This window comes from Trachurus trachurus, assembly GCF_905171665.1.
Source record: "Trachurus trachurus genome assembly, chromosome: 4".
NCBI classification, from domain to species: Eukaryota; Metazoa; Chordata; class Actinopteri; order Carangiformes; family Carangidae; genus Trachurus; species Trachurus trachurus.
Window position 1 is genome coordinate 15,058,622 of NC_139898.1, and position 144,179 is coordinate 15,202,800.

General features: G+C 43.5%; 1 protein-coding gene across 2 annotated transcripts; it reads left to right on the forward strand.

The window, feature by feature from the left end:
* Positions 1–11,774: 11,774 nt before the first annotated feature.
* On the forward strand, positions 11,775–88,319 carry trabd2b (TraB domain containing 2B; the record flags this gene model as incomplete). Of its 2 annotated transcripts, none has more annotated exons than XM_083970845.1 (7): positions 11,775–11,888; positions 14,572–15,141; positions 55,516–55,662; positions 60,587–60,761; positions 84,669–84,765; positions 87,210–87,494; positions 88,085–88,319. In XM_083970845.1, 7 exons carry the CDS (start codon positions 11,775–11,777, stop codon positions 88,317–88,319), a joined length of 1,623 nt encoding a protein of 540 aa, XP_083826971.1. The 2 variants fall into 2 exon arrangements, with proteins under 2 accessions (XP_083826971.1, XP_083826972.1); XM_083970846.1 differs by having other exon boundaries at positions 87,213–87,494.
* Positions 88,320–144,179: the final 55,860 nt, after the last annotated feature.

The following is a 144,179-nucleotide window of genomic DNA, read 5'->3' on the forward strand; positions in this document are numbered from 1 at the left end:
TGCTGGAAAACACTGAGAAACTCTGTGGCAAAGGAGGCAGCAAAAAACACACACACACACACACACACACACACACACATACATACATACAGGCACACAGAGGGAGGGAAGGAGAGAAATGCCTATAATTGCATCGTAATGGATTTAATAGTGAAACACACTCACACGCAAATGTCATCCTGGCAACTCCACTTAGTTTTTATAGTAATTTCATTAACAGGTGTCCATTTTCCAGCACCTCAGCTCTGGTGTGTTTGACAGAACATCCATTTAAATTGGGCTGAGAGGACTCAGGTTTGCCTCACTGAATGGTACATTAGTGGCTCGCTCCAAATCTTTGGATCAGAGGAGACATTTTTCTAATCACTAATCCTCCAGTACTTTCTGTGACACCCTGTTCCCACTAAACCCATTAACATGCAATTATAAGCCCTTGTCTGAGCCTAGGGCTCCTCCATAGCTACGTGATGATGGAGCTGGAGTTACTTCTTTGCATAAAAATGATTTGGTGTGCAGTAATTCAAAACCACCGCATTACTTTCGTCATAAAGAATACTTCTTCATTTTTATAATCCTGCTGCCTCAGTCAGTCCTTTCCATTCATCTGTAAAGGAAGTGAAGCCTTTTATAGAAAGTTGTCTCTGAGGATATACTGCAATCCAAAAAGCATCAAGTTCTTCAAATGTAATATTTAATCTTAAAATCTTGCTTCCTTTGAAACAGGACAAACTGCCAATGGCCTGAATTACTTGCATCGCATCCAAATGCAGCTAAATTAGCTTTGCAAGTTTCCATTAGTCTCTTACCTCTGTTTAAAATACATAATCATTAATCAAGACAAAATGGAGCTTACCCCTTACAGTAATTTACAGTTATTTGGTGAATAATTCCATTTCTTTTTCTGCTAGTTAGAAAAAACTTAGAAAAAAGGATGTTTGAATTTTGTGACCATAATTCAAAGAATAGATTTAGGTATAATAATTATATCCTATTTCATATTTGCTTAACTTTATTTTTGATGAATGTGAAAATGTGTATCTATCTTTTTGGTTGCCCTTATATTTGTCTAAAATAGTGCTGTATAATTATAATAACCTGCTATAGTAGAGTCATGCTCACATCCTTCCATTTTTTTAAATCAGTTTTTCCTTCCCCAGTATTTTAATGGAGCTAACGTAAGCATAAACAAACTTTATTTCTTTAACGCTATCACTTCCCTCTTAAATCAGAATCTCTCTCTCTTTCACACAGTCACATGGCAACCAACAAAGCCAAGACAAACAGGAACTCCAGGATCATTCAGTCTTTTTTATCAATATCTTCTTCACTTTCCTTCCCCCAGAATGATGTCTGGCTTCGGAAATGTTTCCACTAAACAGTCGAGTCTCCGTCAGGGCTTACGGCGGGATTAGAGCTCAAATTACCAACTCTGTGGCTCATTTACTCTCTGAATCCACGGTCTTCAAAACAAAAGTTGCACGTGGACATGTCCAGTGATATGATAATAGCATGAAATGAGAAACACATTTCAGGGGAGAAACTCTTTCCAGCCATGAGGCTTTTATGTGTAACGTTTGATGTAACAACACATAGAAGATGTGAAAGGCAAGCGCACAGGCAAAAGCAAAGATGTGCTGTATGTTCCACTGAATGATCCCTAAGAGAAGGAAGTAGTAGTATAAGATACAGTAGGATAAAACTAATGATCTCTGTGAGAACAGAGGGGAAAATGTGAAATGATATTTGAAAACAATAGTTAGTAGTACAGGCAATAAATAGCTATTGTAGAAGAAGGCCAGCTGGTCGACAAAAGTCTATTTAATTACCTTCAGATATTTTTTTTATTGGGCGGAACTGAAGACAAAACACAACACTTTGGACTACAGAATGATTAATGATGGTGATTATATTTTCCCTTGTGAATGAGTTTTATTGTTGTTTATCCAAATGGATTTTCTGCATGTAAATGGTCTGTAACTCACAGCTGAACAGTCATCTCTAATCAGCTCCTCATTCAGGAAATTGTTCTGTAATTCTTGCTTTAGTGAAAAAAAATCAGTGAAAACGTTGGAATTGAATCAGACATTGCCACAAAACAGTAATTATACTGTAGTTACAATATCTGTCGTGGGGTTCTAACCACTGACTAAACAGCACGAGGCTCATTTTGGTCACTGGTGTTGCAAAATATTTGGTTTTGGATCGGTCCGTTTGCAGAATAAGTGGTTTGCTCAAGTCTGCATCACCCAGCTATTGTTATCTTCCTCCCCTGTCTGCAAAACCACACGGCTGACAGCATGCCATGCCCCATTTAGCATCTTCTGAGACATTATCACTATGCAACTAGATGGCTGGATAACACACTGCTGGCAGACTCCAGTTACGACCTGCCCCCTCTCTACATCCAAACACAATGTTCCACAAGACGAGGCCGGGAGATGAGGGTTGGTATCAAGACATATTGTCTGATATGGATATCTGATCTCCAGGAGTTTCAGACTGGCAGCGAAACACCACTGCATGTCTGTCTTGATTTCAAACCAAAAAACAATATGAAAATATGATTTCAGTGTGAGCCCAATCCATCTAACGATATCATAAAGAAGGTGCCTATGTGGTACCTCTCCATCATTAAATTTTGAATACTCAGAAAAGTCACTTCATATCTAGATGCATGTAAGTATATGGAGATGCATGGTTGAGATGGTGCATAGATGAGGGGAGTCAAAGATAAAATGGCCACAAACAGGGAGAAGGGAAGGAGAGGCTTAACTGGGGACTAAATCCAAACACCACTTCACAAGAACAGTAGACTCTGTATCCTGTGTGCTCAAATTACTTTGTAAATGGTACTCTGTCAACTTCATTTGAGAGCCTCCGATATCAAAACAGAACACAGTCATCGCTGGGCGTGTGCAGCGTGTTGAGTGAGTGGCCGCTGCATTGGCTCGGATGTGACTTTCAATCATGGTGGCGTGCCTCGACCCAGTAGACTGCGCTAGGCTCAGCTCCGGCTCATAAATCAACTGACTGTCTCACTTAGTCGACTGCAGAGATCTGAACTCCCTGGAGTGTAATGTATGCTTTAACCCTCTGCAGTCAGACCAGGCTGCTCCCGTCAGGCCTCTGCAGCCACAGTGGTCAGAGGGGTCACCACCACCACGGGCCTCACGCCTGTACTGTACCTGACTGGTGTTTGTCAGCGGCCAAAAGATGGATCACAGCTGAGTGGAAGAACTTTAACATTCTGTACTCTTCTGTTTTCAGAAAAATAAAACATATTAAGTTCTGGGGTATTTAATAAATATACGGAAACTAAATTATCAGTGGCAGAGAAATTCACATTGTTTGACTGATTCATTGACTGAATGAACTATTGCGTCTCAAACAAACATGCCCTAAAGTGCCTTTATATAAATAAGTGGATTATTTTCTTTTTATTGCTCTAGGGATGGAAATATTGGTTAGAGACTAAAATATGTCAACAACCACTGGTTCCCAGACATTGTGTCCTATTGACTCTGGTGCTCCTGCTACTTTTTTCTTTTTCACAAGGTTCACATTTGTAGTTGAGTGAAATGTTTCAACAACTATTGGATGGATTGCGCATAACATGCACATCAGCATATCAGTATTTTCAATGAGGTCATGTCGGCTCATTTTAACGCTGAGCTCAACGCACAATATGCTTTTGTGCACCACACAGAAACACTAGAGTCACTGCTCTTGCTATATTGAAGAAATTATATAATATTTGGATTTAGAAAAAAAGACTACTTTAGATTCAGAGCTGACATTGAAGAACTATAGCAGCTCCAATTGAACCACTGAATCATGGCCAATTTTGCTGTCACAATTTATTCAAACTTCAGCACTCATGTTTTGGTACTATATGTGAAAAATGTATACGGGTAAATACTCACAGGTTACACTGTGTATGTGTCTACTGATACAGTTTGTATATTCATCTGTATTGCTCCCCGCCTCCCCCCCCATATTTTTTGGCTTCCCTGGTGAAGCATTAAGCCTCCAGTTTACCCTGAACTCAGACCTGAGCATCAGAGCTCAGTCAGATTCAGGCTGTAATTCATCTTCTATGAGGCCAGGTGGAGACTGGAGGCTGTCATCGTGATGTTATTGATGGGTTGCGCTCAAACCACAAGGAACTGAGCTGTACTCTCAGCCTGGTATGCTAAAACAAAACACATTTACACCGGGCCAGTGCTCGCTCCATTAAATAATTACGCAAGAACCAACCTAAGACAATGTCAAACCATGCCTGACGGACTGAAGTAGTTAATGCCAGCGTAAGTAGTTAGTGATATCATTATACACACGCACATGTCTCGTGGCAGCCCAAACAAGCTCCAGGCAAGAGCATAAATAAATCTAGAAATGAAAGGAGTGGCGGAGTCAGTGTATTTTCTTTTCTCAGTCCCTTACAGTAGATTACAGTATAAACCCTGACACATGTTCAGGATCAGCTGAAGAAGCAGAAAATTACCTCTCAGACCTTTCCTGGTGGAGTGTTTGTGTATTTGTCTGTGTGTGTGTGTGTGTGTGTGTGTGTGTGTGTGTGTGTGTGTGTGTGTGTGTGTGTGTGTGTGTGTGTGTTTGTGTATTCAGTCATAAAGGTCATGCTGTTTAATGTGTTTTTGCTCTTTGTGTGTGTAAGTGCTTTACATCTCAGTCATACAAGCTGTACTGCTTAATGCGTGTCTCTTGACCTACTATGCATGTTTGTGTGTATTTTGTCATATAGAGGCCATAATGTTTGACATGTCTCAACTGCGTGTGCATGGATAAATCTGTGTTTATATCAGTGTGTGTGCATGTGTGTGTAGCAGTGTAGCGTGGTAGCACAGCCTGCTTCTTGACAGCCTCTGGGCCTGTTGACAGTTCCTCTGCTCCCTGTCAAGCATGAGAACAGCTCTATGTGTGAGTGAAGAGTAGTTGTAGGAACAATGCCCAGAGAGCTGTGTGTGTGGGTGTATCACTGTCTTTCCCTCTGTGTTTATAAGACTCCACAGCCAGGTTGTTATTACAGAGACAGATCCTGAGAGCTTCTACAGTACCGCTTCCTCCTGTGCCCCTTGTCTACAAACCATTAATTGTAGACACTTGAAAAACGCCCTTTAAAGCAATAAATTATGTCAGACTCACCAATCAAACCTAATCTTCTCCCTCTCTGACATTCCTATGTCTGTTCATGTCAAGTGCTTTCCCTCACCACCTTTTCCTTTTATGTTTCTTTTAATTTCCCTCTTCTCTCTGCTCACTGTCCTGCCCCCCCACCTCACCGCACGTCTCATGTTTAGATGAATGTATATCCACACTGACACATGAACTCGAGTCTTTGGGTTTTGTGGGAGCAGACCAGCCAAGTGTTAGAGAACCGCACATTGATCTTGAAAATAAACAGAGCTGAAAACCGAAGGCGATGTGGAGGAAAAAGACACAGAGACTCAGAAAAGAGCAGATGATGGAGAGGAAGCATGAAATGTCATATTGTGTTACCAAAACAACAGTACATGCATAGTCGGGGGCGAAAAAGGAGGCTTTCGCATTATTCAGCCGCTCTCTCTCCCACGGCTTTACACTGGTTCTGACCTCACCGCTCAAGTCCAGTTTTATTAATCTCAGAGATCGAAGAGCTTTTATCAGCGAATTCATCATATGGTTCTCTTTGACAGGCCAGCTGAGTCAAAATGTTTTGCCCTTTTGTGCCTCGTTCTGTGACTTTCAACAACAGTACTGGATTCCACTGTGACCCCAAAGGAAACCAATCAACAGGTCAGGCATCTCAAGTGTTTTTATACTTCTAAACACATGTTCAAGCCACATGTCTCTCCAAAAAAGCAGCTGATTTAAATCCAGAGACTGCGGCCGATCTTTAGTGGTGAAACACAGGTACACAATGTTTGGTATTTCGGACACCTGGCTTCACAGATGTGGGTGAAGCAAAGCTCAAACCGATGACTAAACCTGCCTCCTCAAACACAATTAGATCCAACAAACGCCACAGAGGCTGAGGTACAACACCGCCACAGACAGAGATGTGCTAGACATTCATCAAATAAACGGACAAACGCAGGATAAACATAGTTAAAGTTTCAGTGTCACCAAAGTGAACTCTACACATCCAAGCCAACAGAGTCTGGGCTGACTCAGACATGAGGCCAGACTTTGCTTTCTCTAGTCTGTCCTACAAACTCACATTAGAGAAGCCAGGCAGAGAACCAGTGTAGGAAAACAATGTTGCCAGACAGTGGTTAAAGCAATGCTTCCACATCTCTGTTGATCTTTAAGAATGATATATTTTTTTACAAAGGCAAGCTTTGATGCCATGAATTTACTATACATGTGGCATAAAAGCCGCCATGGACAATAAGATAATCTTCAAAGAACCTCATTAGAGCAGATGACCGTCTTCAAAAGAAGGTCAAGTCCAAATCCCAATTTTTGTGGACTTAAAGAAGAGCTCATCTGATCCTTGAGGCTGGAATTCATGTGTGGTTCCTGCACACCAGTGAAGACCAGAGGCTTTGATTTAATGGTATCATAACTCATGCTGTTTATGCCGTGTTCCCCAGTCGGCGCAAAAGACCTTATTTGGCACTGTCAGTCTGTGCTGAACCCCTGCATGGATAGACCACAAACAGGAGATTGACAATGAACATCAACAGTATTATACGGACTAGGTATATACTGTATGTATCTGTTGTATCTCCATAATATTATGCTATGATTACATCCATTGTCCAGTGTTAAGATTTGTAACAGCACCACTATGGTTGTTGAAATGACAAGAGGGGGAAACATAATTATTTTTCCATTTCTTATTCTTTTACCATTCGAATAGCCAAAAAGGTAGATCTGCTTAACAGCAGGAGATGCCTTTTCATTCCTCCAGCTCTCCTGCTTTGGCTCTCAGGGGTAAATGGGGCAGAATGAGAGAGAAGATAGCAGGGGGATTCCCAATATGGATAATACAATTACTCGCAATGCCAATGATCAGTAGGAGAGAGGACGGTGTATCATGGGATGACTCTGCCAGCCAAGCCTTTGATGTGAGAGCATTATAGGCTCTAGAAAACAAACATGGCTCTCTGTGAAGAGGCTTGGTAAGTATGTGTGTATTTGGGCAAAAAGAACTAAATAAACATTATGATCAAAATTGTTGCTTGACTAAAATCTCAGGACATAGAAACCACATCAAAACAAAGCCCATATCAGGACTGTATATCTGTGACAAACAAGGCGAGCTTACTGTATATTTGAATAGGAAGTCATCTACAGGTGGCTGATATATCAAATAAATAAATAACTCATGACGTGTGCTTCCCAAAATGTCGACCTATTTTCTTAATTTGTCATCCTGTCTGGGATCTACTGTGATCACAGACAGGTGACCAAGGCGCACCAATCGTTTACATTTTATATGGAACACACAGCTGGATTATGAATACACTCTACTCCCTTGAGCGATCCGTGCGATTGACATTTCAACTTTGCCATAACGGTTAACAGACATGTCATGTATGCAATACACAGTAACTGGTTGGGGTATCTGGGAAAATAATGTCATTAAAATGGGAAGACTTCAGAAACCACCTGCTGCTGTTTAATTTGTTCTCAATAAAAATCTTGCAGCTGCTACTCCACAGATAAAATTATTGGCTGGATGTATTGCTGTCTTTAACAGTTAAAATGTTCCTCTTTAAAAACAATAAAGTGCATCTGATTTGATCATGATTTTATAACCACATTGTCATCTGACGAAATCAACAAAATAATGGTAAATGTAAAATGATTGCTCACTGAGAAGTATTTGATTTTTTTTTTTAGCTCAGAACAGAGGCTTTTTCCCCCAGTGCAGCTATAGTATTCGAGGCATCTAACACAACATGTGCTACGTATTTATGTCGTCAATAAATTTAGCAACAATTCTCTAATTTAGCCACAGTGCAGGCTGTAAACACTCCCTAATAAAATCCAGCACCAATTCATTTTGAAGGAGTAAAATCAAATGGGGAAACTCAGTCACGTGACATTCGGCTGACCAATGGTGGAAATGTGGAAATTACTCAGTCATAATTGGATATTCAGCAGTATAGGGTTGTTGTGGTTCAGCCAAAAAAAAAAAAAACTCACCATGAGACGGTGCTTCCAGAAAAACAACCCTGACTGTTATCGCTGTCACTTTATCTCTTCCTCTCATCTTTCCCCACTTGCTTTTCTCATTCTGGATGATGAAGATAGACAGATAGCGATCCACTGCGTGTGTTGACATGCCACAGGGGACGACATCACTGTGGAGACCACGGAGAAGAGAACTTAATAATACAGACCTGTTGTTGTGAGTAAACCCAATTTAAATCAGTGTGCATGTGTTCCCCAAAAAAACACTGGCTGAAAAGCTCAGTTCCATCTGCAGTGGTTTTATGTGACTGGGTTTAACAGATTCATGTTGGCCCCCCATTCTGGCATTCTTTGACATATTCCACCTCCAATCATTATTCTCCTCCCCCTCCTCCTCTACCACTTCCCATACTTTCCTTTTACCTCTTTTTTCCCAGGACATCCGGAAAGGGAAACCACAATAACATTTCACCAGAGACTCAGTCAATATTATTCCTCGATATCTTCAAAGTGGGACAAAGGATATTGGAGCCTGCACGAGAGACGGGTGGAGATAGTGGAGGGAGTGTGTGTGTGTAGTCCAGCTGAGAGCAGAGACAACAGACAGAGGCAGAGAAAGAGAGCTAGAGAGAGGGAGAGAGAGAGAAAGGAGGAAAGCGTTCCGAGTGGCCTTCGCAGTCGGTCTGTGAAGTATGGCAGCCTGAAGCTATGAGCCACTCCTTCATATCCATCAAACTTAAATTTTCTTTGAAGCATTATCTTCCTGCCCTCAAGTCAACCATCTCTCTCAGCCCTTCTTACCTTTTGTCCACACTGTGCATACTATTAATTCTTCTTCACACCACTAGGGGTCCCTGTGTACATAATAAACAAATGCACATATTGTATTCCTAGCCCCAGCCACCACCTTCCCTTGACAGTAATAGCTCAGTGGATGTATAAGAATATTTCCTTTTCATGTGGTGCGGTAGCAGTGGTAATAGTTGTAATAGAAGCAGTACCTCTGTCATTACATACTGATTCACAAGTAATGATACCGGTGATACCAGCTATGAGTTGAGAGTGCTGGGGTTTTGCGGCAGGACTTCTGCACACCGTCAGATAGACAAGCACAAGGAGCCACAAGGACAAGTAGACACAGGATCCTCAGAGCTGCAGGGGCCACAAACATTAGCAAGCTCTCTTCACTCTCTCTTTTCCATTGCACCCTCTCTTTCTGTGCCCTTTGTCTTGTCTGTAAGGGATGCATACTCTGTATAATGGACACATTGAAGCAAAAATATGCAAAGTCAGAGAAAGAGGTGGAGGGCGATATTGCAGATAGACTTTGTTTAACATTTCAAAAATACCCTCTTCTTTCAACCAACCTCCTCTCCATTCTCCTATACCTACATCCCCCCTTCTGTCTCTCTCTTTCTAATGCCTCCCCAGATGTGCGTTCTGCAAGTGAGCGTTTCTGTGGTCTCCTAACAGAACATTAACTTTAAAGTCTTCTTTCGTCCCCAGCTATATGTGCGCTATGCTGTAAGCGCTGGCCCCAGTCCAGGAATCTCCTGTGGCCAGCCGCTCATAAGCTGGCTTCTTACCGGCCAAGAATGTGAAAAGCTCCTTCAAAGAGAAGCCTTCTGCAAGGTGTGGTTAAAGCTGGTACCTGAGTCCACAGGTGGCCATATTAGAGCAGATGAAACCGCTAACTGAAATCCCACACCTGTCTCAGAGCAAGCGCCACAAAGGGGAGAAACAGAGCAGCAAGGATAAAAAGATTAGATTACATCAACATGGTTCTATTGTGTTATTCCCCTATGCCTACATGAATTAAAAAGCATCTGAGGCTGAACTGAAGTTGTGTAGATGCATAAAACAAAGAAATATTGACTCTTCTTGATGAATGGCAGCCAGGGTCAAGGGTGAAAGGGCAGAGGTGTCAGAGTTTTACAACGTGGAGCTGTGTTAAAAACACACACTGATCAAAGACACTCGGTGCAAACTGCCCAATCTGAATGGAAAACACAATGAGCGCACAGGGGCAGTGGGCCGCTAACAGAGCTGCCCAGTAACAGAAGTGAGCGCCGAGTGGTGAGAAGAGGAGTGGAGAGGAGGGGAGAACATGACCGAGGACAAAGAGTTGCTTGTCCAAGGTCTGTCTGCCTCTGGCCTGGGAGGGGCCCCGGTGCCACTTGTTTGAGGGGTCTCCATGATAAATTTCCCACTACTTGACTCTGTCACACTGTCTGCCACTTGGACAATAACTGAGGTCATAGCTGAGTAGTGGAGCGCTGACATGGCGGCCTGCACAGAGAGGGGGCCACTTTCTCTCATCATGAGCATTTATTTCAGATCCGCCTGCTCCACATCAGCACATCTTAAGAGGAGAGCCGGGCTGAAAATAAATAAAGCACTTCTCACAGTTGTCTTTACTCGGACTTGTTTATTTGTGACCATTAATCACGTGTGACCCTCACATGCTCAAATACTACATACTGCTGCAGGGTGGTTAAACAGAGAGAGACAGAGATAAATGTAATCCCACTGAGGAGGAAGCACATGTCAACATGTGAAGAATTGTTCATATACATCTTTGGGAAAGACTCTGCTGAAATCCAAACAAAACAGAAGTATGACTCGCCAGAGCTGCATACGTATGCCACCTGCCCTCCAGGCTCTGTATTATTGGTGACATTGTTTTCTTAAAATGAACAGAGCCCAGACATATACCCTCCAGAAAGACTATGCAATGTGGTTAAATTATTTAAAGAAAGGTATTAAGTGGATGTTGACATCAAGAGTTTTGCTTTGGATTTCAACACCTTGAAGTTACTTTAGATCAAGAAGTGATACCACAGAAATCCCTGTAGTTATATATGTATTGAATACCACCATGCTAATGTAGTATCTAATAACAAATCGGTGCTTTTCAAAAAACATGATACCAAAATCGAACCTGGCTGAGATATAGTCGGTTTCATTCTGCTTCTATAGGATTCAGTATGAGTTTAAGTCCAAGCTCACACTACAGGACGCTATAAGAACAATATGAGAGCAGTCACTCACCACCCCGCGCTCTTTTTGGTTCAGTTTTGTGGGGCTTTACTCACGCAAATCTGTCATCCCTCCCTGAACCTGCGCTCCCTCCTCTCCAAAGAAGCAGCGGTGTGTGTCTTGTGTGTGTTTGTTGAGTGTGTATGTTGAACGTTTTGGGGTGGTGGAGAAGGTGGGTTGGGGGTGGTGGTGGTGGTGGGGGAGCTGGTGGGTACTACTCATATCGTCCCACCTCCCTCCCTTCCAGTCAAGACGCTCCAAAGTTGCGGAGCGCACCGCGGAAAACTCTCCAAAAGAGTTTTCAGCTCCTGCTTCAGGACTGCGCCGAGCTGCACGGACACAGGGAAAAAAACGTCTGAGAAAGAGGCGAACTAAGAGGTGGAGAGCGTCGGCAATGGCAAAGAGGAGGAATGGTCCTCCAGCCGAGCGACACATGTGAGCCCAGAGGCCACCGGTAACGTTAACTTTTTTTTTTTTTTTTTTTTTTTTTTAATTCCAAGAGGGAAGCCGGAGAGAGGGGCAGTGAAAAGAGAGCACCGAGATAACAGGTCTCCTGGGAGCTGAGTGTCACAGTGTCCGCTCACCTCGACACGATGATCTGCCTGCCGGGATTCAGCTGGGTCTTCCTGAGCGCTCTCCTGCACACTGTGACACCCTGGGGCGCAGAGCGACCGGACAGACCGAGGCAGTGCGAGGCGCCAAAGTCGGTGAGTCGCGTTGGAGCAATTCATCAAACCAAACACACAATCCGACCTGACATAACTGTATGCGATGTGACACTTTCTTGCGCCTTCAGAGCTGAAGGAGGACAGTGACACTTGTCAAAGTTTTCCAAAGTTGCAACTGGCTAGACTAATAACACTGACTTATAGGCTACATTTACACCAGCTATGTCCTCAGCCTTTGGGAGCAGAATCATCCTTTGAATTTATCATAAAAGTAAAATTTCATGATCAGGTATAAGGTCAAAGGTTACGATCTTTTAAAAAGTTGAATGTCTGATATTATTAGATAATAAAATGATGTGCAATGAGATCAAATGGTGATAAAAGCTGGAATACAAATTTAAATGTAACAATATTAACCGGATTCATGTGGACTACCAATGCAGATCCTGATTAAAACCAGATAATAATAATAATAATAATAATAATAATAATAATAATAATAATAATAATAATAATAATAATAATAATAATAATAAAAATAAAACATTTATGGATAAATAATAATTGTTGAGGGATCTAACGCCTTTAAACATGTTGGCTCGGTTATTTCTGACCCTGCTCTATGAGGAGATCCAGGCCTTAGAAATCAAAGATGTAGACTATGCCAAGAGAAATCCTTACTGCTCGCCAACTTTATGGCTGTTTATGTGACAAACGCAAGTGGGGAACACCCACGGGTGACTTGACTTCATTTGGAAAGAGTTTCTGACCTTTCTGAAGTGATCGTGTTTCAGCGTAGCACTCGGCCTATTAAAGCACTTATCGGGCATATTGGTAAAATTATGGATGTGGGTTGAGGAAGTGCAGCAGCAGCAGCGCAGAGCATCCAGTCACATACAGCCTATACACTCCAGCTCAATTATTATAACGTGTCTGCCGGTCCGTCTGCCTCCCACTGTGAACGCACATGATGGAAAGAATGGGAGTTAATCAAAATCATGACTGCAAACGCTTCTCCTGGAGAGAGCGAGAGAGAGAGGGAAAAAACACAACTAAATTAAATATATGACCGCTGCAACAGAAAGGCTTTAAAAATGACACTTGGCAGCTCACGATGCTGAGGTGGTCATTTAGGAGTCGTTTGGAGATCACAGGCTTATGTTTCATTAGTGCATTACGTCCTATGCGCGGATAACGGATCTGTTGTCAGAGATCACAGAGGGCTCCGTGCTCCTCCGCTTCGTGTGATTTGTAATGCGTCAGTACAGTGGTCTCTGTTTTCTGTTAAGAGCAATTTTCCCCATAAAAAGGGAGTCGGGGCTCTCCAGAAAAGACCACGCAGCTTTAGCTTCAGACTGTCTCCTCAGGAGGACGCAGACAGGCACACTTTCCACGTCCTCCACTCATGGGGAGGCCTATACAGCGCACAGTTTGTACTTGAAGAAATTACCGAAATGCTGCACGTTCAGAAGAAGAAGAAAAAAACGCCTTTTCAGGTTTCCATGCCTCACAAATATGATGAAATACGTACTTATGCATCTAATGCCGTCCAAACCCTCCAGGTTCCCCTGCAGTGCCGGCTGAACTCGGCCAATGTGAAAATTCAATTAGAAACTTAGGAACGGCTTAAACACGTCAGCGTACAGTATGTGCGAGGGCTCTGAAATTAAATATAGCACTTTTGATTTATTTTGTCTAGAAGGAGGTTGTGCCAGAATATGCTGTATGTTCTCTGCAGTTAATTATGATGATAACAGAACATCCCGCAAGAAGACTCCACTGGCGTTTGGCAGCTATTTGAAAAGCGTTGGCAGTGTGCAATATAATTGGAACACAGCTGAGGGAAATCTTGATTAAATTTTAGAAGTAAACATTTTCTAAGAATAACTTTATTTTACAGTAATGGGCTTCATCCCTCAAATGCCTGATTACACTGTGTCTCAGAAGCCAAAAGTTTGATATTGTTTATAAAAGCTAATTCTTTTTTTTCTTCATATTTGAATAATGCCAACATCAAAGTCAAAGCACATGCACAGCACATTTTCATAGCTTTTAACAAGAACCATATTTTAAATGCAATAGAGCCCTTATGTTCATTTAGAGCGGATGTGATAATTGAATTTACATTGTGACATTGTTTTGTGTAAAGATAACCGCCATAGACAAACACTTCCTGTAATATAAACCATAAAGGACAAAAACAGTGTTGTACTTGAAGCTGTCAGCACTACATCTCCCTGCCTGGTGAAAAAAAAATCACAAACAAAAGTATCACAGTGGGGTCACAATGGAGAGCAGGTTTCTTTCAGCTTTTGGCTTTTATGAGCTCCAGTGCAGTATATTTGCACTGCAGCCTTCAAAATGTTTCCCAGGCCGAAAGAGGCTTAGGCAACCATGGTATGCACCTCAACAATACACGGGGGTCTGTTTACAGCCCAGAAGGCCCCTCTATAAACTCCCTGCCTGCACCACAGCAGCAAGCCCTCGCAGCACAGCCCCGAGCTGCCGTCATCTCAAAATGGTATTTCAATCTTTAACTTGTTGACCCGAGCCCATGAGCCAGCTAACCACAATAGAGGAAAAATGTGTCAGCATTAGTTTTAAAGCAAGTTGAGCTACTCCAACATGATGGCTCTGGTATTTTTGTTTCCTTTTGCTCTCAAAATCTTAACCCTCATCTTTTCTCGTCTTTCCTCTTCTCCTTCCTCTCACTCTGCCGCAGCAAAGTGACATGAACTCCTTCCTGTGGAGAATAAAGCGTGCGCCTCCTCATCCACCTTCGTACTTATTTGGTACCATCCACGTTCCCTACACACGAGTTTGGGACTTTATGCCCGACAGCTCCAAGCAGGCTTTCCACAAGAGCCCCAATGTTTTCTTTGAGCTAGACCTCACCGACCCTCTGACCATTTCCAAGCTGACGAGCTGCCAGCTGCTCCCCCACGGGGAGAACCTCCAGATGCTGCTACCTCGGGACCTGTACCGCCGCCTAAAACGCCACCTGGACTACGTTAAACACATGATGCCTTACTGGATGACCGCCGACCAGCGTGGCCGCGGCTTGTATGCTGACTACCTTTTCAATGCCATCGCTGGGAACTGGGAAAGGAAAAGGCCCGTGTGGGTGATGCTGATGGTCAACTCCCTGACCGAGTGGGACGTCCGGTCCAGGGGGACACCGGTGCTGGACCTGTTCTTGGCTCAAGAAGCGGAGAGGATGGGGAAGACAACAGGAGCAGTAGAGCGGGTGGAGGAGCAGTGCCACCCCCTCAATGGGCTCAACTTCTCTCAGGTAAGAGGAATAAACTAAGCATGTTTTTTTTCTTCTTTTCATTCTAGCATCTGAGTCCTTGTGTGTACACAGCTGGAAGAGCTGGAGAAATTGCAAGGGCAATCCAGGCCTAGAGGGGGCATGAGAAGATCCTATGATTGTGTATCCTGTATCCCTCTGTTTGTAGTAAAGTAGCTCTGAGGACAAGAAATAGGGCTCTGTAATCCACTGTGAAAGTTGAGTGTATGTGCGCAGATTTTCGTTGTTGCACCTTCCCCAGGAGAAACAGTCAGAGAATGTGGGAGAGTACAATATGAGGAGGAAAAAAGGCGACTAAAACTTGTCTGCGGGAGACAGCTTTACGGTTATGGATGTCCCTCCACCTCACTGAACAAACACACTCCACAGCTGAATCTGCAAAGTGAGTTTCAGGCTGAGCAGTGCACATGCAGAAGAGATAAGAGAAGGTGAGAGGAGCAGAGAGCTCTCTCTTTCATGAGTGCGGACTGTCTGTCTAACTCTCTGTGGTAACGCATTGCATTTAGAGACTGAAAGATGAATGTAATAACCTATTTATTTGACGAGTAAAAATGTAAGGAGTGGATCCATCCTTAATTTCTTGTGTCTTGATAAAGAAACGATGGGAATATGCATCTATTTCCGGAATTTGTCAGATGGAGGTCACCTATAACTTGGAGGTTGGGGAGCATTTTTCAAACCCTGGGAGGTCCCAGGAAAATCTGTGATGAGCAAGAGGATGATGCTGTGTTCTAATACAACCTTTGATCAATATGACAGAAGAAAAAACATCTCAGCGTGTGTGTGTGTGTGTGTGTGTATGTATTCATAACCCAACACATGTGCTTTGCATGCACGGCACGCCACACACGAAGGCATACTGTAAGCATGCAAAGCTCCATACATGCACATTGGCAGCTCAGTGCAACAGAATCTGTGAAGACTTAAGCCTCCATGTGACAGGTCGGAGGGCTCCGGGGCTAATTTGAGAGTCAGTGGGCTCCTAGCCTCTCCTCTTTCATCAACACCTCCTAACTACGCTGTCAAAGTCGCACTGCTTGCCCTGCACATGCCTGAGAGCTTTTCTGCCCCTAGAAATAAGCTCAGCAAGGCACACATGCTTCTCAGCAATGAAGAGGACAAGTGGTAATGCTGTTAGCGGGGCTTTGCAGCTTTCGAAGTCTGTTGTTTCCTATACGTTTCTGTGTTATTAAGGCATTCATGTCTCTTGCCTTTGTCGTCTTCGAGGCAGCGTCGGTTTCTGAACTACTGCTGGCAGACGCTGACCCTAAACACAACACAGTTTTAAATTACTATGTAAAACAGTGCGGTAGTAGCAGTGTCCAACTTTAGAAAACAGTGTTTTTCATTTCTGGAGAGCTTCTGTTTGACTTCCATCCTCATAATCGATCGTGAAAACACAGGCAGAATTGACTGAATTTACAGAGGACAGTAAAACCTTTACAAGACAGGTGCTCAGATTCAGATAAGAGTTTTATTGTCACGGAAATTCAATCAAAATTGGATCACGGATAAGCTGAATTTCACCCCAGCACAGCACAAGTACCACTGAACCTCTGAGCTTCCAATCCCCTTGTTTCCAGATATGTATGAGAACAATTCAGAGCTGAACTGAAACTGACATGGAAACCATTATTCTCAATTATAATAATTTGTGATTTAATCTGAACACTATGGTTGATTGGTTCCCTCCATGCTTGACTGTAACGGCGATGAGGTCAGAAAAGGATGGATAGACAAAGAGAAAATGCGTGGGTGGGAATCAGAGGAAAGAGAAGTGATATAGTGGAGAGAGAAAGGCAGTGATAGAGACTGACCGGGGAGCAGAGAAAGTGCAAAGGCAGCCGTGGGGTTGAGAATACAGGAGAGACGGATGTGCATTGTCTCACCGTGAACGCTAATCTGAAACATGAGCAATTGTTAAAGGGAGATCTGAGTTGGGAAGTGTTCCAAACTCTGCTGGCCCACGTATTATTTATTCCCAATAAAAAAGTAGCTGCTTAGAATTTGCTGTAACTTTGCACTTAGCGTGAACACTGGTGATTCATCATCTATTGTGTTGGGGATTTGTCATAGGCACCTGGAAGGAGCTCCAGCACTAGTGCGAGTCACTGACTGGTTTGTGTAGCTCCACAGGCTGTTGCCAGGGGGACATGTGACCTCAGAGGACGTCGTCTTTGTACAAAAAAAGGGGGACACAGCAAATACATCATCCTGTGTGGGATAGGCGAGGCCACAGTGAGCATTTCAGTGCAGTAATCTGTTTGTAGTGGTGATGTTGGTGGTAGCGTAGGAGGGGACGGAGAGACGCTGAGTGTGCCAGAGGCCTCCCTGTACTATTGTGGTCTAATGAGACCTCTGTCTGTCTGAGATGTCTTTATGGTCTCTGTAGGTGTGGACGTCATGTCTCTGTGAGAGGGAGGTTAGAGACCTTGGAAACAAAGGCGGGTTCTCCTGATGCATGGTTCTTCTCCAATTCTGTGGAGTTCAATGGAGGTTGACAGCTGGGCGGGTCGGCTTGTACCAAGAGGGTTCAAGTGCCATGGGTCAATATATTCCTTTTACCTCATGGGTGGATTGCTAAATAACCATCACGACTTATCAAGTAAATGTATACATAATGACCAGGAAGATGAAAAGTCCTTTTGCTGAAATGTGCTGAGGCCTGGAGGCCTGTGGAAGGATCTCAGTGGTCTCCGCATCCCATCGGTGCAGCATACCGGTGGTGCACAGTACCAAACCATAGTGGCTTGTTTCCACCTAGATACTGTATATTGTTGGAGCCAAGATGTGGAACAAGAATGGCTTTGGTGCAAGGCTACTTTTGGGAAACTTGAGGGTGGCTCCAGCCTGTGGGCCTCTCTCACACTCACCAAATAAACACCCATATTTATTTTCACTGGGTCGCATTGCAGCCGAGGCCACTGGCCCATGTCGGAGAGAAATTACATCACATTGGTGGCGCCTGCCTCCTGGGCAGAGGTCAAAGGTCACGGTGGGAGGTGATGTTGGAGCCGCCGAGCAGCGGAGCGGTAAGGAGACTGGCAGTCTGCTAGGGTCAGTCTGGGCACTGCAGAGCAGGCAGGCAGCACCCAATCTGATAGAGTACCTGGCTCAACCTCTGACCAAGCCGAGTTTCCATCAGCGTGGACTAGTGCGTGTGTTTGTGTGCGTTTGTGTGTGTGTGTGTGTGTGTGTGTGTGTGTGTGTGTGTGTGTGTGTGTGTGTGTGTGTGTGTGTGTGTGTGTGTGAGAGAGAGACAGAGAGAGAGAGAGGCTGATGGTCAGTTGCCTTAGGGCTGAACCGGGTTAGGGCTTTTAGGGGATGGGAGGGTGGTAGGTGACAGAATCTGGTTTCGGAGCCATGTTTACAGCTTCAGTGACAGTCTGATGTATCTATTTCAACCAGGCCAGCTCCTGTGCCATCTTTCCTGCTGGATAAGTCTTCCAGCTGAGGCCTTCTGTCATAGCCTCACAGGTGCTAAGATCACAGCAAAGCGCAACAATGTATTTAATTACGATATAAACATTTGATGAGATTTATTTTTCTGATTTATGTTGATTAAAATGAAATGTACCCATGTGGTTCAGTTTGAGGCTTTGAATTAGATGAACACAGTCTGTGTTTTCCATTATTACTATGAATTTCAGTGTGATTTGTGCTTTGTAATTCAGATTAGACCACATAAAGTATATGGTCCAAGGACAAATTGCTGATTTGAAAATGATTTTTGAAACGGTAAAAGTAAAATACAATGCATGACCAGGAGGAATGTTTTCCTCTGTGCAGATCCAGAGCTCTCTGGCTTTGCATGGCAGTTACTTGATGAGCATTTATGGTAAGTAGAAAATGGGCCCAGAGTTGTGAATGTCTCCAAAGGCTGGGCGAAGGGTTGCTAAGAGAAATTAAATCAAAATAAGATTCTCATGCGTCGTATCAAATCATGCTGAATGCTTTGTGTTCCTTGGACCGTGTTCACCTAAACAGGACATCTTTAAAGGGAGGAATTAAGTAACATCCAACCTTACCCATATCCAAATATTTACATTCCGTGACGGGTGTGTAAGTTTGGGTTTGAAGGGATGTGTTGGCTGCAGCGTCTGACTGATGGAAAAAGCGATTCTGAGTCTGCACTCTGCTCCTCTTTTTCTCTGACCTCCTCATTCCTTTTGGATTTCTGCTCGGCTCTTCTTGCTCCCTATCTTTCTCACTGACATGTCCCGAGGCTCTGGTTGTCTCATTGCTAACCCATTGCTCATCCGCACACATACATACACATCAACACACACACACACACACACACACACACACACACACACACACAGTGAGTGGAAAAAGAGGAGGAGGAAGAGGAGGAGAAGGGGAGGAGGAGATTACCTTTAAAGTGTGCTGGCGACGTGTATCCCCTCTTTAAGCATGACATCTGAGGGTGTTTCACATCTAAGCCATAATTACCTGCACAAATATGTGGAAAACTGTGAGGCAACACGTATCAGGTCGATCATCTGGTCCTGTCGGCAGGCAGACGGCAGTCCCACTGTTGCACTAATGACTTAATAGGTCCCTTAATGACCAAATAGCCTGCTGCCATCCAGAAGCACTTAGACAATTATGTGCTGGCCAGAACACTGGAGGCTGACGGCGAGGTGAAGAGGCTAGATATGGACGCTGAGGAAACAGGGGCACTGTGCACTTGGCGACTGTATAAATTACAGCTTCTTTTATTCATTCATATTTTGCAAGAAAAACGTGGAGAGAAAAAAAAGAAAGTTAAAGTCATGATTGACTTTGATTGCAGGCAGCAGACAGTAGTTGAGGGAAGAATGGTACAAAGTGGCTGCAAGAAATGTTCCGTTAAAAGTAAGTGCCACAATTTGAGTGTTTTCTTAACTGGAAAAACTCCAGTCAACTCCACTTTCTCCACTTACCGCCACTTACTCATGTATTCAAAGTTAAAGGAGGCAAGTTTACCAGCCAGTAATTCATGCTTGCAAGGTGCGAAACTTTGATCTTTGTTCAAAAACTTTGCTAATTAATGGTGATTTATTTACTTATCTCCTCTTTCCTCCTCTATAAACTTTGCATTGTCTCTGCACAGTGAATCCAACAGAGGTCATGTCCCTTCTCACTCTCGAGTACCTGAGAGCACGGAGGTAATGACTCCACCACATTGTCACTGAGCTGAACGCCACTGACTGAGGCAGCGAGTAAAGCGTGGCAGGTCGGAGTGCTCTTCCATACTTTAGTGCTCGGTGTGCCAAATCCTTCCCTTCTTTCTTCGCCCACATGCTCCCTTTGGTGGAGAAAATAAGTGATCCATCCTGCTTAAATTGTAACAGCCTCACGTCACACTGTGGATCTATCTGTACTCTTCACTCCTCTTCTTCTTGCTTTTCAAATGAGGACCAAAGTTGTTAAGTGCACACATGCAAGCTTTGCACTCTGTTTTTGTATAATTATTTTGTCATCCCAACAGTGGAAATTGCAGCAAATCGAACTGTGGTTCAAAGTGATATCCTGCAGGCAGGTTCTCCCAAAGACATGCAAATACACACACACGCACAGAGAGAAAGAGAGAGAGAGAGAGAGAGAGAGAGAGAGAGAGAGAGAGAGAGAGAGAGAGAGAGAGAGAGAGAGAGAGAGAGAGAGAGAGAGAGAGACTATGATTCTTTATTACATATTTTGCTCATCACAACAAGGGAAACTGCAGTAAATTGTACAGGGCTGGAGGTTGTTTTCTATGGGAAGGGCAGGTAGTTTCCAAGAAGGCTGAGGTTAATCTCAGGTTGTCTGGGCCAGAGGCTGATTGATCACAGACAGGAATGTGACTGACTGATTTCCTCAGAGACCCACTTGGCCCCTCTGGAATGTTGTTGTCTTTTGGGACGTTGTTGTTTTATAACCTTTGTTTAACCAGGTTAGCCCAGCGGAAACCACTAGATCAAAGTGCGTATCTGTGATGTAACATGTGCACTAGGCAAGGCAAGGCAAGGCAAGGCATCTTTATTTATATAGCGCATTTCATACCAAGGCAACTCAATGTGCTTTACATAAAGACAAAACATTAAAAAAAAAAAAAAAAAAAAAAAAAAAAAACTACTAAAACACTACTGAAGGTTTGGAGTGACATTTTATCCAGCTTTAACTTTGAGATGGGGCTTAAATGCAGAACAACAGTTTACAGATTGTAAATACATTCATTCATTGGGTGTTAGTATTTCAACCTCTTTTTAAACCTTCATCTGTATCAATCTAAATTACATCATATACGTAGCTCAGTGCCATACACAATTGCACACAATTAATCACATTTGTTATCATGGTTAAAAGAAATCAGTGTTGACTGCTTGCAGGTAACAGGAAGTAAACAAGAGACTTCCATGTCAATATTTCATCATTGATCCCACCACCCTGACCTGCTGCCACTGACGAGGTTGCAACTCCCAACACAGTGTCACACTGTTTCCAACTGTGGAGGACATCTGTGGTGTGGCGCTTAGTGATGGGAATCCCCTCTCTTTAGTGTGACGGATCATGTGGCTCAGCTCACCAATAAGAGCTGGCTCTTTTGGCTTCCAAAATTCTTTTAGTTTTACTACTTTTGCCTTTCATGATTCATCCGCTTTTAACCTGAAGGTATGATCTATGTCTGTCCTGATGTTATTGGTTGCACGGCACGTACATCATTACAATAACACAACATTAAGTCACAGTCGGTATGGAGTGCCTGTCATCATTTTGGCTTGTATTGATTTACAGAAAAAAAAGCTCTACGATATCACCAGACATGGTTGCTCATGCAAAAAGAGAAATAAATAGTTATGTAAAGACTGAAAAAACACAGCTTCAAAACGTGGCTCCTTATTCAAGTCTGCACAACTCACCAATCACTGTGTGAACTGGATCTGAATGTTAACTTGTCAGGTTTTTAGAAAGGTCTGACGCGATTTACAAATCCAACAAGCTGTTCTGATGAAACATACTGGCAGCTTTGGTCTGCTTCCAAACATTTACTGCTTTAAGTGTGTGATCACATGTTGTTCAACCACAGGAGATCTGCTGCAAGAATTTGAGCAGACACAGACGATTGGGCCTAAATGGGACAAGTATAGTGGTGGTAGAATAATAATGTTCTGATTTCTGTCCACACCATTTATATTGAAAATCACTGAGGAACTTGGGTTTAACAACACAACAGCCATAAATAATAACTTGTGTTAGTGCTAATAAGCAAGGGTCATTGGAGAGCACCCGACAAGTAACCAGACAGTGCGGCGTATTTATCTATATCACCCGGTGTGGTGAACATGGAAAAAAAAGACTTCCAGTGCACCATGGCATGCAGATTTCCATGTTGGATGCTTGGTGGTGCGAGATGAACTCAGCGTCTTAGACTGCCTGTGACATCAGCCACACACACCACCACACCTCTCACACACACCCCAGGCCAGCACTCATAAATAGGTGCCAGTAAAGAACAACTGCATGTAGTGTGTCAGTGTGTGTGTGTGTGTGTGTGCTTTGAGACCGGCTTGTCTGGGATTAGGTAGCATTAGCAGAGTCCTCTCACTGAACCTGGGTTTAATGTGACCCATGCGTCTTTCTGCCCCCTCGGCCCTGTCCCCATTATACACAACCCAGTGGACCACTTCAGCTCTGCTTACACCCTGCCCCTGCACCTCTCACCTCTCTATACCCTCTTTTTTCCCCAAAAAACACACATGTTCATGCTCATTTTCACTCTCACACCATTTGCATTGTCCTGCAAGTTGAATAATAATGTTTTATGTTAAGTTTTTATGTTCTTTTATCCAGTCAGATTTGTGGGGAGCACAAATGTCCCTTTTTATTTTGCAATATTGTCTGCGACACTTATTCAGGAAAATAACATTTTGATTCTCCTACTGCTCTTAGATCAGAAAGGAAGTGCTTTACAAGAAGTTTTCAAAAATGACCACATTGCCACTGAGTTGCACACACCTTTTTAACGTAGGTGACGGTCACCATAGGTTCAGCAACTGGGAACTTGCCATGGTCTGCAATAATGTAGCCTTTTCAAAATTCAGTTAAAGCTTCAGCCCAAGTTCAGATTTTATAAACTGGTCTTGTTGTTAAGTCAATTCAAAATGATTTAGTTTAAGTGAGGCTCGGATGTGCAGAGACACATGCTCTTTGTCAGGAAGGAGTTGATGGAGTTGTTTGGCCTTGTAAACCATTGATGTCATGCTTGTAAGAACTCAGAGGAACTAACCCCAAAGACTGCTTTTTTTTTGCTGCTACATACTGAGTGTGCATGTGCTCAACTTGGTCCCTGAGTCCCTGACTGAAGTGAAAACTGCCAGTTGTAGCTCTTGAAACAAGGCTCCACTCGTAAAATTTATTAGGGAGTGCATAAATCCTGTCATTCGTCCTAAACCCCCCCACCCCTGCCTCCACGCACGCCCTTCACACACCTCTCCATCTAAGAGCACCTCTTATTTGTAGCAGGGGGAAAAAAAGAGGCAGACAGTCAAACCCACAGAGCAACAGGCAGGCAAGAAGTGAAGTAGGCAGTCATAGAGAGAGTGAAGTGTCGCACAGAGGACGGCTGGGCAAACGGACAGGCAGACAAACAGGCGGCCAGGAAAGACAGCAGGTAGAGAGACATGGAAGCTGAGGACAGGCTGTGGCACCATTAGCGAGATGTCAGACACACATGCTCTGGTACCAGTTTTCACCGTTTTACAGGGACTGAGGTAAGTGAAAGTACAAACACAGAACTTCACAGGTCAAAGTGAGCTGAGTCACCAGTTTGAAAAATGTTACCGTCTGTTCTCAGTAGCCCTCCTCTGCGCTCCGGCCTTGTTCCGCCCTATGACAAATAACAGAAGGATCTTTTTGTGGTTGCACATGTGGATCTCTCTTTATCAAATACACAATATGGTTATACATTCATACTGTATGTATTTGGATATTTTTCAAATGCCATACCAGTTGAATCTTGATTAAACCAGCTAAATGTCTGACAATTATTTTAAAAAAGGAGAAAAAAAACAACAACAAAATAAACGGTCCTGAACCAGCAGCTGACCACCTGGATCGGCATGTTACTGAAACCTTCATCAAAAATCCTGCAGCCCCTGGTCAAGAAATTTGCTTTTACCTCAGTCTGCCCTCAGTAGCTCATGGGATTTTAGGCATTTGTGCGCTCAGGCCTCTGTTTCACCTCTCAAATCAGAGTTCCCAGAACTTTGTCTGGGCCAGAGTGACTGAGGGGGGCTGGTTGCTGTGTCCTTGCCCTCTGGATGACCCCACACCCCTGGCTAGAGCCCCAGTAGCCTCATCCACAGCCCCCCCTGCACTGCTGCTGAACATGACTTTTTCAGTTCCTTGTAATGACACAGGCCTGAGTCAATTAGTCGCTGCAAATTTAGTTTTAACAAGATAAGCGGTTTAGCGAATGCATGGATGGATGGAGATTATTTCTTTTTCTTTCTTTTTACTGTGGCAGGGCAGTGAGGGAAAGGACACCAACGTAATGTCTAAATGCCTTACTGAAGTCTTTGGCACTCTTTCCAAGTCCTATGTGAAAAAAATCTTATCCATTTGGCACATAAAAGGGATAAACACAATGATAAAATTGGCTGCCCTGCTGTTGACGTGTGACCTGGTCAATCCTTACCACGAGAGAATGGACCAAAAGGAAAAAAGAAAAGAATGGGGGGATTAGGAGAAAGAGAAGTGGTGGAACAGGGACAGGAGCAAGGGAACAGGGGGAAGAAGCAGAACAGCCCCCCAACACCGCTCTGGCAAGATGGGAAAGAGAGGAGAGGAAAATAAAATTGTTCAATTTGGTGTTACTGGAGAGAGCAGAAGCAACAATAACACAGGAAACCTTTCACTCTCTCCACTCGACAGTTTCCCCCTGTGCCAAAATAAAAAAGACAACAATGAAATAAAGGATGCTTCTGTGAAGTTTCTCTCCCTTCTTTTCTTTTTGGTTGGTGTGAGTTTTTTTCCCCTGCTGCTCGCTCACATCACGGTCAATTTCACCTGTCATTCACCAGAGCAGTTTTTCCAACACAGCTTCTTCTACCTTTCCCAAGGCATACACTCTCTTGGCGTGCACGGAAACAGTTTAAATATAATATCAAACATATGGCTGAGTTTATGGAACGTAAATGAGATGAGAAATCAAATTTACTTAGAGAGCCTTAGTGGGACTGTGGTCTCTGAGGGGTGCCGTTGTTTAGGGAGAGCCCAGATGATGGGCAGCTGTAATTACAGCCACAAACTGAGTGGGAGAGTTGCAGATGGAGAGGAAGGGATGAGTGAGAGAGCTGGGAGGAGAGGGAGCATGAGGGAGAAGGTTCATGGGGGAGGAAAAAGAGGGGGTAAGTGGGTAGAAGCTGAGAAAGAGGGGCTCTCAGTGGGTGGCTCTTTTCTCTTTCTTTTTTCCCCCTAGTTCTTCTCTCTTGTGGGTGTGCATCATGTGACGATGTGTAATTGGCCTGCGGTCACACCAGAGTTGTGCAAACAGATTAGCAGGGAAACATGTCAGCCTGAGGGGCTGGTGAGGTGAGTGTGTGTGTGTTGTGTGAATCACAGATGTGGGATTTCGTGGGAAATGGTTTGATGGAGTAAAACCTACATTAATGGTGACCAGGTGGGGCAGTTGACTTTGTCGCAGACAAATTTGTTGTCATGGGCACACTGGGGTAATAACTACAGCTCACGTCTGAGTGAAGGCAGTGAATACAGCTACATTCAGACATACATGGATTTTTCAATGCTTCATTTACATTCAAGAAATTAAATTATATTTGCGCTCTGCTCACATATTCCAGAGGTTCAGTGTGGTTTGAGGACACTTGAGGATACAAATCTTGGTTTCTCCCATAGCGCCCGGCTGCAGCGACTGCACCACCACACTGAACAGATGATGATTGTGTGATGTAGCTAAGGCACACTACAAACCAAAGTATGGGCTTTTACACAGTGTGTGGGTGTTAATAGAATTTTAAAGCAGAAGTTGGACATATTCACTTTCTCAACAAGAATGATGCAACTTTCATGTCAGTTATACAGTTAGCAGTTAATGTAGCTTAGGTTGAGGGACTGGAAACAAGGGGAAATTGTTAGCGGATCCTTTAGTTTGTTAAATCCATAGAAACACACATGTGTAACAAAAGACAGTTTGAGGTAATACGGTGGGCTGCTTTACAATTTTTGTCTGGAAGTAGTGACTTCCTGGAGTTTCTTCTGGTTTCCTGGCAACTGGTCACAGGTATGTGGATTTCCCCTTAAGCTTATTCAGAAAGAGAGAAAAAACATCACAAAAATAGTCAAGTTGAATATTTATCAGTGATACAATAGCAATCCACAACTTCATTGTAAAGACATCATGGTCAGTCTTTAGATGAGAGAAAGGCTCTGTCTCTCTAAAATCTAGTAGCCTACCATATCACCACTGCAGCTAATATTTGCCCTGAACCGACCAATGCTGCACAACTGAACATTCCTGGAGCTGAGCTGAGGAGACAGGCAATCAGAGAGTGTCAGGAAGAATAAGAGCCAGAGAGAAATGTACATACTGTACGAGCATTCAGATATTTGAGTTTAACTTGGCTGAAGAAAGTCAGTGTGCAAGCAGACACAGTTATTGGTTTCTGATGCGCCTGTCATCTCAGTGCCAGACCACCTGCCTTCGGGTAAGAACAGCATCCCATAATAAACCACCCAATGTGGATGGCAACTATATTTTGCCCTGAAACTTATAATCCTATTTTGCTGGGTCCTCCACCGTTAAAAAGGGTCTTTCTTTCCCAGCTGACAAATGCACATTTGTGACATTTTCTAGAATGGGATATTATTTAAATCACATTTTTAAAGATATTTGTCTAATAAAGCAACTACTATAACATTTTGTAGGTCAAACCATTAAACCAAAAAAATGCCAGTTTGTGAAAAATATCTCCAAGAGAGCCCTTGTTTTGTTTTGTTTTGTTTTGTTTTTATTTTGCGGCGTGGGAAGGCTTGTCCAGTGAAACCTTATGTAGATATAACTTCTATTATTGTAAAGTGATAAACACCAAACCCCTTACTATCATTTAAAATTGCAATAATTTGTTGCATTCCAGTTGTTATGGCTCATTACTAATTAAATATTTTAAAAATGATAATTATTAATTAAGTCTTAAGCTGGAATTTGAATACTTTTACAAAAGTACCCTATTATAGGGGCGTCGTTTAGCTCAGTTGGTAGAGCAGATGCCCCATGTGCAGAGGCTATACACTGTAAATTGTAATAAGTTCACTTTACTTAAAAAAAGTGAGGAAACCGATTGCCTTAAAATTTCCAAGTAGAGTAGCTAATTCATTTTAAGGTGATATAGCTGAAAATAACTGTGTTTATACAACTCAGATAATGGCAGTAAACTTGAGTGAAGTTAACTCAAAATCATTAGTTAGGTTGACTATAAAATGTCAATTATGACTACTTAAACTTGTGAGTTATGTTAATTAAGCAGTACTCGTGAAAATAAGTTATCCTTACAAGTTTTACAAGTTCACATTACTAGAAAAATATCAGGAAACCGATTGCCTTGATGTGTTCAAGTAAGCTGAACTAAAAGTGATAAGCTATTGAAACTAAGAGACAACAGACAACAGTTTGAATGGAAAACAGAGTTTAATAATTAAACTTTTTTGTTCTGAACACAAATACATATAAAAATGGGGTCCAGGCTCAGGTATGGTTACATACTTTGTAATATAAACACTAACCTTTTTTTTATATTACATATTTTGTATGTAAAATAAGATCACTATTTCAACTGAATGCGCAACTGTAATCATGATGTTTAAGACAACTCCCAATGAAACCTGCTCAGAGCTTTCTGATTTAAATTCTTAGTGGATGAGTTTAGAACTGCACTATCAATAGATATATCTTTCAACATATATTAAGTCTGAGATAAGTGGCTAAAGAACCTAATGCTGGTAATCAGTATCACCACAATCATGTCAGCATTAACACAAAAGGAAAAAGAAAAGCTGAAAGGAAAGTCGTTTCTTCTCATGAACATACACCATTTAGTAAAACAATTTAGTAGTCTGAAAGGGCGATGAGGCTCCCTCCCACAAAAAAGGATCTAACAAGAAAAAAATATCACTTTTCCAACAAGGGTAAAGGATTCAATGTGACCCATAATGTCATGTCACATTCACATTGTGAACACATTCAGTCATTGCATCAGAAGATTTTTGAGTGATTGTATTTTTTGGTATTAGGGATTTATGTCCAAGTGTCCAAGCACCTTTTGGATGAGGTCAAAGGTGTACTTCAGTTGTTGGCATGTGGAAGATTTCCAAGGTCATCCATGACAACTCTTCCTTCCAAAATTATTGCAGTACCTGAAGACTGAAGCGCAGTGAGTCAGGGGAGGCCTGTCTGTCCTCAGGAACGATGGTCAGGATCCCACGGGCGGTGTGAGACATGTCTGGGTCTTCGCAGTCCTAACAACAATAGCAGCAATAACACCAAAATTACATATCAGATGTCACCTTGAATTTCCACGGCAGAAACACAAGACAGCTACTAAAAGTAGTGGTAGAGAGTGGTAGAGAAGTAACTAAAACTAAAGCTATCAATGTAACATACGGAGCAGAATTAAATAGAGTGAACATCCTGTGGTGTGGAATTAAAAAAATAGTGATAAAGACAACTTACAAAGCATGTCTTGAAGAAGTCTGTGTTCTCATCTCCAAGGATCACAGGAAGGCCAGAGGACTGCCGTTCACTTCGCAGCAATATCTGTACTGACAAATGTAGAACATACATCACTTAAAGGACAATCAATTAATAGCTCTGCACACACAATGGGGTTGAGTATTTTGTTCCCCACATGATAAAAAATGTGTTACTTTGTATCTGAGAAACTTACCTCTGGTGTGACTTGTTGCAGATACTTACGTTTCTGGCCAACACTTCCCCCCTTGCTCTTGAAAATAGTGTCTGTTTTTTGAGGGAAAAACAGACAAATTATTATTCAAATTAGAGATTTTATATACATCTTAAAACATGTTTGGAGGGAATCTTTCTCATGACTGAATCGTCACTGACACCATGTTCATGAGAATTTGCTGAATGGCATGGAGTGAGGCTAAATTATGCTCAAGTTGATGCTATAAATGATCAAAATTTTCGATTTGAGCTTCTGCCTCATTTTTGTCTTGCTTTGTAGGATCACTAGAAAAATCTTCAACTTCATGTGCATCTTGTGACATGCCAGGTGTGCTGGCAATGTCAGGCTTCAGCCGCTTCTGACAGGAAAGCCAGTCTTGAATAATAGTGTAGCCCTCAGAAGAAAACAAGCAGTAACAGTTAGCCTACTTACACATCCACGGCATTCTGTCTTCAGAAATAAAAACCTGCAAAAGAAACAACAAAATCAATCAGTTACACTGTAACCAAGTCATAGCACAAATGATTAGAGCTGTACATGATATAAAAAACTAAACTTATCAACCAGCACTGTGTCTGTGGCTCTCTCTCTTGCACACGCACACGCACACAGGCACATCGACAGGTAAACAAACGTGCTAAATCGCGCTAGTGTGTTCAAATTGCTAACCCCCCCCCCTCCCCCTCAACTTCACCGTCTCCCCGTCCGACCGACGGGGGGGGGGGGGGGGGGGGGGGTTTCAACCGTTAATAAGCATGCTGTGTTTGCTGAAACTCCAGTAAATCCCTAAATGTTAACGTTACACTATCCGAGTAACTTCACATGAAGAGCTAGTTAGCTTTAGCTTTCACATGACTGCAAAGGACCGACTGGCAGCAACAACAAAAATGAAAAACAAAACTGAACTAACAGATAAATTATATGATAAGAATAATGACTACAAGTTTGCTACATACAAAACCAGTGAAACTTACCGTGTCTCTAGCTCTATGGTCTCTAGCTGCAGCAGCCGCCTTGTTGTTGACGGTTTACCGGGGCTTCATTCAAAGCACGTCGTCACTCGTCAGTGCGCAACTGCGCATGTGCGTTCGACGAGAGCTGCCGAATGCTGCCGAGTTGCTGCTGGTGATGCAGATGGGTCTTGCTCACTCAAACCTCTAAGTACAGGGTACTTGCAGCTGATGAGTTTGATTACTTGCCTCAGTAGAAAGTTGTCTTTACTAAGTAAAAGTGAGGATAGTCAACAGAGTAAACTGAAATGAGTTAAGGTCACTTTTCTTTTTAAGTGAGATATACAATTACATTTTACAGTGTAGTCCTGCTGTAGCTGGCCCCATATCGAATCCTGTCTCTCTCTACTACTATGCTATTAATTAAAGGCAAAAAAGCCCCAAAAATATACTTACAAAAAAAAATAGTGCCCTATTATAGAGATGTTGTCTTTGATTATTTTATGGCCCTTTTCCACTGCACAGTTAGGCTACAGCTCTGCTCGGCTCGGCTCTACTCGACTCAGTTTAGGTGCTTTTCCATTACAGCTGAGTTCTTCATAGTTCCTCCACAGCAGGGGCGGGACGTCATAACACGGTGGCTACCGTCGTCTCGCTCTCTTTTTCGATCCTCTCGTCAGCTCCACCTCGATTACGGGCCACAGTGTGGTTTTCAATACAGCAGTCAATTAACTCACATGAAAAACAACAAGAGTTTCAGTACAGATCAGTGGGCGCTGTTGTCATTGTGTTTTTAAAATTAGCGGGTTTGATTCTCGTGTCGGACGCCACACTTGTGACTCTTCCAGTGACAACGCTCTGGCCAATCAGTGGAAGGCAGTCGCCTGACGTCACATTGTAGTACCGCCTTGGCTCGCTTGGAACCTGGGCTGAGGCGTTATCAAAAAAGTAGGTACCAGGCACAAGGTGCTAGTGGAAAAGCTGAATAAATGAGTAGAGCCGTGCTGAGTCAAGCTGAGTCGTGCAAGTGGAAAACGGCCGTTAGACTTAGACTAGAGCCTTTAACCTCAAGTCTAATTCCCAACAAATTTGCTGTATGCTTCTTGAGTCAGGACCCTGCCAAATCTGAACACACAGCCATGATTAAAATCAGCCTAATGATTTTTTGGAAGAGTCATTTGTCAATTACTGTTCATCATAATTAAGGGTTAGCAAATCTGTCAATGAAAACTGGCCTTGAAATAGACCCCACAGCTAAGTCTGACTCCAAAGCAACATTATACAGCACATAGGCCTACAGAGTATATACTTGGATTTGTATGAGGGAGGGCTGAGAGTATCAGACCACTGGCCACAGGCCTCTCTAATTAGAGAATACCAAATGATAAACTGAAGAGAGTGTTTTATATTTTCATATAAAGATGTGTGGTCCCAAATTGAGTTCATCCTGCAAATGACTTTTTTAAGAGGGAACTTTTCCGCAGTTTTTTTCTGGCTGTATTCATAGTGGAATTTGACTTTATAGTGACTGTGTGTCCGGCAGTGAAGGGCTCCACAGAGATGTTTCCATGCCACTGGTCTGTAACGGATGTGGCCTTCTACATCCAATGGCGCGCTGCAACTTTACAGAATCTGATAATATGAAAAATATGGACTGGGCGCAGCGTGAGCCAAGTCATGTTCTGGATCGCCATGAACAAATCCTATGATTTTGATAGATTTTTCTGCTGTTGATTCTCTCAGGTAATAGTGTCAACGCCTCAGGCAGTTGACAGAGGCCTGACAGACAGACAGCGTGCGTGCCATTGTTGACAGCCAAAAGCTAGATCTTTGTGAGAAGCTCAAGGAGAGCGAGTGAGTATTGGAATGGAAACTCAAGTCTATTTTATCAGCTTGCCAAAATGCAAAGGGAGAGTGCATGAGAGACACAGAGAAAGAGAGAGAGACAGAGAGAGAGGCCAGGCCCCCTCAAAGCCTCTGTAGTCAGCTCTGGTGACGGCCAACCCAAGCACTTGAGAGCAGTGTGAATGGCTTTTTAATGCCTGCTAACAGCCCGGGTATTTAGTGGAATGGGGGGTTGGGGGTGGATGAAGGGATATGCTGAATGATGGGAGGTTTGGAGAAAGGATGAGAGTGACGACAATGTTTGGACATGAGGTCCCAGATGACCACAACTGCAACACCGCTGCCCTCGCTACGGGAGCTACGCGGCTGCAGGGCTGAAGTGCTGTCTCGGTTTCATGCTGTTAGTGATCACATTTTTAAAAGTTGCGGTCTTTTTTCTGACTCCAATCTCATTTGTCTTGGTCATGTCTCAGTATTTTTCTTGAGGTCTTTTTATTTTGCCTGAGACTGACACAAATTAAGTCTCAATTATGTGGAAATAGCAGGGGTAATTGCCTTTATTGCTCTACTATCTATAGATGAATGTCCAGCTGGCTACTGATTACACACTCGCTCAAATGGAGAATTATGCTGTTGAGAAGTGCTATCCAATACAAGTATAATACAAAGTCCCATATACTATCAATAACAAGCCTGACAAATTCGCACCCTTTTGTGGCGGTGGTCAGAAAGAAGACAAGGCATGTCTTGGCCTGGACTTGGACTTCAGTCTTGTTTGGTCTTGGCCTTGATCATGACTTCAGCACTGATTTACATTTTCCTACAGCTGCCTCAAGACAAAACCTATTCAGCACAGTAAAGCTGCATGAACTCTAATGAGGTTGTAAATGTGTCTGTAGGTTAAAAGAGTATAATTATTTGAAGAAAAAAAAATTGCATTCATTATTTTGTCTGCTGACCCATTTCTAGAGAGTTCAAAATGAGTTCATTGAAAATCAGTCATCTTAGCTAAGGGTTAAAGCTGTATGCATGTGTGCAGTTGTCTCCATATTATGTTATTTGTGATTCTATATAAGAGCAGACAAGTGCGGAGTCTCCCCATAAGATACAGGAATTTAAAAAAAGAAGATATGACCTTTGACCTCGACTATTATTTCTCTCATTAAAATGGTGCAGTGGCTCTACAAATAGTACAGCACATAATATGTGAGTTCTGTCACCCACTGCATGTAATAAATTAGTTTAGTGTTGCACTGCCAAGAGTGAGTTATGCCAAATAAAGGGAATCCATTGCCGCTGTTGAAGAAAGCAAACTAGCGTGTCCAAAAGGTTTCAATAAATGAGTACTTACTCTTTGACTGAACAACAAAGGGTTTTGTAAATCATTTCACTGGCCTCAGTGTCATAAAACTCAGCATATGAAATGAATAGCAATGCACTCTATATCAGTCCAAATGGTAAAAAAAAGAAAAAAGGAACGCGAGAAAAAACAAAGAGAGCCAGAATCCTTTTTATCATGTTCATCAGAGGAGGAATACTGATGTAAGAAAATTGGTCAGGTCACATAAACCATAAAAACATTGCTATCTTACCTCAGCCCGGCTGCTGTTTACACAAAGCGGCCCTGGACTCAAACAAAGAGCTGGAAGGCTTCTTGGAAACCAGGGGAAGAGGAGATGAGAATGATGAGGAGAGGAAAGAGACAAAGATGTAAAACAGGAGGTGGTGAAAGCAGAGAGAGAAAACAAACAGAGAAATTAAACGACCTCCTTTCATTTTGATTTCAGAGAATCAAACAAAGACTCCTGGATCTTCTTTTAACTGCCTACCGACTTGCTCAAATAAACAGCACTGGTCGGTGTGAGATGTCTAGATAGCTGCTTCACTCTACTTGAGTATTTTGTGGACTATGTTACTGTTATATGTTATTTTTTCAAGACTTATTTCTATTCAAATATTTTTAAAGCATTTACTTTCACTCATGTATGGTAGGGAGTACTACCTGGCATTTAGTAAAGCAGTCAGTCTTGGCACTGATATGAACCAATCCTCAAAGCTTGGCGAGACACTTTAATAAGTTATCATGAAATGTTTGCTGGGACCACACCACATCAGGTAATTCATTCGGTGGTGGAATTCTGCACAGACAGGTTGCCTTAAATTGAACTGAGAAAACAGAAATTTTATTCAAGTAAAACACCGTCCTCATTCCTTCCTTCCCTTCAAATCCGGATTGGTGCGCTGCCAGAACGGAGAGACCAAGCCTTGAATCGCTCAATCCCCATGGCCCCTGAACTGCTCAACCCGATGGCACCAAATGTGCTGTTTAAGCTTGCTCCTCCTCACACTTCACCTTCACCCACACTCCGACCACACACCCCTGGGACTGACGGGGTTATTTGTCAAAACCATCAGCAGGTTCTCTTAAAAAAAAAAAAAAAAGGTTCAGAAAGTGTGAAGTCTGGTTTGAGTCTGCAAAATGTGCCTGGAAACCCACCCGTCTTCACTTGGGCTGACCTGGGATGGTGGAGTTTTTTGGTTGGGAGGGCACCAAGTTCGGGAGAAATTTTCAGGAATCTGTATTAAAATGTGGGATGAAGAGACCAAACCCTGACTCCACCGAAGCAATTTCCTCGCTTTTCTTATTTTAAAAAAGAATGCTTATCTTGGATCAGTCGCTACCGTGATTGTGGATGAAACCATTTTGAAGGATGTCTGCGTTGGGTTGAGCTTTTCTCGGGCAGCACTGCCCACCCAGGAGGACTTGCTGATCTGGCTCTTGTAAAAAGCAACTCTATTCCACTCTCTCTCCCGGAGAAACACAAATAAATTCCTTATAATCAGCCACGAGTTCTTTGGGGGCTCATTTGGAAAGAATGTAATTGAAACTTAAGGTAACATTATTCATAAGGTAAGTGTGCTTTGGTAAGCCCGATGTCTTTCTTCCCCAGCTGGCCTTTGATATACCCAAGGGTGATCTTGCTGCGGTTTAGATGAAGACACAATTATTCAAGGCGGCACCAAGGTGGGCTTTGAAACAGTTTAGGAACACTCTGTGAATTGTAAATCTCACACAGCACGGGAATTATTTCAACAAATGATTAGGCACAAATTCACAGACATTATGAGACGTCCTTGGCTTTCACTTCCTGTCTGTCTTCTTTCCCTCTTGTTCGCTGCTTTCCTCTCTGTGTTGGCTTCTGTCGCTCTCTGGAAGTGCTGAGGGGGAAAAGGTCCTGAGTTCAGCTCCTCTGAAAGGGGATCCAAACCGCGTGCTAACGAGAATGCCAAGCCTAACAGGGACTGACAGCTCATCGCACTGAGAACTGCTGTGTGTATATATGTGTGTGTGAGGGTCGGCGGTTGGTGCCAAATATCTGTGTGCATTTATTATGAGTAGGCAAACATCCCTGGTTGAGCTTAATAACTCGCATATTCTTTCACACGCATGCATGCAGGAATGTGCCCACATGAACACACTTAAAAACTGGAGTTAACACACACTTATACACAAACACTGGGGATGGGAGTCATTGTTTCTGCTGAAATAAAGGAGGGCTGTTGCCACACGGTCATATCTGATTGAAAATGAGCTACATGATGTCAACATTCGCCTATAGCAGTATCGTAGGCATCATCAGCCAGATCTTAAATCGCATGTGCATTCATACAAAAATACTAGTAAAAATATCTATTATGAACTCAACATTAAAACTACAAATATACACTCTTGGTGTTTTTTTTCTTTCCTCCCATAAAGGATAATTTCAGTTCATGCGTTCTAAACTTGTAAACACTGACACTGTTTTCACACAAGGAAGATTTGTGGATCTTGTCCTATGTAGCTTGCATAGTGAGTTTACAGGCCTGTCCAACCCTGAAAAACATGGCAAGTGTCAATAAAGCTTTACAAAGGCTCAGACAACTTGAACCCACCTATCAGATGCAGCAGCAGTTATCATTTCTAAGAATCCGATCTGAAAACTGGAGGATATTATGTGTTAACCCGCTCCACCACTCCACCCTAACTCCATCATGGCCATAACCATCATCTTTCTCGTCTTGTCTGTCTGGGCTCAGATGAAAAGCAGATGGGTCAGAGGGTAGAGAAAGAGAAACATGAAGAGGAATAAAACGGGTGTAAAGTCAGATGGAGGCTAAGAGGTCAGAGTCTGACGGCAGAGATGAAAACATGATGAAAAGAAATTGTCCAGGGAGAAAGAAAAAGAGCGCTACAGAGAAAGGGTGAGAGAGAGAAGAGAGAGAGAATCACAGAAAGTGAGATGGCGATAAAGACAGCAGAGGGGTCAGGCTGGGAGCGAGGGAACAGTCGGCCATTTTCAGATGAAAGGAATCCAACCAATCCCTTCAATGATAAACATGTGTCTGTGTCACCCATCCCAGGACTCTGCTCTATTTATGCATGTGTGTGTGCGTTAGTGTGAGACCGCGCGCGCGTGTGTGTGTGTGTTTGCGTTGTTACAGACAGACTGACTCCTGACAGTGCAGATGATGATATACACTTGGACACACCAACACCTCGTCCACCATTTTGGCAACAGCAGGGGGATACGTAGCGCATGAGTGTTAACTGACACAAGCCATCGCACTTTCAACACAGCACTGGAGCCAGATAACAAAACACTGCATCTCCTCTGCTCTCTACTCCGCTCTACTCCTTCAGTCCTGTCCTCACCTGCCTCCTGACCCACCGCTCACTTACACCTCCAGGGAAAAGACAACATAACGTGAACTAACATGAAATATGAACCACAAAGTATCTAAATCACAATGATTTACATATCGCTCTAACCCCTTATTATGTTCATAGCTACTATGCTTGTAATTATGCCATGCGTAACTGCCCCAAGTAATAACACACATAAGCACTTTTTGAGCTGAAACCTCTGACAACAGGGAGATGTAATATGGTCTGACACTGCTATGTTTAACATTTGGTTAGTCTTAGGCAAAGATTGACTTGGGTACGGTTGGGGGGAAAACTCATGGCATGGGTTAAGATAAGTACTTGGTTAAGGTTAAGGAAACATTGAGGTCTGGGTAAAAATAACAACCTGGTTAAAGTCAGACAACGACTGCGGTCATGGTCAAAAGAAACCAACGTGAACTATTAGCATGTTAAAATTTGGTGTTTAAAGTTATTCCTTCCTGATGAAAGTCATAATTCATTTGGTCATGAGAGAGTTTTGTCACAAGAATGTAAACATGCACGTAATATTGTGCAAATACATGTGTAATATTTTGTAGGAAACTAAAATGCTGCCCAGATGACTTTTTTTTTTTTTTTTTAAACAAATAAACTGGGGATATTGAATATTTCTGTAGATTGTGCAACAGAACAATGGATGCACTGAAACTGCACGTAAATACAAAATGTTCACGTCGAAGTATTTCATTGCTCTTTTGTACAATATTTCCTTCTGGCAACTAAAACTAAAACAATTAACATTGTTTGTGGTTATGTTGAAGCCACTCTGAGCTGTCAAAGGTCAAGGAGATACAGTGTTGGTTAACTTGTGACAAAGTCAGCGCTGGCATGAAGCACAGGAAGGGACTATGACAGTATTCAACCAAAACAATGATCTCTCTCTAACCTTATACACATGTTCAATTCAGATTTTTCTTAGTCTGATTTGATGTTTTTGTGTTGATAGTTCATAGTCATGTTTTTAAATAACACGTATCCAGCTCCAGTGCAGCATGAGGTAAACATGGATGACGTAGCTGTGTGAGTATACATATCAAGGATTATTTGTTGTGGAGACAAGATGGATGAGGAGAATGAGAGCGAGAACAATACAACAAGAAGACAACAAAAGTTGTGGCTACTCTCTTCCATGTCTAGTTTTACTGGGCCATGACGACAGGGCCGTTGCTAGGAATTCTGGGCCCCCTTAAAGAATACTAAAGTGGGCCCCTACGCCCTGACTTTTCCACTTTTTTTTCTTAGACTATGTATGTATTATCATTTTTTATTTAGCCTACTTTGTTTTGATGCTAATGCAGCATTACTATGAGTATTAGTCAGGGTCTTAAGCAGAATAATTCAGTCATACAGAGATTAGACTACTGGGGTTTTTTGTAGGCCCTAATGGGTGCTGGGCCCCTAGAATTATCATCACCTTTCTCCCCCATACAACGGCCCTGCATGACAATGATGCGTATGCACGTATGCAGAGAAGATCTTTAAAAACACATAGACAACAAATTTAGATCTAACTGTTCTGAACAGAGTGAGTGAGAGAGAGAGAGAGAGAGAGAGAGAGAGAGAGAGAGAGAGAGAGAGAGAGAGAGAGAGAGAGAGAGAGAGAGAGAGATATTGGATCGGAACCAGTCCATTTTGGTTTGTTCCTCAGTTGTGCAGTGACCTTGGGAGCTCCACAAACTGCAACTTAAGTAAACACATGCAAGGACACAAATGTGCTACAAAATCAGAAAATCACCTCATCAATTTGACCGCGCATGGCTGCAAAAACTCACAACACCTGCAAACACAAAGACGCACTGCAAAAACTCACAACATAATGGAAGTGTCTCTGTGGACACAAAGTAGTGAGTGAAGGTGGCTGCCTGTGAGTGGTGTATAAAAACAAACACTTCTGTTGTGTGTGTTGTAAAATTGATGAAGTTGTTTTCTGAATTTGTATCACGTTTGTGTCTCTGCATGTGTTTTCTCCAGTTGAACTCTCAGAGCCAACGTATAAGTTGTCTAAACTACACATCATCCGAGACATGTAATACAACACCAGTCTCCACAATTGAAGTTCTCTGCTCATATTGTCAGGACGTCCTTTGATTGATTGAGTGAAATTGCAAGATTTTCTCTTTTTCCACTGATGCACCTGTGTAGAGATCATTTGGCTACAGTGGAGCGTTCTTCAGTTGGCTCAAACTGTTTTATAAATTCAGAATAACACGAGCCAACATCACAATAATAAAAAATATCCATATCTTTTATAGCTGACAAATGCAATTTGCATTCAACAACTGTTGACTGCTGTGACTCACATTTGTAAGAGTGTTTGCTTTTGGGATAAAACCCTGAGCTTTAAATTTCTTTCTTCTTTTTTTTTTTTTTAAGTTTACATCATTTTGTCTATCTTCTGCACGTACCCTCCCTTTTCCTGCTCTCCTCATCGGTCGTCTTTATCCTCCCCTCTCCACCACTCAGTCAGCCATTCATGGACCTCAGCAGTAAAAGTACCCCCACCCCCCACCCCTCCCGCCCGCCCGAGAGACAGAGGTTGAGAGAAGGGCCTCTGTGGTTCTCTGTTGACTCACCCACCTTCTTGGAGCGTTGCCATGGCCACTGCCAGCCTGGCCTGAAGTGAACCAGGTGGGGGGGTGTAGATGGTGGGGGTGGGGGGATGCAAAGAGAGAGAGCGAGAGAGAACAGGGGGTCAGTGAGGGAGAGGAAATGAGGTGGAGGGGAGACGGCGACCCGAGTACAAGAGGAAGAAAAGAGGAGAAACAGAGGAGGAGTTTTGTTTTGGCGGGGTAAACATTCTTGAGCTTGTTCCTGTTGTTCAAAAGGTAACTGCAAACATCAGTGAGTGTCTGTGGGATCTTCAACCTCCCACATGTGTTTGTATGTGCATGCGTGTTTATACCAGTGTTTATTTAATTGTGTGTTACTTCCTTTATTGTATTTTCAAAACAATGGCTGTGGTGGACAGGGTATTTACTTGTGGGAGCTGCAGAGTACAATCACTCATCTTTCCATCCCTCTGTTGTAACCTCGAACTGTGTGAGGCGTCTGTCAGAAAGCCCCTTCACGTAACAGTGTGTGTGTGTGTGTGTGTGTGTGTGTGTGTGTGTGTGTGTGTGTGTGTGTGTGTGTGTGTGTGTGTGTGTGTGTGTGTGGAGCCATTAAAACCACGGCTACTCACCCATAACCACACTTTGATGACTGGGTCACTGGCACACACTCATGCATGCAGGAGAACACATAAACACTCAGACACGGACACACACACACACACACACACACACACACACACACACACACACACACACTCAGACTGTGGCACAGCTCGATGTGGCTCCATTTCTACTCAATGGACTTTGACAGATATTGTTTTCAGTGACTCTAAAGTTGATAACATCATGTCTGAGTGGGTACATACATACATGAGTGTGTGTATGTGTGTGTGCATGTGCCACATAACTATCTCACACTGCAATTTCTTTGAAATTCAGCCCCTAATTTACCAATGAGAGAACTGATGTGTAGCTGTTAGTAAACCAACGGTGATACAGTAAAATCCCTCGTGTTAATTACGATGGGCTTCGCTCAGCAGGGGGTGTGGTGAATTGGAAATGGAGAACTTGGAGGGGAAAACTCTTGTCTGTTGAAACAAAAACACCACAAATACACATAATATTATACAGGGGGGTAGTGAAGCAATTCTTCTGTTCAGGCCATGTTTGTGCACAAAGCGTAGGTTCATGGCAGCAGTTGAGTGAAACACTGATCTGTTTTAGAGCTCGGAACAGAGCGGGCACAGCATCTTTTACATTATAGAGCTCTGGAAACTCAAACCACTTTTGATAGGAAATTGTTTCCTCTGTGGTGAGACCTGGCCCATTACTCTGAGGTGTGTACGTGTGTGTGTGTGTGTGTGTGTGTGTGTGTGTGTGTGTGTGTGTGTGTGTGTGTGTGTGTGTGTGTGTGTGTGTGTGTGTGTGTGTGTGTGTGTGTGTGTGTGTGTGTGTGTGTGTGTGTGTAGGTGTGTGTGTAGGTGTGTGTGTGTGTGTGTGTGTGTGTGTGTGTGTGTGTGCTTGTGCACGTGTGGATGTGAGACTGTGAGATTGTGTTTGTTTGTGCGTCTGTGGCTCCAGAGCCGGGCAGACAGTTGGTCTGCAGCAATCAAAAGAGAGATAACATAAAGGTTAAGCCGGATTCACAAAGAGGTAGTGTGTGAGTCGGAGAGTGTGTGTGTTTAGGGTTGCTGTCCTCATAGGAAGTGTGTTATTGTTCCACAATTACCTGTACGTGCCACATGTAGAGTAAATTGCGATTCCTTTTGAGTTTAAGTGTAAAGATTGATCTCAAACATTAAGCCCTGTTCATATAATTAAAAATTGCAGATTTGTAACAGATGTTAATATCGGTGGAAGCTAGCATACCTTATTCACTTTGCTGCACCATTCACTTTTATCTGTGCCAGAATAGAAACAAACCCACAAGAGGTTTACAGGCACTTATTAAACAGGAGGCAGTGGTTTTGAATAAACTGTGTGAACTGTGCAACTGAGCTCAGTTACAAAGTTTGCTAACTGATCCTTAGCAAGTTTGTTAGCTTCTTTTTTTTTGTCCCAATTAACTTTGTATTAATCAGAATTTTGTGTAATGATGAACAATATGTGAGAGAAGGGGTGGGGTTAAAAGAGATAGAGAGAAAGAATACTACACTCCAGGAGCTATTAACAGATGTGCATTGAAGTGTGTCCAAGTGGTGTGTCCATGTGCCACTGTTCCACTTTCTACATAAGAAATAAAATAGTTCAAAACCATCATTAAAATTTTAATACACTGAAAAAAAAAGAAACATTTTCAAGGTGGGTGTCCCACTTATTCACATGTACTGGTGCTTTCCTACTCATTTTTACCTAGCTCAGTAAAAAAACATAAACAAAACACCAATGCATCTGAAATAAACACAGATTGGTTCATATGTGTGTCAGTAGATCAATGTATTGCCATGGCTGTTGCTATGAGTCATATGCATTGCATATGCATTATACACTGTGATGCTGGTGGCTCTTTCTGACAGACACTGTTGGTTTGGTAACATTTAACTCAGTCTTAAATTATGTATTATCATGTATTTACATATTTACACTCGCTATCTTGAGGACGCACACGTGTTCTAATTGATTAGTATGGCAGCATGAAGCGCACTGAAAGTATCCGGATGGTGCACTCAAAAGGGGAAAAAAGTTGAGAGTGAAATAATATACAGTTCTCACCATTAACGGTTGTCATCTTGGCTCGGTAACGGAGCGGGACGGACCACCAGCGCAATTTCAAACTTGTGAAAATGGTAACTGGGGAACACAAAGAAAACAAAACACACAATTATACAAGACACTATTTTATGTAGTCTAGTACAGAAATTCATGCACATATAAAACTAAATACTTTACTGATCTCTGCTACTCATTGTTTTTCCTGAGGTTTTATTCTTTGCCTTCCAGTGAAGACAAACTGTGGGAGTTGTAATCTTGTTTATCCAGCACTCCTCCCGTCTGCTTCAGCATTCCTCTCCATCGGTGTGGCCTGTTTGATGATTTGTGGCCCATTTAAAGCCACAATCCTGTGATCTGTAGGTCTGGGTGACCACAAACCCACAGCATGGCTGACTAAGTCTGCCCTTGAGCCGCTGTGGGCCGCCCAAACACGCACACCAGCACACTCATTCTCTCCCACACATATACAAGTAAAAAAAAAAAAAAAAAAGTACATACTGTACATAGACAGATATTGGTCCCTACATACAGTATGTACAGCTCACACCTACTGCACACACACACTCAAACATTGAATTATTGGTCTTTCCCACAGACTGATCCCCTCTGTAAGAAGCCCGCGCTGAGCTGTGGTCCAAACCCAATGTTTTCCTTAATAGAGGGTACGGGTGCTAAAACTATTAGAGGCAGCAATCATAGACTTAATCATATTGGATTTCTTCATGCCAAGCACTTTCCCTGGGAGACTACAGGGCTGCAAGCCCCTGGGTGGTTAGAGACTGGATGAATATTTATGTGAATGTCTGTGCCTAAAAAAAAAAACGTGCGCGCAAGAGAAAAAAAAAGAAATGGTTTACTGTGTGGTGATAAAAGTATACCATCTTTTTGCGTGTCAGGACATCTGGTACGCAAACATCTTAATAGTACTTTATTTCATGCCAAAGGAAATACTGTGTGCTTCAAAAATGGGCAAAGACATAAACATAAAGGCATATAAATAAATACTCTTAGAATAATATACATCTTTGTACAGTTTGTTTGTTGCAAACCATGGCTTAGTTGTGGGGATACAAACCCCTGAAAGGGCTTCAGGCCTTAAAACTTAAGTTCTTTAAATCTATGTGACAGTACCAGAGTCATAATCACATGGGTAATACAGAGATTAAAGAACAGCCAAGAATATGACAGAGCAAAATAAGAGCGGCACTATAAATATGGTGTCATAGATTCATGTGCGCACCAGACGTGCTGAAATCTTATTCCCTGTTGGCTTAGTGCTTGAATTATTTCATTAGCTCCCGTTGGATGGCCCACACAAACACACACACACACACACACACACACACACACACACACACACACACACACACACACACACACACACACACACACACACACACACACACACACACACACACACACACACACACACACACACACTCATATGCACAGATTATGCATGCAGCAGCCAAACAAACAAGCAAAGAGAGAATGAGCTCAATCACTGTCAACCAGATCTCGCTCCATGCTCTACCACACTATCTCAATTTCTCTTTGCTGCACACTCACACATTATGTATAAACACACAAAAATGAATCAAGGTTGTAAATAAATTAAGAGGATTGTAAAAACATTCTCTAAGCCTTGGCCTTGGCTCAAATCAACAGAGTTAAGCGCCTAAACTACAAATTTATGAAATAATGAGAGTCTTATGAGAGCAGTTAAAAGCCCAGTCTCTGATGTGACAGCCAGCACCGCTCCTAGTCAAGGCCAGGCGCAAGGAAGAGCTACTAATCTACAGCTAGCTTTACTGTAACCCCTCCACCACATGCCACCAAGACTCTGCCTTCCACCTCCAACCACATGGCAGCACGGAGGGTTTATTTCCCATATCCCTCATTTTTCGCCACCTCACCCTGGGTGCTTCTGTAAATTGTCTTGTCTTGTTTGTTTGTCTGTTTTGCTCTGTCTCTATGTTGGCTTCATCTCGGCTTCTTCCTCTAGCCGACCTCTCCCTCGCACACAGACGCACAATTACCGGTTTCCCTCTCTGCCTCTGCGCCTCGCTGACAAACACGAGCAAAGCGAGCTCCAGCACTTAAACAAATGCATGTTTTATCCAAGTCTCTTTCCTCTTGCGTTGATTAATTGCTTTGATGCTGCAGGGAGACTCATTCATGAGCCCCTCGTAAACATGATTAATTCCTTCTTAGTTCAATGTTCAGCATAAGTCTGACGTCTGCCATGGCTGTCAGCATATACAGGTCTCATTAATTAATTTGAATATGACAAGGCCAAAACTTCTGATCCACGGTAATTAAGAGTAGCACTTTGGAGGTCAGCCGGCTGATGTCTGAACTTCATAAATCCAATTTTCCTCCTACACCACTACACATGCTTTGCTCCAGTAAAGTTGCATTTATTCAGTAGTAAAAGGTCAGAGGTCGTCTGGTGGATGCTTAAAAATCGACATTGACTGGTATCCTAAATTTCTGATGAGTAAAGGCTGGTTTATGCTCCAACAAAGCATCCAATCATGTCAGAGAGTTTTTTCATGAGGAATGACAGAAAAACTTCTGCCAAATGAGCGCAGTGCCAACAAACCTTAGTTGTTTCTGAAAGTAACAGAATTGATCGGGCATGACCACCCTCATCTGAAGCTATTCAACCATTTGACCAGCACTGCTGAAGAAGCATGCTGGCAGCTTCACACAAGGAATCCTTAGAATAGCACCCTCCCTAACACCTTTTTTCCTCAGCTGTCATCTTGTGTTTCATTTGACTTTTTCTTCCTCAGCTTGGTCTCCATCACCAGCTGAGCTTTCACTTCTCTGTGAAGGCTTTTCTCCGCCGCTTGAAGACCCGTGTGGGAACTTTTGTGTGTTTTGTGTGAGCGTGTGATATCGCTCCTTGTGAATACGCCATACACGCTGGAAGTGGATTAAGAAGTGTTCAACTGCACTGAGATTTCCCCCAGTCAGTCTGTCCAGCACATGAAACCTGGTAGACCGAATCTGACTTTGTCTGCTTTTCATCTGCTTTTCATTTTTACAACCACACTTTTCATTTACACAGAAAGAGCGAAAGACACAGAGAAAAAAGAGAGATGGTTGAGAGTCTTCATGACGTCTGTGGTCAGGCCAGAGCAGGATATAAACTCAGTATGGATTTGTCTGGGTGTGTGTCTGTAAATGACAAACAGTTTACAACAGGCTTTAGAGGGAAATGTAACAAATGAGGCATTACTCATTTCCGCAAAGGTAATTACGTTAATTCACTATCTAATCCACAGCAGAAGTAATTACTCACACTACATGTTACTATACAGTGGCTTTCATTACACAGACAGTGCCCTCCAGCAACTCCAAAGTCGACCATTTACATTTTCTGTATTTAACATATGGAAAAATGCGCTCAGACTCTGCAGAGTTCAGACACCCTCCAACTATGAGCAAATCCGGGTGATTCCTGGATGTAGTTTTGTCAGGAGGCTGGCGAGCCAGATAAGAAGAAAGTATGTAAAAGCAACAACTTAAGAGTTTCTGGAAGATGCATTCCTCTCTTGGCAGAGGCTACATAACATCTCCTGGATGGGCCTCTCTGCTGAATGCACAGAGACAAATTTACACACATGACACATGAAATTACGATGGACTGAATGTGATATGGCAGGAGGTTTATCTTCCTCTCATTACTGTAAGAAAAGACTCAGCCAATAAATATTTTCCAACTCTAAAAATACTTTTCTGCCTGTCAAATACATCAGAGGTCTCTCCGGTGGTCCCACAGTTGTTAAGTGCTGGCAAACCTTGGTTGGCAATAGTTTGGGAAGGTTGCACACATTTGTGTGTATGTTTGTGTGTCCCTCTGCATGCTTCATCTACCGCAGCTTGTTCTCATTGGGAAGATAATCTGGACTCTGCTTCCTTGTGGATGTGCTGACAGAACCTTTTGAAATGACAGAGCAGTGTGACCTTCACTCAGTGTGATTTACAGTACAGTAGAGCCCTGAAAACTCTCATTTAGCACTCATAAATATACGCTGCTTCTTCACAGTCTTTTTTTTTGTGTGCATGTGCCTGAAAGGTTTACATTACGATCCTACTCTGTCTCTGTTTTTCTGCAGGCTGAATACACTTGCATGAAATTGAACATTTCTCCTGCTGATTTGCCATGAAATGGTGTGCTTGTGTGGGATTATGGCGCGTTAGCTTCAGCATCGAGGCTAATAGAGCCGTGACTGAAGGAGAGGAGAGGAGAGGAGAGGAGAGGAGAGGAGAGCAGAGGACGTTTGCTCCAATTCCTCCTCCTTCTGCTCTATTCTAGTAGACAGTCAGAGTACTGTGCAATTTAGACAAACTCTGTAGTGAAGACAGAGACATATGCGTGCAAGCATGTGCGAGGTGGAACGACGCAGGAAGGAGGAAGGACATGAAAGCTAAATAAACAGAGATCAGTGACAGTTGTGGAAGGAGAGCCGCCATCAAATGAAAGAAAAGAGAGAACAAGAGCAAGAGGGACGGCTGGGAGAGGGATGAAGGGCTGTTGCTGAACTGTTTAATCTGGGGATTTGTCATTGAGAGCGTATAACCTGGGCGGAGAAAAGGGAGGAAGGCTGGCGATTGAGGGTTTGAGAATTGATGGCGGATGAGGAGGCGTGAGTTGTTTTTGGAGGCATGGGGACAGACCTGAAGATGGAGGGGCTTTGGGAGGATGAAAAGGAGAGATGGAGGAGGACAAAACTGGCCAGCTGGCCTCCAGACCTGTAAGATGGGAGGAAGAGAAGGAGGAGGAGGAAGAGGAGAGGTGCACTAGGTCTGCTTCCTCCTCTCTTCTGTCTACCTCTTGTGGTTAACTGTAAACATCTGGCCTTTTGTCAGACTCTTTTACATTATACCTCCTGCTGTGTCTTTTCCAGTTCTTTTCTCTTTCTCCTTCTTTTCTCCTATATGTCATCTCCTTGGCTTATTTTTTCTCTCTCCTTCCTTCTCCTGCATTTACCTTCTGGTCCTGTGCTGAAACACACATGCCCAACATGCCACCTTTAACTCATCCATAAAACCTCCTCAATCATATCGCTTTCACATGAAAATATGATTCTTTTATAGCTATGACCTGCTGCATTACACCCTCTGCTACCAAAGTGTCCACCTCTCTGCAGGGGAAATCAAATCTGCCCTTCACATTTTGCAAACTAGAACAATTCAGCTCTGGATTCTTGCTGACGTGCAGGCACACAATAACCCTAACTGAAATAGTGATTTATTCAACAAAGAATCAGCTTGACTCGACTTGGCGTGACATCATTTGAATATCATCTGAATGACGCGTCTTGATTGAAGGCCGCATGCATGCTAGACTTGCACAAAGCAAGGATTCCTCTCTTAAAAAGGATTGAGTTGAGTCACCTGGACCAGCTCCTACTAACTGTTTGGACACTTGCTGTTTCTCAATCTGGATCTGCTTTTTCTTCCATTACACAATTTATGTTCATGCAGGAGATTATGTGCTGCTCTCATGTTTCAGCCGGACCTCAGATGTGGACTTTACAAAGGACAAATCATTCTTTGGGAATTATTCTGTCTAAAGCCATTAGTCGAACCAAAGCAAGCTGCATGGAGATAAGAGAGAGTGGTGGTCAGGCCCTGGTTTGAGGCAGAGGAGGCATGTTTTAAGCATAGACGGCTGTTTCTCACTGCTGCTTTCTCATGCCGCAGAGAGGACGCAGCTCATCTGGTTTGGATAGCATCACACATCATAATGGGAGCTGGATAAATCCAATGGAATTCAATGAGAATTTTTCCTTTAAAAAAAAAAGGGGAAAAAAGAGCAGGCTGTGAAATGTGTTAGGATCAGTGAAGGCCATGATGTTAGTGGTGGACTACGAGCTGGCGGGTGGGGGGATAAGGTAAGAGTGGCCTGATGTGAGCTCGACCTTAGCAAGGCTTTTAATCTGTTTTTCAACTGTGTGTCATGGAGGGTTGAAACAAGAGAAGCAATCTGTTGGGTGAGATAATTTCATTCATGTGATAAATAAATAAATATTAGTAAGATAAGAGGTAATTTGGCCTTCTCAGAGATAAATGTTGCACACATTAAAGGAAATTCCCTTTCGGCCATGTGTATTGTATTACTCGAACTAAGATGAAGTGTGATGATGATGATTTAAATTGACATGCCCGAAATAAACAAATTGATTGATTGATTGAAATAAGTAAAGCAATAAGGTCAGGGTAGCATTTTATTTGACCTGATTTACATCAAAACTGCATTTATTTATTTTTTTTACTTTGTGACTATAATTGCAATGTAACAGGTTGAAAATATAGTTAATCATCTTAACAGACAGCTGAAATAGGGGGCATTAGCACGGTTTTGGGATATACAATTAAATGAAAACTCGATATTTGTTGAATGTTTGGTCTTGACAAACATCAGAGGGAAATTTCTGGCCCTTAAGCTGCTAAATGCTTCAGTATCTTCACCAACTTTGTTGTTCAGATGTTTGGTGTTTGAACAGGTACCATACCATGTGGGTTTAGGTTTTTTCTTTGGCCAGAAAACCAAAACAATGCTAAAAGACACTAAACCACTCAATGGAGCTGAGGGTCAAAATCTTATCATACAGGGGCTGACTACTATGAGCAATTTTCACATTGTACATTGTTATTTGAGATATCATTAATCCGAAAATTTTGATTATTGAAATGTATATTCAATTTATCCATAATTATGAATCTTGTTCTCACATGTATCGAGTTCAGACAGGAATCAGAGGTAAAGAAGTGAAGTCTTCTCCACCTTTATCCACATTATTCCTGTAATGTTCACCTCTGTTGTTCTGTTTGCATATTGCCATGCTTATTCGTGTTTAACAGCTCTTTGATTTTGAAACAAAAACAAAAATTAGAACAATTTCACTTTTGCTTGTGGGCATTCACAGCGAGGGGCCAGCTGTGTGCTTTTTCACTCCGGATCAAGTGATACTTTATTATTTTCTCTGTTTTTTAGGGAGGCAGGAAAGCTGGTATGACTGGTTCACCAGCAGCACTGCCAAGTCAAACAGCAGGGTTTATTTGTGGACAAGTGTAGAGAGAGCTGGGGCAACACCCACCCTCCTGATTCACTAGAGACTCTTATTAGGGGCAGAGTCAGGAGGCTCTGGGGAGTGAAGGGGTGTATACAGTGTGTGTATGAATGAGTGCTTACAGGTCTTGTTTTATTGGAGGATAAAAGAATAACAAGTGGAGAGGGGACAGCAGAGAGGGGTGGATGGTAGTGGAGGTTAAGAGAATAAACTGAGGGAGGATGAGAAAAATGCAAGGAGGGGGTGGAAGTTTGGGGGATTTTTACCACAAGAGAGGGATATCTCCCATCATCAGACCTTCACCCCCGCCTCAGAGAGGAAATAAGAAAGGACGGAAGGAAGAAGGAGGGGGAAGAATAGGAGGCTTTCTGTGGAGGCTGGCTAGCAGCAGGCCTCTGCTACTGGGATTGTTCCTCTGGTAATCCCTGGATTTCCTAGGCTGAGACAGGAGGTAGACCAGGCAGGGAGAGAGACTTAGCGAGACAGAAGGAGAGACAGAATGAGAGAAGACAGAAAGGAAGTGGGAAGAGAAAGAGGGGCGAGAGCAGAGACAAAGAAGAAACAATATTCAAAACACTGGCGCCGTCGTTTGTGGAAAAGATCTGAAATGTCTTCTCTTTCATGTGGTTTGTATACAGGTATCGCTCAAAGAGGAACGTGATGTGTATAATCATTGGCGCGTGTGCTTATGGGTGGCTGTATATGTGTTTTTCTGAGTGTGCATGCTTGTCCGTTTGTGTATTTTGGGTATTAACAGGGGTAATGATTTGGAAGAAAGTAAGGCTCTGGCTTGCTGCACCTCATGCCAGATGTGATGAGTTGAAAGTGCTGCTTACCTTCAAATGGGCAAATGAAACGAAAGGCGCCGAAGGGCTGTAAAACTATTTTGGCAATGCTCTGACGTTGGAGGTCACATTTGAGGCATTTTTACGCTTGAATGTTGCCTTTAAAGCCCTTGACTGGTTACATGATTCCCTTGGAGTTAAGAAAAAAAAAAAAAAAAAAAAGGCTTGTGGACCCTTGTTGATAAAACCGTAGGAGACAACAGTGAAGCTATCATGTGAGACTGTCCAGACAACTTTGATGTTGTCTTGTGTGACACCATCTTTCCACCCATAACGTATTCAAGGTGCTTTTTAAGGCAAGAAAGGACTGAAGGATCAGACAACAGCGGGCTTTTAAAATACCAGTGCCACTCCTCCATGCGCGTTCAAGCATGAAGTCCTACTGAGATAGTATAGGTTAAAAGAAAGTGGACACGAGGGTGTTTTTTTATGAATTCTTTTAAGCTTCTCTGCTGAGGCTACGAAAGGAAAAAGTGCGCTCACACAAACTGGTATCCACCCTGTTTTGGGGGTTGCTCTGTGGGGAACGGGGATGAGATATCGCACTCCCCCTATTCTTGGGTTGCCCTGGATGTTATTTCAACTCCTCCTTACCTCCTTCCCTTCCGTCACCCCAGGGTGCTGTGAACCCAATCCCCTCTTGTCGTCTGTAGCCGGAGCCCAAGGGAGAAGCCGGCTCGGCCCAGAGGAGCCCAACAGTGCGTGTCCCGGGTCAGGGGTCTAGCTCTTCTCTTTTTCAGGCGATGAAACACAAGCAGCTCTCAGGGACACAAGAGCAGTGGAGGGGAACGCACCACTGTGAAGCTGTTTGGACAGAGCAGAGATAAAGAGCCTAGTTGTAATTCTAGATGGCTTCTTTGTACTCACAGGGGCTACAAAAATTGTTACATGTTATTACTGATAAATTAATTTAAGAAGAACTCCTTTGGTGTTTTGTATCTCATTATATGTCTGTTGGTGAAAAAAGTGGTATTAAGCCTTTTGTGGCTCCAGAGGAAGGTTCATAAAATCTAATCAGTTGCCTAAATAGAGTGAAGAATTAATTTGTCCCTGCCACCGCTGGACTCCTCAACAGCATCACATGATATGTCCTCCCTCACTGTGTGTATATGTGTGTGTTTGAGTTTTATTTATTTATTTATTAACACTGCTGACTGTATCAAAAATTGTACCTCTGGGATGATAAAGTTCACCTTGTAAGTGATGTCACTTGATCTCTATCTGAACTGGCAGTGGGTGAATTGCACTGTGGGCACTGGGTTTTCGCAAGGAAGAAAAATCTGTGGAGCAGGTACATGTATTCTTTCTTTTTGGTAAATAAATTAATACAAGTCCAGGGGAAGCGAAGAGAGTCTATAACATAAACATACAAAAACATACACGTTTCATGAATTTTCCACTTCTTTGCATCAGTTAAAACTTTTTTTGACTGTCCATCATGATGCTGTGATCAGTGTTATTGGACTTCAGTATTCAATGCACACAGCACTGTAGTAATTGATAGTTTTATTTAATCTCTACTGTTAATGAAGACCAAACTTCCAGTAAACCCTGGTCCCCTCAGTCACAAAGACTATCACTACTCTTTCTGTGGCTTGTGTACTCGCCCTGTGTTGTTAGAAACTATGAGAAACTCAGCCTCCGAAGCTGTAAAACTGGTGTATGCACAAAGTGGTTTTCAACCCGGGAGCCAGAGCTGAGATGAAAAATGAAAAAGTGTCCTGCTACCAACATTTATCTGTTATTCCTTCTTTCCAATGTGTGAAATATTGGATAGTTTTAACTTTACTTTGTGAGTGGAAAATGACGTATTGCATGACTGAACCTATTTAAAGTATCATTAAATATTGGCAAGAAGTTCAGAAAAGCAGTTCAATTTATTTCCTGTTGTGGCAGCCTACAGTATGTGGTGATAAGAAATTAGATGATATGTCGATAATTCAGCATCATGTGAAACTAAAATAGAAAACTTTATTGTCCCGTCAAGGCAGGAAATTCATCTTTGGTCTCACTTACATAGGAAAAACACAGACGCTTGCCAGCAAGACTTACATGAGACAAAACAAATCAACCATGATCACATACACATAATAAAAAAAAATACATACAGGTAACAACTGCACTTCAAGACCCCCCTATAATTGCTTATGCATGAGAAATAAAGCAGTATCCTGAAGCCATAGAAGCCAGTAAGGCCAAACATAGGAAAATACAGACAGACAGACTGAGAGAAATGCAGTGGAGCATTGAAAAAAAGGAGAAATGTGTGAAGAAAACTTTTCAGCTCCCCTGCCTGATGCTGGCAGGCACCACCAGGGTTTCCTTCACCTGTCTGGTTGTACCCACTCATTTCCTCATGCCAGGTCTGCGCCCATACACCGAACCCAAACTCTCCACCAAACAAAAACAGAAGAATCACCTCCATCTGTACAACACATGCCCCTCTCCAGGAGAACAAGGCTTTATTTGTCTTATACCATTCTTTCACACTTTCTGCTCTCTCTGGTTTCTGTTCCCTGCTTTCTGTCTTTCTCATACCATTACTCCTCCCTTCCTTTGTTCTTTCTTTCTGCACGTTTTGGAAAAGTGTGTCTCATTGTTTCACCACAGCTGACATGCAAGAAGTAATGAATAGTGAAATATAAAGGATGGCTTTGGGAGTGCAGACAATGAGGGGATGACAAACGTTGAACAAGACAAGATAGGCATGGGAAAGTGTTTTGGTTTTGCTTGATCTGTGTGTGACGGAGAATTCATTTACAGGCTTTTTAGGAAATAATAATCCCGTGTATTAGATTTTGGCCTCCACAGTTTGACACTTCCTTCTGTTGTATCACAGCCTGAAACCCTTTAGCTCTATCCATCACTCACTTTCTCCCATTCAGAGCTAAGGAGAAATAATAGAGGGGGTGATGTAGTCGACAAAAGTGAGCTCTCTCAGTTCCAGCACCTTGTCATCGGCACCTACTCATTACATGCTTCAGACCTGTAAAACTTTCAAACAAGCTAACACTGTTGCTAGCTAACAGCCAGGATTTAATGCACTTCAAGGTCAATTGCTGCTACGCACACACATGTTGATAAATTACATTTTCACTCTCATATATAAAAGATCTCTGTGATTTAAAAAAATGTTTTTTATGCTGTTCCCTCTCCCGCCCGACCCTGTCTTTCTGTTTTCTTTCCAACGCTCGCTAATGAATTTTTGGAGTGCTGCGCTCGGTTCGCAGGATCCAAGACCATCCGTGTGCTCTGCTCCTTCCAGCTTTGTTCTTATAAAGCTTTTATTTAATTAAAATGGGAGTTTCTCACGCACATATTAGAGGAGACAAGAAAAAAGAGAGAGGAGAGACCTACAGTAGTTAACTATGTGGTGAACAGTCTGTCAAAGTGAGTGTACCACTTCAGCATGAGAACACCCACTCTGTAAGGCAGCACACATATTTGCTCTTATGCATATACATGCAAGCGTTTGCACACACACACACACACACACACACACACACACACACACAGAGAGAGAGGGAATGTTTGCATTTTTCCCCTCTCTCGCCCTCCGCCTCTCCCGTAGTGATTGACATGCGCACTCATTTAGCCCAGCACAAACTCAGGCACCATGGTTACAGCTGCAGAGATGTACTTTCCCCGGGAGACGGACAATATTGAAATAACAACTCCCTTAACAACACAACCAACCACACACACACACACACACACACACACACACACACACACACACACACACACACACACACACACACACACACACTTCTTACCCTACATCCTCCAACAGACTCGCTCTCCCCTCTGTCCTGTCTGGTGCAGTTAGCCATGTTAACGGAAACTACTGAAGCTGGCTGCATTACAAAAAGCCTGGCAGGTGTGTGTGCCCTGCCAGCTCTGGACCCTGACTCTGTCCAGGCCGTGCTCTGGTGTTTGTCTTGGAAAATCCCTCGAGCTGTGGCAAAGAAGTGTGTGGGTCAAGAACTTGAGGTGGTGGCAACTTACTGGCACAGAATCAGCATGTGCAGAAGCAGAAGTAGCAGGCATTTGCCTCTCTGGGCCTGGCATCACACCTCAACATTACCTGGAGTTTAGAGCAATAAAAAGAAATCTCATGTGAGATGGAAATAGAAAGTGAAATGAGGTATAGTGTCATTAGTGAGGCAGCAGGGGAGCTTCTGGGTTTGGGAAGTCTGGTGCTGAGATATGAGCTGAGAAAAGCACAAAAGTCATATTTTTCAGAACTGAGCTGGTCACAGGTTTGATCAAGACCTATTCCTGGATTATGCACCTCTTATAGCGCGACAGCATGGCGCTGAGCATAGCAAAGAAATATACGGAATGAAACATGTCAAGGAGAATAAATAAGATCAAACTCAGTTCTTGGTTGTACAGTGGGAGGAAGGGCTCAGGATCCGGAGCTGGCAAAGAGATGAGACAAAGATGGAGAGTCTTGGAGTGGAAGTAGAGAAAAGGCACGGGTAGAGAAAAATACAGACAAGAAAGAGGGATAATGAGAGACTTATATATGCCGTTAGCTCATCAGTTGTCACTTTGCATTATGAAAAAAAAAACACTAAAGCTAAAGAGCTCACAAGACTGGTTAGCAAACATAATGACCTCAGAGAGAGGGAGAGAGAAAGAGGGAATCACGAGGTTGGGCTTAGAGCTTGGTTGTGATTATCCCAGTGCAGGGGTTACCTGGAGTTGAAGCACTCAATATGCACGATATGGGCATTTATGATTGCGAAAACATAACTTAATTGCGTGAATTACGACCCAGACATCGGCCTCAATCAGTTGCGCAGCTGTATCGGCCTTAAGCTGCTCCACAAATCATGTGGGCCAGGATGCTGACGTTCTCCCTGCAGTATTTTCCAAAGCTCTAGTCAGGTTTCTTGGTAATTAGGATCATAGGCATGGATCAGGGTGGTGTGGTTTGAAGATATGATGAGCTGAGTCACTTGTTCTAATCAAGTAAACTGAAACTGTCTTACTGGGTGCAACGGAGAACTGTGTGAAATCTGTTGTATTGTTCCACAAAGAAAGACAGGAAGGGGGGAAAACACATTTTCCTCTTCAAACACACCTCTGGTTCCAGTAAGAGAGCTTAACAGTGATTGACAACTTGGTCCCGGTTGCTAGGCCAGTCAGAGGTGGCGTGGGATTGTGCAGGGCGGGAGCTGGGAGGTTAACCCCTGGTGTCTAGGACAGCTGTGGAGTTGCTGGGCTGGCTGGCGGCTGCACACTATAAATTCTCTCTAAAGAGGGTTTACTTTTGATTTTAATGGGCGCCGTAAATTTACGGCACCCGGGTCCTGGTGAAAGAGAAAGAAGGGCTATTTTGAAAGGGTCCCTCTCTCTTTCTTCCCCTGGTCTCTCCTTCGTTCGGAGGAAAGTAAGTGGAGTGTTGCCATGTCTTTTGTGGTCTGCTTTTACCTGTAGTCAGCCTGTATGGAAAGTGTATGAAAATATCCTGAAAGAAATGAAAATGCTGCAGAACAACTAATATATCTCCTGCACTCAGCATAACGGCTTCATTGTATACTAAGGTCACACTATATATTTAAGGGGGTGGGGGGCTGGTTATTTCTACCCCGTTCATAGCAGAATCCTGTCGAGTGCACGGCAGAGAGAGCTGAGTTTATGGATGCAGAAACCAAAAGTTCTCTCTCTCTCTCTCTAGGTGCTGTTTGCTTTGAACCAGACGCTGCTGCAGCACGAGGGCGTTCGAGCAGGCAGCCTGCAGGGCTCCTACACCACCGAGGACCTCATTACACACTACAACTGTGGTGACCTCAGCTCCATTATCTTCAACCATGACACCTCACAGGTTGGTCTCCTCCGTTAGATTCTACATCACCTAACATGTGGAGATGTTACCTTCAATGGTGCCTCATCTCAAAATTATTTATAATCTGACAGTTCTGAGATTGAATTGTCTGCCCTCTACACAAGGAAGCCTGTGCAGCTTCACAACAGACTTCATCATATCACCCACACCAAACCCCCAATTTTTTTCCCCCAGTATTTCAAATGGGTAAAATCTAATTTCATTCTAGAAGTGCCGCATCTTGAATTGCTCAGCCCCTCCTCCTGATGCTGTACCCTCCCTCATTGATGTGAATATTGTGCAATGTGGTGGAACAACTTTAGTTTCGAGCCTTCAGTGCCTCTGCCAATATGATTCTGTGATTGTATACAACACAATGGTAAAAACATTATGGCGAAATATAGGTGCAACATGAAAATGTATTTATCATTATGCAGGTCCAACATATTTCAGCGAGTTTTAGTCTGATGCTTTCTTTTAGTTTACAAAGACTGAATTGTTTAATTTTGTTTTCTTGGACAAGGGTATGGTTTCCAACATGGTAAAATATTCAAGCAAAAATAATGGCTACATAGTAACAGCTACATCAGTCCAAAAACATCTGTAACGGTGTTCAAAAACCTCAAATCTGTCAGACCCTCCATTTGAGTTGGCAACCACCTCATACCCACTTCATTGCCATTACACCATCGTCACCTCAAACTTTTCGGCTTGCACATCACTTCCACAAAACTGCACATTGCCATATTAATCCCTCTCAACCTCAGGTTACTTGAGAGTCTGACACTTTAATAGCTCTGAACTCAGCTGTAAATACACCATCTGACCTCCTCCAACGCTGTGTTTCCTAACATAGCCTGTGCTCCTTCAGTGATGGCCTGGTCATCCATCTTCACACCCAGCTCTGCAAACTGTTGAAAGGCCATTCAATATATAGTGCAAACACTCACACACACAGACACACGTGGTATAGACACCAGCTTTCACTCCATCTCCACACTTGAATACAGAACTACTTGTAAAGCCCTCTCCATAAGTCAATTACGTTGTGTCAACCTCCCTCGCTGATCCTTAAGTCCCATTAAACCTAACACACCATGTAACCTCAACTCACCGATCAGCTGCAGAGATTCCACATCATTCGCAGAAAAGACACACACAGTAAGAAAAACGTATGCGCAAAGTTCAGGTCAGACATTTCAAAACTCACCATGGCCTTGGCATATTCCCCCCTTTTTCCTTCTTTCTTTCTCTCTCTGTCTGCCTCTATCTAGCTTTTACTCTCTGGGGGCCATGAAGAGCTTGTTAGCCACAGCCTCACCTGCAGTCATGGCTAACGTTGTCTCCTGCATGAACGTTTTAAATCATACCAGTTCGCCCCCGCTCCCCATGTCATAATAACATGTATTAACATTCCCCAGCACATGCTAGAGCAATCAGACACCCGACTCTGACGCCTGCTTCTGTAGCATGGTGATGTATAGCAGGTTTGTGTGTGAGAGAGAGAGAGAGAGAAAGAGAGAGAGAGAGAGAGAGAGAGAGAGAGAGAGAGAGAGAGAGAGAGAGAGAGAGAGGGGGGGGACCTTCAGGGCTGTAAAAGAGCAGGTGGTTTTTGATAGATAGGACGTAATCCAGGGGCCTCTGACACCCCTGACGCTCAATCTTCATCATATTAGGAATGATGGGTCCCAGAGCCGAGCTGACTAATGCAAGGCAGGTAGATGCACTTCAACGCTCAAATGGTACCAAATCCTTCAGGGACACACAAGTGAAAGTGAGACACAGATGAAACAAAATGTGAAGAGAGGATAGAAGTAAAAGGGAGTAAAAAAAAAAAAAAGTTGAACATAGTCAAATGCATTAAGATTTAAAATCAAATCTGAGGAAGGGAAGGGAAATGAAATGAAATGAGTGAAAGACAAGAAAAAGAAACAGTGAAGAAAACAAAATTGAACAAAACATATATAAAGGATGACAACAATGGAAAAATGTAAGTATAAAAAAGAAGAACATAAAAAAAAAACTTAAAATAGGAAAATCAAAGAGAAAGGAAAGAAAGAAAAGAAATTGCTGGCGAGACAGACTGAGAAAGTGAGAGCAGAGCAGAACCAGTAGTGAGGAAGGGAGGAAATATCTCACTGTCACTCTACATTTCCTGTGCAGGTTGGGGATAGAGAGCAGCTAATGGCCTTTCCTCTGATAACTTATCTGCATTCGCCGCTACACTCCCACCTTGACCCCTCTCCGACCGAACACTTTTGTCTCTCGTCATGACACACTCACGCTATCCTCACTCATCAGAGCCATAATGAAGTGTTGCTTCTCCACCTCTCTCCCTCTGTTAACTTATTCACTCATATTCAGCATGAAGTTCTGTCAATTTGGATGAACCTGGGTCACTCAGTCTGAAAAAGCACAGGCATTACGAGGCTTCAGGCGACAGATGTGTGTGTGAATGTGGGTCTCAGTTCCTGTATGGAGAAGCAGATGAGTAATGTGGATTTTGTCATTCAAAGCATTTGGATCAGATCAAATTTTGAAATTAAAAACCGCCCAAAATGTGAGTAAAACGTAATTGTAATTGGAAGCACCCTGTTAAGCACCCCACACATACAGTCCAACACCATCATCTCCAGAGTTCTCAACCAGAGTTTTCTTTTTCAACAATTTATCTATGTGTCAAAACACAGTACCTATGTTACCCACAATGTAGCTCAACCACTGTACTGTAGATCAGAGACGAGGACTGGGATGAAGTCTGAGGTCCTCACATATCCAAACATGTGTTCATTTCCAAACTTCCTGTCCTCAGTCCTGATGCTGACTTCACTGACATCACTTTGTCATAATCAATTTGTCAAATTCCATCTACAAAAGGGCTTTATAGAGCTGTTTTACATGCAGCAACACTCATCGAGACCTGTAAACACACTTTGGCTTCTTATAATGCATATCACAAATGAACTGAATAAATATCCAATGTGGAGCCTTTGAAGGGTTATATGAAACAGACGCTAGGAGCAGTAGAGCGAGTGAGTGAGAGAAAATGTGTCATATAGATTCACATGTGGTACAACGAGTGAAAGCTGCAGAGTCAAAGGAGCCAACAGGAGTCAGGGCACAAGCAGAGGCTCCACTCAAACATTAACTGCTCAAAGGTCATTTTTAATGAAGAGAGATGCCGAAAATGAAAGGAAGGGAAGCACCCTCCTTGTAGCTGGTGAACCACCAATCCCCTCTGAAACTCTCTGTGTGCAATATTGAGCTTTTACAAATCCCAAAGATTTAACATGAATTCAAATCATGAGTTTGGAATTATGTGGTTTTAGGGAAAGGAAATATGGGTTGTATATGTTGGAGGAGATTTGGTCAAATATATGTGATTGTGGTGACAGTAATAGTGGTATTAGATGCAGAGTTTCAAAAATTGGTCAATTTAATCAGAGGAACTTCAGATGTCATGAATGTCAGACACTATAGTGAGGCAAAAAAAAGGGGTTATATTTACATTAAGTAAAAAGCCAAACATGTGAATTAAAGAACATGGAAAAGATAAGTCTTAGAATACAGTACCTCCGGGTTCCAGCTGTTATTTAATTTACAATTCAGTTTTTCTGAACTCAAAGTATTGAGTATAAGGTACTGGACAGAAAACAAAAGAATTATGGGTTCTCCTTGTTGAACTGAATTCAATTTGAATTTTTGCTTTCCTCAGCAGCTTAACACACATGACATTTGTTCTGCAATGGAAATAACACTTTGTCCCATGCAGTTCAACCTAAACCACATTCATGAACTTTAAGTCTGGAGACTGAACTGATCTCCCATCTCGTTCTTCTCCTCAAATGTTTTGGATCATTATCTTTCTGTGTGATGAACCCCTGGCCAACTGCACTCTCTCCCTTTCCCACTCATTACTCTGATATCAAAGTAAAGAACGATGGTATTGTCCTAATGTGAGCATACTGCACTACCTTGGACAACAAGGCACTGTCTTAACAAAAGTTAGGACACGATTGCTGAACGAAACAAACATTCACCAATTTCTAAATCCCCGGGAAAAAAACTGCCTTTTTGCAATTTACTTTTTTTCTGTTTGTACCATTTAGGGTTATTCACTGGACTTGAACTGCTTAAACTTCAATAAAAACTGGAAAAATGGGGCTGTTCTAAAACCTTTGACTGGGTGTATATCAAGAGAAAGAGCCAGAAAAGTCAAATATGTACGGCGATACCCTGGGAAAAAGTGAAAGAGCTGAGGACAGAGAAATAGAGACAGAGGTGTGTGTGCTTAGTCGTGTTTGTGAATTGGACAGCTAAGACCCCGGTGCCAAACCCCCGCTACCCCACCGCCGATCTCCGCTCATCCTCACAGATTAACAGCCTGTTGGATCCGCCGATGCAGCCAAGAGTGGAACAGAGCCAGTGTGGCCTGTCTCCGCACTGTCAGACTCTTAATAAATCACATAGCAATTAAGCACACATTCACACACTCACACTCCTGGATATACTGTACTTGTGCACACGCGCACTTGCCTTCACATATACAAACACGTCAGTGCGCACATTCACACGTGAAAAATCCCCCTGCACACACACACACTCACACACAGAACTGACACTTTTCTTCTCCCTCTCTATCGCCCATTCATTGAAACTCCCTCATTTACAGACGAGCCTCGCATTGGTCATTTTCTGTCAAGCTGTCACATCACAAACGCTGCTGGTTGCCAGGTCTCACACTCTCACGGGCAACATTCACATGCCAGTTTGCCACCAACACCCCCATTCAGTCCTCTCCTTTATTTCCATCTCCATCTTTTCTAAACACCCTCTCTTTCTTCTTCCTCTCTCAGTGTTTGATGTACACTTAAAAGGTTTTTTGAAATCATAATTTTCTCTCCGTCTTTCTCTTTCCCCTCAGCTGCCTCACTTCATCAACAGCTCTCTGCCAGCTCATGACCGCATGACGGCCCAGCAAATTGACAGCTACTTCCGCCAGGAGCTCATCTACAAACGCAACGAGCGAATGGCTCGCCGTGTGTCCGCCCTGCTGCAGAGGAATCCTAACCAGACGTTCTTTTTCGCTTTCGGCGCAGGTAAGAGACTGAAATACATGAAGGGTGTTCAGGAGCAGGTTCAATTTCTCGCCTTGGGAAAGGTTGAAAGGCTGCATCAGCTGACCTTTGACCTGCTGGTTCGGGGATGTCTCTCTAACTCCAGGCTAAGCAACATGAGAAACCATCAGAGCGGCAACTCTAACCTGAATCTCTATTTTGCATTTAATGAGATCTTTCCAAACACATTCTGATTAGAGCTGAGAGTGTGTGTTTGCATGTAATTGCGAAGTGAAAGAGAGCTCAGGTTTGCTTTTATCTGGAGCACTGAATCTGTCAGCGCTAATACGTGTTTATGGTGAATAATTTGCTCTCTTTTGTGTTTGAAAGCAACACTGGAGAAAAAGCAGGACAATAATCGTGTACAATGGTTCCCAGATCTCTGGCATACACGAAACTGTGTGTCTACACAAGTGTGCACAGACACACACACACACAGACAGAAGTCTCAATTACAGCCAACTCCCACCTCAGAAATGAAGAAACCATGAGCTGTTTGTTTCAATTAGCATTCCTGGCTAATGCTGCTAATGTTTCCTGAATGGTGTAGTGTATCCTGAGGGAAGTGTGCGTGTATATCAACACACGCACACATGTAAGCGTGTTTGCCCACAAAAACAGGTGGTGGGTGGGTGTCTGTGCGTCTGTTTACTGTACGACTGTGTGTCTGTGTTTGAGCATCTGTAAATGGGTGGTACCACCTCTAGGGTGTGTGTGTGTGTGTGTGTGTGTGTGTGTGTGTGTGTGTGTGTGTGTGTGTGTGTGTGTGTGTGTGTGTGTGTGTGAGAGAGAGAGAGAGAGCGAGCGAGAGCATGCAAGTGTGTATACCACAGTGTATGATTAATGCTGAATGCCTGGTTCCTTCCTCTGAGCATGTCTTGCTCCCTCTGCTCTTTGTGCTGTTTGGACAAGGCCACTGTTGCACCATACAGCTTCCATGTGTGTGTCAGAACATTTGAAGTTTACATACAGTATATACTATGACTAGTGTGGAGGTATGGATTCATGCAGCAATACAGCAAGAAAAAACACAGAAAGATGAAGAAAGAAGTGCTGTTGATAAGTCCTTCTCCTGTTACACACTGTGTTGAAACAATGAAATAATGTGAGGCTCGGAAAGCCAAAGAACCAAGTCCAACTATTTCAAGCTAAAAAAAAGGCATTATTCAGTTGGAGAGGAGGAGGTGAAAAAAAACTATGTTTGCTATTAAAAGCTGAAGAAGGGATGTTATATAAAAAAAAAAACAATAACATTATCAAAAAAGACTATTTATGTCAAAAACGTACATAAAATCAAAAATATACATATATAATAGGTGTTAAAACCATAACTGTATTGTGTTATATTTGATTGTATGCAGCCAGCTTATGTATACGTATCGAGTTGCAGGGTTGATTGACTAGATGCTGTTGGACGAAGACAGTGAAACAGGGGGAAAACATTTCTTGTATACTACAAAAATCCGTATGTCTAAATTCCCTTGCAAAGAGAGGTAGTTTTAATGGGCAGATGCTGGATGTGAATATGTATACAGCGACTGTTTGAATGCGTGGAATGGCAGTGTTGAGAAAAAGGATGGTACTCAGCCAAGAAACCCTGAGAGGATAAACAAGTGGCTGTGTATGGCTGTGCCTCTGACTATGCCAGCTATGCAGGCTAGAGTACCAACAGTTCCTAACAGGATTTTTTTTTTTACTGGAGTACATAGTGATATGATGGGATGCTAAAGTGTTCAAAAACCCCATCCACATAAAGCTGACATTTGTCCTCCTTCACTGCTAATAACACTATCTTGTGTCGTTTAGGAAACTGAGGTGAACCAGCAGGGATTTGTTTAGCCTAATAAGAAAGACACATTTTACCATTAAAATCTGCTCTCGTGTAGCCTCATGTTTTCCAGGCTGGCCTCCTTTAAAACGTTTGCCCTTCAGTAAAGCAGCTGTGTGTTAGCTTCCCCTTCCCCGTGTGTCCAACCTGGCCTGGATAGACGGGAGGTGAACACGTGTGTCGGGTCACCTACAGGCTACAGCGTTGTGTGAGAGAGAACTGACAGCTGGTGTGAAGTGATAAGAACCATTACAGTTATAGCCTGCTACGTGTATATACACACACACACACACACACACACACACACACACATACATAGTAAACATAGAAATCTCAGCAAAGGCCTTGGGAAAGAAAAGAAGCAGATAGCAGTCGATGAGGTCCACATTCATTCACTTGAAAGAGCAAGGAAATTTGTTCTGTACCTTCATCCGACTTTACACTCACAATCTGCATGTAATTAGTCTCTGATTTACTACAGCAGCAGCTAATTATACACCTAGGTATTGGGGCTGCCTTCTAAGTTCATATAAGGAGAACTTCAAGAAGCTCAAGGGGGGAAAAAATCTAAATCTAGTGACCTTATAATAGAAATAGTCTTTTTTCTTTCTTTTTTTAATTATTAAACCTGCATTTAACTACTATAGAATGTTACTGATCCAATAATGATCATTTTTAGAGCTTTGTAAAAGTAGTGCAGTGGAAGTCATTAAACACACTTCTAAGTGAAAGAGAAAGTCATTGAAGCTATTGTCATTCTGGTACATGCACATAATAAATTCAAAGTTTAAATGTAACGGCCACACAGTTATAACTTAATAATTGCAGATCTATATCATATGGTTTATGAATTAAATCCTTTTCACCTTCACTGTTCCTTAGCACGTATGCCTACTGTACTTTTATAGTAATAGTAAATCCTACTTCACATCTGTGTACCACACTTGTCATGTCCCCTCCCATTAGTTTCTATACTGTTGTAAAGTCAGACACATTAAGGGAGGAAATGCACTTCACTGGTTTCACTGGAGTTGTGTCACAGATGACGAACTCCAGGCTGTTGTGTCTGTTTGATAAATGCCATGCAAGTCTCTTAATCCGAATTTACCAAAAGTAAGACGCAAAAGGCTTAATAAACTGGCTTTAATAAAGTCTCTTCCATGTTGCAATCACAAAGCGTCCTTTCTCCCCTCTCGTACTTCTGTCTTTAGAATGCTGACTCATGTCTTTACGGTCCTGTAACTGTCCCTGCTGGTCCCAGTTTCCCTCTGGCCGTAACCAGCCATGAAATTTTATCATCCAGTGATGCCAGGATGTATTAAGTGAAGGCTATAGGACTCCCAGAAATCTGACTGTGCTTGCATGGCTCTTGAAGTTTTTTTGGGGTTTAGCTCTGGAATTGAGCTATAGCTGAACAAGTTCTGCTCATAGTGTGATTGCAATCTGACCACAATGCATAGTTTGAGTAATGAAGAGAAATAAAAAAAGGACTGGAGGTGTGAGGGTTAAGATTATCCAGACATAAATACAACCTGGGGAGATGTATTACAGCCATTTTCAGACCAAATGTGGGCGTTTAATAATGTGATCACATAAAATCCAATCTTTATGGTCAGATCACAAAATCACATTAACATGACGTGTGTAACTGCAGGCACAGGGCTCATGGTATATGGCTTATTCTTGTGAATTGTAAAATGGAATAATCATAACATTGGACTGGAGAGGTTTTTGGACTCTGGCTCTACTGTATGTCTCATGAACTCCGTTACTACAACCGTTCAGTTTGCGTGTCTCTTTATGTCTGTGTCAAGTGGCTGTTTTTGTGTTTATCAGGTTGCATTTCTTCCATGCAACAGATAAATATTAATGGCCCCTCTAGCTGCCTTCGCCTTGGACCACTCACTTCCAGTCTGAACCTTGTCCAGAGCGCCGAAGGAAAACAGGACTGTCAGGGGAGAGAGCCGGGGCAGCTCTCGGGTCAAGGCCCTCTAGAGTTACCGATGTCGTAGTCTGATCCAGGGAGTTTTTTTCACGGGGTAATTAAACTATACGACGTGTGTATAAAGTGGTTCAGGCAGGAAATCCATCGCAGCTCAGCTCAGCACCTTACTTCCCAGCCTCCCCCTTTCCTCTCAATGTACACCTACACCTTCCTGTAGCATACTGTAAGTGCTTTTATGTGCAAAATGTATGCTTTTGTCCTTGCTAAGTCTTTTTCTCTACCCTCTTTCCCTCCATCCTGTGCACATCTGCATGCACATGCACACTCTCTCTCTCTCTCACTCACACACACACACACACACACACACACACACACACACACACACACACACACACACACACACACACACACACACACACACACACACACACACACACACACACACACACACACACACACACACACACACACACACACACACACACACACACACACACACACACACACACACACACACACACACACACGTCGTAACAGAGTTATTTTCTTCACTTTCTCCGACAGGTTTTTAATACAAATTACAGAGGTAAAAGAGCTCCAGCAGGCATAATTGAATTACTCCAAGCAGTATAAAAGAGACTGACTGAGCAGTATTACCCTCTCACTGGAACCTGCTGTTGGGCCAAGATTTTATGATATCGATGGTCTACAGCAGCAGCTCAGTCAACAGTCATATTTCACTCAGTAATTCAAAATGTATTTTGAATGGCTGAATTCATATGTACTGAGCTTGTATTACTGCAAGTTTACGATTCAGTAGTAGCTCCATATTTTCGCTTCATACTTTTAGGTCCAGAAATTTAGTTTCAGTCTCACTGCTCTTGAAAGTCGCTGTGAATGCTGGCAGCATAGCAACAAATAAAAGATAGACTTAACTATTAGCTTGTGAAGAAAGTTAGTAGCTAAAACCAGCTGGAGACTGACTATTAAATATTACTGACATTTTTTGTGTGTTTCTGTCCCAAAAAAGAAAAGAAAGGGGAAAAAGGACAAAGAGAAAGTTGAGAGTGAGACAGCTTTAAATTAACAGTCTGACTAAGCTCATTAGTTTTTTTTTTTGCTAAGGGAAGATTGACAGCATTCAGGTCTGTCTGCTAAATATGAAGTCACAGCCAATAAGCTAGTGCAGTGGAAAGACTGGAAACAAGGGGAAAATGTCAAACCGTTTCTTTTTGAAGTCAGTAACTGTGTCACTAAGTGAATATAAAAACATTTCTATTCAGCTTTTCCCCTCCTCTTTCCCCACTGTCTCCTCACAGTCTCTCATCCCCTTCCTGAATGCCACTGTGGTAACTGCTGTTCACTATTACTACTAAGTATTATGTAATGGAGACCAATCAGAGACACCCACTGTAGCATGACGTAGCGTTCCTCACGAGGCCAAGTGAATGCATCACAATTTCCCCTTGGACAGAATGACACAGCAACACCAGATGATAGCAGTAAAAGGAAAAACATGCTGGCAGCCACTCCGTATACACACATTGGACACTTGTTCTGTTGCTATTGTAAACAGATGCAATCCTCAATACGTTTTTTTCCATCACTCACTCACCAAACTATGGATTCTCCGTCAACCTCTCTCCACAATTGCACACAGATGAATTAAAACACAGCCATTTTTACACGCAGGGTTATCATTTGTGTGGAGGAGTGGGGCAGTGCTGCGAGGGTAGGCAGTATGTTGTTGCAGCTCTGTGGTGTGCTTCAGCAGGTTTTCATTTGCCAGTTTCTGGCAGCCGCTGCCTGCTCTTATTGAAAACATCCCATGGAATTTCCTGACGCTGCCACGGCCTAGACACCACTTCGCACACAGACACACTCACACGTGTGTTTGTGTATGTTTGCGACACAAAGTCATATGATCCGTAGAGATATTTATCGCCAAAAAGAGCAGTTACTGTTAAAAATACACATGTACTATTGTTTGTTTTGAAGTCTGAGCCACCTCGGATCCCTTTGCTGAAAGCTGATTTTTGTGCGTATGTACTGCTGCAGAGGCCCGATAATGGCCCATTGTGCAGGCAGAGCGGGACCATGTGTTTTGCAGTCGTTTGTGGTGTTGTGGTGTTGAAGTGATGACTGAGAGAGCCTGCCTGGCATGCATGTCACTTTGTCTTTGTGGCTCTTCCTCTCTTAGTGCATATCTGCTTTTCTCAGCCCTTTTCCTTGTCTGCCTGTCTCTCTGCCGGTCCCTGTCTGCCTGCAGTCCAGTCCAGTCCGTCTTTAGCTCTACTCTCACTCTTTCTACCTGTCTCTCTGTCTCACTCGCCAGTAAACTTCTATGCTCTATCTGTCCTTTCCATCTGGTGCTGTCTCGCCTTTATTAAGCTGACGCCATCCTTTGCTGCTGTCTAGCTGTGTCTCTTCTGCTTCATGCTGTCTTGCCTTTCACACACACAGAGCAGATAGGCCTGCGTTTTATGAAACCATGGAGATCCCATGTATGTGCACCATGTGTCGTCCTCTGCTCAGCGGAGAAGACACATGAAGGAGCGATGCATTGAGGTGAAAATGTCTCACTCACACGCATACTACTTGCCTTAGAAACTGTGTAGTTAAATTTTCATCAAAGTAACAGAAAAAAAAAGGATTTCGAAAGTTCTTGCCTCTATTTTATCTGCTTGTACTGTATGGAACTATTTTCTGGACAATTTGTTGTTTACTTTTTGAAAAGTAATCTTAAACAGGTTGTGATATCTCATACCAACAAAACTGTTTCATTGTGTTAACAATAACTAACATCAGGGTTTTATTAAATATCAGGCAAGGAAACATTTAGTTTTGCAAAAATAATCACCTAAAAAGTCTAAAATGTTTGTTTTTTTAAAGATTTTTTGACTCTTATGATCTGTTTCATGGTTCTATACTCACTATTTGTGAAACTATTGTTAAAAAATATGTTGAGTTTGTCTGCATCATATGAGTAAAGCTGGCTTGAGACATTTCTACACGTACCTTTCAACTACACACTGGCAACAGAATTAGCACCACTAATGTGATACCCATGTAAGGTTATGTCGTCCTGTAAATGTTCAGGAATGTAACTTTGTAAGATTGCGTGGAAACCGTCTTATGGTAACTCTTAGCTTTACTGGTTTGCTTCTCTGCTCTAATTAAATCAGTGCAGCTCATTAGCTTGTTCAAAGATTACACACTTCATTAGCAAGTGAAAGAACATCTCATAGCTTATTTAGAGCCAATAAGCTTAATGCTACATTTCATAAACACATGGATGCTTCAGTCTTTGCTCGCTTTGATCTTTTGAGCTTTAAAATTGGCAGACTTGCACCCAGCAGTAAGTATGTAGAGCAAAGAATACAAAGGTTCACTTTCTTGGGAGCCAATAGTCAAAGCTGGGTTTCCTAATAAGTGGTTAATTGCATTCACCTGTTGTCCCAGGTGTAAATCATGTCCTGATTAAATGGCAGGAATGAAAACCAGCTGGCCTCAGGGTCCTGAGAAACGCCTGCTTTGAAACACACACGCACGCACGCATGCAAGCACGTGCATACTGCAGGCTACATGCAGTCACATGGTGTACCTGAGCTCATGTCTGCTGGGCAGTATACAGTATGTTTGTGTCACATGTGCACAAAAATGCGTGGGCACACACAAAAAAGCACAAAGCTGACATGCACGTGAGCATGGAAATCTCAATGTGCCCTCTTCTGAACTGCAATTTTAACTAAAGGGTGGAGGAGAGGAAATGAACTGAGGATACAAAGATGAGATGAGAAAGATAAAGACCCCCACGAGACAGAGCTCAGTGAGGATATCATGGCTTCTTCCATCATGTGTCGTGTGTCTTTCTCCACTGGCTGACCAGCTGCTTGTCCCCAGCAAGGACAGACCATACAGCTGACAGGAATACAAACATGGGGGCAATTTTTACTAAATGTTGTTAGCCTCACTGTAGCTCACCTCCTTCTCTGTCTTTATTTCTTTGTGCCTTTGAATTCCTCCTCCTCCTTCACCACCACCACTTTCTCTTTCCCTCTCAGTGCCTCTGTGTTTTTCCCCTCACCTCACCCACTTTCTTCACTTTCTCTCTGCCCACCAGGAGAGTTTTACAGGCTGCAGCAGCAAGCTCAACACAGTCTAAATATTTAAACGTGGGGAATCACTTTAAAGCTTCTAACGCTAAAACCACTGAGCCCTCCCTCCAGCCTTTCTGACATGGACCGGTGTCAGGCCCACCACATGCAGCAGGCGGCCTCTGGATGTGATCCCCCCCCAACTCTCTTGATCTCCGTATTTGACCAAAAAGTCAACCAGAACCTGGACGCGAACAGCCCAACAGCTGTCACTCATAACACCTCAGTGTGGTGCACGCGGAGACAGACAGACGTTGTAACGCATGCATAGGAAGTGAGGTCATTATAGAGATGAGGAGTGACTGAGAGATGTGGGAGGGTGAGGGGGGAAAGATGCCAGATTGCCATTATTCCCTTTCTACAAACCCAGAGCTGGGCTGGGAGGAGGAATTTACAATTGTGCTTTTTTAGATTTACACATCAAGTGAAAGTGTTGCTCTGTTTTCAAGGCAGTGGTTCAACTATTTCTGAACCGCCGTGGGTAGTTGTTTCACCGGCTTCGCTCTGTTAATCCAAAGGCTGCTGTGTGATTTATAGAGGGATCCTGGTACTGCAAAACTGTAAATGGAAATGCACAGCAAGGCGCGGGGATGCTGGGCTTATTAAAATCTTTGCTGTATTACTCATGTGTTGTTCAAGGAAAGAGCCGTAGTGCTTTACAGGTCAAGTCGGAGAAACACTTTCCCCTACATGCTGTAAACAAACATACAAGCGATAAAGACACAAAATGGAAGACAACGCACACTGGCCGACACATAAACAGATGGTAAGCTCATAGAAAAACCTGATAAGTGAATACAATTGTACCAAATTAGTCACTTAATGGGCTGATGAGCATGCAAAATATGTGACATTTGCCATCACCAGATCTCAACCCAAATCACTCTACATTGTGCTATGTCACCCTTCGGATTTCCGTTGTTACATGCCACAAACTGTATCTGTATAATGTTTACTGTAGACAAAGATAAAAAAATAAAATAAAAAAATACACACAGGAAATTTCTTATTTCCTGTCAACAACTGTGGATTCTGGTGTCCAAAAAAAATTTAATTGCTCAGCATGTAGCTAAAGCTGATGCTCATGCTAGTACAGGTTTTTATACATTTAAATATTTTGCTACATAGGCCTAGTATCATAAAGGTCTTAGGCTGAAGCTGCGTGTAGCTGGAAGAGTTAGCATCTTCCATCAGAAAAAGGGAAAAATGTAAAGTGAAGGACAGAGCTTTTACAGTATCATTACTTTATTCTCTGATATAGTCGTATCCAGGACCGATGTTTATGGGAGAAAGGTTGTAGAACTTTCCAGCAGCCGTTGCTGTTAATTCATTGATCACGCGTGATACGTGTTAAGTGCACTCCCAGACCGCGTGCGTAGGAGCATGCGCAGTGTGCCACAAGGCATAGACCTTTTTTTTCTACCTCATTTCTGAGTGAGTTATTGTCAGGACCGGTACGCCTCGTCGGTGAGTAATGTTCAATGCAACTGTGAACTAGAAATAATTTAATATGAATATCTGTATGATGTTTACAGTACATTTTGTGTTTGTGTTTACCTTTTAGGTTTACAACCTAGTCGAACCTATTTACTAGTCGAAGCTAGTCAAGCTAAACCCACGGTGAAATGTTAGCTGTAGCAGGCAGGCTAACCATCGGATACCGTGTGTGAACAAAAATAAAAGAAGAAAAGAAAAGAGACTCGAGTTGTTCCCGCCGTACTGTCCTGGCTATACCCTTCCAGAGGGGAGTTTACTAGAGAAGAGATAGCTCGGTAGAAATCTGGACAGTTGTAAACCGCCGTCGGAGCCGTGCAACGGAGTACACAGCGCCGAGCGGAGGACGGTCATCGTTGAGAACCAGCGCCGGGACCGGAGACCCGGAGCCGGGTGAGCACGCGACTGTAAACAACGCCACTACAACGGACGAGCCGAAGCCGAGAGCTAACGGGGTCGTTAAAGTGCGGAAGAATCACCGCAGCTGTAAGTAAGGCTGTGTGGATTGTATGAGAAGCTACAGAGCTGATAAAGTGACTTTTTCTGAGTGCTACTTCGTGCTAACTTGCTACGCTAAAGGAGGCTAAAGTTGCTACTAAATAGCCACAGAGACTGTGATATTGTGATGAAACGTTGCTACAAGCCGCCGCTAACAGGACTGTAATGTGTGTGCGACACGGTTTCCAGCCATAACAGCCGGCAAAAGACGCAACGCTTGTGTGCCGTTCCGGACGAATCGGTCGTTCGAACGGATCTTTCGAACTGAGCCGTTCATTTGGATGAACGAATCTTTTTATGAATCGAACGATTCTTTTTGCGAATCGAACCGAATCGAACGATTCTTTTTGCGAATCAAACGATTATTTTTGCTGCTAAAGTGATTCTAGTGATTCCTGAGTGGAAAACAAAATGGCGGATGACAAGTCAAACATAGAGAGCCTAAAGCAGAAGCGTTCAAATGCACAACGGAACTTTACAACACGGATAAACCGCCTTAGTGTCAGTGCTGGCCGTTTACGTGAAGTTGACCTCTCACAAGAGTTAACAAGATTGAGAGACGATTATGATAAACTCCTTGATGCCAGTAACGAATACATCGACGCACTGGGGCAGATAGACCCAACAAGCGACGACAGTGAATCACAGGACGCTCTAACAAGGAGAGACGCTAGTGAGCAAAAGTTCTTTGAAGGTGAAACCATGGTTATGGAGATACTGTGGTCAAAGTATGCAGCGCCAGACATAGATGCTCTTGTCGCACAGTTCAAGTCGGCTTTTGGTCAGGCTGAGGCACTCTGGAAAGACAAAGTAGTGCCATGGACGCAGCAAGGGGTTGAAAGTGGTAAACTGGATAGAAAACTCCATGAGCTCAGGAACACTGTGTATACCTGGAGAGACTATCGACCACATGGAAAAGATAAGTGGACACTCTTTCTGTCGTTGAAAGAGGACAAGGAGCAACTGATGGACGAGTGGACATGCCGACGGGATACAGAGGAAATGAAGAGGCGCGGCACTGCAAACGACGAGGAAGAGGATGAAGATGTTGGGGGTGATAACACGGTCGGTGTTACCGACAGTCTCACAGCCATTGATGACATCACTGTTACCCAACCAGTAACCCTCGCTACCGCTACCTCACCTGATAACACCCAGCCAGCTGTTGTTACTTCGCTCAGTGATGGGCAGGGAACTGTATATGTTACAAGTCCTCCTCCGTTCATTTCCACCGACAGAGCAAGCATCATTACCAGCGCTCCTCAAGTGGTCACTATCAGTAATCAACCGCCAAGCAGCTACGCAGCACCTGCCATACTCAGCACTCCTCAACGGACGTTTCAGCCCAACCTGCAGTCAAGACAATTGGACGGTGGACTCAGTGTTGGTTTTGCTCTACCTCCAACCCTCTCCAGCACGCCACAACTGCTGAGCACTCACGTAGCTCCACCCGCCGATCTCAGCATGGGGCAAGGGAGTGACGTGCCACATAGCGGTTCTGGTGCGTACGCCGGGGGAGATAACAGCTACCAGTGGGCGCGACCTAAAATAAGACTCACACCCATAAGCTTGCCTAAATTCTCCGGGGATAGGAGGGACTATTGGCGTTGGAAGACTGAATGGGAGAGTATCCAGGCACAAGCGGAACCTTCAGGATCACGTGAATGTAAGAAACTTCATTTGCTAGACAGCATAGATGAGACTGTAAAAAGTGAACTCAGACTGTTGCGTTGCAGAGATGCAAACGATATCTTCAGAGAACTAGAGAACCATTATGGTGACAAAGCGCAAACAGCCGAAGAGATCGTGATGGAGCTACAGTCCCGGCCTGCTGTCAAGAACCACAAGCCACGAGAGACGTTGGAGTTAATCTTAGCAGTGGAGAGGGCAGCATTGGATCTTACGGACCTGGGATGTGTAGACGCTTTGCAGAACCAGCTGGTTATTAGGTCTCTAGAAAGCAAACTACCTGATGTCATGAAGAGAGAGTGGTTGATGTGTGTACGAAACCCTGGTAACAATGTCCATCCAGGAAACCGTTTCGACAGGCTCTTACTGTTCCTGGAAGACCAAAAGTCGTTACTCGTGAGGTTGGAACAGTTGCTACCCAGCAAGCCATGGTCGGCTAACGCTCCTGAGAGACCAAGCTACCGGGAGAAACCAAGTGACAGAAGGAGAGAAAAGAAGTCGTTCACAAAGACTACAGCGAGTGAAATTAAGAGAGACTCCCCGCTGTTACCATGTGCTGTGTGTGGTGATGAAGAACATGGAGGAAAACTGTTTCGCTGTAAAGTTTTCAGGAAAGCCACCGTTCCAGAGAAGAAAGCACATGTGAAACAAGCAAGAGCATGCACAAAGTGCCTGGATGTTCACAGAGTTGACGGCACCTGTACTCCAAAGTTCCTCTGTCGCAAGGAGGAGTGTAGGAAAGGTGACACTCCAGCGGACCACCACTACTTCCTCTGCACTAAAGCACCAACAAAGAGGGATGCTGCTAAGAGGGAGAACAAAGCAGAGGAAAAGAAGGGACCTCGTGGTCCAACAGAGGAGCAAGAGGCTGTGTTCGCCGAGTTAGGACTGACTCCCCGCCAGCTGGAAGCTGTCCGCAGAGCCTGTACAAACAAGGCAACATCAAGAGTGTTTACTGGCAAGGATCCGATAGAACAGAGCGGCTTAAAGGAGCATCCTGTTCTCATGATGCTCGTACCTGTCACAACGAAGAGAGGAGACGGTCTTGGAGCCTTGGTCGATCTCGCCTCAGACACTAATTACATCACACATCAAGCTGCGGAGAGACTCGGACTGATTGGTGTACCGATCTCGCTTGTTGTGTATGGTGTTGGCACGATGAAGGTGAAAGTCGACACAAAAAGGTATCTTGTGACAATAAAGGTGTGGACTTCACGAGGGACCTTGAAGCTCCACGAGATGATCTGCTACGGGATGGAGAACATCGCCAAAGTGGATCGAGTGGTGACATCAGAGCGGTTGGAGCAGTTCTTCCCGGAGGTGAAGCCAGGAGAACTGTCCCGTCCAGAGAAGATAGATCTACTGATCAGTACTCGAGAAGGCAGATTAGCCCCACAGAGACTGCAAAGAGCTGGTGACCTGGTGCTATGGGACGGTCCTCTGGGCAAAACTGTGAGTGGTGTGCATCCAGATCTTTTCGAAGAGGTTGAAGTAACCACCTGGCGCTCAAAGACGCACTTCGCTCACTCCATGAAGACAGTAGCCGTTAAAGTTGAAGAACACTTTGCGGGAAAGACAGAAAGCCACCAGGAACAAGAAAGCTGCCTGGAAGTCCGGACGACAGCAGCTTGCAATAAGGAGGTTCTTGAGTGGCTAAAGTGGGACAGCATCGGAGCTGCCTGTGACCCCGCCTGCGGAGGGTGTCGCTGTGGCAAGTGCCCACCGGGAGGAAAGGAGATGTCGCTGGCCGACGAGAAGGAGCTGGAGATAATACGAGCTGGCCTGACCTACCGAGAAAGTGACACTCACAGCAACAAGCCGCACTGGGATGCGAAGTATCCTTGGAAGGAGGAACCAGCCTCTCTTCCTAACAACCGAAAAGCCGTGGAAGCAACGTTCTTGAGGGCTGAGAAGCGGCTCATGAAAGACCCCATGTGGAAGGAGGCCTACATGAGACAAGTCCACGAGATGGTGGGGAGGGGAGCTGCTGTTAAGCTCACCAAGGACGTGATGGACGGCTGGAAAGGTGCCGTGTGGTGGGTGAGCCATCTAACCGCACCAAACCCCCACTCAGTGACTACGCCAGTGCGCCTCGTCTGGAATAGCAGTCAGGAGTACAGAGGTGTGAGTATGAACAGCATTTTACACAAAGGCCCAGACGTTCTTAATCCCATCAGGGCAGTGCTTCTCAGATTCCGAGAAGGAGAGCACGCAGCCATCGGAGACATCACCAAGATGTATAATTCTGTATGGCTGGAGGAACAAGAGGTCCATGTGCATCGGTTCTTGTGGAGAGACTCACCAACAGATGAGATTGAGGACTACGCTGTTGTGAGAGTGAACATGGGAGACAAACCGGCGGGGTGCATCGCGCAGGTAGCCATGCGAGAGACCGCCAAGTTACCCCAGTTCTCTGACATGGAGGAGGAAAGAAGAGTCATCGAGGAAGACTCCTACGTCGATGACCTCCTCACGTCTCACAATGACCCACAGTGTCTAGACAAGATCCTAGAGGGAGTGGAGAAGATACTGAGAGCAGGAGGCTTCTATCTTAAACCCTGGGTCCGGTCCGGTTATAGTGGGAGGCAGGAGGGGACAGAGTCCAAGCCGCTGACTCTAGTATTGCCCAACCAGCTAAGGGAAGAGGATAACAAAGCCTTGGGGGTTGGCTACCTCGTGCAAGAGGACAGACTCTTCGTGATGGTCTCCATTAACTTCTCCAGAAGGAAGAAGAAGATGAGAACAGAGGTTGACCTCACGGAAGAAGAAGTGGAAGTAAAAACACCAAACCCACTGACTCGTCGTGTTCTACTGAGCCAGATCGCTGGTCTGTACGACCCAATCGGTCTAGCGTCACCTGTGAAACAAAAAGGAGTGATTCTTGTGAGAAGAGCCTTCCAGGAAGCAGGCAAGCTCACAAAGGACACCTGGGATGAACCTCTTTCTGACGAGCTCCGAGGGAGAGCAATCGAGCTGTTTAAGGAGTACGCTCGTCTGAGCAGCATCAGGTTCCACCGAAGTCTCACGCCCTCCGGCTGGAGGGGTAAGCCTTGGGGCATCACGTTTTCTGACGGGAGCTGTGAGTCCTATGGTGCTGTACTGTATTTGCGATGGGAGACGTCAGATGGTGTGGTCGTCCGGCTGGTGGAGTCGAAAGCCAAGCTAACCCCGCTCGACCAGAAAGGAGACGCGGTCAAGGCTGAGGTCTGCGGGGCTGTATTCGCCGCACGCCTGAAAGGGTACGTATTGAAGCATGGGCGACTGGACGTGGAGAAGTGGTTTCACTTCATTGACAGTCAGACGGTGCTAGGAGCTATCCAGAGAGAGAGCTACGGATTCCAGACATTCTTCGCGAACCGAATCGGAGAGATTCAGAAAGCTGGGCCCGTAACTGACTGGTGGTGGATCCCAGGAGAAGTCAACATCGCTGATCTAGTCACAAGGGGATGCTCTCCTGAACAGTTGGATGAAAACTCTGTGTGGCAGAAGGGTCCTAGCTTCCTGTCTTGTCCAGTCGAAGATTGGCCCATGAAATCCGCCTCAGAAGTGGCAGCTAACGCCAGAGAGATGGTAGTTAAACTCCAGAGAAAAGCGTTTTCAGCAGTCCTCACCAGAGCTCGAGCGAAGAAGCTGTTAAACCCTGACAGACCTGGTGGTGAAGTTCCAGTGGTCACAGGTGAAGCTAGCAAGTCTCCGGAGTCCTCAAGTGATGGAGTGAAATTGACCTCAGATGAGGCCAAGCAAGCAGAGGTGCTGTGGGGAGCCTTGCTCATAGCCCAAGTGGATCCAACAAGGTACAGCTCTCTCGCTAAACTCTGTGGAGTAGTCGGTTATGTCCGCAGAGCCGTGAAGAAGTGGTTGGCCTGTATAGGGAGAACCCCTATAACATCAAAGTGGGAGGCGGTGCTGACAGTGCAAGAACTCGAAACTGCTTTCCTAGACCTGTGCCTAGCTGCCCAGAAGGGAGTTACGTTTCCTGTGTCGACAATAGAGAGGCTCGTTGTCAGAAAAGATGAAGCTTCAGGGCTCCTGCGATGCTATGGCAGAGTCCAGACCATTGCGCAGGGAGAGACCGGTGTGCCCCTGGTTCCCTACAAAGCGTGGATTAGTACCCTTCTCACACGGGTGGCCCATGAAGCTAACCACGAAGGTGTTGCTGGCACACTCCTCCGAGTGAGATCTAGAGCATGGGTTGTGCAGGGACCGAGGATCGCCAGAAATGTTATTGACGCCTGTATGCACTGTCGAAGAACCAAAGCGAGGATGTGCAGACAGGTGATGAGTGAGCTTCCCCTCGAACGAACCGAACCAGCGGCACCCTTTGAGTTTACGACACTTGACCTCTTTGGCCCCTACCTTGTCAGAGACACCGTGAAACGACGGACAAAGATGAAAGTCTGGAGTGTGGTGTTGAGCTGTATGGCTTCGAGGGCAGTGCATGCCGACATTGTGGAAGACTTGTCGACAGAAGGATTCCTGAAAGTGTACCATCGCTTCACGGCTCTCAGGGGTCACCCAAGAAAGCTTTGGTCGGATCAAGGGACTAACTTTGTGGGCGCCAGGCCGGTATTGCAGGAGCTTTATGAGTTTCTTAGTAGTATCGACAAGGATCATGTCCAGAAGAAAGCAGCAGCTACAGGAACTGACTGGACGTGGGTGTTTCATCCAGCAGACTCTCCCCACCGAAATGGGGCTGCAGAAGCGGCAGTCCATGTACTCAAGAGAGCGTTAAGCAGCGTTGGCGAAGAAGGTAACCTAACAACGCTGGAGTTCCAGACCCTGCTCTATCTGGCAGCTAACCTGTCAAACAAGAGACCAATTGGAGCTAAGGCCCAAGTACAAGACGAAACTGTGGAAGTCATAACTCCCAACACACTTCTGCTTGGACGCGCAGGACCCAGCGGGGACACGCAGGGGTTCGAGTATCCTACTTACCCTGTCGTACGTCTAAGAGCGATCCAGATCGAGGTCGACAAGTTCTGGAAGCGGTGGAGTCAACTGGCGGGTCCAGGTCTATTCGTCCGCCAGAAGTGGCACGCGCCTGCCAGAAACGTCGCAGCAGGAGACCTGGTGTGGTTAGCTGACCAGAATGCGCTGAGGGGCCGGTTCAGGCTGGGTCGAGTACTGGAGGCCTGCCCTGACGCAAAGGGTGTAGTACGAGATGTGAGGGTGAGGACATGCCAAAGCTGCCCAGTTACCAGCGGACAGTCTAAGAGAAGCCAAAGTGTGGGGAACTTCCCATCCACCATCCTCCACAGGGACGTTAGGAGGCTGGTGGTTCTATTACCAGTGGAGGAACAAGTGTAAGGTCCCCGCCACATGGTGTGTTTCGGTTATGGATCCCCTCCATGTGGTGTGTTTCGGTAAAGGATCAAGACCCCCCCCCCACCATCCTCCACATGGACATTAGGAGGCTGGTGGGGTGTTTCGGTGAAGGATCGGACAATGTCGTCAAGGACATAGCATGTTGTTTATGGACATTAAAGTACCTTGAACTTACAGTTCAGTTAATATTGACATGTAGCTAATTCATATCTAAGAATGTGAATGTGTATGAATATATAGGTAAAGTTCATATCTAGAGTCTACTTGTTTAAGATAGTTATAGTGGCCTACTTGGATTCAAGAATCAGTAGACCAAGTGGGAGGTGTAGAACTTTCCAGCAGCCGTTGCTGTTAATTCATTGATCACGCGTGATACGTGTTAAGTGCACTCCCAGACCGCGTGCGTAGGAGCATGCGCAGTGTGCCACAAGGCATAGACCTTTTTTTTCTACCTCATTTCTGAGTGAGTTATTGTCAGGACCGGTACGCCTCGTCGGTGAGTAATGTTCAATGCAACTGTGAACTAGAAATAATTTAATATGAATATCTGTATGATGTTTACAGTACATTTTGTGTTTGTGTTTACCTTTTAGGTTTACAACCTAGTCGAACCTATTTACTAGTCGAAGCTAGTCAAGCTAAACCCACGGTGAAATGTTAGCTGTAGCAGGCAGGCTAACCATCGGATACCGTGTGTGAACAAAAATAAAAGAAGAAAAGAAAAGAGACTTGAGTTGTTCCCGCCGTACTGTCCTGGCTATACCCTTCCAGAGGGGAGTTTACTAGAGAAGAGATAGCTCGGTAGAAATCTGGACAAAGGTGATGATAATTCTAGGGGCCCAGCGCCCAGTAGGGCCCACAAAACCCCAGTTGTCTAATCTTTTTATGAGTGAATTAGTCTGCATAAGACCCTGACTAATACTCATAGTAATGTTGCATTAGCATCAAAACAAAGTAAATAAAAATGATAATACATACGTAGTCTAAGAAAAAAAGTAAAAAAGTTAGGGGACATGAAGGGGCCCAATTTAGTATTCTTTCAGGGGGCCTAGAATTCCTAGCAATGGCCCTGGTCGTATCCCATAGGTTGAGTATTTCAGTCCTGAATAGAACAATGTGGTTAACTAAAAATATGCTCTTTGCCCTGTGTGTGTTACGATGGTAAGCTTTGCATACTTATTGTTGCAGCTCACACTTAAAGCATACACACACATAGCTTAATCCATACTTTACACTTTTGTCCTTGTTAATTCAAACTAAAAACAACTATGGTAAATTGTCCAACTGAGGGAGATTTCGGATCAACATGTGAATCAGCCTTCTCCACCGACATCATCAAAACGTCACACGAGGGAATATCTTTTGGCAGAAATATATTCATCACTGAGTTGAGTTCAGAGACTCTATGAATCGATGAAAACCAGCAGTACTAACGACTCCTGGTGGTCCAACACCTACATGTTGGGTTTTCCTTTAATTTGTCACCCATTTGACACCTACGGGCTTAGTCACACACATTCACAAACACATGGTGATGAGAGAAATTTTCCCCCCATCACCTCAGCCTGCGTACACACTCTGGACTGGAACACGTTTCAAAACAAATCTGAAGGAGGAACACGCCCATGTCAACTATAAAATAGTGGGTTAGGACGCAGTGATGAGAGAGGAAAAATAAAAATCTCTCTCTTTCTCTCTCTGTTTAACCTCATATTTGCATCTCACTTTCATCTGTTGCTCGAACGGCTCGGAGGCAACAGCTTGTGTTTGTTTGCACCATGATGTAGCAACAGTGCCCAGCACGCATTCCGGCTGGGTGGAGGGTATACGTCAATGCAATCCTCCTCGCCCTCCGGTCACGCTCGCCTTCTATCCTCCCTCTATCCTCCCTCACTCTCTCTCTCTCCATCTCTAGTCGCTCCCTCAACGCACGCTCAATGTCCGTCTATCCCTTTTGTCTCCCTCCCACTTTGTACTCACCACCATTAAATTGTCTTTTCATCCTCTCCTCCTTTTTACATTTGCTCATCCTTTTTTAGTGTTTGTGCAATTTTCATAAGAGGTGGTCTGCTTGCAAGCCATGTGGGATTTTTTTCTAAACCACTAGTGCATATCAGTTGATCCATTGTTTACACAACGTAATTGCAAACACATTTGTTTGTACAAAAACTGAAAAATAACATAACTTTTTCATTTTGGATAAATCTCCCGAGCTGTTTCCATTTTCCTCTCTCTTCCTGCTCCACTCCAAACTTCTCCCTTCATTTTGAATGTTGTCCACGGGGATGTAGAATGGAAAGGAAGGAGAGATGGATGTATAGAGCACAGAGACAGAAAGGGAGTGGTGAGGAGACTGAGCCAGTGATGGAGAGATGGAAAAGGGGGCTAGAGAGATAGAAGGAGGGGAAGGAGCCAAGGCTCAGTGTGAAAAAAGAGGTGCTGACATGGCCCAAGTCAAGCGTGGGTGGCAACCAGAGAGACATGCAACACTTATTTTTGCAACACACACTAATGCATTTGTGAACAACTTTTTGCAGAGAGAGAAGAGAGGAAAAATTGACAGACTGGGGACAAACAAAGAGAGGATAGACAGAAACACAGTGAGAGCCAGACAGCCAGTGACGGTACAAGAGGCCATGACTGGTCTGTCTGGAAGAGATAAGAGGCAGCCTGGAGACATGAGGTGGCAAAAGTAAACAACGACAGACAGAGGAAGAAGTGAAGTACATTAAGTAGCTACTGTAAGTGGGAATCAGGGATGGAAAGGTTATTAAACAGGAGTAACTGGGTCATTAACTCTGCTCTCGAGAGCCGGGGGAAGAAGAAATGGGAAACACCCTGTAAGGTACTGTGCACACTGCAAAAAGTGATTGCTGCTATACCACAATTATTTCACTTATTTTATTTTCTAGGCTTATTAGCTTCATTAGAGCAGACTGGCACGAAAAAAACTGACTGTTCCGTGATGGTATGTGGTTTAAGGCCACAAGATATGAGTAAGGTTGCTTCTGTTGTAGTCTGCATGCACACATCAGTTGGTAGATAAAAGACGATAAACAAGCTGTGCTCAGTTCAGTTATTAAAAGAAATAACCACAAGCTGGTTATGAGTATGTAGTTCACACTTGAATATAATTACTAATGTTAGAAAAGTCAAAATGCATTTTCAAAAATGCTTGAATTTTGAGGTAACGGATGAAGCACTGTCCAATACTGGAAATGAAACACATTAGCCAAATAACATGACATAATACATAATAGTAGCGTAAATGTAATGGCTGCCTGGATTATTCAATAAGAAGTGGCATGTTTTTTTGTTTTTTTTTCAAGAGATGAAGATGATGAAGATGTGTGGAGGGTGTTGAGGTTGGGGGTGACGGGTATGCACAGCATGCATGGCTTTAAAACTGGAGGCTGGGAGTTAACATCCTGAGTCCAGCGTGTGGTTAGGTTTAGGCAACACACTCTCTTAAATAAATGTTAATAAGTAAGTAAACAGTATTTCATTTATTTCTGTACTTAACCAAGACCATGATCTTTCCCTAACCCTTAACCAAAGGCTCTGAGGGCCTCAGCATAACCATAAAAGCCTTAATGGTGGAAAAAAGAGGAGCTGCTCACAGCTGCAAAACATCAAAACAATTTGCAGATGGTGGTGATATAGCTCTAAGAGGATTTTGGAAAAGAAACAATAAGTATTAAATCTTTGCAATAACACTTTGCTTTCTCTATATTAAGCCTAATTGGCAGTGGCATTCCAAAGTCATGGTGTCCATTTTCTATTGCGGTCTGTTAGTAGGAAAAGAGAAAAGCAGAATATGGTAGATTCTGTATATTGTTATGTAGTATGGCATATTGGTATATGTTTCTATACGTTATATTTTTCTTTGTTTGTGAACACACGCCACTCTTTTTAGATGAACCTCCAGTTAAAGCCCTCATCACTTCATGTGTATGAGAATATTTTGTTCAGGAAACACTGATACATATATGCGAGAATAAGAAAGCTTTCAAGAAATTTGTATTTGTGCCAAAAAAAAGGTCTTCTGCTTCTGTAATTAACTATAAACAAGAGTTTAACACAGAACAGCAGCATGTTTTACAGTGTGCTACCGGTGCAGCCAGCCTACGTGCACTACATGCAGCAGGGGAGCGTTTAGGAGTCAGCTGATCTCTCATTACATCTTGGCTAATGGAGCTGTTTGTTGGGCCTGCTCTCTGCTTCAGAAGCACCACACTGTTTACTGTCTGGATACTCCACAAACAAATACACTAGTCTAGCCACACACACACAAACACACACACACACACATCTGTATGGAAAGAGCCATGTCTGTACTCGGTCATTCACCCACTCAAGGATGAACCACAAAAATACACAGAACTAAACAATACACACGCCACCGTTGTCAGATGAAAAGCTAGTGATTCAACTTTTTTCCAAAATACCAGATTTGGAGAAGTCAGAAAAACATCTTTGTTTGTTTGAAAAATTGGGCCAAGTCATGGAGAACCACGCAATCCCGCAATTTAGGTTCAAACAGAAAAGTTACCAAAATTTGAGAATGGCTGGTTTTCCCCCTGTGTGAAAGACAGCATGTTTATGTGTGCCTGGATGCACGTGTGCGAAGAGTGTGTAGGTCTGTCTGGAGGATATTCATGGCTTTTTTGGCCTTGCATTACAGACTAAAAGCACAGTAGGTTGTTTACAGAGTGGGTGCATGTTTACGGCATCCTGCAAACAACAAGTGGAGTTTATGCTGAAATGAATACTCAGCAGATTGAACGTTTGAAGAACGTCAAATTTACAGCAGGTGTGTCTCAGAAATGAAAACCATGTGGTAGTCTGTCGACTGTGAAGGAAAACTGCAATTTCATCATACAAACAAACAAACACGCACATGCACACGCTGCTCTGTCTGTGTGCATTAGCCTTGACGGCAACGCAGAGGAAATCAAGTCAGCACATCAAACAGTCAGCTTGACCTCACACTCAGCAAACACACAGGGGATGTTCTTCTCTGCCCCCGGCCCCCAGAAATTAATGAAATAGCTGCTTGACACAGATATGAGGGTGGTTGAATCTGTCAGCGTGCAGTCGCTGCGTGAGCTGACTTTGGCCCCAGCGTCTTGTGAGGAGAAAGGGATGAAAGAAAGAGAGGAAGAATGTTAGAGAAGAGGAGAGAATTACTCTTGGTAGTGAAAGTATACAGGGCAGGCATTTGTGTAGTGAGACTTTTTGTTGTGTATTTTGCGGTAAAAACACTTAATAAGGGGGAAAAAAAGACATTTTAAACTGATGATGGCCCCAAATGAAAAGTGAAGGGATCACCAGCCTTTTCCAGTGCTGGCATGTACAACATTTCCTGGCAATCTGTACAATAACTGTAGAAATATTTCACTCTTAACCAAAGTGGTAGACTGACTGACTGACTGACTGACTGACTGACTGACTGACTGACTGACTGACATCCAGCATTTATTAGAGTGTTATTTGGTTGCTTTTGTTGCATGGAGAATATAATAATTACTCTGAAAACAAGGACAGAAATGATATTTAGGATGTGAGGATATTTAGTCTGCATAAACAAAAAATATGCACACATGCACACACATACGCACAAATACATACACCCATTTTCACCAAGTTAAAACCTCACGCTCTCCCCCCTGTGTAATCCCATCTGATCTTGCCGACACTGTTGTTAGAAGCCTCCTCTCACTCCGCAGCCTATCCCACCACTGCCTTTGAACTCGGCTGCCAAGAAAGTGTAACACCGCGTGCCTTTTTCTTTGACTTTCAGGAATGATCAGGAACATTATAATGATAAAATTGGCAGGGGGGGTGAGGAGCTGAGTGGGAGCACAGGGCCCTAACAAAAAGCAAGCAAGAGGCTTGAATATTGTCAACGTGTTGTTAATAAGCTGTGGGAGAGAGCTGAGGTGTGTGAGTGTTTGAATTCCTCTGTGTGTGTGTATGTGCAAATTTTTGTATGTGCAGGTTTGTGTATATGTGTGAGCACAAATATGAATTCTTCTGTCGGGGCGTGATGTCAGGGTACATTACAGCTTATTGCTGGGTTGAGTGACGCAAAGGAGTATTGGCTGATGGGAGAAATAAAAAAAGAAACAGCTTTCATCAGTGTGGTGCTGCGGCCCACATGTTTGATGTTAGACTGAAGGAACCAAGGTGAAGGAAAGGAAGAGAGGGGTGGAGGGCAGGTAGGAGATTGAGTGCCCACAATATGGGGTTATTAGAGAGCAACAAGTGGGTCCAGTAGATGTGTAATGTGTAAATATTATCATTCTTTCTTCTGTTGCTGCCACAGACTGAATGAATCTCTGTGAGTGGAAAAAATAAATACCCTCTTTGGTGGGGCATCAGTCTTTTCCCGGTGTTGAAGATCATACATCCAAAGACATAGAAAAGGAGACTATTTGGAGTAATATTTTTTGAGCATGAAAGTGTAACGAGATGGGTGTTTGCTTGTGTAAGGGTGATGTAAATGAAAGATAATTACCGGTATGTTAATCAAACACAAAAGTTATTAGAATGAACCCACTGATCCATGTAGTTGTTGATATGTTCCCTAAAAACAACATACTGTACTGTAAGTCAGCCACATGATGGCGATCCAGAAAAGTCGGAGGATTGCCTGGAGTTCATCCTCTGGGGAACATGAACATGTGGACAAAATACATTGCTCGACTGTTGAGATATGTCCGTCTGGGCTATCGCCATCCCTTGAGAAACACCTCCACCGAAAAAACTCTGTGGAAGATTGAGTTGCTGATTTTCGCATCAAAATATTTTACTATGAAACCCAATCCAGATTGTAACCAGTCATAAAGACAAAGCCTGTGCCCAGCAAAGACTTGTTTCAACTGGATCTTGCCGCTCTTAAATCTGCCCTGGCCTTAATTCTTTGTGTCTTTGCTTTTGTCTACCTTCAGGTCACTTCCTGGGGAACCACAGTGTGCTTGACATCCTCAGGCAAGAGGGCTACGAGATTGATCACATGCCCTCTGATCACCAAGAGCCAGCTACAGAGTGAGTAAGCAGAGAGGAGAGTGTATTGTAACAGATGGTCGAGCATGTCATTCAATTAAAGTACTATGGTTACAAAGAAACAAAGAAAAATCTGTTATTGAAAAACAACAAAAGCCAAAAGCTGGTTAGAAGTGTTGACAATGCATATTCTATTTTGGGGGTTAAATAATTGCAGTGTAATCAAATCATCGTCGAGCAAATGGATGATTCCAGTTCTGTGCAGTAAATCAGTCACAGGTTACACTTTGAAACTAAACCAGGAGTCTTCTAACCTGACAAGATAATGAATGGAAAAAGACAAGGAGGGTGTGATTATGTACCAGGATCAGACTGATAATGTTATGGTAATATGTACTGTGACAGACTCTTTCCAAAATGTGCTCTGTAACAAATAAAGCTAAGCTATGCAGGAATCCTTTGATAGCTCATCAACTCCCTCACCTTCCTCCCTTGCTCCCTCCCTCCCTCCCTCCCTCTCCCTCCTCTGCCTGCCAAGAGGAGCGCTGCCAGTGGTGTTCTGTCTGTTCTCAGCAGCCACTGGTACAACAGTCAACACAAACTGTTACGAACCCCAAACGACTAAGGGATGAGGGGAGTAACATAAAGTCAAACTACCGGGTAAGAGGAGTGATGGAACACAGGAGCTGTCAGTAAAACATGGCTTTATTTGCAAAAGAAGGCAGCAACCTAAAGACAACAACAAACACCACAAATACAGTAATCTAAGGGCAAGTTCTCCAAAAGTGAGGACGACTCTCCAACCAAACCAACACACGCTGCCGAAACGGCCAACTGGCGGCGACTGGTCCGCCTCTCTCCTTTATATAACCTGGTGACTGGCGATAGGAGTGTTAAGCAGCTCCAGGGAGGAGGGGCAGCACCTGACGCACACGAGGAACAAACACTCGAAACTACAACCTCTGGGCTGTAACACAAACACAACATACACAGACACACTTACGTGTATATGGAGGGTGAGTGGTGTGATGCACAATGCCAAGGAGCAGGTCTACGGAGTTGCACACATGCAAACTCATACACCTCACACACAGATTTGGCTTGTATCCTGCAGCATTTCTTCACAAAAAACCCTCCACAATCCCTCTTTATATCACACTGTGTGCGTGTGTGAGTGTGTGTTTGTACCCTTTGGCACAGAGTGGCTCCCCTCTCACCTAGGGGGTTGATCCGTGGGCCCATAAAATAGTAACAACAGCCACTTGAATCGGGCTGAAAATGGAAAAAACAAGGCACAACAAGGGGAATCTCTTTAAAAACAGTAACAACATCCCCAGCCCACCATCCAGCCGAGGCTTTTACAAACTTCTCGCAGCAAATTGCAGCTGTAAACGTAGCCTTCCCTATCTCCCACCACCCTGTGTGCAGAGCTGTGGGCTTCAGCCAGTGGTTCTGGTTTTAAAAGCTGACAAGTGGACTGACATGCTGTGGTCTCAAAGCACTCGTGTATGCCGCGCGCACACATACACACACACTACAGCACGACCACACACTTAAATGTGTGCACGCACGCACACACTTTCAGCTCCCTGATACAAGGTGATGTGACAGGCGAGGAAAAACACCGCAAGATTGCTTGCATGAGAGGTGTTTATGAAAGCTTTTAGCCTCAGAGCTGGAGGGTTTGGACACGACTGGCAAAAAGGTCTTAAAGAGTGATTATATGACTGACTGACAGAGCAGACTACAGCTGGGCTTGGCTCCACAGTAGCTTGACCACAGGCCTGGAGCTATCATCACCCTAACCAAGCCATCAAGACCTGGATGGGGGTTTCTGAGGCCTGTAGTAAAAGTGCAGACCATCAAATTTATGAAGACTGCAGAAACAAAGCTAGTGGAAATGGTGACTAAAACACTCCATCAAATGTTTGGTCATTTGAAAATTTGACATCAACATAGGAAATCCTGTTACTGTAGTTTTTTGGGTTTTTCTTTACTTTCCACCGCTTGTTTCAGTTTACATGATGTGTGTAGTAGGTTCTTTGTGTTGTTCCACCTTGAAACACAAAGTGGAAAGCAGAGAAAGTACGAGTTAACGCGTGGAAGAAAGAGAAGCGTTGCTAAAGCTGTCAAGGAAAGGACGGAGATTCTGGGTGGTCCGCTGTGGACGCATGTCAGTTTTGACGCAGCTGTACGGTCACATGAGTTACAACTTCCTCCAGCGTTGCCTGTTGGGTATTTCTGCCACTCAGTGCAGCATTTATAGGGCACGGCATCCTATGTGGTGGTCGAGTCCTTGATGGAGTTAGGGGAAACCACAAACAATAACATTCATTTGCTGCAGGTTTGAAATATTAGAAGAGTGAAACAAGCCCTAGAAACAAAGGTTTCAGTCATACTTAAAACACATCTAGGATTATGCTCAAAAAAATCTGAAGTATAAACTAACTTGATATACTTTGTGTCATGTCTTCCACCTGCTCTAGGAGTAAACCAGCTGAGGATGCTGCAGCAGGGTCCAGCGAGGAGAGCGTAGAAACCAGCACGGCAGCTCCCACCGGCTGGCAGACCAGTTCATCAGAGACAGAGCTGGACCTGGACGACCTGGAGAACATCCCTGGACTTGGAGATGACGAGCTGCCACACATTCTGCTCCCCGACAGCCTGAGCCAGCTGGAGGAGTTTGGGCGGCACAAACGGCCGCGGAAAGTTCACCGTGGCCACGGGCGGCCTCGCCTCTTCAGTGACCTGTGGGTTCGCATTGGGGATGGGTAAGATATCTGTGGTGGCCGGCTGATTTACAGATGTATGGAGTTAATTTCCTCTAACCTCTACAGATCTTACTCTGACTTAAAAACCATTACCTACAGAGTGTTAGAACACTTCTGCAAAAAACGCATTTCTGGCGTCTTCACATAATACAGTTCATAAGGTCATAACAGGTCAACATGAACCATTGCAGAGAACATACTACAGTTTTATTTATCATTATTTATTTTAAGTTATTACGGGGTGTCATTTAACTCAGTGGGTAGAGCTTCATATGCATGGGGCTATTAGTTCTCGCCGCAGCAGCCTCGGGTTGATTCCTCCCGTGGCCCTTTGCTGCGTGTCATTCTACCTCTCCATTTCCCCATTTCCTGTCTCTCTACAGCTGTCCTATGAATTTATGGCCTAAAAAGCCCAAATATACAATAACCTGAAGATTCACTGCAGAAAATGACAATAATGCCTCTATAGTCCAGTGACGTTCTTGTCAGAGGTCAAATAGTGGGTGGTGGTATCCTCATCCTCTCCTGCATAAAACATTTCACTGTTGTTACCGACTGAATCCTGATTGTTTGTATCTTCTTTTGTCCAGCACTACCCCACCACCTAATGTGAGGATAATCAACGGCTATGTGACTGTAGAGCCTCCGCTGACCCATCAAGAGCAGCGCAGACTGACGGACATCTACGCCACAGAGCGACAACCGGCTCCACCTTCCTCCACGTCACCTAGTCCCAGCTCGGCTCAGCCAGCCTCAGTCCACAGCGCACTCACACTGTCTTGTCTTTTAGCCTGGATCTCATCACATATGCTGTTTACCTCCTGACCACAAGACAGCGTTATCTCATAGACAAACACTCAGACACTGCTGCGTCCATACCAGAGCAGTGGAATGTACCTGATAAACAAGGAATGAACATCAGCACCTGCAGACAAGAGATGGAGGAGTGTCTTCAGTCAGGACACGGCATCCTGATGTGGGACAATTCTGCTGTGAGCCTCCACCACAGGGAGGGCTCAGCTCCAAGCTGCCGAAATGCCAAGTCTCAAAACGTGTGGAATAAGCTCTCAGCCATGAACGGACTGTGTTGGACTGAACAGGGTGGAGTCTTCAAACCTCATGAAAGTATTATGGTAGAATAACAAACACATAGCACAATGAAGACTGTAACTTGGAAGAGTTTGTTTGGTGGAGTCTTCTACCTAATAAAAACTGTAATAATGTATAGATAAATAAGACTGACATTAATAATGAGAATAGAATAGACTAATAACATATAACTCTGTGATAAATGAGTTGAATGCATACAGTCAAACAGTACTGTGTAGGAGGTGGAGCACTCAGTTGCCACTTTTGTAAATTGTGCATTTTGTTCATAAAGAAATATTGTATATTTATTATTTCTGGAAGAAAAGAGTATATTTTCTTGCTTTTTGAGGAAAAATGAAAAAATAAACTTTGAAAACCAATGAAGTGTTCAAGACGTCTTTCTTTTCAGTGGACAGATCATTTGGATTGAAGTTTATGACCAAGGCTGGAAGCAAAATAGAATAAATCAATAGAGGGAGCCAGCGGTGCTGAAAGATAGATTCCCCCTGCCTGCGGGCTCTCCGTGTACATTCCTGTTATTTGTGAAATCAACACATCTCAGTTAACTTTGCATCACTGCAGTAAACTGTGCAGATGAAGTATGTGGCATCAGTTTATCCAATCATTTATGTATTATTTGACAGACCCTGTGCACTTTCATGAACCCAGGGGTAACTGTGCTGATGCTTTGTGATGTGTGTACATTTCAGGTTGGCAAATTACAAAATGTATGTCATCATATATACAAAAATAACACTATTATAAACTGTTGACATGACTAGGTCAAAGCCTGGATCTGAAACACATATCAATGTGAAAAAAAATGAGCATGTACTGTAGTTGAAAACTGTTGTGAAACTGCTATAAACTGCTGACATCATTGCATCATATTTTCATTCAGCCTTGTGTCAACAGATTTCAGCTACAGTATTTCAATTCAGCCAAATTCCCAATATGCATTTCTTATTTACATGCTTTTCTGTCTGTCTGTTCTGTCAGACAATGGAACAAGTGTGAAATGTGAAACATAGTCTGTAAGACTACATGTAAGTTACCAAACCATTTCCAAGCAGTCGCCTACATCCTAATCTTAACCAAACTAGTGTGTGTAAATGGGCGTCTGTGTCTCTATATTGTATCATGTTTTGTGTTCACTTTCTATTATGAACCTGTAGGCCACTATTGATGACTGAACTCTTGTTTTATATTTTTGTTGTTAATAAGGATCCCCTCGACAATGAGATGGCACATCTCAAGGGACTATCCTTTGAACATAAAATCACATAACTATATTTGACAAACTCAGGCTCTAGTCACATGACATTCAGATGACCAATGCTAGAATCATGGTCACTCAGTCATTCAGTTATACTTGTTATGATAGGACTGGCCAGAGCTGTTACAGCTAAACATTTTCCCTAATGAGGGGGAAAAAATTAATGTGAGTAAATACCCACACAACATACTGTACTGAAGACATAAGTTAACAGCAGTTGAAATATGCAGAGGGGATGCATTGTGCAACAGGTTATGTCAATCTGCCCTCTGCTGGCCGAACCTAAGGAAAAAAAACATGGGAAAGCAGATACCCCTCATCCTGTCACCGATTCTAAAAGTTAAATTAGTCGGTTGCAAGGTGAAAGTGTGAGAGACTGTAAATGTTAATGGTAATGAACCAAACAATTGAAATCATCAGACTTTAGAAACAGTTGAGGAAAAACACAAATTACGGATAAGCTGATGGAACACATGTACACAAAGTTGAGGAGGTGGTGATCCAAATTTCTACCTAACTGAGGAAAATGCAAACTAGTTAGACGGCAGTACTATTCGGAATAAACTCATGCTAATCTCATTGATCCAGATTTTACTTTGTAATAAGCTCCGCATTAATGTGAGGAAACTGTCACCAACAAATGAATTAACTGTAACCATATTAAAGGACCAATATTTAAACAATAAAAATCAGAGAAAAGAAAATCAAAACAAATTTGAACACACTGAAAGGAGGCATGAGTAATGGTCTCTAATCGTAATTCTTAAACTGAAATAAATTACACAGTGATGTAACTTGAAATGAATTTGACTTTCTTTCCAATTGTCTGTGTACAAGAGTCTAAAACATATTTTGAATCATAGTCTCCATGTTGCAGAATCAACGCAGAGGTAGAGAAACAGTCACAGTTTAAATTTTGCTAGAGAAGGAAAGATGAATGTTCTCCAGTCCTTTAACAAGTAGCATCATCTAGCTGCTCTTGACCCGAGATCCTCCAGCTGAATAACTCTATGGCCAAACGAAAAATATTCTGGTTGTACAGCACATGACACTCTGTTTGACTATTAATTATAGGTGCAATTTGTTCCTCTAACCTATCATACAATTTAAATCTAGGTTTTCCTGTATTATTCTTAGACACGCTGCCCTTGATGGCTGCACTGCTGTAGTTCATACATCTACCACTAAATGGTGCTAGAGTCACATAATTATTTCAGCTACAACACAAACTGAAGAAAACATTGCTGTAATATTTTAAGGCCCTTGGTTAGAGCCTGAGCCTGAAATGCACAGGGAAAGGTAAATACACTTTTGTGAATATTATATTTGTATTAATATTGCAAATTATACAGATGTTTGAACCAAAAAGATAACAAATAAATATATTAATAAAACAACTGATTATTCATGCTGTAAATATATTTTATTGAGCATTTTGGGTAAAAAAATTACATTTTGATCGAATTCAAGCTTGTAAATCTATATTTGAGTGAAAATGGTGATACAAATAAAATAAAACAACTATATTTACAAAATTTGTAGAATAAAAGTGCTGTCTCTCAAACTGATCACATTTGTCTTTTTGTGATGTTGATCACATCCTAATTAGGTCATGTATCTCGGAAATAAAAAAAGATTTAATTTTGTTTTTTATTTCTAAGAAAATTGAAATTATCTCTAACAAAGTATTTTATGCCCATTCAGTTGCCATTTCTGAACTGTTTAAAACAATTGTTTTGTGCAATAACTCAAGACATTTTAGCTGTGGTCACTTTTAGGATCAAGATAATGTTTGTCTAAATCATCAAAATGTATCAATCTTTTCAATAAATTCATCGTAACCATGTCGGCTAGAAGTTATATCTAAATAAAAGTTTTATTGACCTGCAGTGTTCGGAAGTGTTGTCACAAAATACACTGAAATTATTAAAAAATCAGTATCAATAATTTAAAAGAGGAGAGCAGATAAATCTAGTCGAACCAATACATAAAACACACTTCAGATTGATTCATTTCATCACATCAGTAAATCGGTTCAAATATGAAGGTCAATTTCTAATGGGTCTCTAAAGTACAGTTCGTTTAATTTCGATACAGCTTTAAAGTGGCAATGATAAGATGCTGTCTAAACCTCTTGAGATGATTTAATTAAATGCCTCTAATCAATACTAACTGAACAGTATTAATAATTGCAGAGCAAATTTTATCTTTACACTTATCTTTCAGGAAAGCCTTCCCCTCTTAAACGGCTGAGAAAAAAAAAGTGAAGAGCAAGTTTTTTAGAGCAAACAGCTTTTTCGCCCCTTAAGCCAAGACAGGACAATATTTGCCTTAGCTAGAATACCATTTTCCCTGGGCTTTGGGGTGTTGTTTGAGGGAGTGGGGGCCTTGACAGGGCGCTCTGAGGGCTGACCCTCCCTTTGCCGGGGACAAGCCGCCAGCCGCATATAAATAAAAGATTACAGTGAAAAATCAATTTCTGAGCAAACTCATTAAAAATGCCCCTCACCTTAAATGATTCCCATTTCCTTCCATTCAACCTGTTAATGGCTAGCTGTCCCTGAGACCGACCACCCTACCCCCACATCCCCGCCACCGCCGCCTCATCCCTCCCACCTCCCTTCCCTCCATCCTTCCTTTGCCCTGTTGCTCTCCCCTGGTGGTAATTACTTGCACAAGTCGTTTTTTGCCCTTTGATTTGCACCGTTTCACAAATGAAGGTTAAGTTTGTTTAACCGTGGTGGATTTGCCAGTCATGTTAAAGCATATAATGTGGCAGGTCTTTGGTTTCTCCATACACCTCCGGCACCCCCTGGCCCAGCCCCCACCCCTTCCATCTCCTTCCCTGTTGGCCTGGGTGCCTTGGGGAGAGTGAGTGAGGGAGGGGGGGCTCCAAGGTTAAGGCTTACCGGGCCTGAGGAAGCCTGCAGTGGATCACGATTCAGACCCATTGACTTGACTCAAAGAGGACCAGGAAGTTGTAAAAAATAACCTCTGGTGAAAGGATTAAGAATCAAACCGCTGTGTTTGGCCCAAGAGGACGTTAAGGTGATCCCAGTCACTAAAAAAGATGGGGAGGGAGAAACAGGAGCAAGATAAGTGATCATTCATTAAGATCTCTTCAAGGCCTTGGACCTTGAAGCTCTTTCTATTGACACGAATATTCTCCTCTGCAATGTATATGACATAAGGCAGTGTGAATGGCTGGCAAACAGAAGAAATGCACAAAGACAACACAAGAGTCACATTTCAGGACTGCATGCAGCTTCATCTTGCCTCACAGGGAGTGAAAGTCACCGGAGCCAAGGTGAACATCGATCTCAGGCAGCTGGAGCCGTTAAGAGCATTTCAAGTGTGTGTGTGTTGCTTTGATTATTGAGCTGCTGCTTGCGCACTGATCACAGCAATAGTACAAACAGGAGTCTGATGACAAAAGATGACTCAATGAAAGATGACTTTCACATTAAAAGAAACCCATTGTTGCCTCTGAGTTCATCAGATCTATTGTAGCAACATGTGCGCCCTAAAAGCCGCCTAACAAGCAGTGGTTTTGTATGGTTGTTGCTGAAAGATGTTTACAAAATGTCTTTTTTTTAAAGAAACACTGGATGTGTAATTATGTGTTGCAGGGTATGTCAGTCTACCCTAACCATGTCCTGTGTGGTGAACGCTACGCCATATTTCACAGAGAGCTTTGATAGTCTGTCTAGTGGAGGGCAGCCATAAAGCTCTTTGGAAAAACAAAAGTGTGTTTAGCCCCGGGGCAGATTGCTCCTCTCCCTTTAGGTAATCCTGCTGATAGTGGTGGCAGAGCGGTGCTGTTTGGTGAGCTCTGCTAACTCGCAGCTCATCTGTGTTTGTGTTGGTTGAGACATTAATCTCTCCTATTGTCCGAGTCCCCTTGAAGATGTGTAGCTTTGAGCTACAGCACTGAGCCCTGTGGCCTTCTACTACCTCCACCACAGGTCAGGTGCAAGTCTCCAAGGCCGAGGAGCGTCTGGAGAAGGTACAACAAAGGTCTGTTTATAATAAAGAGTTCAGATGATACCATGTAGTTCAGATTCTTATTCATCTTTATTCTCTATGTAAATGAACCTCCACTTGCTAATTAAAACTCAATTACACATGAAACGAGGGACAATGATTAAAGAACGATGCTGGTGTTATTTTAGTTTTTCATTTTTATCAAGCCCTATAGGAGACAAATTCAACAATTAATTTCTGTCAATTATTGTACCAGGAAGTATTGTTTGTGTTGCCACGGTAAAGGTTACAACTCCCCGTGTTGCTCTGTCATCCAGAAACTAATACAAAAATTAAAAAAGAAAAAAAAAAAAGTTGCACATGGCCAGTGTTGTTCAACATAAAACAAGTCAGCAACAGCATTTCCAGCGATCCCTGGCAGACAGACTGTACTCCAGCTCCAAGTTTACACTGCTTTAGTTTAAAGAGCGGAGAGAAATAAACTGCTCTGACGGTCGTCTTTGTACCAAAGGAATATGTCACTCAGTGCAACAGCATGCCGCTTTTATGTGTTTTTAGTAGTTTATGGTTGTATGGCAGAGAGAGATAAACTACACGAGGCTGTGGATACAACATTTTTAACTAGAATATAATCATTGTTAGTTCCTCTCTTCTTGTACACATGATTTATTGATACTTAAAAATGCAGTAATCCCACCTTCATCCCCAATAGTTGTTATGACTGTTAAACCTAATTTATGTACTGTCACAACACAAGTAAAAACCTGTGCGCATATTGTGCCAGAAATAAATTTGTAATTAAAGTAAGAGAACATAAACAGAGATATGTTGCACTATTTGTTCTGTTTCAACATAGAGTAAAGCAAAATAGTTTGTTTTTGAGTGCAGAGGTAGAAGGAGTGAATGTGTACCAAGGAGAGTAAAGTAGGTACAAAGGAGAGAGGAATACCGTGTGTGTTTGTGTCTCCATGTGTATATGTGCGTCCGTGTGTGTGTGTGTGTCCTTGTGTGTGTATTGAAGGATGGTGGTGAGAGTGTTGTGTTTCACAGTTTTTTGCCATGATGCACTGCTTTATTATTCTGCACAAGGGGCACTTCACATGCGGAATGGGTTCTCTTTGATATCGACAGCAGCTTGAGGGAGAGAGTGCACTCAAAAACAGGCGCGGGCGAATTTATTCTGGGAAAAAAACAGATAGTTGTGTACTTCCCTGGCAGTGGTTGCCGCACATGCGAAGAGCCAACCGCTTTGATGCTCCAGCGGTGACACTCCACACGCTAATGAAATATGGTAATTACAGCCACATGAAAGCCCTCCTAGACAGAGCTGGAGAAAGGGTATAAAAAACAAATATGACTTTATCCAAAGATACCCACTGTGATTAATTCTCCTTTTCATAAACATATATTTTATGCTGTTCACTTGCGACAAAGCAGTGTGGGCCATCAGTTGACCCAGGAACTGGCGAGGGGGAAAGGTCTGCTGATTAAGAACCCTATTGTTCCCTTTCAGTAGGAGACCCTGTCTGCCGGAGAACACAGGATAGACGAGTGTGAAAAAAAAGACCTCCAAAGAGAGTGTTCTCTGTGCTGCTCTAACTTAGGCCCTTTTCTTTGCAGCGGAAGATTTTTTTTTTCCTGATTTGAAATTCACCCAATCTGGACTGTGAATCTAACTCCACAGCACCAACACTGGGCTCCGTCCAACACCTCAGAGGAGGAAAAAAAAAAAGGTGACTTGATTGTTGGAGGTAAGAGATTTCAAGGAAAGTATTATGTTTAAAGTTTACACAATGGAAATTTGAGCAATATGACTGATTTTCCAGTCAGGTTTCACCAGTCCAAGATATTAAACAGAGAAACAAATCAAAGTTCAAGAGGGAGAGTCCAAAACTTAAAATGAAGTCAATTCATTTTTTTTTCTTTTAAAGAGAAATGGTTGTGTGATTGTGCTGGAAGCTGGTGAGCGAGGCAGCATGGTGAATTTGGCAGTAGGTCTATTGAAAATGAATGGGGTACTCCAGGTTACTCCTTGGAGAAGTATGATGGAGAACCAGAGTAATGAGGAGCACTGAGAAGAAGCAGAGCTGGTGTGGAAGAAAGATTCATCACAGTTACAAGACACTACTGTACCTCCAAAGAGGTGCACGCAATGAAGGCAACACATGTATACGCTGTCATGCATTTGACCAAATAATCTGCCAACAAAAAACGCTTTGAAATATCCACTGTTTTTATGTCAGAGTGGGGTGGATTTCTTAAACTGTAGCTCAAGTCCACGTCACATATTCATGTTATGTTCGACACATTTTTGACAATTAGCTGCAGTGATGCAAATCACTGAGGAGGAGGAGGAGGAGGAGGAGGGGAAGAGAAGGGACACAGGGGGTGGAGGAGGCCATGTGTTTGACCATCGGTGTTTGCTCACAGTCAGACAGTCAGACAGTCAGTCAGTCCCCCATCCCATCCCACACACACACACACACACACACACACTTTTGCCATGCTGACCCACTCTCCCGAGGGATGGGACTAGAGGTCAGGGAGAAGGTGGAGGTCAAATGGGCTCTGATAAGTTCTGCTAATAGGACGTGCGTGTGTGTGTGTGTGTGTGTGTGTGTGTGTGTGTGTGTGTGTGTGTGTGTGTGTGTGTGTGTGTGTGTGTGTGTGTGTGTGTGTGTGTGTGTGTGTGTGTGTGTGTTTGTACTCTCGTCCATGTCTGAATAGGGGATTGTGGGGGTCTGACCAGCTAACTGGGGCTAAAAGCTAAGTGAACAAACATACAGAGGTGCACTGTGCTGATCCACATGAGCGCAAAATACACACACACACTCAAACTCATGCACGCTGCATGCATGCACACTCTTTAAGGTCAGAGCACGGGGTGAGAATGTTAAATGGCCGAGCCGGGGACATCAAATATTTTCCTACCCATCACTATCAGCAAATCACCTGCCTGAGCCTGAAATCTTGACTGTGTGTGTGTGTGTGAATAAGAAGGTTGGGCCATGCAATATATACAGGCTTAGCTGATGAAACTACTTAGACAACTTGGCTTAATTAGAGCACACACTGAGACAGACAGACAGACAGACAGACAGACAGATAGGCAGGGTGTGTGTGTGTGTGGGCGCCAGCGGCAGACAGACAGATGGAGTTTTGGGTGCAGACTGTGGCCACTCAGATAGGAGCTCATTCCCACCCCGTGTTTCTAATGCCCGCAGCTCCTTTTATCGCTCTCCTCCAGGTGTATCCAGGTAACTCCAAGGCCAGGCCGCTCTTAAAACCACGACAGTCAAGGTAACAGGTAATTGCGGAATGGTACTCGTAAAACAGCCTGTTTGCTTACAGCTGAACTCCGCCCCGCTCGTTTCAGACACCAAACTTGGACGGACAGGAAGCGAAAGCTTATAGGATGAGGCAACATGGCGTGGTATCTCTTGCTTGTTCCGCCTGCACCTTTTTTTGGCGAGCTTAAAATCAGTCTTCATCTCCGTTTTATTTGTCTGAGTCTGAATCCTTTCTTTACCCCTCTCCTCTATATTCTTTTAAAATTCCCCTCACTGTTTCTCAGCGTCTTTATCTCTCGCTCTCCCCCCCCCTTCTGAACCCATATTTCTCAGACTTTATGAGTAACTCTGGCTCCCTCCCTCTTTTAATGTTTGATTCCAGGTGATAAGAGAAGACCGAGAGATGAGTCTGACTGCACTGGTTGATGTGGTCAAAGGGCAGAGGCTGTGCTGGGGAGTGAGGGGGGGCGGCTGCAGTCAGTCACTCAGTCGGTTCAAGTCGAGACCGGACTGTGCTCAGCTTTCAGGCCGCGAATTGTGGATGGTGGCCCTTAGCCAAGCTGTCTGCACACGGGCCAGGAAAACATACATATTGAAGCAATTCTCCATATCTGCCTGAAGAGTCATTATCTGACAATCTATCAAGATATTGATCAAGAGTTTGTATATATCTACTGTCACATGTACTTACCCTCTGAACAGCGATAAGATTACCTTTTCTCTTTGCACAAAGGCCAATAAACGCAAATAAGTGCACACACACCCATACAACGCATTCACACAACCGCATGCGTGTGAACTGCTGCACGTAGATTCTACTGTATGTACATTTGGCCGTTTACTCAAATAGAAATCCGGCATTCAGAGGAGCATGTACTGTAGAGCACACATGAATGCATGTAACCTCTCACACACTCATATTGTACAGTTTACCGTCAAACACAGTCACAGTTCATCTCCTCACTTTCAACAATCACTTGTTTGTTTCAGACCACAAACAAACAACACACTCCCCCACATAGTGGCCATTGACACAGACAGCGGCTGAACTCTCCTCCGCCTCTTTGCTTCGCCCTCTCTTACTCTCCATCTTTTGCTCTCTTGTCCTCCGCAGCCCCTCTCTCCCTCTTTGTCCCTCTCTTTCTCCCTCTCCCTCTCTTGTTCTCTCGGTTTTTCATCTGATTTCATTCCTCGCTCGGCTCCAGCCATTATAAATTCATTGTATGCTGTCGTGGCTGATTGAAGTGATGGGCTGATTCCTCAGAGCTTCCTGCCTGATGGAGGGTGCTATAGCAAATAGCCCAATGGGTCTGTTTAGATAACACTGACCTCTTGCAAACCATCGCCACGTCTGCTGTGAGTGAGCTTTGTGGGACTCAACGTCATCCCTGAGTGGAACGATGGACAAAAAAAAAAGGAAAAGGTGTAAATGAAAAGGCAAAATGGATAAAATAAAAATATGCTGATAGAGTTAAAGAAAGCGAGAATGTGTTAAAGAGATGAAAAGGAAGAAAAGAGAAGGAAATACAGGGATGCGGGGTGAGAAATTGGGAGTAAAGGGGAGATATCGGGTGGGCAATGATTTGAAGCGTATTGTAACTCCCACCTGCCCTCTCCATGAACAAAAGTGTTAGTCATCATCAGGGTGAATTGTGAGGGGAGACGAGGGGCGGCTTCGTTGGTCCCCCTGATCTGCATTCTGCCCATGGGGTTACCAGGGTAACGAGTACAGTACACCGAGGGGGCGAGGAGGGTGAGGGGGGCATGGAGAGGGCACTCACCCTTTTCCTTGGAAATGGATATTCATGCCTTTGTTCTGCAGAGGTTACAATCGTGTTGATTAGGGAGGGGGAAAAAAATCTTGTTTAAACGGCCCGCCTTCGCTGCTGGCCTCAGACATCATGGGGCCGACAGGGCTTCACCTGGCAAACAGATCAGCATTCATACGCCAGTGTTCATTAAAAGCAGGAAGATAATGGAAGGCACATTTATAACCACCGAATGTAAACCATATTTATCCTGGAAAAATAACACATAAGAGGACGTGATATAGGGGGCAGCTCAGTTTCTTCAGTTTTTCACTAAAAGCCCACTGACCTTGTCTGTCTGTGCACCCTCTGTGTGTCCATCTTTCTGTTCACATGTGTTTACAGAACCACAGCCTTATAATGCTCAAAGACATCACGTATATTTCTTCAGAATTCAATAATATCCCTTTTATACTGTGATGAATTTCATTATTTTCTGTGCCTATCTATGTGTTTGTAAGTGTGTTCAGGCGTGTTTGTGTGTGTTTGTGTGTGTGCAGCATGTATCTATGTCTGCATCTGCGGCCTTGTGTTTAAGTACCCACTTTATGATCCACATCAGAACACACATGGTCCATCTTTATGTGCGCATTGAAAATAATGGGTCCTTGGCGTTATGCAACTCTTTGCACACACAGAGCCTGTTTTGAAAGTTACGGGGGGCAATATCGTGGATCTTCTTTAAAAGCTGCAGGGCTGTAAAACATCATTGTAACTCCCTCATGTGACAAGATGTTTTACAATCGTACCATTAAAAGCTATTGGGAGAGTGTGGGCCATAGAGGAGGGTAAGCAGAAGCAAATGCAGGCGACACGCTCTCTTTATTTTCCTGATGCAGCACTGAAATCAGGGCATTCCTTATTGCTGGGAGTGCAGCTGCCCTAAAATAATGTTGTTCTTTAATTAAACTATCTCTGCTGTGCAGCATAAGGGAGCGGGGGAGAAGGCACAGGGCTATGGTAAGCTTGGGCAAATGGTTCAATGCAAATACATGCAAACAGTGCATCGTGGGTTCTTTTGCGAGGCACCAGTGGTGTGTGCGTGCATTTGGAAGAACTTAGAAGTGTGTGCATTAATAATGTGTGTCTGCGTCCGTGTGTGTGTGTGTGTGTGTGTGCACTTTCCAGACTGTTCGCCAATTAAAACAACCCTCCGCTCAGTCAAAACATGAAACTGAATCTTGCAATCGCAGTTATGAATCAACCATCAGAGCTCATTACAGGAATCAGGTGATCAGCCTCTGAAGCAGCTTCAACTTACAAGATTAAAAAACCTGGAACCTGAACCGAGCCCAATCCTGAGGTCTCACCACATTATGAAATAACATACACACTGCATTATTATGCAGGGCCTGTATAGACGCCCAAGATAAGCTGCGTGATTTTTAGTTATTTCAAATAATATTTTTTCTACATAGTGTAGGCCCACTGTTTGTTTTAAACAGACTATCTACTGTTTGCATGGGTGGACATTTGAGCACTGCACCCATGAGTCAACTAACAATTAGTCTAAGATTTTCCCCAGTTCTTTTATCTTCCTTGAAGCAGCCTATAAAATTGTTTTATGCTCATTGCTTATGACTGATGATAATATTGTTGTTTATGTATGAACCTACACATACAGTATCACTCTTGCAGAAATCATCTTGAATCCATTCATGAATTATGTTGATCCTTTGGATTACAGTGTTAATGCTATACCTTCCACTACCAGATAATACCGCAAAAGCAAAACAGTCAAACATAAATGAAATAAAGGGAGATTCATTTCTGTGTTGGATTCATTAGGACTTTCAGAAAGACTTTGTTTCAGGATGATCGGCTGATAGTCTGCACTAAAGTAACTAAAGACGGCAGTTTCTGCTGTCTATAATTTCTCTCAGCTCAAGTGGCGGTAGGTCAGACCAACTCCTGCTGAGATTCGAGAGGAATAATTCCGCTATCTCCGTGTTGATCCGTGTCCTGCGGTTTCATCCGCCCGGCCTCAGGCATCTGCTGCCTGACAGAAAGTTGGCGCAAAGACCACAGTCCGGTTTACACTGAGGGACCAAAAAAAAGGGGGCCACCGCAAGTAAAGGCAAGGCTCTCCGTCACTGCAGCTCAAACAACAACTAACCTGTCTAAATGGCTTGCAGCCCGATACGAAACCTAGTGTTGATAGTGGACTGTGAATAATAAATCACAGAGGATCACTGCTACTGTTCATGCAGGTATAGAGGTCGACCTGCTGCTACAGCTGATTTAAGAGGCTGCTGAGCCTGCACTTCAGCCTGTAGTCACTAGGAGGAGGTGTGAATGAAGACAGGGGAGGGAGCCCAGCAAAGTGTGAGCTCAAATCACTGAAGGGTGTTCAGCCACACAAAGTATGAAAGAGCACAAGGATGGGTGGACGAGCCTAGATATTTGTACAGATATACAAATTTAAATTTGCATGGATGTATAGATATCTATTTATTTGATAGATAGATAGATAGATAGATAGATAGATAGATAGATAGATAGATAGATAGATAGATAGATAGATAGATAGATAGATAGATAGATAGATAGATAGATAGATAGATAGATAGATAGATAGATAGATAGATAGATAGATAGATAGATTTTAGCCAGTGAGAAAAGAGTATGCAGAAAATAATTCAGAGTTATGAGTGTGTTTTAGCAAAAGCACCTAGCGAAAAAATGTCATTTAGGATTCAAGATTTCCATTTGGCCGCCTGAAAGAGATTTAGCGCCAATTGTCCTGCTGGTCATCTCACTCGATAGAATGCAAATGTGGAGGTCTATAGGGCCTGGTGCGGGAAAGCCATTGATTTGAGATGAATACAGTGGCTACTCTCAGGCTCTTCACAGTTATTAGGACTAATAGAGAAACATAAAATAGTGAGAGAGAGAAGCACGGATCGGCACAAATGCTCTAAATAGCTGGCTACTCCACAGGCCTCTCGGAGAGTTTGGCTTGCAATTTGCATTCCTTTGTGTGACAACTTGTAATCCTCCCCTCAGCATGCCAAGAAACACACAACAGATTTATTGTCCCAGTCAACAAATCGTTTAGGTCATCCCAAACCTATTACTGCCTAATGCAGCGGGAGCCCCCCACTACCACCACCACCAGCCCCCCTCCTGTCTCCATGTAACGCCTCGTCTTAACCACCGGAGGCTTGCAAACACAGACCCTGCACGGCCCGGGGCCCCACGGCTCCGCTGCTTTGTTGGCCCCCCAGTCTATTCAGACTCGATGCACTTCTGGAGCTTTATGCCTTCTCTCAGCAGCCTGGGAGGAACAGAAACCATTGGCTGCGGCTCAGGCAGTCTGGTGTCGGGACAGCACAGAGCTAAACGGACATGAGGTTTTCCACCGCTGCAGGCCCACACAGGCTGCCCCGCAGTCTCACACAGAGTGCAAATTTGAGAAAAACGCATGTTTGTCACTGAAGAAGCAATTCACATCACATCCACCTCGTCACATTGAACACAGAGTTTAGAGATAGTTTCACCCTGATAATAGGCTTCCTATAACACAAAATATAAATTATAGGTCAGGTGGTAATTTCCTAGTTTTTATAAAATATCTGTGGGATATCAAATATTGTCAAATACTGTCTATATTTTCCATCTATAGTTGTCTTGTTTATTTTTTTTTGCAGTAGCATGTCTTGAAAGCATGAAAACCATTACTATTATTATTGTTTTTGGACAATGTGACTTCAGCATGACAGTTGTTTTGTCCTGTTATTATGTTTGATGGAGCGCAACCACATCCTCGTGTGTGTAGGAAAACCATAACACTGTAGTTTTTGCTCGTCTGGGACTCACTGACTGCTTTGTTGTGGAAAAGGTATTTTTATGCTTTTATAGATAGATAGATAGATAGATAGATAGATAGATAGATAGATAGATAGATAGATAGATAGATAGATAGATAGATAGATAGATAGATAGATAGATAGATAGATAGATAGATAGATAGAAAAGGGCACTTTTATCTATCTATCTAAGTCCCAACATCATTTAAAACGCAGATGCTTAGACTGAGCTGAATTGAGTTATTGAGCTGAATTAAACTGAACCGAATTCATATGAACTGAACTGGGACTAAAAGACAGATAATGAAAGAGTGAGAGGAGCGACAGAAAGGGAGACCACAGCCCATCTGTGTGTCTCGGCCTCGCACCACAGGACTCAAACGCGGGTCAGCCCAGAGAGAAAGAGTGAAGGGGGGAAGGATCTCTCCCCCACCAGTCATCTTCCCACAAACTCAACGGGCCTTTGATTCGTTTGTTTGGACACACACATTCATGTCTAATTGTTGTTTTTCTTTTTTAGTATACCCCACAAGGCGCGCATGCATCATGCAGGACAGGCCGCGCATATGGCATCGGTCCTCCTCTGAAACCACACTAAACAGCCCTGCGCGGGGCCAGCAGTTTCCCGTTGCATGCAGAGCAGCAGGCTCGGGCTTGTGGCCCAACAACCATCATTCTCTCTCTCTCTCTCGTTGTCTCTCTCTGTCTCTCTATGAGATCAACACAGCCATAATTATAACGGAAGTCAGTGTCCGTTTTAGCATCAGTGAAGAAGAATCCTGAAAATATGACGATGACAAGCCGCACAGTCACGCGCTCATCTCTCATAATTTGAATTTTGTTTGAAATTTAAAATATCGAAGCAGCTGATTTCGTTTATTGAAAACCTTCGTGGGGGAAAAGTCGATTCAAACTCTGAGCATCCATCACTCCTACTTAACAGTCCAGACCAGGGCCTGAGAGTGAGACCAGTCTGAGTCTCCAACTGTGTAATGACACTGTCATTACTCTGATACACTAATAACATGTGAGGAACTGTAGGTAAATTACAGCTATCAGGCTGCCGTTAATTGTCCGCCTGCTGCCGGCCTAGAGCCCCCCTCCATCCCCCTTCTCCTCCTCCTCATTCATTTGTCCTATAACTTCACTCCTGCACTCAGCATCTCTCCTGCCAACAAAGGCTGATCTGACCCATTTCAGGGTCCAGCGCAGGCCGGATTTCATTCTTTTTTTCTTTTTTTAATAATTCTGCCTTAATCCGTTTGTATCCTAATTTAAAGCGTCAATCGTTGTATTACAGAAAAAACGACATTATGCAGGTGAGTGAAGGGGTTAAGAAAATAATTCTCCATCATTGTACCAGACGCACAACGGCATGAAAGCTGAAACACATGTTCTCCATTTCAGTCACTAACACTGCAATCAATAAAGACAGATAGCCTACGGTATAAACACACATACAACCTGCATGAATAGCTACATATTATAGGACATTAGCTATTATTATTATTTCTGAAAATATCTTCATTTGATCAACACTATTATCTTGAAATGTTTTTCTACATTTCAATGGTAGTCGAACTTTTGAGAAGATGCAATATTATTTATATTACATTAAGCTAAACGTTTAATATTTTATTTATTTGAGAGTTAAATCAAATTAAATTAAAATGTATAAATAAACAGACACAGATAAATTTGGTCTTTCTTTTGTTATGGTTGCCATCAAATAATACAGTAGCGTGCGCCAAAAATATAGGCTATAGCCAGCATTTTTTTTCCTTTTTACAAACATTTTCCATCGCTATATGACGGAGCAGTCGAGCTGAGTTCCAATGACGCGTTGATATTAATTTATTTTGTCAAATTCAATTTTACATGTCGGTGAGTGTCAAGGCCGGCGAAGCCTTGCTCTGGAGGACTGTCAGAGGTTGTATTTGGCAGAGAAATCTGCAATGTTTCAAGACGGATCAGGATCTCCTGTTTCAAGAGACCAGCTACTTTTATGAGTTTATTTCATTTTTTTTTTGAGACATCAGCTCTCGGCTCCTGAGCTTGGCAGAATTTCCACAATGTGGTAAAAGTTACTATAAATAGATCAAAACCCTGCAGTTATTCCAAAAGTATTTGCTTTCAGGGTTTTGTTTTGTTTTTCAGCAAAAATACTATTACTTTATAATACATTTGTATTTGAGATGTTTAAAAGATAAAGTGAAAAAAAAAATATGGAGAAAAAAATATTTAAAAATAATTTAAATCATCTCAACCTGACGAGTACGCTCGGCTAAATGAAAGAGGTCGGAAAGGAAAAGTGAAGGCCTAAATTAAATGCGTCTCCCTAAAGGCAGCAGTGAAGCCAGAATGACCTAAGCGACGTGAATTTCGTCTGAATACATTAGTCTGGCCACACGGCTCCTTGCACACATGCCCTTGGTTAGGTCGTCTCCTTCTGCGAGACTTCCCACAGATCCTCCGCGTAACTCAATCTGTCGGCAATCAATACGCTGCCCAGAGCCTATTGAATAAATACATTATTCAATTATTTGGAAAAGTGCCGCATGCAGTGCGCAGCCTCTTTTTTTCACCAGAGGAGGAAATGTAATGCAGAATTGGAGCTAGATTTGTCATCATCTCTGTAGTGATCCAAATGTTATAAATGAAGAGATTTCTTAATCTTTATTTCAGCAGATTTTGTCTCTATTTTTTACAGCACTATATCACACAAACATGGGAAGTTACAATACAGCCAGAGGAGTATAGGTGCAGTCTAGTGTGGTAGTGCCTGAGAAGCAGGTGCTGGAGGGTCCCACCATGGTCTTAAAGAACACCGTCATAGTCCCCCTCATTCTGCAGCCCTGCTTCACCTCTCCTCTCTCCTGGACGGCCTGCTGCTCTCCCCCTCCCTCTCCTCCCTCTCCTCCCTCCTCTTCTTGCGCCTTTGATCAAAGCTGGCCTCTCTGCCACAGCTGCCCATCAGGGGGCTCCTCACCCTCACCTACAACAACACTGCCTGCTGGGCGTCCCTCTCTGATGCACACACATGGGTGCAAACACACAGGGACAAACGCAGGAAGCCACACACACAAATACACACACACAGACTCGCACACACATCGAGCCCCCCACACGTGAATCTCCAAGGAAACAGCAAGTGGGATGAGACCCAATATAAGTTGTAAACTCAAGAAATGGGAATTATTTTTGCATGTGCATGTGTGAACTACGCGGAGGAGAAACAACAAGCACATGTGAGAACGAACAAGCGGCAACAATCCTTTGTGTCAGTTGTGCTGAGGTTTGCACATGGGTTCACAAATTCACACAGGTTCATACGTGTTTTTGCCAAGTGAAAGAGACAGGGAATATTATCCAGAGTGCATGCTATGCCTCAACTGAGCAAACACATTATGCGCTGGGAGCTGCGTTTTCAACATACAAATAGACACCAGAACAAACAAGCAGCACAGCTTGCTTACATGTGTACAACTGTACTTAGTTGCACCTGTAAGCTTTTATCTGTAGGTCTGGTGCCCAAGTTACTTCCTCTTCTGTACTTGACCTCAAAACTCCTCTCATTTGGCATGTGCACCCCCAATTACAGGCAGAAGAAACACTTTGGTCTGCCTTCCAGAGGCACCGAGAGCATTCCAGCGCAGCATTTTTATAAACTCTTATGTTTTACTCATCGTTTCGCTCAGTGTTTGTTGACTTCTCTCCTTTGTCTTGCTCGATGGAGAGTTGTTGTTGCTCTTTGAAAATCCACTGTTCTTCTCCAGAACTGGAAGTAATCCTGATGAAACATCTGGTGATGACTCAGGCTGCATATCAGATACACATCACATGTGATTCATTATCCTGAGGTTGGCCTGTCCCGGGCAAATTGGACTTTGTATATTTTCAGACAGACCCATACATATACATGGGACCCGGCTGTGATGACACATCGGCCCGATGAAAGTGTTTCCAGTGTTTGTGTCCCGGTTCAAAGGGGTTGATGGGTACCTCCGCTGGGTGATGTGACACAGGAAGCACCTTGGGCCAATCCTCTCCTCCACCCTCACCTGTGCCCCTGAACCCCCATCATCCTGTAAGCCCCCCCTCCCCCTCCCTTTCCTTCAACACTGGGGTCAATTAACTAATTAAGTGCCAATTAAAGCGTTAACTGCTTCCCAGAGGTTGTGAGGTAGCGCTGGGGTGGGACGTGGAGCAAGTGGCCACGGGGGCTGAACCAGAACAAGTTCAAAAGGGTTTTATTTCCTAAAGCACAATGACAAAGCAGAAGGTTTTGCCGCTGTGTGGAGGAGAGTGGATGACTTCAGCATATTTAAAATGGCATCATTGCGTGGTTAAAATGAAACACAGATCTTTTCCAATGGTGCTCTGTGTTCAGACAAATTGCAACGAGTCAGGAGGTAATTATGACTAATCGATAAATAAAGAAATTAGGTATTATGTTACATAGTTATATTTTAATTCATTATACTATATGACTTCAGTATAAAAATAGTTAAACCAGCATTTTTTGCATACACCTGCCACATATAGATTAAAAAAAATAAAAACACTGCATGGTTTTCGTATAGCTGTCTACATGAACGTATGGTTCTTTCCAGTCAGTGCAGGGTGGGTAGATGATACTGCGTAAGACAGGGCCAAACAGTTTAAACAAAGTTTCTCAAAGTAAATTAAGTTTAGCCAATTTCTCTTCCCGATACCATCTGAGTTATTCTGACTTAGTAGACCTCAGGCCACCTGGCATTCACACAGGTTAAAATATGCAGTAAGAATTATATCTGAATATTTGACCCGAGTTATCCCTCACATAGACACAACAACTGTTAACACCTCTGGCTCTTTGCTGAATACAGTGTTCTCTCTGTGCATGTGTGTGTGTGTTTGGGGGGGGGGGTGAGAGTGAGAGTGAGTGTTTTTCTCCCACAAACCCCTGCTGCTTGCCTGGACTGTGCTTAAACCTTCACTGGTCAAAAGTTGAAAGGCGAAACAGAGAGTCACTGAGGTGAGAAGCATAAAAGGTGATATCGATGTCCTCTTCAGAAGGAAGCACGTGCAGGATGAAGGGGCAGGCATATAAGCGGCGGTGCATGTTCATCTGAAGGTTAAATGTCTCCCCTGTACAGCTCTGGTCAATTTGCTTTCATTTAACATGTAATGTAAAACTGCAGCTCATTAAATAACAACATAAATGTAATCCCAGATCACTTCCTTATAGATTACTGCAGCAATTTTATGCTCATTTTGAATTTACATTTCCATTAAAATCTACATCTCAGGTTCGACTTGAGGTGAAATTCACTTTGCTGCCTTGCAAAGAGGACACTGCCTCCTAGAAAATGACTTCCTGCCCGCAAGAGCCATGTCCAAATCCTGTGCTGTTACCTATACGTCCCTCAGAGCAGCTGCGATCCGACTTCACTCGCAGGCCTTGCTCCCAGCGAGCATGAGTGAGCGTTAGCCTTGGCCCCCGCTCGCTCCCCACAGGCCCAGTTATTGGACGTTTTTCCTCCACATTTAGGACCAACAGGCTGTGTCCCTGGCTTCCCCTCACTCTGTGTTTACCCAGGCCAGACGCCACCTCCCTTTCAGCAGGTTCACATGGAGTTCTGCGGGGTTTCAACTGGCCGAGTGACGCCTGTGTCAAGAAATCACATCATCATGACACGGCAGAGAGCGGGCAGCGAAGAAGCAACATCGGCGCTGTCGTAAAAGAGCGAGGCAGCTAAACACAGACCTGCTCTTAACTTTCCGTTCAGTGGGCAAACAGGCAGCTTCACAGGAGACGGGTGGGAGGAATTCAGGGGAAAAGAGGCAGCCAGCGAGAAGAGAGCAGATGAAAAGGAATCGGAGTGAAAATATTGTCCGAGACTGTGGTAACCAAATGATGCAATTCTTGCTGAGTGAGTAGGTTAAGCTTTAAGATGTAATCTATCTCACCTTTTAGGCATTTTAGCAAGACAGAGGATAATTAATGTGAGGCAAAAGTTTTCATAAGCTCTGTGGCTTCCAAAGCATTCATGCGAGTGTTATGTGAGCCAGGAGGAGAGAGAAAAAGACACCATGGGAGTGAAGACTGTGAGGAGGAGTGACACAGAGAGGAGGAAGACAAGGAGTCGAGTGGAATGTCCAAGAAAACACCAGACAACAACCCAACACAAGTGACTCCAACTGTTACACGTTATCATCCCCCCTTTTGCATGGCCAGAAAATCCCTGCAATGCACATAAGCATGCACAGATCTACACACATAAATGGACCATCCGAGGAATGCTGACAGCAACTGCTCCTTTCGCGCCTTCAGTGTTGAGGGGGAATCTGAGGAATGGTACCATTAGGAATTTCAGATATCTAAAGCAATTTTTCACTTTCCTCCTAGTGCAGGAATTTCAGCTCTTACTGTTTTGTGAAGGCACTCAACATCTGAGACTCATTCATCAACTAACGCTGGCTGCAAGGACAAATGGCTCTGCTCTGTACGCAGGAATACGGCAGGTTGCAGGTTAACACTAAAACCAGGAGTCTTTTATGAACTATCACACTCTTCCTCTGTCCCTCTCTCTCTCTCTCTCTCTCTCTCTCTCGATCTCACATCCCTCCTTTGCTGGATGTTTCTTCTGGCACTCAGCTCCCCCGTCTGTGTGCATCAACAAACACAAGAGGAGGAACCAGCAACTGTATTAACAGATGGCCAGAGTCAATAAAACACACACAAATCAAGTGTTGGACACATCTGTTGTACGTGGAGTGGACTAATCTTTGTGTGCAGCTCGACAGGAGTGATGGAATCGCGGCAGCTCGGCCAGATTAGAGGGGACAGGGCCGATCACCCAGGGGACAGCAGGCGGCTTTGTAATGGATCACAGGAATGGAGATAAAGCCCGATAGAGGCCAGGGGGGACATGTCTTAGTCAGATAAAGTCAGTAGCATGGATAAGAGCCAGGAAAAAATGTCCTATCATGTGTCTGTTAGCACACCGTTGAGAATTTTTTCTTTCAAGTGTGTATTGAGCCATCATTTTACCAGCTACGTCATATTGCTTCTACACCGACAGTTACAAGTAACTTCTTGGATATGGATTAACTCTTCTATTAAGATGGATGTAGTTTTATGTCAGTGTGATATCAACATACATTTTTTGTGACACAGTGAACATTTACAAAACTCTCATAAACCCAGAAATTAATGATATCTGCTTTTGGCTAATCCAGTTAAGTACTTGGCAAATCAGGGTAGTTCATCACTTTGAAGCAACAATCGCATAAATCCAGTATTTCCAGGAAGCAGCCCTGCTAATGAAATTATTTCATACTGTTCTACAACCAGAAAACATAAAGGGATAGCTGCCACAAAGAGTGCAGCAAGCTGTCCAATGGTTCACAAATTCCTCTTATCTCATGGTTATACATCATTATAGAAATATAATAAAATATGAAACCAGTTTGCTGCTAATCTGACTCACTTAAGATATTTCTACTGCTGCAATGCTGTGTTTGAAAACCCCAACAAACTTAAAGTGGCAGAGCAATTAGGCTCATACAGTCCTAATGGTTATGTCAAGTTTGTTGAACTATTCGGGACAACCACCTCACTAAATGTGTGACAGAGTGAAGTACTCTAGCTGCCGGTTGCAGCTGATAAAATATACAGGAAAGACAGTGATTAAGAGCGGAAGGGAGAAAGAGAGAAACGTGAGGAATGAAGAAAAGGTAGAAATGAGGAGGAAAGTGAAATAAAGACATCCAGTATTACTGGCAGGTCCTCCAGCTGTTTAAGAGTCATTATGAGTCACCAATTCTTTGTATTTTGATTAAATTATGAGTCATTTTCTGTGTTTTACATCTATTAACATCCTCTGGATTATTATTCTGTGGGAAAGCTCAAGATGTAATCTGTTAATGTGTCCTCTTTATGCAGTGCACAACCCTGGCAGCCGTTGCTGCGGACTGGAAAGTCAAACATTACCAGTGAGATTTAATTGGGAGTAAGGCATTATGGAAAGGCCAGCACTGCAGTGGCTGGAGAGATGTGACAGTATGGAGGGTATGCTGCTGTTGCCGGTGATTAGAGACAAGGTTAATGCTGTTCAATGTTAATCCTTACACTGGTCTGAAAATATATCCAACAAAAAATGTACAGCAAAAAGTGAGTACCGCTGAAAAATAATGAATAGTAAGGGGGCGGGGGGAGCACCAAACATCAAACAGATGTAATCAGGTGAGGTCGATAAGCATTCAAGCTCGGTTAATTCCCAACAAATTATCTAATCCAGATGTTGCACTCTTAGTGTAAACACAGTGCCCTGCAGAATCATAAAACAAATAAGCATGAAAAAGGTTTAAAGTTTCAAACAGAGCCTAACCCCGAACCGAGACCTTTCCACCAAAAAAAAAGAAAAATCCACACCACACACTCCCCCCTTGCTGCCTTCTTGAAACAGGAAAATGTAAATATGGTAATATTTAGCACGTGTTTTAAAACAGATCAGTTTTCTCAAGCAGGGAAAAGCTCAGAGAGAGAGAGAGAGAGAGAGAGAGAAGGAGAGAGAGAGGCAGCAGACGGGGAGGAAAAGAAATGAAAAAACTGGCCCACACACGATAGAAGGCCTCCCCAGATTTGTGTGTGTGTTCCAGTCTGTGCGATGTGGACAGGCTGCGGCTTCCTCTGTTTGCACACAGCTCCACCAAGAGCTCTGGCCCAGCGCTGATGGCCTCGACGCACTCCAAAACACCAAACTGGATCTGTCACACTGTGAGTCTAGAGAGTCAACAACAACTTAACAATAGGAAAACACCACTCCAACGAGTCATATCATCCATCTGTATGCCGCAGCCATTTTTCATGGAGGAAAAATAGAGAATGGAAGATTAAGGAGGAGGGAGAGAGAGAGAGAGAGAGACAGAGAGAGAGAGGGAGAGAGACAGAGAGGGAGAGAGGGAGGAGCAGAAATGGAAACATGCTGAACATATGGATGTGTTTAAGGACCACCAGGGAAGGGAAACTTGTGCATTTTCGCATAAACCCCGATAAACTCCAAATATGTAATTACACGGGGTTTAGGGCTTGTCTGTTGCCGATTCATTCAGGAATTTCTGGTTACGTCTCTCTGAGAGTTCGGGTGTAACAGGGCTCTTTATCGTTCTCAAGTGGCGGATCTGCACAGCTTTAGTGCGGCCAAGCCTTCTCTCCACGCACACACACACACACACACACACTCAGCCCCGGACCTGCTCAGTGTGAGAGTGCCATTGTCCCCCCACCTATTTAACAAGGCGGTACGTGAAAGAAGAAAGCAGTCAAAAGAAATACCTCCAACTATATAAAAAAAAGGCAAAGAAGTGGGACCCTCGTAAAATACCTGCAGCACGTTTAAAGATTTCATCACGTCGCAATATTTATGGTTCTTCGATTCCTTGTCAGTGTTTGTAGCCAATTTGTTGTGCTCCAATAAATAGACTGGCCTATTTATCAGCAGACCACATGGCAGCCATTTATGGTGCCTAACAAGAGGCAGATGTGTTTTGTATATGTTTTCACATTCAGGTTTGACGCGCTGACAGCCCGAGACAGATAGCTGAGATGTACAACCTCTGTCCTGACTGCAGGATGGGCTGTAAACATCAGCTCTGATTAGACCGTGGAAAACACAAACATGCCTCTATGGCCATCCCTGAGCCCTATTTGCCTTCCCATGACAAAGGTCTCTGATTCATGCACAGGCTGCGTCACTTCGACTGCCGAGCAAAGACCTGCACTGAGGAAGTGTGCAACTTTTCTGCAGCTTGTGAGGCCTGCGCATGTGTGTGTATGTGTGTTGTCTATCCCCGAGTGTAAACACAAACTCTGCCTTATGTGTGTACACTTTTAGAAGTGTCTATTTCTTTGTACTTCCTTGTGTTGTGTGTGTGTATGTGTGCGACTGTTACATGTGTGTGTGTGTCTGAGTGTTGCCAATTATCCCAGCTATAAATACAAGATCCCCATCCGTCACTGAGTTTCTGGGTGGCTGCAGCGCCGCCATAATTGGTTTCAGATGGTCGCGCGGATCTGTCTCTCTCTGCTGCAGCGCCATCACACTGCCTGTGTGTGAGAGAAAGCCGCAGGGGAGAGCGAGGTGGAGAGAGAGAGACGAAAAAAAAGATGAGTGACAGAGGTGAATAAATACAGGGCGAGCACGGGAATAAACAAGCGCACACTTAAATGTTTCTCTTGTCCTGAAAGTCTTCTCAGGCTGCGAGCGGTGAGGCGGGAGGGGAGGGAGAATTTAACTTGTTAACTCAATAAGTGTTCTTGGTTTTGTAACTCGTGTTTTCATTTTGATGTGATTTATTTTAATCAGATGGGGTTTTTGGAGACTGGGTTTTTGGGTTAGATATGATATAAATGTTGATACCCATTAAGAATGTATGTGAAAATATTTTCTGCTCATGCAAGTTTGACATTAACACAATAATGTAATTATTATTATATATTATCATTTATAAGAGATCCAATATCTGTGGAAAATACTTACCATTTTTAACAATGGCTTTTTGATTACAACTATATAATTATATAATTTTAAATCACCCACTTTATTTATATCAGAGTGACTTGGCACATATAAATGTGGCCCAATTATATTCATTTGATGGGATGTTACTCAAGGATTGAGTTGAACTAGGCTTAAGTGATGTTTCTCTATCGGGTCCCAAAGGACTCCTGATCAATGGACATATTAACGATAAATTAGCAGACTAGGCCTATCGATCAACAAAGCAGAGGACAGCTGTTAAGTAGCCCAGTCTGAAAAGGTTGGATCAAAGAGGAATTACAGGCAACCAAAGCCATGCATTGTGCCTCTGAATTCAAAGGACTATTGGCAAAAAATATAAATTAGGTCAAGGTAGTGGCAAATAAAAGGGGGTAGGTATGACCTTCAGCTGGCAATTATATCATTCATCAAAACAAATAAAAGTTTTTCTTATGAAACCCTTACATTCTGACCTATATTTTGATGATATTAAAATAAATCACACACATTTGGTCACAGTAGTATGTGTGTATTACGTATTATGTGTATTATCAGTTTAAAAAAAAGGTCTAATCTACATCCATGATTTATAAAATAAAGTAATTCTTTGCAGCCATTTATAAAGAAAAGGGTAACTAATAGATTCCTCTATAGATCCTCCCCTCCCTGCTGTGTGTCCATGTTTATGTTCCCATGTAAAACACTGGTGTCAATTCACAGCAGACTGGTTCCACCCTTCACCAGCATCACTTTGTAGCCTATACTACACACACAAAAGAAATCTGGATGGAGAAAAAACACATCCAGATTAAATGGGGAAAAAAACACGAGAAAATTACCTCCATTATGACTCTTCATGTGCATAAATGTTCACATGCACATTTTCACACTACTCCCATAATCTTCTTCATCCGTGTTGGCCTGAGCTACCTGTTTTCATCATGGCCATGGGAAAGCAGTGGAGAGGGGATGCAGTGTCCCCCACCCCACCCGCACCTCCCTCTCCCTCTCCCTCTCTCTTTGGTTGGTGTTAATGTGAAGGCGGCTCACCAATTATTACAGACGTTTCTAGTCGGCAAAGCCAAGAGCCTGCGGACACACAGGAATTCTCCGCCACTATAAATCCATTAAATCCCTCTCATTAGAGCACGAGCCTCATTGCTGCAAGGCGAGACGTGGAGCAGGGGCACGTGCTTGTTTCTCACATCGGGTGTCGCCCTGCTCTTCTGAGCTCCCTCTACGCCACAGTCATTACAGGGCTTGCTGTGGCTCTAATTGCTTCACTTTGTTGACAGCACCAAAAAAAAATAAACAACATCTGCACAACACTTGCCACACTCATATCAAAGCCAGAGGAGGAAGTATCGCACAGGTACACTTGTTATTTACAAGTTAAAGTCCTCTGGTGAAAGTGAAAGTAAAATGAGTGCCATCAGTTTAATGAAGGTCAATGAAACAACTCGGAAAACAGTATTATCATAAAGTTAATATTACTCGTGCATTAATAGGTGAGTTGCCTGCTATTTTACTGTTCAGTAGTTTATTAAAGTTGATCGTATTTTATAAAAAAGTTTTAACTGACTTGCTGTCAAAATAATGATTGAATAAAAGTTTATATCCCGCTGAACTGCAATACAGTAGAAGTATCAAGTGAAAGTATAGCACTTACATACTTTAATACGTGTACCACTGCCCTTTGCCCTCCACATATACTGCCAAACACTCGTCCATCCATCCAACCATCCATCAATTTTCATTTTGATTTTACCCATATATCTCAGCATGCATTTGGAGAGATAAATACAGCACTATCCAACTGTGGGCTAGATGACGCATTCAGGGGACCTATAACTAAAAGTATTTCTTTACAAGCAGCAATCTTAGCAAGGTCCAATACAGTGGAAAACTATTTTACAGTATTATTCTATTTCCTATAATATAGTGTGACATGCTCTTATTTTTTATTGTTCAACTGGAAAGCAAGTGAAAAAGGAAGCTGAAATAACAAACCCCATATTTTGGCCAGGGCAAATTTATTGCAATCCAAAACATCCAACAGGATCGGTACCCCGTTTTAAATAGGAAAAGTAAGTTGTTTCTACAATACAGTGTAGCCCAAAACTTGATTTATACACGGATCCATAAATCACTGTGACATTTTCAACTGTGTCAGCTGAATCCTGTTTTTCACGGTTGTACTCTACACTCTCTGTCAACAAGTGATACATCTGTGTCAGAGCGGATTAAGATATCGGAGCCATGCAAGTTGGTCTTGAGAGCGAATGTGTGGATTTTTTTGTTTTTAACAACTGGAAATGGAGAGAGAGTGCAGACAAGAGACAGTGGGAGTTCAAGTGGAGGAGAGCGGGAGAGGAGGAATACCGTACAGGAGCGAGGAGGGAGACGCTGCTGGAAGATGGAGCGGTGGTGAGCAACGTGAAAAGAGGAAGACAGGGAGGTGAAAGAGAGGACAGCAGGCACTCATCAGTAGGGGAGCTGAGAGGGTGCGGGGGCCACAGCGTGGAGAGCGGGGCCCTTGTGTAAATGGAGATGCACTAAACCTTTGCTAACCTGGATCGCCCAAGATAAAATATTTATATATGCTATTGTGTGATGGAGCGCCGGACTGAGTAGAGCCTTAATTTGTTTTTCTCCAGGGTAAATTAATTCCCTCCCCATCATCAGCAGAGTGAACCTGTGGTGATTACTGCTCGGTCTCTCTCTGGCCCCTCATCCAACAACTTGAGAGATTTTAATGGTCAAAGTCCACCTTATAATTATACTTGATCTGCTCCATACATTTCCACAGATTAAAGGTGAAGCAGATACACTTGAGGGAGATGAACATTGATCCTCCGCTGCCTCGTCTCCGCTCCTTTCTATTCTCCATCATCTCCTCCCCCATCGCTCCTTTCTTTCTTAACCCTCGTCTCAATCTCATCCTTGGCGTTGATCGTGAAAACAATTCAACACAACACACTTGCAAACGAAGCATAACTGATTCGTCAAGTGCAGACAGTCAGTTGTTTACCCTTTAGATGTAAGCTACATTATTGTGCCAAGTAGATATTTATATGGAAAAATGTAGATGATTATTAACAGGGTATATATGCGCAGTGCAGAGCCACAACGTGTGTGAGAAAGATCAGCGGGCTGGAGACAAGGCAGTATCGGTGTATGCTAACCTTATGTAAAACATATAGTCAAAGGGCAGACAGTGTGAACAACATTTGGAGCCCAGCAGAGATTGACACTGATTGTCATGCTATTACAGGCAAATAGCAACACTTGGTCGTCAGTCGACAGGGCATAATCATGTGTGACTAACAGTGATGGAGAGGGCGCTACAAAGGAAAGGCGAGATGGTGGAGGTACAGGCTCTTTGTCTCCCCTGCCATCTTCCTCGACTCTGAGTAGCCTGGAGGGGCGAAGTGAACGGGAGATGATAAAAAGATGGAAGCCACTCAAAGTTCAAGGCAGAGATGCCCTTTCATCTATTTCAAGACAATCATGTTGGGTTCTACATGTACATTACTGCAAACTACCAATCTTTGCTTCTTACAGAAGGGAGAGGCAGGAAGTAGTGAAGGGATGGTGGCAAAACAAACTACTGCATAACCCTGTTCTCTTGTTGCTTGTGGCTCTGGCTCTGAAACAATAAGTCAAAAATAAGTCAAAGTCGTTGTTGTCATGTTTCAGTCGTCTTTTTGAAATTATGCTAATGTACAATTAACTTGCAACCATACAGTATTGACAAAACCGCTATGTCTGCTTTTCATTTCTTAGCGGCTCTCTATTACAACCTTGGATGCTATAGCCACTGTCAATGAGGATGAGACAGATGTGTCATCACAGCTAAAGATGAACTACGGTCAACACATTGCAGGTATTACAGTAGGCCCACAGGAGCAGATTTCACACAGTTTGTGTTTTCAGACACTTGGGTAGTACTTTTGACTCTCTCACCCATTATGTATGTCACATACTTATGTAATCCACATTCTTGCACACTGGTGATTCAGCAGCATGACTAAGTCAGTCAGACGGACAGCAAGTCAGCCAGGGAGCCAGCCGGGCCACCACAGCCAGTGTTGTCACTGTCTTGTCCTTTAGCATTTAATGTACGTTTCCTCAGTACCGGTGGGCTGCCGCAGTCAGAAAATTACCAGCGCTAAGCCCAATTTCCTCTCATATGGCAAGTAAATATAGGGTCAATGTTAAGAGCTGTTTTGATGCTGCTACATGCACCAGAACCACAACTGGAACTGATGGACAATTAACCTTAACTGTAATTAAGCCCAGTCAGTACTGCTGCTGCTCTGTCACTGGAGAAGTATGTTATCCTGTGCTACTCATTCTGATGAAAGCGGTAAAAGCCATTTAAAACCCAGAAAAAAAGATGTTTTATTTTTTTTTGTTCCATCTTTTGATCTTTCAAGTCAGTCACACGGGCTCATCTGATAATCAGTCGGAAGCCAGTCAACCAGTAAGCGGGGGAGTCAGCCGGTGCATAAGACTGGCAAGTCAGACAGGAACGCAGAGTTAAAGCACAAAGCTGGTCCTGCCACGCAGTCTGATAACGTATGCATTACACCCTACAGTGCAGCAGCAGCCCGTGGTTTAATGAAGGTAATCCGAGCTCCCTGTTAAACAAACAAGCTGAGAAAACCTCCACATCACCCTTTTTTCATCTCTCATTAAAACGGCTCGGACCCACAGTCAGACCAGACTCTGTGGCCGCCTTCCCTTTCTTTAATCTTTCAATTATAGTTACTGTTGCTATTCTGCATATTTTCATAAGGAAACATTAGAGGTTGTTGCTGATGGGTTTTGCCCTTAGCGAGAATGTGGATGAATGACCTAAGTGATTTATCTCGACACTGAAACGGAAGGAAAAAAACGTCTGATATAAAGATTACAGATAAATGATGTGTACTTTTTTACTTTTTGCCTGTGAGTATCGCTACCTTACACCCTTACACCCCCCCTTTTTTTTACCCTGGCCACTGCTTTGACAGATACTTCAACCTGTTTACAGTGGAGAGCATTGCATGGTTTGGGGGGCTTTTATATTTATATAGGTTTAATATACTTCTATAACATACTTTTGTCAGCTTTTCCAGCTTTGCTTTGCCTTTAAATTACAGTGAGATATTTGATTTACAGTTTCACCACTACAGCTCAAATGTCTTTGACAGTCTGATCACAAGTAGACAGAAAACAATTGCTCACTTCTTCGTGGTCAAACTGGGAATCTGAAAACTCCAAAATCTCGCATTTCCACCCTCTTAATACCCGGAGAGTTTACACTTGACTTAATACTATCTGTCAGGAAAGAAGAAGAAAATGTTGCAGATACTGTACACTGAGGGAAAGCCGCAGACAGACCCTACAGAAAGATCATTTTTTAGTTGAAGGAGCAGAGGAAAAGGGGAGTGACCGACCGTCTGGCTATGTAGCCTGTAATGGGAAAAAGTAAGACTCACCCGCCCCCTTACTGTGTGCTTTGCCCCAGCTGCCTATCAAAAACTAATATCCTCAAATTTGACGCTGATGTTGTCCTTTGAAATTAGAAAGAATCTGTGTCTAATGCAATAAGCCAAACCTGGCTGCTGTGAACTCTAACCTCCTTCCCCTGATCTCCATCTCCCCCGTCCTCCTCCTCCTTATCCTCCATCCTCCCTGCTCCCCAGCAACTCCCTGTCCAGTCTGTGCTGCTGAGGTCGAGAGGGAGAACCAGGATTTAGAGACCTACAGTAAAAACCTTCTCCTCCCCTCCCATTCCGCACAGCACAAATCCCCTCAACCCAGCCTCCATCTCTCTCTCTCTCTCTCTCTCCCTCTTTCACTCTCTCCTCCAACCTCCATCCACCCCCCAAACACCCCAACACCCCCATACCACTGCCACCCCTCCATTTCAATTGCCAGTCATTTTTAAATACAGTAACACAATCTTAGGGAAAGCTGATATAATCTTTTCTAAACTATAAAAGTCAGTCACCCAGAGAAACATCTGCACGGTCAAATTTAAAACAAACTGTCAGGGAGTCCGATGTCCCCATAAAGAGGGAGCAGAGCAGGAGGAGCGGTGGGGAGAGAGAAGAGAGGGGTGAACGGTGGAAAATAGAGAGAGAAGGGAATGAATTTTAGGAGGGAGTTTTAGTGCTTTCCACTTGGCATACATTTAAACAAAAACCTTCCCGAGGCCATCCGGATGCTTGCAGGGTAAAAGCTAACTCAGCAGCAACGCTACTAGTCTTTTTTTATGGCTGTTAGAAGTACAAAGTGATTGTCACTGTTTTACAGTCTGCTGACACCTGAGACAACCAAATATGTGAAAGTCCTTATGGTTGACTTCTTAACAGGCTGACATCAGAGCAAAACACATGTTCGGTATAGGTGCAGCATCCATAGAAGTATAATGAGGAATTCAGGTAAGGCACAAATAACTAAAAATTGTGTTTAAAGGAATGGTTTTAAATTCAATACCATTAGAATGAATATGAATGCAGCAAACAGTTGGTTTAGCTTAGCATTGAGAACAGGGGCAAAAGGTAACAAATTCCACCTAATAAAAGCTTACCAAGCTCACCACAGTATAACTTGTTCATTTGGTTTAAAAAATGCAAGTTGCAGTTATAGGACGTTATGTCCAAGTCTATGTAATGAATTCATGATTATAGCTGGGTACTAAAACCTCAAAAACAGGACTGCAAGCAGAGGGAGAGCATTTGCCCTCGATGTTCATTTTAGCAAATCATTTCATTTTCAGAAGATGAGTGTGTGCATGCTCAAGTGTTTTCTCTTATTCTCTCTGTCTCCCTCAACTGTAATTTTCAGGATTTTCATGGAAGAATTCACCTACAACTCTCACTCAATAACAACATCATCATTCCCGCCCCCTGGCATTTATAGGTGGGGATCTGCGGTTACTCATTTAACAAAATGCATATTGCTAAAGTGAAGTGTGTGCAGTTCAGAATGGACAATATGACATCTAAGTGATATACGTCATTCATGTATCTAGAAATCTGGATTTACCATACAACTGTAAAATAAATAAATAAATAAATAAAAATCAGAATGGACATGTTATTCATCTCAAGACCTCAAATGTAAACGGCCCTCTACAGAAGGCATTATATCCTGAAGTGAGTATAGCTAAACAATCCAACACACTTCAGTCCAATTCCCATGGGTTTTAGGTTAGAATGCCACTGAAGTACACGTTGAACAGGGGGGCACAGCGCCTGCTCTACTCTGCCCCGTCTGTTTTGAGCTGAGTGTTGGATTGGTTTAATTGATTTAATAGGAGAGCATGGAGTCACAGTGGGAGATGGGGAACACAGGATGCTTTAGAGGAGTCAAGTGTGTTGCACTACCTCAACTCGATCTTAGACAGCCGGTGTCAGCTGGCAGAAACAGCCGATAGCGATGATACGTGATGGCAAACCCAACAGACAAGTACGCACAAGCGGAAAGGGCCATGCACACGAGTTCCTCTCTCACACATAGACACACACAAATTCACACACACTTGTTCCCAGCCTCGCCACACCACACTCCCTGCTAATGGTTTGAATAACACCCAGAGTGGCGTGATAAAGCCTTAGCGAGATGTGCACATTGGTGCGTGTGTGTGTGTGTATTCACACACAGAGCGTGGGGGACACTGTGGCAGCAGCCTGTGCTAATGCCACCCTGAATGGTGTGTCTAATTACTTGGCCTAGCTTTTAGCTAAATCACCCCGCCTTCTGAAGAGCCTGTATCAACAGTGACAAGGGCCTGGACAATTACATTAGCCCTCTCCCCATCCACCGGGTCCAGCACCAACAATCAGTGTGATTTGCAGCCGCTTCATTGTTGTCATCCCTCTCTCCATGACAATGATGTTTTCCCTGCTGGAGAGACACAGAGAGAGAAGAATGGAGAGTCAGAGAGCGACAGAGAACAAGAGAGAGATTGGAAAAGAGGAAAAGGCAAAGAGGAAATGTGGAAAAGAGGGCAATATGAGAAGAGAGAGAAATAGAGAGGAAGAGAGTTGTCAGTAGAGGGCTTACTTATGTTAATGTTTTCCCTGCTGGTGTGTTGGCAGCAGCAGAGAATGGGTAAACCTAGGTGACAGCAGCAAGTGGAGTGAGCTGGTGACTTTAATTGATACTGGAGAGGGGTCTTCTCACAGGATTGCTCAAAAGCACACACACACACTTTTCTAAGTAAGTACAGTAGCCACCCACAGAATGCACATAAGGACCATAGCTCCAAATCACATTAGAGCCAAAGCAGAAATTGTGTGCAGCTCTGCTTAGTGGCTCTTACATTTTCCAACTATAATGTAAGTACATGCAGAATAAGGCTCCCAAAGTGGCCTTTTACCTCCAATTGCTGTACATTCCTCCCTTTTATTTTTTTGTTCACTTCCAGTCTGTCTCAGTTACACATGACTTTGCTAACACATGAGGCACACACAAACACACAAAAATCAAGTGAACGCAATAGTCACTAGGGAGTAGCTTCATGGTGTCTGAGAAGCTGGTTTGCTGGAACACAGGAAGAAACAAAGTTAGAGGATCCAGGGTCAAACGATGGCCTTTGAACTCCCAGCCAAGTCCAAAGTACCAGGAGCTGTGAGGGGAGAGTTGTGGGGAATTCCGCTATACCTCTGAGAGACACTAAACATCAGCAGGCAATATTTCAAATGCATCTACTGACAGAAAAAGGCAGAAAATGACCATTTGGTTGTTTTCATGATCAATATTTGTCACCGCTCACTAGGTCTGCACAATAACTTGCAAAATTGCATTTTTTTTAAAATAAAAAGTATAATGTATCACAACATTTTTGTGCATCGTTAGAGCAGCGTTGTGTTGCTCCAGAGACGCACTGGCAAAAACAAATCATATCATCATGTTTGTTTGGTACCAGACCCAACAAAAAATCACATTTAGTTTCAAATGAAACTAACCCAAGATGACCAATCCAAATTAAATTGCAATCACAATATATCTACTGTATCTGCCCTTATTGTTTTGCAATATGATGTATTTTGCATAGTAACGCAACGCATAACAAATTAAATGCAATGTAATCCATTGTGTGGAGGCCATTTTATTCTTATCCAGGATTGACAGAGTCTGCCACTGACAATTAAGACATATGTATAAGGAAATACATTTCTGAATGTACATGTCCCGTAGAGATAAGTTGGTTTAATTCCATGACAATCTTAAGGATTTTTAACCTTAAACTCAGATATGACATAAAACTAGGGGCTGAGAAGGAGAAGCTAAAAACAGTGCGAGTTGTTTGTAAGTTTTTCATTCGATTATTTACATATCTTTCCAAGAGCCTCATTGTTACACTGGAATCAGCTCCTGATGAGTTAGGGCAATGTTTCTCAACCTTAGGGTCGGGACCCCATGTGGGGTCGCCTGGAATTCAAATGGGGTCGCCTGAAGTGTCTAGTAATTGAAAAATAGAATTACTGATAAAAATTTTAAGTGATTATTATTCTTTTTTAAATAATGATTAAAAACACCACACACAATCTTAAACAACTGTATTCTATACTTTCACTTTCTCGAATATAAATCGAGTTCAAATAAATGCAGCATATAAAAATATCTGAGCTGGCGGTCGTGATCGCGGGGTCACCAGATATTTGTGATGTCAAAATGGGGTCACGACCCAAAAAAGGTTGGGAACCACTAAGTTAGGGAATAAAGTTTAACCCCAACTGTAACCCTAACTCACAGGACTTTTGCGAGACTGGTAACTTAACAGTTGTTAATGAAACGCTGGTTATGTATGGCTATGTTGTTACATGTGATGTTTGCATTGCAACCTCCTTGTCAGTTATACAATTCATACATCATGGGGCAGAACCCAGAGACCCAGTGAAACACAGTTTTAATGATCTCATGCGGATAAAACTTCTAGAATAAAACTGAAGTGAATTGAGAAGGACCGTCAGAGGAACGAGAAGAACCCTGAGTGGGATACGGACACTATGGAGAGCAGAGTGGTGCCAAGTGGGGTTGGATCACTCGACAACAAACCTGTCCCACCCTATTACCCTCCAAGCTCCCCCAGCCCTACCCTCTCTAACCCCTCCCCTACCCCGCCACCCTCGCCACCACTGTGTCCCCCTCACTCTGCAGGGTCACACCACCAGTCACATTACAATGACACCATCACTGGCTTTTACTGGGTGAATAGAGGGAGAGAGATGGAGAGAGAGGGGGAGGGGGAGAGGGAGAGGGAGAGAGAGAGGGGATAGTGGGGTACTCTTCACATGGAGGGCTTTGCAATCACTGTGCATATTTTATGGGTGCACCGTGTCATTGTAGGAGATTTCTGTGGGTGTCGATCGCAAATGACAAATGAAATTTTAAGAAAAGTCCAACATCAATAAGCATGTTTGTTCGATGCTGTTGCGCATCTTTTGCATTGCACCCACTTTTCTCCTAGGGGGATAATTGGCCAGCTGATAGGCAATGTAACATCGTGTTCTAGCACTGGAAAAGTGGAATTGGCAGAAGCTCTCTAAAAATCATCCGCAAACGTTAGGCTTTAGTGTCTGGCCATGACGATCAAAAAGTAAGGGCCTCTTTAAAAAACTGACTTTTTTGCATCAACATTCAACAATCATGCTGGGAGGAAAACCAGCACACAAGAGGCAGAAACACCAATCTGTCTGCCATTAGTAGCCACAGTAGACCAGAATGCAATCCCAACTCTCTACTCACAACTTTTTATTGAGACTAAAATGCTGGATGTAAAGGTAATAAAGAGAGGCTGCTGATGCCAAAATTAAGACTCGAAAATCACTGCGTTAACATATAAGTCATTTAAAAAACGCGAGTCCTTGATATAGGCTGGAGTTGGGATGGGGTTGGGGGTGAAGGCATGGTTGAGGAGGCTAAGAGGAAAGGAGAGAGGAGTGAAAAGTGGAGCGCTTTTGGAAGCACCTCGGTCTCCTGATGTTAAGGACGTGCTCCCAGAGGTCCGAGACAATGGTACCAGTCAACAACAGGAGCTGGCCTGCCTCCTTTTCATCTCCTGCTCTCTCTCTCTCTCCGTCCGTCCCTCTCTCTTTCTCTTTCTCTCTCTCTCTCTCTCTCTCTCTCTCTCTCTCTCTCTCTCTCTCTCTCTCTCTCTCTCTCTCTCTCTCTCTCAGTGCCTCTTCTCTGTACCACACAAAAGGCTTGTTGGGGGGATAGTAGGGTAGATGGGTTGAGAGAGCAGCATGGCATTTTAATGGTTGTGGAGAGAGTGAGAGAGGAGAGGAGGTGGTGAGGTTGGAATGGGGGTAGAAGCAGAGAGGACCCCCCCTCGCCTCCCCTCCCCTCCCCTCCTCTCTTCCTCCCACACACATAGAGGCACACACACACACACACACAAATATGTACATACACAAACACGCAGGCCAGCAGCATCATTGTAGGGGGCTTTTTATCTGAATGATTGCCCTCAATTAGATCCATGCTCAGAGTAGGTGAGAACAGACAGCTATCTGGAGAGGGGAGGGTTGGGGGGTTCAAACCAGCAGAGAGGGAGAGATGGGGAGTCGGATGAAGGGAGACAGTGAGCTCATGCTGCACAGGGCAGCTGGAGCACGGAGATGAGCCTTATTTGAGACAGTTGTGATGATGAGTCCATGGATACTCAATTGAATTTATTGTTTTAGCTTAGTATAACACTAAACGTAAATGATGATGGACAGTCAGCGCTGAAATGAGCGAGACAGACGGTCAAATTTTGACTTATACTCCAGTATTTCAGACAAAATAAACTTTCGCCACAGGTCTCTGATGTCACAATCCTTGGGAAGGCTGTGCAATAATAGACTGGCTTCCTGACATCCAATGATTTTGCTGCTTTCCCTTCTTCACTGCAAGTGATGGAATGACCACGTTATAAAGTTAAAATAAAAGTTAAAAGAACAATAGACGACTGGTCCAGATGTGCTGTGCTGAGGGTGATGTCTACAGTTCTGGCATCACAAATGTACGGAAGTCCCAACGGCTCATTTTAAGGCAGCTGCTTTTGATGGTTATCTCACTGGGACCTTTAAATCATGCAGAGACCTCCTGATTATCGATTTTGTGTATATTCTCTAAATGGTACAGTAATTTTCTGACCCCCTTTTTAGTTTTTACCTTAACAGACTTCCTGCTTGAATTTGAAAATTCTTGCACATCTCAGATGCCTCTGGACTGTCCTCACCAAATGACTGTGACCTTGTTTGCCAGCTCACAACCATTCGCAAATAATCAAGCCACATTCCTTCATCAAAACACATGTACTGTTACTAAATTAGATTGAACCTACTATTTTCAGGGAATTTACACCTATGTGTAAAGAGAGTGTGAAGAGAGGCACACTCCATTGATATTATACATGCAAGTCCATTTACAAGTCTTGGCCTGGTGATGTCACTTCAGTCAGCACGGGTTGGGGCTAAAGGCTCCAAGTTCAAAGTTTTAAAAACTTTGGGCATACACTGGTTAGAAAGAAGAGCGCTTTCCTTATCTCTGCTTGGATTTCTGACTAAAGAGTTGGCATTGGAGTTAAATTCTGGATATCGTAAGTTTTTACAAGAAAGAAGGAATGAGTAGAATAAAAAATATCTCTGATAGTGCTTCAGAAATTGAGAGCTTTTCCCCTTTTTTTGTTTTGCTGTCTATCATTAGAAAAACTTTATTAGAAAAACTTCATTGTCCTGCCAAGGACAGGACATCATATCCACCAAAATGTTGAAGGAGAGCAATGCAAACTTTTCCAATATTTTCTTACATTTGCATTACATTGCAAAAGATGCTCTAATTCTGAGAGTCCAGCCCGTAGCAGAAATTTGATTACACCAGTTTATAGTGTATATATACAGTAATAATATGCTAATGTTAGTAGTATAAATGTTTAAGCATCTTTTCTTTTAAATCAGTGGCAAACTTAGTCAAACTGAACTTTTCACATTAGTTTATCTGTCATTGGACTTTAAAGATTGATCTTAATATCTGTTAAGATTAGAATCTACTTAAAGGACCATTGACTGCTTCAGTAAGTGAGCTGGCTGCTTGTGTTTTGTTTTTTTCCTCCCAGTCTGCAGGCTGACAGCACCAACATACACACACACACGCCGCACACATGCACACAGGATACAGATCATCCAGCCGTTCCCACTGCTGCCCACTAAAGTCCAGTGTTTATTCTGTTTTGTTTTTAATCACAGCAAGCCTAAACTCTCGATGTAATTTTCCACTCTGCATACACCTAAACACAAACACAGACACATAGACCGATAGGCATACACATACACACTAACACATACAGTACAGTACACTCAGCTCCGCAATTACCCCACAATTAGAGATAATAACATGACCACTTCCTGGCCAATCACCTGCAGCCTTGCTATGACTCACATAGTGTTGCTCTACAATCACACACTCGGACACATGCACACATGCACACACACAGATGGTTTATAAAGTTAGTGGTGGATGTAGAAATTGTGGGTTATTTTGTCTGACCGCTGTGCTTTGTGATTTTCTCTGTATCAGGCAGGTGGAGCAAAACCTTTTCCTCAATTTATGGAGATAAATGTTAGCTTTCTGTGGTTTCCTGTATATGCTCACTGCTGTCAAGACACACACACACACACACACACACACACACACACACACACACACACACACACACATAGACATATTTATACACAGTATATACAGACACATTTCCAGGCAAAACTGAAATAACCTTCTCTGTCAGTCTCTCTCATGGATGAGTGAGAGAATACAGTCTTTTCCACCTCCACATAGCACACACAGACATTGCACACACTCAAGTCCTTCTCTCCCTCTGGTTGCTTTAACCTGCCTTCTTCATAGCAGCTGAGGTTGATTTTATTTTCCCAGACAAAGATGTCACAGCTTCTACAGTAAGACTTCCCCAACCCTCTGAATACGGAGGCTGTTACAGAAAACGGTATTTAATAACTGAGCTTATTGCCAGTACTGCAGCCATTTTTAACTTAAGACATGCTTAGGCAGGGAAACCTGACCCAGAAGCAAAACCAACCTTACAGATTAATGTATCACGTAGATTTACCAGTTATTAAATTTTCTTGCAATGCTGGAAGTGGTAAACCATTTGTTTCTACAGTTATAATCTGATATTTTCATTAGAGGATAGGTGCAGCGAGAGATGTTTTTCCCATTTCTAATGTAAATCTTATATTAAGTTTAATATTTGGACATAAGGGAGCATTCTGGTAACCTGGGGATTGGGGTGTGTACTGTCCAAGGCTTGGCTTTGGACATCATCTCCTGCTCCTGGTGTTACCTGATGTTTCTACAATGTGATTTGTGGTATTTATATTGAAATGAGAACTAAAAGAACACTGCACCCCATTGCCCCATATATTTTTTTCTATGCATCTTCTATTCTCTAGCTGTTTAAAAGTTAGAGAGGAAGACATTTTATAAGAGGGTCTATACATTAGACCACTAGGAATGGCACATATTGTTTAGCCAATATTAATTTCCCTTGGTTAACCAGGTACAGCACAGATATGAAATCTTGCCCTTTGATATGTCATCTTGTCTTGACCATAGTGATTAACTGTGACACAGCTGTGGAAATTTTGTTGTAACTGTGAGCAGGACCTTGTGGGCTCTGGGACCCTTCGTCACCCTTCGTGTGCACATCTTATAAAAATGAGAGTGATAGCATTGCAATGTCCAAAGGACGCAAAACTATAAATCCAGCTAAGGCACTTGTGTGTGTTGAAGGTTTGACCCCTAAGTGACACTGACCCAGCTATGCCACACCACCAGTCACTGTTACCATAATTAGTTATAAGTGATTATTGTCTATAGTATATGCAATATAAAGGAATAAAAATTAACACAAGCTTTAAAAAAAAAAAAAAAGCATGACAATAATGCACAGACACACACACACACACAATACACCCTACAAACCAAACACATGTAAATGCCTGCCGTGCGACAGAATATTGAAACAAATCCTCAAAGAGCCCCCTCACTCACCCCCCCTCGTGCTCATAGGGTCATATAGTCTGCCCCATACAAAACATTAGCGGATTGACACTATCACACTGGCTATCCGGCAGAGCCCCTTTCACACATAATTACAGGCTCTCATTTCCCCCGCCAAGGGAACAGGTGCAGGGGGAAAGGGAGAATAGTTCAGGCCCACTGTCTCCTTGGGCTTAGGGCCTTTTCCTGGCTCTGAGAGGCCTGTATTGACAGAGACAGAGGGGGGACGCCAGCGCCAATAAATCACTGCGAACGTGTAAATGCCACTGCACCGCATTCCGCGAAAGAACAGGAGGCCAAACGGCTACAAGTTCCTTTCTCTTTCTGTTGTTTTAAGGCCTGCCTCCTCCTCCTAACCACACACACATACACAATCCACGCCTGTTTTTTTTTACTCTCCCCTCCATCTCTCTCTCTCCGTTATGTCTCCCTTTCTCTCTGTTTCTCTCTCCCCCTCTGCTCCCCCAAGCAGCTAATAGCATAATTTGAGGAAGAATGTTCCCGGAGTTTCCTGTGAATTCTGCCATTAGTCATCCGAATGACCTCTCTGTTCCTCCCCTTTCCCTTCCGTGTCACTAACACAGTGCTGCTTTGGAGCAATGGCTGTCTGGGGAGGAGGGAGGTAAATAGGAACCAGAGGTGAACCGAGTGTGTGTGTATGTCTGTGAAGCATGTCTATGTACTGTACACACACATGCATCAGGTCTGAATTTGTGTGTGTGTTTGTTTTTTTTACTGCATCTCTGCATGTGTGTCTATAGACATGCACAAGCGTTGTTTGTATGTGTGTGTGTGTAAAAATTTCAGTATGAATACATGTGTGTGTGCATGTATGTGTGTGTATGAGTGTGTATGAGGTGGAAGCTCCCCCACTCAGCAGGGTGCAGAGGTAGGGCCCCAGTACTTACCCCCTGACACTGAGCTGTTAACTGGGAAAAGTAGAAGAGGAGATGGGCAGGGTGGAGTGGGTGAAGGGTGTGAAGGGTGTGTGTGTGTGTGTGTGTGTGTGTGTGTGTAGCAGTGCGTATGGAAATGGAGATGTGCAGCAGGAGAGGGGGGGCCAACCGAGAGAGAGAAAGAAAGTTTGTGTCACCACCACCATGATGGCTGAAATTACTTGTTTATGTTCCTTTCAGCTCTAATAACCACAGCAATTATTTGCTTTCACAGTGCAGTTACTACTTTGGCTGCATGTCTGTATAAGATTTATTTGGATTGATTAGACAACAAGACAGAGAGAGTATGAGACCGTTATGCTGCGCAGTTACAACAATTACATATACATAAACATCATTGTCTGGGATAAGTTGGCCTTTGCTGTGGGGAGTGTGCAATTAGCTTTGGGGGAGTGAAAGCAAGGGTTGTATTCAAAAGGCAAACAGACGTTGACAAATTTAACTCCAGATGATGCAACATTTGCTGGATCTGGAAATAGATTTGGGAATCTGAAACCAATTATTTACAAAGGAGATTCAGAGAGACTGAGAGTTAGCTTTATAACAGATGTTTTTGTAACTCGTGATTGACTCTGGATAGGATTATTATTAGCAGCTCCGCTCAGGTTTTTCCAACTTAATCCTCCGTGGAACAGGTAATTGGCAGACCTTGTTCCATTACTCCAAAACATTTATGTTAAAATCATCGGTTCATTGGTTCCATCATGTACCAGACTGTAAAGATGTCTAAACCATGTTCATAATGACCCAGTGCAAGGGGGAGTAAACTGATATAAATGAGTACTCTTCAGAATTCTCACACTTCAACCTTTCAGACATGTAAATGTGCGACTCGCATCACAACTGCAGAAGCCAGATACTGTGCACCAGAACCACTGGGCCCCCTTCCCAGTGGCCCTAAACCAGGTCTTTACCTATCCATACACTCCTCCCGTCCACCGCCCCGACACCCCGCGCCTATGCACGTCCAACTGCACCCCTCCCACCCCCCCACCCCCACATCAAAGGCCATCAATCTCCCACAGTACAGGGGGAAAGGCAAATATTTAGAGAAGGACTGAGCCCCCATAAATCTGTAGTAGGAGAGAGAGAGAGAACATGATACCCACCCTACTCCTCCAAACCTCCACCCCCACCACCATCATCCCAGTCCCTCAGCAGTCCTATGTCTTGACGGCTAGAGGAAGCCCTGGGAGGCAACAGGAACCGGTGAGGAAGAGAGAAGGAGGTCTGTGCCAACACCAGCGAGGAAGACGATGGAGATTAAGAAAGAAAGAGAGAGAGAGAGAGAGAGAGAGAGAGAAAACACACCTCCCACACATGCAAACAAAAACACACTCCTATTAACAAAAAGAGGGCACACACACACACACACACACAGCATGCATGAATACAGTGGTCCTCCTCCTTCTTCTTGGCGTTTGATTTAGTACAACTTTGAGTTCCACTCAAGTGAGACTTAGAATATTTAGCAAGTATTTACGTCCTTTTTCATTTGAAAACAATATGGCTTTCAGTAATAAAGAAAGGAACGCTGCACTGACAGGTCAGGGTTGGGAGGTTACTGGGAGAGTAAATTGGGGGCAGATGAGATCCTGAACAAAGCAGGGCAAGCTTCTACAAAAACTGCTCAGGTAGGAGATGGAGGCTGTTGCTCCTGACCAGCATGAAGGGAGGCAATACAGAGAGACAGAACTATTAGTCTTCTGTGTGGGAGATGAGGTTTTTTACAGTGAAATCCTACACTAGGCATACTGTTTCTACTAGAGAATCGAATAACAACAAACAAAGTCAAGCATTTGAAGAATGACCTCTTTTCTAAGTCCCTTTGGTTCTAAAGGTTAGTCCTGCTCTGTGAACCGATTGATGATGTAAAACTGTAAAGAACACTGATGTGGTATGTGACACATTAAAAAAGCAGGTTCATGTGCACCAAATTCACTAAGACAAACATGCAGTCACAAAACACAAAACAATGTATTCGCTCACGTAACTGAAGACAAAACTAAAACAGGAAAAATGATAAATTGTAGAGCAACACTGCACCTAAAGTGTAACACTGACACAAAGACACACACACCACACACACACAGAGGTGTCCCTTGCAGTCAGCTGTCAGAGCCATATGAGGGATTTAAGGAGCTTTGCAGGGCTCTGGATGCCCCTACTGACTAAGCGAGAGTCCCAGGGGTGAGGCATTGATCCACGGGCAGAGTGTGTGTCCTGTTCCCCCGACAGACTTGTTGATTGACTTTTCAGCTCCACTGGGAGACAGCTTGAGATAGAGACACATAAATGCCTTAACACCAGAGGCCTCGATGTAGTAATACATGCACAAGTCGTTGAGAGAGCAGATGCGTGTGGGGACTTGCATAATTTGCAGGCAAAATTACACAGGCACACAGGCAAACATATGCAGTAAGATATAGTATACACTAGTATGCATGCATCGCACACACTCGCTTACACCTTTACCGCTGTCAGCACCACAGCTGCCATATTCATGAGTGGGATCTGCGCTGAGCTGCATTATCATGGCCCAGACCCTGCCTTTGTTCTGGCCTTTGTTGGCTTTCCTTGCCTGCCTCTGCCTCAGTCAAATGCCACGTCTCTGCAGACCCTGTATTTTGAGCATCAATGTCAATAATCAGACATACAACGTTATGGAACCTGTGGAGACACTTGGATACATTTTTTATGCCTGTGGTTTTGTGTTTTGCTTCTTTCTTCCTTCTTCTTTGTATGTCTGCAAAACACCAGTTCACATCTAAAGCATGTTGTTGAATGGATGCTTCATTCTAAAGGATTTTAGACTTTGCTGTGTCAGGATTTTAGTTTAGATTTTTTTTAGTTACTTTCCTAAATTACTTTATGTATCTATGCTACAAAAATTAAATATTTTCTTTTTTTTCATAAAGTCATTTGAAGTAATATATTGCTAAAGCGTGTTTTTGTGTGACTAAGAGACAAAAGCATTTATTTGAAAGTCAAACAGCTGTTCAACATATTATTGCAACAGTGAAGCGTTTGGTTTTCAAAGTGACTGAGTCTGGTCAAGTCACCCGTCTATTCATGATTTGTCAGCTCTGTAGCAATCTGGACTGCACTCTGTCACTGCCTTTCTGTTTTCTTTCCAATTCGTCCTTCAAACACACACACACGCACACTCACACACACACACACACACACACATATATATCGGTGCCTGGGGGAGGATAAGGGTTTGGGATGTGCTGGGAATGGGCACCTAATTGCTTCTTACTGATCCAAATAGCACATCAGAGGCAACAGCACTTCAGTGGACCTCCGAAGAGATCCACTAGGTTGGGCCTGTTCATTACCCTGCTAAACCCCCAGCTCGACCCCTCATACACACATATTTCACACACACCTCCACCCCTTCACCTACCCCAGTTTATTGTTCCTGGGGTTTAATTGGAGCGATGTTCTCCATTGTGAGCAGGCTCAATGGCAGTGGAGGGCTCCATTGTCGGGTTGAATGAGGGCAGGAGTGTTCATTAGGTGAGTCTCTGAATAAGGCCTTCTGGAGGTAGGGTACTAAGAGCCGGGGGCTACCGGGGACCTCCGGGGTGGGTGAAACTGCTTGCTCTTCTCCTCTCTCCTGATCTCCTCTCTTTTTTTCTTCTCCTCTCCTCTCTTTCCTCGCTGCTTCCCTGCTCCTCTCCTGCTGTCTTCTTTCCTCAACAGCCTGACGCTTGGCCCTGAAAGGCAGCGGCTGCATTTGTTGGAAGGGCAGGCTTTGTCCTCACCAGGAGGATGAATCGTAGGAGAAGAAGAGAGACGGGGATCAAAGACCGACTACAGAAAGAGCGAGGACCACCGCCTCTGATGGAGTGAGAAAGGGAACCGATGAGCCTTGGCCTGAGTGAAGTTTCGTCATTCCTCAGTCTGCATTTGGACCCTGCTCCTCTCTGGTGGTCCCGCCTAAAATGCTTGATGAAACATTACTGTAAAAGTGATACTTCGTTGATCCCAGTTGGGAATATTCTTTACACATGCCCTCACCCAGAGAGGTCAGGGCACTGGTTCAGCTGCAGAGCAACACCCACCTGGGCTGGTATGGTTTCCTCCTTCCTGAATACTTCAGGCTCTAACTGCTGGGCCACCCTGCAAATACGGCAAACACTTCACAAGCAGGCGGTTTGTGCAGAAGCCCAACTGCAGGAAAAAAACAACTTGGCAGTGGAGAGAAAAGATGACTGTCTGGGCTGTGATTTAGATGACAGGTTGTAGAAAAGTGAGAATTTTTATCCCCCACAAAAACTGATACGTGTGTAAAATGAGCACTCATCACAGTGGTAAAAAAGAAAAAAAAAGTGAAGAAGGGGAAACAGGTGGGCATTTCCGAATGTCTCGCTGCTGGAATTGGCATAATACACACTAGTCTGGCACACACCCATGTGCATGCTGCTGCTCTACTGACAGAATATGTTGAAAACTACAGGGATTTACTGCTCAAATATATTCCTGGTTTTCTTTGGTTCCCTTTTGGGAGCAGGGTTGTTTGAAATTTAATTAAACTCATTTGAAATCTATTTAAAAGAGAAACTTCCAATTAACGACATTTTAATTAACCTTAAAATGTTTAATTTAGCGTAGAAAAGAACACACCATTTACTTTCAGAATAGCCATGAAGTTGAGGTGGAAACCTTTTAATGTAGCAATCCGATGCCAACATTTGCCGTGGCTGTTACATTTCTCATTCCGGGCTGCTGCGCTGAAACATTTAAGCTTCCACAGGGCTGACAGCTTTTGGCAGACCACCGTCAGCCAGTCCTCAGGTCTCTGCCAGTGGCTGAGTGCTCTGTTGTGAGCGTGGCGTGCAGTTGGACGACGTCTGTGTGACAGGCTCTACTTTCACACTGACCAGAGCCCCTTCGCCCGCTCCCTGCCCAGCCGCTGATGTCATCATCCCTCCGCCACACACACACACACACACACACACACACACGGACCGTTTCTGCAACTCCATTCTCCCTTAGCCACTACCTTCCGCTGTTTACATTTCTCTTACTGCCCAAAAAACAATACCAGACATCTTGTCCGCCGCATAGAATACACACACACACACACACGTTCACGCACGTATAAACACAGGCCCAACCTCACGCTTAATGCTAATCTGACATCATCAGAGAGGTGTGTAGGGTTACACAGGCTTATGTGTACACATGAAGCCAAGGCTCGGAACTGTGTTATTGCTGCCACACACAAACACATATTACTTCTCCTTAACAAGGGTGCGTTCAGGTTTCTGAAACAGGATGATTCATCTGTCTCTCAGCTCCACTCTGCAGCTCCCTGACTTCAAACAGACTCACTTTCCTCTCCTCTCCTTCTCTGACAGTATTTATTTTTTTGTCTGAACAGCTCACATAAAGCCCTGCATGGACAGTGTAGCGTCTGCCTTATGCCTTAGGTTGTCAAGAGCGCAGCTAACACACCAGATCCGGGAACACATCAACACGCAAACCCAGATTCTATACTGCAGGTGTGAATACAAATTCATTCCCAGCGGTGTAGTGACGCACACGTCTACCACCCACAGAGCTCTGGCCTGTATGTGGTCATTTAAAGGTGTTTGGCCTATGGTAATGTTTGTGAAAATTATTTAAACGAGCAATGGTAAACTTAATTCACACTGAGAGGGCCTGTGGATATGGGTCTGCATTTGGAGTCCCTAGTGACGGTCTCCTGTCCCTTCCTGTTTAGCCTGGGCGTCTGCCGCACATAAACACTGCTGGGGCCTCCTCTACTTCAGGATATGTGGATGTATGGAGGTGAGGGGGGGGGGGGGGGCAAGAGTCATGGTTTCAATCCGACTGGAAAGCCACCTCAGAGAAGGCCCGTGCACAGACTGAGAGGGACAGGGTGGAGCAATGTGAAGGGATGATCCTTAAACTAAAGTCACCCAAAAACAAAACTCGCTTTTTTCCTCCCTGCTTTATGTTATATCATACACAATTTGGGTATAAACAAACACAGGTACCCAAGTTTATGTACTGCACTGTGTGTATTCCTGAAACACAAAGGAGTAGTCAGGTGATATTCTATATTTTGCTTGCTGTCAGCAAATCCAATGAAAACAATAACTTGATCCTTCCAACATGAAATCTGATATATCTCATTCTCCTGTCTGACAGACCTCAGTCGCTCTCCAAGAATGAGACAAACTGTTGCACTCCATGATGACATTTTCCTTCATTATGATGAACACAGGCACTGTAGTTTATCTTGACTCAATCCAAAATATGCTTTGGTCTTTCCACAGAATTTCATTATTTATGTGTATGACTTTTGCTTTGGCTGTCGCTTTGTCCTTTCCAGCTGACACAGTGCACCTCTGCAACTGTTACTCATCTTCAGGTTTCATTAAGTAATATATTAAAGTAATGTATAAGGACACCTGGATGCTCATGTAGTTCCACCATGGTGCAAGTAAAGCATGGGATATAAACAAAACGGGAAGCCTATTAAACCTTTACCTATGCTTTTCACTCAAATAAAAACATCATACGTCAAAATCATGTTATTGCAGTTTTTACAAGTTGGAGAATGATTATAATCAGGGAGGCAGAAGTGCAAGAACAGGAAGGACTTTCAGAAATGCCAGGTGACACCACCTTAGACAGAGTAGGCGCATCTGTGTGCCATTGTGTGCATATGAGGGGCACAACAAACTGTAGTTTAAAAAGATGAACGGGAACAACAACTTCCCTGAACCGCCACTGTCCTCACTCCTGCTCTGATCACAGGGACGGATTTGGTCAAAGATAATGAATTCAAGATCACAAACCTAGCGTCACCGCACCCAACTCTCTCTCATCTGTGACAAGGAGGGGAACCGCTACGACACCATGTGCAGGGGCCACAGAGGGACCACACAACAGGAGCTCAACCATTCATCAGTGTGAACATCTAGTTATGGTCTGAGAATGATAAGATGTTATGGTACACTGCGCACGCTGTCTGTTCCCAGTGCGACTACAATAAAAGTCGAACTCATACGGCAGCAAAGAGGAAGCCAGTTAAAAAAGTGATTGTTGGTCATTCTGTCTGGGTTTGAGTCCAACCACAGAAAACATTATGTCCCAGTTTCGCTGCTTCTTATGTTTCAAATATTTACTGTCAAAAAAATGTACATAAAAAATAAAGGCTGCCACGGGCACTGTGGCGCTACCGCAGCGACTACGTGATGCATGACAAGAGATGATTCTGTCATTAACTTCTGTGTATGGCAGCCGTGTAACATGTGCGGCAAGGAACACAGGCTATGGTATGCGTGTGTGCGTGGATTTGTGCACGCTTACTTTCATGTCAGCATGTCTCCATGTGTATGTGCTTGAATTACAGCTGAGGGGACTTGGCAACACTTGTCCCCCGTAGTGCTGAGCACTGTGAGAATGTTTCGCAGGCTGTTGCGTAAAATTCTCCAGTTTGTTTGTTTGCTCTGCCTTGGTACCATAAAAACTCTGGGACGGGCAATTGGCACCGCCCTGTTTACATGCCGAGGCTGCGACTCCAGAGAGATGAAGCAGAGTAGGTCTGGGGAACAAATGTTTCCCCACGCTACCTCACCACAGAGGGGCACTGATTAGGGCAGCCGAGGGTAGTCTGACGTGTCAACGGCTGGCTGCGGTGGGGAGTCTAGGGATCCCAGGCATCAGTGAAGGTCTGTTGTATGAAGAGACAACTTTGTCTCTCATCTTTTCCCTCCCTTGTTTTATCCCCCCCGCCCCGCTGCTCCCTCTGACTTTAGCCGCATCGCACAGCCACCAAACAGGAAGTAGACACATCTTCAAACAACTGGGACAAGAGAAGAAGAAGAGAGAAAGACAAAGTGGCAAGGAAGAGGAAAACAAAAGGAAAAGGATACTAAGTACCTCCTCCAACAGTGAATATCCTGCCTGAAGGAGTGCCATCTGGGGCTGAACTCTGAAAGGGAGAGAGGAGAACAGAGAGCGGCGGGTCGAGGCTGGGGTCCGTAAGAGAGGGAAGGTGGGAGTCCAGCTGGGTCCCATTAGGGCCGGATCACATGTGCCTGCGGGGCGTGGTGGCGGTCCGAGGGGGCAGGAGGGAGCAGGGAAGGCAGTGGGGAGGAAGTGCTGAGAGCGATGGGCCTAGACCCTGTGAAGCTTTATTAGGACCGTCGTCTGCTCTCCTCTACGGGGCCGCTCACACCCCCCTGTAACACCCGCCGCCCTACCTTAACCCCCTCCTCCCCACCCTCCCCTGCCCTCCAGCACCGCCAGGGCAGAACAGTATAAAACTATTAGAAGGAGGGAGACGGGACTAGACCACCCAGACACACATACACATACACACACACACACAAACACACCCATAATGGCTACCAGGAGGAGGCCCCAGCATGAGAGCTGCAGCTGGAAAAGGAGAGGGACATTCATACACACAATAACACACACACACACACACACCAGTGACACACTGAAGTGGGGTGCATGTCACACACATCTGTGGACGTTCATTTCTTTAATTTCATGTGTTTTACTAAGCAAGCCGGGTATATTCTGGGTAATCGTGACATTTGCATTTGTATTAATGTCTGCGAGGTTGTACGAGTGTGTGTGTCTGCCATGACCACCTGTGGGTCTCTCTCCCATTGTGGCTTGGGGTAGGTGTAGATGCTCCAAGCTGTGTATTTGTGTGTGTGGAGGAAGGAGGGGGGCAGAAAGAGATTGTTTGCATTCATACTCTGTTGCTTGTCTTTATCTGCGTATAGCTTACATTTCACAGTCTCGGCATATCTGACATGCCTGCAGGTTCATCTGCCGCAGCCTTCCCACCACCCATCTCTCCATCCACCCCTGCATACCCCCTGGGTGGGGTGGTGGGGTGGTGGGGGGGGGGGGGGGGGGGGGGGGGGGGGGGGGCATGAGAAAAGCCCGTCTGGAATCTGAGCCCTTCCCGAAATGCTGACCAGCACCATGAATGGATGCGTCGGTTTTTGTTGGGACGACAGCGTTCACCCTGCACAGTACCAGACAAGTAATGAGCGAAAAACGACGGAGAGTTGTGGGTCTGGTATGTCAACATTAACATACTGGGTTCAAAGTGTCTGAGTGCTGGAGGAAATCTCAGGTTTGGCTGTGTGTGCAGGCATCGGAGGAACTGATGGTGCCCCTCAGTGGCTGCCCTTCAAAGCTCCTCTTGTGTTCGCATTTCTATACAGAGGATAATTATTTTCTGTGGCGACACATGAGAACACCAGTGAGAAAATATATTTTAAAAATGAATCATTATGGACAGAGTAAATGTTGAATTGCAGCTATAAATGTCAAAGAATCTGTAAAAGCTTATCAAATGAACATTTTATTTTAAAATCTGGAAGAACGAATGAAATGAAAACGGTACTGAAGCTCGTCTAAATTTGATATTAGCCTGAATACAGCCAAGATAAAGATGAAATGGGGTCAAATTATATTTAAAAACCAAAAAGAAAATAAATATCAGCGCTTTTCTTACCTGAATAGTTTGTTGTGTTTAAAGGTACTAAAGAGTTTTCATTAAGAACTAATTATTAATCCGCAATATCCACGCCAACATAAAGATTTACTGAGCGACTCCTCTGCCAAAGTAAGTGTGAGGGGGTGTGACGCTATATTTGCTTGTTGATATGTGTGTACAGATTTTAACCCATCAAGCTGCTGTAAAAAGACACGTCTCTCTTCTCTTGCCACCACCCCCAACCCACAGTCCAGGTCAGGACACCACAGGCAAAGTTATAAGGTTTAATACTTCAGCCATTCAATCATTAAGGTGTTTTATACAGCCTGTCCCTGGACTTCTCTTGCTCGTAAAAAAAATAATATTTGTCTTTCCAACTGCACAGTGGACCACAAAGTCCTCATGTTTTATTTTAGTCAGAGCAGTAAAACCCTGTTCTTCCCCCTGCCAACCTACTTCCACCATCAGCCGTTGTTCTTGTTCTGTAATGCGAGGCTATGTGTGTGTGTGTGTGTGTGTGTGTGTGTGTGTGTGTGTGTGTGTGTGTGTGTGTGTGTGTGTGTGTGTGTGTGTGTGTGTGTGTGTGTGTGTGTGTGTGTGTGTGTGTGTGTGCGTGTGCGTGTGTGTGAGTGTGTGTGTGTGTGTGTGTCGAGCCAAAGGGGAAGGTCAAGGCTGCTTGAGATTTTGAGAGGTTTTTTTCCTGTTCTATATTTCCCAAAAAAAAGAGAGGAGAGGAAGAGAAGGGAGGACGTCATGTGTCAAAGATGAGAGAGAAGAGAAATGGCTGTTTTAAATGTGTAACCTGCATCTTAAGCCTGGAATAACATTTTCAAAACAAGAGTGATGTGATTTATTGACAATTATAGCTATATATAGGATCAGTGAGATTTGAATGGAAGTTACAAGAACTACCTCCAGGGCTACTCAGCCACAACCGCACCTCAGCAAGTCACTGTGCTTTGTTAAGTGTTCCCGGACTCAAACCAGGGCCATTCATGGTCATGGTCAGTGTTTTAAACCCCATGGACACCAGGGCAGCCCAGGTCAAATGATATTCCAGTAAATGAAAGCTGCTTCTTGTTGGGTTGTGTGGTTGTAGATTACAGGTCCTGTCATTAGTGACATTCAGAGGTCGAAGGATAATCTCCTAATTAGTGGAGGACGACCTGTCTGTGACTGAACAGTCTGACACCCATTCTAACAAAGACCACACATTAATGTCAAACTTCAACTTGTGTGCCACTAAACCCATTGGAAAAAAAATAACAGACAGTCAGACACTGTGGACAGTCCAGTAAAAGATCACTAAGTGAAATATACAACATCCGCTAATAAGTGTCATGCAGCTCTTGGCTTTATTCCCTGAAGCTTTAGAGCAGAGAGGCTGCATCTCAGCTGAACTGTGTCAAGTGAGATTTTCAGTAATAGCTACTGGATGTGCTACTGTAATGCACAAACAGCCAAGACTAAATGAGCTGAGAGACTGAGATGAACAGAGAAAGTGTCATTCAACAAGGAGTGAATGAAGACTGAATGTCACAGCTCAGCTTAATGCTGCCATAGAGAGAAAGGAGCCTCCATTCACAGATAATCATTGCTTTGAGTGATACACAGCTGAGTTGAATGACCCCACGGCTACAGCCTTGTGATTTCTTTGTCACTTACACCTGACTGTGTAGATACACTGTGTATTATTTTCATTATATTGCAGCTATGACAAATGATTAAAAGCACAATAAAATTACTCACAATTAAGACAAGAATTCTTGTTTAATTGCAAATGCTATATTAGTTGTATTTTATGCTATTTGGGAATTTCTGCTCCTGGAGGTTTCTTAGTGTCACATAATCACTAAATAAACTGCATTTCCATGAACCAAAGAACTAACTGGCTTTTCCTCAGCTGCATCTGAGTGTTTATGCATGACATAGACTCATTAGCCCCAAGTGCATGTGTAACGCTGCCTCATTAGCTAATCAAACCAGAGTCTCAGACATACGAGGAGAGACGTCTCATTAAGCAGGAGAGGAGAAGATTAGAGAAGAGCCATCCTAGGGATTATCTTAAACTGTTGTGCAGTTACAGCTACAACACAAACTCCAGCTCAATGAGAGATCAGGCTCCTCATGTATAAATCTCTCGTGTGCAAATTTGCTCAAGGTCAAAGTTCTGATTCATAACTGATTTACAGAGGCACTAATGTCTAGATCAGTGATTTGCATTAATTTTTTCCCCCCAATGCTTAAATACAGAAAGATGTTGACCTTGTTTCAAATAGGTTTTGCTAAACTCAAAATAACTCAAATTACTGCTAATAACAGCACTGCTAGATCATTTTTGTGCATTTCAATGTACACGGGAATGATTTTAAATGGTAGAATAGAATATAGAAAAAGAGCTCATCATTATACAAGTCTGAGGGAATGGAAAAGCGGGGACAGGTTAATGGAGTGTGTCAGGGGTCGGCTTTGTTATGAGTATGGATTTGAGAGGGCTGGTGCACATTAATGACCAATGTTTTATCCACTTGTGTGCTAAAGCATAAAAGTACAGTCACATAATGGAGGGGCTCAAGTGTTTGTATCAGATTTTTAGATACTACATGAGTCATAACACTTTTTTAGGAGTAGCTGTACACTAGGGTTATTTTTGGGTGCAACCAATAGGATTGATTATATCATCATTTAGACTTGGGAGACTTACAGTACTGTGCATTGTGTGAAAAGGAAATGTAAAGCAGCATGTCTGAACTGTGTGGTAGTTATTGTCTGCAGTTCCAACCATGATGCGGAAACTTTCAGTTACACATAAACTCAGACCTCTGTTTTTATCATGCAGCTTTAAAAGTAGTAAAAGTAAAATCACTTTTGTCTGTTGTTCCCTGTATCTTCCATGTGACCACCTCTGTCTTATTCTTTTTGATGGACAGACAAGGGGTTGAATCTAAAACTCAGTTACTTTTATCTTGTCATTTATTCCATGTTTTTCAGAAGCAGGATGACAGCTGGGGGTCAAAATGCAGGTTGAAAGCTATAATATTCAGTTAATGCAAACTTCCACCCAGAAACAAAGACATCTAACCATGCTACCAAGTGTTATATTTCACACCTTATCAGATTTTGATACTGTGAACAGCAATTTGCAGCTACTGCAGAATAAGATGCCAGCCCTGCCTGCCGCTTATCAGCTGTTTACAGTACCAGTAAACACAAATCCTTGCCACCATTTCAACCTTTACAACCATCATCATCATTATAAGCAGGTATCAGAATCCAGAGCGTCATCCGGCAGTGTTCAGGTGTTAAACAGGGAAGTCTGATCTGAGTGTTGGTGACAGAACAGCGCCCACTGCAGCTGGTTGCCATTCACAGACTTCTCCAGTGTCTTTTTGTCTGAATGATTAGATCTCTCTGCTCCAGTCTGCTGCCATTTAACAGCACCGTTAGGCTGTCTGATAGTGTGTTTACTACATGAATCTCTGTGGGTGTCATATCCATGAACCCACCTGTCTCCTCTCTCCCTCTGAGGGACAATAATTCTGTGCGGACAGGAATGAGGAGCACATGAAGTGATGACTGTGGAGTCATATTTCCCTTTCCAGTGCTATGTCACGTCCACCTGTCTGTCTGTCAATCTGTCTGTCTGGCTCTATCCAGCCTTTATAATGACTCAGACCAGCTAGCAACAGTGAGCAAAACATGTGCAAATGGGCACATTGAACTTAGGGAGGCCACAGAAATTTGAGGCACTTTTCTGCCAAGAGCAAATATTATGCTATGACATTTTATGATTCATTGAGTCAAGGTTATATAACATTTGTGCAGTTTTATGACGGTGAAATCTGCTGAGTGAAGCACAGTGACTAAGACAGAGGACGCAAAAATTGTGCAGTCTGCTACAAGCAGGAGACTTGTATGAAACTGAGGTAACTTTTCCACATACCGACAAACAAATATGCAACAGCACTTCCCATAAGTGCACAATTCTTGTGGAGGGGATGGAGGTTCAGAAAGAGCAGTATCCAAGTATATAAATAAACTATTTTAATTAGTTTGTACACAAAATCAAAAAACTGCGCTCAAACCATTTTTGAGACATTAAATATTATTTTATATCATTTTAAAACATAGGAAATAAAATGTAATTTCAGCACCTTGCTAATGTTCAAATAATTTCACGCATCTGGGAAATTAATTTAATTAAACAAATTTTGACTGAATTTTCATTTCTATTATCCTCTAAGTGAATACATCAGTTAGGTGACAAACAAAAAGAAATAGTTTTAAGACAAAAAGACAGACAGCTATGGGCGGGGTTGATGTCTGTGAAGGGGGACATGAAGTGGCAGACGGAGTATTCAGTGTCAGGGCTGGGTTAGGTTTCCAGCTTCAGCATTGTCAACACTTTCACTCCTTCGCCTAGCTCTACATCGCTCCTTAGCCCACCATGCGTTGGGCAGGATGGGGTTCACCCTCAGAACAGGAGCTGGCGTCGCCCCTCGTGCCAAAACCACTCCAACTTTACAACACATGGAACCTGCGAACATGACACCGGCACTCGGTGGAAAACAGCATGCAGGACCAATTCTGTCACGGCCCAGGCCATCTGAAATGAATGTTCTCGCCCCACATCGCTTGATCTTGTTGATCCATCCCTTTACTCCTGCCAGGTTTAGATTTCCCTCCTCACAAACACATTTTGTCACACATGAACTCCCTGGATCAAAGCCTAATAAATTTACAGCGCTTCACGTTTGAGTGTGTTTAACTGATGTTGGCCTACTTGCCATGTGTGCATTTGACAGAGACATCCGCTGCAGAGACAGCACAAGAAGTAGAAGAATCAGAAGATGAAAGATCTGGGGTGTGGATGACATGAGAGGCAGAGCTAGGTGGGAAGATATGAAAAAAATATTTCTGAGCGCCGCACTGACGGAGCAAGAACATGTGTGCTTGTTTAATGTTGGTGTGGGAAGTCAATATGAATGTAGTAACAGGGTAAGCGGGAATAGGGTCTGTGGCTGCTAGTGTTTAGGTTTAGCAGTGTCTGATGACAGCTAGCTCTTCTTGAATGTGGCTACGAGCTGCCCACACAGCTGCTACAGGCTGAATAAGAGTTAGCCAGAAAAACTGCATTAACATAGTATGCTAGAGCATGAGTGATGGATAGATGGATGGATGGATGGATGGATGGATGGATGGATGGATGGATGGATGGATGGATGGATGGATGGATGGATGGATGGATGGATGGATGGATGGATGGATGGATGGATGGATGGATGGATGGATGAGTCAAAGTATAAACAGATTTGGGAAATATACTTGTTACACCCCAGCTTTGTTAGCCCTAAGGGGCATAAGAACGTACCAACAACAACCCCTAAAACA